General features: G+C 33.2%; 16 protein-coding genes, 2 long non-coding RNA genes and 1 other non-coding gene across 34 annotated transcripts; 9 read left to right on the top strand and 10 right to left on the bottom strand.

Moving 5' to 3' along the window:
* Positions 1-3,903: 3,903 nt before the first annotated feature.
* On the bottom strand, positions 3,904-6,838 carry LOC8262098 (G-type lectin S-receptor-like serine/threonine-protein kinase At1g34300). The gene has a single exon (XM_002517904.3). The coding sequence runs from the start codon at positions 6,749-6,751 to the stop codon at positions 4,196-4,198; it is 2,556 nt and encodes an 851-aa protein (XP_002517950.1). The 5' UTR covers positions 6,752-6,838; the 3' UTR covers positions 3,904-4,195.
* A 1,282-nt stretch (positions 6,839-8,120) lies between these two features.
* On the bottom strand, positions 8,121-10,972 carry LOC8262099. Of its 2 annotated transcripts, none has more exons than XM_025157118.2 (6): positions 10,656-10,972; positions 10,438-10,570; positions 10,171-10,274; positions 9,909-10,080; positions 9,686-9,817; positions 8,121-9,587 (listed from the first exon to the last, which is right to left on the bottom strand). In XM_025157118.2, the coding sequence occupies exons 1-6, from the start codon at positions 10,694-10,696 to the stop codon at positions 8,226-8,228; spliced, it is 1,944 nt and encodes a 647-aa protein (XP_025012886.1). In that variant the 5' UTR covers positions 10,697-10,972; the 3' UTR covers positions 8,121-8,225. The 2 variants fall into 2 exon arrangements, with proteins under 2 accessions (XP_025012886.1, XP_015574019.1); XM_015718533.3 differs by having other exon boundaries at positions 8,121-9,593; positions 10,656-10,971.
* Positions 10,973-11,388: 416 nt separating this feature from the next.
* Positions 11,389-16,992, top strand: LOC107261171. Of its 3 annotated transcripts, none has more exons than XR_007216706.1 (6): positions 11,389-11,745; positions 14,004-14,750; positions 14,854-15,109; positions 15,270-15,788; positions 15,882-16,138; positions 16,548-16,992. It is a non-coding gene; the product is annotated as an uncharacterized LOC107261171 (long non-coding RNA). The 3 variants fall into 3 exon arrangements; XR_007216704.1 differs by having other exon boundaries at positions 11,389-12,099; XR_007216705.1 differs by lacking the exon at positions 11,389-11,745 and adding an exon at positions 13,576-13,709.
* Positions 13,453-16,621, bottom strand: LOC8262100 (uncharacterized protein At4g04980). The gene is made up of 8 exons (XM_025157117.2): positions 16,486-16,621; positions 16,084-16,242; positions 15,892-15,987; positions 15,674-15,800; positions 14,666-15,596; positions 14,399-14,564; positions 13,830-14,234; positions 13,453-13,656 (listed from the first exon to the last, which is right to left on the bottom strand). The coding sequence occupies exons 2-8, from the start codon at positions 16,219-16,221 to the stop codon at positions 13,453-13,455; spliced, it is 2,067 nt and encodes a 688-aa protein (XP_025012885.1). The 5' UTR covers positions 16,222-16,242; positions 16,486-16,621.
* Positions 16,993-17,524: 532 nt separating the features above from the next.
* LOC8262102 (NDR1/HIN1-like protein 6) lies at positions 17,525-18,750 on the bottom strand. The gene has a single exon (XM_002517908.4). The coding sequence runs from the start codon at positions 18,499-18,501 to the stop codon at positions 17,791-17,793; it is 711 nt and encodes a 236-aa protein (XP_002517954.1). The 5' UTR covers positions 18,502-18,750; the 3' UTR covers positions 17,525-17,790.
* A 5,045-nt stretch (positions 18,751-23,795) lies between these two features.
* Positions 23,796-24,636, top strand: LOC8262103 (protein EPIDERMAL PATTERNING FACTOR 1). The gene is made up of 2 exons (XM_002517909.4): positions 23,796-23,995; positions 24,169-24,636. Exons 1-2 carry the CDS (start codon positions 23,902-23,904, stop codon positions 24,447-24,449), a joined length of 375 nt encoding a protein of 124 aa, XP_002517955.1. The 5' UTR covers positions 23,796-23,901; the 3' UTR covers positions 24,450-24,636.
* Positions 24,637-25,836: 1,200 nt separating this feature from the next.
* Positions 25,837-31,193, top strand: LOC8262104 (ELMO domain-containing protein A). 5 transcript variants are annotated; one of them, XM_025157123.2, is made up of 11 exons: positions 25,837-26,110; positions 27,345-27,447; positions 28,011-28,044; positions 28,171-28,274; positions 28,895-28,963; positions 29,508-29,623; positions 29,891-29,945; positions 30,107-30,227; positions 30,378-30,425; positions 30,536-30,630; positions 30,920-31,193. In XM_025157123.2, the coding sequence occupies exons 4-11, from the start codon at positions 28,179-28,181 to the stop codon at positions 31,019-31,021; spliced, it is 702 nt and encodes a 233-aa protein (XP_025012891.1). In that variant the 5' UTR covers positions 25,837-26,110; positions 27,345-27,447; positions 28,011-28,044; positions 28,171-28,178; the 3' UTR covers positions 31,022-31,193. The 5 variants fall into 5 exon arrangements, with proteins under 5 accessions (XP_025012891.1, XP_048232327.1, XP_025012890.1 ...); XM_048376370.1 differs by lacking the exon at positions 28,011-28,044 and having other exon boundaries at positions 25,838-26,110; positions 27,290-27,447; XM_025157122.2 differs by lacking the exon at positions 28,011-28,044 and having other exon boundaries at positions 25,839-26,110.
* Positions 31,194-32,943: 1,750 nt separating this feature from the next.
* On the top strand, positions 32,944-35,481 carry LOC8262105 (xanthohumol 4-O-methyltransferase). Its single transcript, XM_002517911.4, has 2 exons — positions 32,944-33,735; positions 35,018-35,481. Exons 1-2 carry the CDS (start codon positions 32,977-32,979, stop codon positions 35,315-35,317), a joined length of 1,059 nt encoding a protein of 352 aa, XP_002517957.1. The 5' UTR covers positions 32,944-32,976; the 3' UTR covers positions 35,318-35,481.
* A 12,406-nt stretch (positions 35,482-47,887) lies between these two features.
* On the top strand, positions 47,888-50,448 carry LOC8262106 ((R,S)-reticuline 7-O-methyltransferase). Its single transcript, XM_002517912.4, has 3 exons — positions 47,888-48,165; positions 49,179-49,768; positions 49,993-50,448. The coding sequence occupies exons 1-3, from the start codon at positions 48,000-48,002 to the stop codon at positions 50,290-50,292; spliced, it is 1,056 nt and encodes a 351-aa protein (XP_002517958.1). The 5' UTR covers positions 47,888-47,999; the 3' UTR covers positions 50,293-50,448.
* Positions 50,449-57,254: 6,806 nt separating this feature from the next.
* LOC8262107 lies at positions 57,255-61,032 on the bottom strand. Its single transcript, XM_002517913.4, has 6 exons — positions 59,904-61,032; positions 59,566-59,786; positions 59,091-59,313; positions 58,442-58,527; positions 58,068-58,159; positions 57,255-57,942 (listed from the first exon to the last, which is right to left on the bottom strand). Exons 1-6 carry the CDS (start codon positions 60,003-60,005, stop codon positions 57,701-57,703), a joined length of 966 nt encoding a protein of 321 aa, XP_002517959.2. The 5' UTR covers positions 60,006-61,032; the 3' UTR covers positions 57,255-57,700.
* A 20,650-nt stretch (positions 61,033-81,682) lies between these two features.
* On the top strand, positions 81,683-86,855 carry LOC8262108 (probable protein phosphatase 2C 52). 5 transcript variants are annotated; one of them, XM_048377484.1, is made up of 7 exons: positions 82,173-83,080; positions 83,624-84,145; positions 84,228-84,305; positions 84,393-84,575; positions 84,655-84,772; positions 84,844-85,085; positions 86,145-86,855. In XM_048377484.1, the coding sequence occupies exons 2-7, from the start codon at positions 83,885-83,887 to the stop codon at positions 86,613-86,615; spliced, it is 1,353 nt and encodes a 450-aa protein (XP_048233441.1). In that variant the 5' UTR covers positions 82,173-83,080; positions 83,624-83,884; the 3' UTR covers positions 86,616-86,855. The 5 variants fall into 5 exon arrangements, with proteins under 5 accessions (XP_048233439.1, XP_048233441.1, XP_048233440.1 ...); XM_048377482.1 differs by lacking the exon at positions 82,173-83,080 and adding an exon at positions 81,683-82,062 and having other exon boundaries at positions 84,228-84,575; XM_048377483.1 differs by having other exon boundaries at positions 82,188-82,945; positions 84,228-84,575.
* Positions 86,856-88,002: 1,147 nt separating this feature from the next.
* LOC8262109 (putative cell wall protein) lies at positions 88,003-88,676 on the top strand. The gene has a single exon (XM_002517915.4). The coding sequence runs from the start codon at positions 88,068-88,070 to the stop codon at positions 88,428-88,430; it is 363 nt and encodes a 120-aa protein (XP_002517961.1). The 5' UTR covers positions 88,003-88,067; the 3' UTR covers positions 88,431-88,676.
* A 1,083-nt stretch (positions 88,677-89,759) lies between these two features.
* On the bottom strand, positions 89,760-94,657 carry LOC8262110 (protein SYM1). 5 transcript variants are annotated; one of them, XM_015718542.3, is made up of 9 exons: positions 94,140-94,656; positions 93,525-93,665; positions 93,301-93,414; positions 93,043-93,216; positions 92,570-92,685; positions 92,103-92,184; positions 91,971-92,030; positions 90,539-91,777; positions 89,760-90,004 (listed from the first exon to the last, which is right to left on the bottom strand). In XM_015718542.3, exons 1-7 carry the CDS (start codon positions 94,530-94,532, stop codon positions 92,016-92,018), a joined length of 1,035 nt encoding a protein of 344 aa, XP_015574028.1. In that variant the 5' UTR covers positions 94,533-94,656; the 3' UTR covers positions 89,760-90,004; positions 90,539-91,777; positions 91,971-92,015. The 5 variants fall into 5 exon arrangements, with proteins under 5 accessions (XP_015574028.1, XP_048233442.1, XP_048233443.1 ...); XM_048377485.1 differs by having other exon boundaries at positions 91,971-92,023; XM_048377486.1 differs by lacking the exon at positions 93,043-93,216 and having other exon boundaries at positions 91,971-92,023; positions 94,140-94,657.
* Positions 94,658-95,373: 716 nt separating this feature from the next.
* TRNAQ-CUG lies at positions 95,374-95,445 on the bottom strand. Its single transcript has one exon. It is a non-coding gene; the product is annotated as a tRNA-Gln (tRNA).
* Positions 95,446-98,659: 3,214 nt separating this feature from the next.
* On the top strand, positions 98,660-102,226 carry LOC8262112 (indole-3-acetic acid-amido synthetase GH3.10). The gene is made up of 4 exons (XM_002517918.4): positions 98,660-99,526; positions 99,628-99,729; positions 99,819-100,639; positions 101,563-102,226. The coding sequence occupies exons 1-4, from the start codon at positions 99,183-99,185 to the stop codon at positions 102,096-102,098; spliced, it is 1,803 nt and encodes a 600-aa protein (XP_002517964.1). The 5' UTR covers positions 98,660-99,182; the 3' UTR covers positions 102,099-102,226.
* Positions 102,227-103,020: 794 nt separating this feature from the next.
* On the bottom strand, positions 103,021-104,430 carry LOC107261166. Its single transcript, XR_003078943.2, has 2 exons — positions 104,142-104,430; positions 103,021-103,562 (listed from the first exon to the last, which is right to left on the bottom strand). It is a non-coding gene; the product is annotated as an uncharacterized LOC107261166 (long non-coding RNA).
* A 4,672-nt stretch (positions 104,431-109,102) lies between these two features.
* Positions 109,103-112,893, top strand: LOC8262114. Its single transcript, XM_002517920.3, has 2 exons — positions 109,103-109,793; positions 112,448-112,893. The coding sequence occupies exons 1-2, from the start codon at positions 109,494-109,496 to the stop codon at positions 112,610-112,612; spliced, it is 465 nt and encodes a 154-aa protein (XP_002517966.1). The 5' UTR covers positions 109,103-109,493; the 3' UTR covers positions 112,613-112,893.
* Positions 112,894-114,019: 1,126 nt separating this feature from the next.
* LOC8262115 (E1A-binding protein p400) lies at positions 114,020-115,908 on the bottom strand. The gene has a single exon (XM_002517921.4). It carries the CDS (start codon positions 115,103-115,105, stop codon positions 114,185-114,187), a length of 921 nt encoding a protein of 306 aa, XP_002517967.1. The 5' UTR covers positions 115,106-115,908; the 3' UTR covers positions 114,020-114,184.
* A 113-nt stretch (positions 115,909-116,021) lies between these two features.
* LOC8262116 (lipoyl synthase, mitochondrial) lies at positions 116,022-118,832 on the bottom strand. The gene is made up of 4 exons (XM_048376889.1): positions 118,306-118,832; positions 118,016-118,227; positions 117,523-117,902; positions 116,022-116,540 (listed from the first exon to the last, which is right to left on the bottom strand). The coding sequence occupies exons 1-4, from the start codon at positions 118,725-118,727 to the stop codon at positions 116,421-116,423; spliced, it is 1,134 nt and encodes a 377-aa protein (XP_048232846.1). The 5' UTR covers positions 118,728-118,832; the 3' UTR covers positions 116,022-116,420.
* Between the last annotated feature and the right edge of the window lie 2,702 nt (positions 118,833-121,534).

The raw sequence follows: 121,534 nt of genomic DNA, 5'->3' as shown, positions 1-121,534 counted from the left end.
AATATGGTAAAATATGAATATATATATATATATAATTAATTGAAAAGCAAATTTAGTTAGTAGAAAAGCTGTTTTTGTGAAAGACTTTTGCTAGAAGCACCCTTGGTCTCTTTTAGTACAGTATGAAGGAAGAATGAAGAAGCTTTAGAAAGGTTAAACATATGATGAAGCCAAAGCAGCTTAATGACCCAGACAAACAACTTTTCAATTGAATTTGGTAAGATGGACACGTGGTGCTCATTCCAGCATTGTGGCTATTTCAATATCTATCTCGACCAAATAAATTAAATTTGAAAAGATAATATTAGTAATAACTAAAAAAACAAAGAAATTTTCTTTTCTATCCAAACTAAATATATAGATTGTTATATATATATATATATGTGAATTTTAACTAATTAATATATATTTTATTATTTTAAATTAATAAATTTATATTTTTTATCCATAAAGACTCGCACTAAAAACTGGATAAAATTATTTCAATAACTATCAATGGTAAGGAAGAGTTAAATTAAAATATTAGAACCATTCAAGCAAATGGAGACAATTTTGGGGTCTTTTTCTTTGACCTTCCACACCACCACCACCATCATTTCTCTTTTAAATTCTCTTTCTTCTCTGCATTAGGGATACATGCATGAACAAAAATGTCAATTAGGTTGCGAGACTGTGTTGACATTTGTAATATTTTATAGGAGAATGTGTATGCAAATGGCAACATGCATACTTGAGTGTGTTGCCACAAAATTATTGGGTCCTTCCACATATATTTCCATGCCACAATCATATAACTATATAGCTTGGGCTTCACAAAAGCAACAAACTGACTGATCCATATTAAGCATGAGGTTTTGTTTTTATATTTGTTCATTAATCCAACTAAGATCAAAGTAATCATATCATTAATCACACTTATCCATGCATATATAATATATACATATATATAAATTGACATGTTTTTTATTTTTATTTTTATTTTATCAATGCATGCAATTTGTCTTCAAGAGACCATGATGATGTTAGAAGAAGAATCCAATGAGTTGAGATAAACTTTAAATCTATGTCAGATCTCAGAAATTACACAAGAAGAATCTCTTTGTGAATAGTAATACAATATAATAAAAATCTTAATTAAGATTATTAATATGAAAGTTGAATTAATGAGCTCACTGATCTTATCTCCAACATCCCAAGAGAGACAACAGCAAACTAAAGCCCACAAAGATATCATATGTAGGAAAATAAAAATAATATAAATATATATGATACGGTTAATTATACATTTTTCTACATAGAGACCTGTGATTTTCTCCTTCGATAAAAGTTACCATGTGATTGATGTCGTTAGGTGATAAAGATAAAATAATAATTTATGTCATTCAAAAAATTTATTATAATATACATATCTTTTATCACGAGTTTAATTTTATCGATGTTACGTTAATTTTTTAAACAATGTGAATTAATTTTAATTTTATTTATTATAATATAAAATTGTAATATCTTTTCATCTTAAAAAAAGAATTCACATTTCTACTTAAAAGAGTGAATCAAATTACAGGGTGAGTATTTATACTGACCCTCTTTTATATACACTTTATATTTATTAAACATGAATGGTATATCAATATATTTTATCAATTCATGTGTATAAAGGTAGCCATCAATAATTTAACCTTGAAAAATTCTTATCTAGATTTGATGTATATTCCATCTATACACTAAACAGATAAATAATTGATATATATTTATTAGTTTTAAAATAATAGAGTATGTATCAATCATCTAACCTTAAAATATAAAATACCTATATATGTGTGTCACTCTTCTATTAATTATTATATATATATATATATTAAATTTAGATAAAATTTTAAGTAATAAGTCATAAATAATCTTTGGATGAAATAGAAAAAAACAAAGAAAAAAAAGTATACATTATCATGGATATAATACAGTCATGTCCTTTTATTTCAGGAACCCCTCAGATTCAACTAATGCTGTGTGTATTGTTATTGTCAAGTATGGAAATGAGTGGGAAGTACACGGAAATAATATTAATGCAAATATAGAATGAATATACATAAGCATTAGTGGAGGAAGAACAACAATGGGTAGAAACCTATAAGTCCCACTTGGTGACATTATTATATATAACCTTATGCACTTCTAATATTGGCTACTAATTAATTATCACTTTGATAATAAAAAAATTATGTATTTAATTTTGGGTCAACCAAAAGTTGGACTAATATCCAAAACATAACTTGATTACCCCATTAACCATATGTTATTAGTTCATAGTTTCATGGAAGTGCTATGAGCAAATTATCTGACTCATGACCTTTCAAGTTGCCATTGGTTGCTTTAAACATAGATATCCTCGAACACTGGTAGAGGGTTTAGAAGGTCAACCCCCAGCATTTTGGTTGAGGAAATTGAAAAGTAGCAGTGGGCTATGATCGTTATGATGCTGTTGCTTCTAATTGGCCCATTTTATTTGGTGATGGAAACTATATAATATGCACATCTAATTTCAAATGTTCCACTTTCTTGCTCGTTGAAGACTATATAATAAAATGGTGGTCCACACACCTCTTCTTTCTGCAGGAGCTTGAGACTAGTGCATGAAGCGGTTTCTTGAACATATGGTTGTGTAAACAGTGCTTTCCACCATTCGCCATATAGGGTGGCTATTAGCATGTTCAAGTATATATTCTTAACACGAAACTGAGTTTTTGCTTTTGGATATCTAGTGGTAAAGTGCCTTTCTGGTAGGTAAAGTCTGAAACTCCATGATTCTTCTTTAAAAAATTCACTAACTCTAAGAAGGATTTATCTTGTTAGTTTTCTTTTCAAATGAATTCTTTTAAATAGTGCTAATATGTTGAAATATGTAGCCATTTGCCATGCCAACTCATTCAATCCCTATTTAGAAGAAAAAGAGGATTTTTGTTTAGATCCATGGTGCAGGTCTAATAATGGTGATTGTCACCTGTACCCCGAAAATTGATTGGCTAAATTTAGGGCAGAAAATGAATTATAAGCTCAGTTTGATAAGAGTTTATTTGAGTTGGTTTTATGAGATTTATTTAATAAATAAGCTGAAATCAAATTAGAAGTTTTTTTGGCTCATTAGATTTATTAGCCGGTTGATTTATAGATGTGTGAGCTAATTTGTATATTAAAATAATAAATTATTTGATATTTGAATATAAAATTTATATCCTTTTACTTATACAATAATTAAAAAAAATATATGTTTAAATTTATTTATTAAAATAGAATTATAAATTTTATAATAACATTTAATGAACGCAAGTCAATAGTAAATAATTAAATTAAGTGCAAAATTAGGTAAAATCCGAGGTCACCTTAGTTCGATTGGACCAAGCTAAATTCTAAATAATTTCCTAGTATAAAACAAATACATGGATCTGGTTACATCATTTTACAAATTATGGCATCATTAGGTTGATACTTAGTAGTTACTAGTCCAATACTTGTAATATATGAAAGATTTAAATCCTAAGAGCACTTTCAAAATCAACGTACTAAACATAATTTTACAAGTAGTGGGGAAGGATCAGAACCATCCTGAGACTCCATTTTCAACTTATATATAGGTATCTAACAGCAGGAATGCTTCAATGGCAATCCAAAAGAAAAACAAAATGTTGCCATAAAGTCCCAAAAAAGTTCTGAACCGAAGATTGCTGTTGTCAAGTGTGGGGGGGCTTACGACATCCGATATTCCACTGTCGTTTGCCGCTGTTTTGAAGTATATTATGGACTAGGAAAATTCATTGACATAACCATTGTCATATTGTCCTTGAGACCTGTCGTCTGTCAAAGACAAGCCAATGGTAGTTTTGATGAAATATATGAAGCAGACTCTCTTGACACCTCCAGGCTATAGAATTACGAGTGATTTTTATTAATGTGACTTTGATGTAAATATGCATATGAAGTTAGGAATCCTTTTACTTGATTTGCTTAATGTTGCAATATTTATCAGTATTTATTTTTATTGTCATAATCAATTCTTCTTTGTTTTTTTTTTTTAGTTTAACTAATTAATCAGGCGGTGTCCAGCTCCAGGTTCAGGCGCATTGTCATAATCAATTCTAATTACAAATTCAAACTATTATTATAATGAAAAAAAAAAAAAAACCAATGAAACGAATTCAGATTAGTTTCTTGGAAACAAAAGAGAAGAAGATGCCTTTTCCGAATTCTTATCCGAAGCGAAAGTTGAAAACCGTTCTGCTTGGAATGCTGAAGATGAGGGAGGATCAGGTGCCGAGGCTGCCTGGGAGACGCTGCTTATATTGCTGCTCAAGCACAAACTAGTCTCACTACTAGACCCTTCAGGATTTGCCACAATGGCAGGCGGCCTATCAATCTCTGCAATCCCTTCTAGCATCTGGACAATTTTTCCCATCCTTGGCCGCTGAGAGGGTTGCTCCTGGATGCACCAAAAGCTGACTTGAATTGCCCTCTTTACTTGCTCCATATCCACTTCTTGGTCAGCTAACCTTCTGTCAACAATTCCCTCGACATTACCTATCTCAAACTTTTCATAAGCCCACACAGAAAACTTTTTCATATTTGTTTCTGCAGACACTTCGAAATTCCTTCTTCCGCTCACTATCTCCAACAAAACCATGCCGTAACTATAAATATCAGATTTTGATGTTATTGGAAGATTTGCAATCCATTCTGGTGCTAAATATCCCCTAGTGCCTCTTATGCTTGCCAACGTCTTGTACCTATGCTCCTTGGAATGGATCAGCTTTGCGAGTCCAAAATCGGAGACTTTGGCAGTGTAATTCTCGTCCAAGAGAATATTTTCAGGCTTTATATCACAATGAACAATGCAGTCACGACACTCCTCGTGAAGGTATGTGATCGCCTTGGCTGTGCCAAGGGCAATGTTAAACCTTTGCTCCCAATTCAACGGTTTCCCCATTTGATTATTATCTGTGTTGAAAAGAAATTGATCGAGAGATCCATTTTTCATAAACTCATATACTAACAATCTGTGTCGCCCTTCAGAACAAAAACCAATTAGTCTCACCAAGTTCAAATGGTGAGTGCTGCTTATAGTACCAACCTCCATTCTGAATTGTTTCTCACCTTGTTCAATTCCTTCAAGTTGTTTCACTGCAACTACCATTCCATTAACGAGAACCCCTTTGTACACACTCCCAAATCCTCCAGTTCCTAGCTTCTCCTTGAACCCTTTTGTTGCGCTTTGAAGGTCTTTGTACCAAAACTGGACTGGAGCACCAGAAGCATACTCAAGAAGTGCATATTGCGCAGATTGACCTCCAGATTTTGAGCTGTTTCTACAACACCAAAACCACAGACCAACTTCCAAGCTGACCAAACCTAAAACAATAGCTACTCCCTCGACGATTAAAGCCCAACCTTGAACTTTCCAACCATAGTTCTCTCCAGAAACCTGCAATGACGGTAATGGATTTGGAATAACCGGCGGGCAAACCTTAATATGTGAAGTGGAAGGAAGCGCAGGATTCCAGTAACCAGTAAGAAAGCCAGGCCTTTTAAGGTAACACTGGCCTGAGCCATCAGACAACAGAGTAGAACCTTCACAACTCGTCGCATCCCTTAGACAATTCAATCTACAAGCTGATACAGCCACAAAGAAAACCTCTGATTCTTCACCACCAGCAAAAATGCTTTGTGGAGGATATGTCAAGAGCAGTGTATGCTCCAAATCTAACATTGTCAGATTCCCTGGACAATCCTCTAACTCCATTTTCCTCTTACACCCTTTTCTACTATCATTTGGATCAACTAGATCAAAGTTTTGAGACGGGCAACCACAAAGTGGACCAGTAGCATTATAACTACAAATTCCCATATCGCCACAGTATCCATAAACTCTACACTGATCTTCAACAGCTGCCCATCTCACTGTTTGCGTCCCACTCCCTCTTTCAGAGCTATAAATCCTCAAATTCCCATCATTATCTAGTTTTAAAAACCTTAATACATCACCTCCTTCAGCATAATCATCACTATAAACCATAACTGCTCCAACCGCAGGCAAAGTTTGATCAAAAAGAGAAAGAGTTCCAACAGTTTGCAATCCTAAACTTGGAGAAGTTAAACTAGTATTCCCACTGTTGAATGAAGAATTCAAACCTTCACTCCAATACGTAATACTGTTATTCCATCTCAGAGTTATGTTACCAAAGCTAAGAAGACTAAAAGAGTAAACCCCAGATAGTAAAACCTTACCAACTGTGAAATTCTGAGTTGGGACTATTGTATCAACAGGGTTATCAAAGCTTGACCAGACAGCTGCATTACCGTTTCTGAGAACTAAATTTCCATTCTCTTCAAGTGAAGCAGAGGACACTCCAAGTTTCTCTGTGTTAGAGTCCCAGAGTATGTGACCAGAACCATTGAGGAGGCGGAGAGTTCCTGTGGAGAGGAAATGGAGAGAAGCAGATACGTCAACAGGAGTAGTACCTGCAGACCATATGGGGACACCACCAGAATAAGAAATGGCAGCAAGAAAGGATGGAGGAGAAGTTTGCGGGTTAAGAGGGATAAAACCAAGTGAAAAAGTTTCGTTATCAGAAGTCCAAGATTGGCCTGTGTTGGAGGCAAAAAGAATTGAACCTGGTGTAATAATTTCTGCAACTTTAAATGACGGAAGCAGAAAAAGAAAGAAAAAGAACAGAAATGGTGGATGATTAATCCTGAAAATCATTATCTTATTCGGTATGTTTTTGTTGTAGTGTAGTGGTAGAATAATAATGGAGGAAGAAGAAGGGTACTAATGTATGAAACAGACCATTTTAAATCTTGGCAGGTGAGGCATTTATGAGGGCGTTTGTTTTGCACAATAAAGAAACGAATGAGCTGTTGAGATGTTGAAATGCACTAAGAACTCGTAGTCCTCGTGGAAAATGTGACCTTGTCAATAATTTTTCTATGTTGCTTCCAAGGTCGTCACCGTGCCCCTGATTAGGCGCATCTGTACTAATAAACTTCGATTCAATAATGATACTGAAGTCATTTTCAGGCTGTGAGATTATGAATGCAAACTAATTCAAACCTTGTTAAACATGTACAGAAATGAATTATTTGACAGCAAAGCCGCCCTTCGCTGTTAGTGTGGGCTCACTTGTTTCTCCTTCTCGCCACCCAGCTGGTTTTTGTTTACTATTGTTGATTCGATTAGTTTTCCGTTGATGGAGACTTGTTATATATGTTAAACCAGGTCTAGAAGGAGAATATTTTACTGACATTTTTTCTCTTCAAACATATTACTAGTAATGGTGGAATGGACCATTTATATTCAGAATTTGAACTTCCAGAAAGTTTTGTTAGAACAAAATAGTAATCATAATCTTCCAGAGAGGTGAATTCAAACACTGAAATTACTTTCCTTTCTGAAGAAAAAAATAAAAGGGCAGTAGACATTGAGAACGGGTTTGACTTCATTGGTAAGTTTGAATTAACAACAGAATGTAATAGAGCATTAAGTTTAGACAAAGAAGCAGGAAGCTTAAGCCTACTAATTGCCATTAACTATTTCATTTCATTTCCTTCGTCAGTGGTGATACTCATATTTAAAATATTAACATTACATAAAGATACAACCCATGTGCAATAAATAAAAAAAACCCTAATTTATACGAATTCTTTTTTCTAACATGCCCACATTAATATTTCCATGTGTAATCATTATTATGCTAATTTATACCAATAAAATTAATATATTAACTAATAAGTTAATTTTCTAATTAAATTCTAATACTAATTCTAAAAAATAACATATTATTTTTGTTCATTGTTATTAATTGAAAGAAAAAGAATCCTAAAATATTGAATTTAATCCTAATATTGCTAGTTATGCTATTTATTAGATTTTATTATTATATGCATTTATTTTCTTATTAGTCAAATTATATACATATTTAATAAAAAAGTACGGTTCTATTTTTTAAAATTGGAAAAAAAATTATTTATGATAAAAGTAATAGCATTGAGTAGTTTTCTTTAAATTTGTTACAGTTTTGTAAGATATAAATCATCAATTGAGCCATAAATGCTTCAAATTGGAAAGAACAACAGAAGCACAATAAAGAGTCTTTTATTTCAAGGAACCATTAGCATTGAAAAATCACTCTAGAACCTTTCCTGACAAAAAAATTGCAAATTCTACACAATCATATTCTTCAGTAAGTTTTATTCTGCAGGTGCTCTTTCTTAAGAGCAATGAACTTAGCTGCAATCTCATCGTAGTCTGGCAACTTGGGATGAACATGATTGGAAGTCTGAGCAGGAAATGACCTGGAATATCGGAAAATATCGTCTCCTTGACTGCCTTTAGATCGTTCTTGGGGCATCGTCATGGCTCTCAAATAAGGAGGCTTTGTTACATTTCTCGTCAATGAATCATTAGTAGCAACATCCCTGCCCGGAGAATCAAATCCATTTGCCTTGCCTTTCGTTGTCTTGCTCTGCTTATAAGGCTTGACTTCTGCGTTAGTAAAAGAATCATGTTCAATATCACCAAAATCGCAGCTTCTTCTTTGAGGCCTGGGAGGATAGGAATACCGTTCCATGTCTGCATCCGACTCTACAATAATCTTAGAACATTCACAACAGCGAAAATAATTACGGTCACCTTTTCGTTCTAGTCCGTGAGGAATTATGTCATGCTTTAAAAAATGAACTTCCTTGGTATCTCTGCCATCTCCAGTACAAAAGTAACATAAATTGTTCAAGCAGCAGTCTTCAGCTTCAGGATTAAAACACTGGCAGGATTGAGGCTGATTTCGCCTCTTCTCTCCATGGAAGGAATGCTCTTTGCTACGCACGAAATTCTCCCTGTAATGCTTATTGCGAAGATGGGATCCAGGAGTTGTTGATCTCTTGTTTGGCTTCTCATAATAAATCACGCAATGAATATCCTTCACAGTCAAATTTTCTCGAGACAAAGATCGCCTCCTTGTTCTTTTCTTAGCAGCCTTAACTCTCCTTCTGGTGCTACTTGAGCTTGAGCAATCACTGCATGATTCATATGGATCCATATATTTACCCTCGCCTTCCTTGTTCTTATTCAGTATAGTTGATTTGAACTTGAAAATGCTTTGGTCGTGAGAGCTACCTTCTTTCGCAATGGAATGTTGAACCTCCTCTACGTCATCAAGATAGACTATCATTTCCTCAGGAAACTGAGGCAAACTTTCTGAAGAAGCAGCTGTCATTTTTCGCACTTCATCCTGATCTGTGGCGGGAATGTTAGCCCTTCTAGTTATCTGACTTCCTTTAGTATTTGAAGCAACAGCTTCAAATTTGGGACGAAGTCCAGCAAAACTACACTTCGGAGACTCCATTGTATCTGATGAAGATTGCTCAACTATAGAAGAACTAATGCAAGTACTAATCATATCATCCTGGTTCTGATCACCGGAATGTATGGTTAGATTCATGATAGTAGATATTCCATCTGCATGTATGGCATTTCTTTCCATACCATCAGCATTAGTAGTTACCACTTTGCAAGATCCTACAGTGCCATCATGCTCTTTCACCTGTGACTACATGGAACAAAGGACTTGGAACTAAATCTGATAAAAGTACTACACAAATTACTTTAGGCCTGTTAACGGAAGCATCAACAATGGCTTACCTGTTGCTGAAGTTCGGAAGTGTATTCAATTGCCAAGATCTCTGGCCTGAGGCAGTAATCTCTAGCTATCTCATCGACCAATTTTCGCTTTACATCATCAGGAACTGAATTGATAGAAAGTTTCTCTTTTATCTGCAGTTATAATTTGTAACCCGATAAAGTTCTTATACTAAATTTAAATGACAAGATACAAAATAACTTCATCTAGATATTTGATAAGAACCTGCAAGTTCACAAGATTGCCAGGCAACAGTTCAAGAGCTGTCATTGCAAATCTCTGGCCATAACGCTCTCCAAAAAGTTTCCGAATAGCACGAAGCTCAGGTAGATCACCACATCTTGCAGAGGCAAATATAAGACTCGAAACTGCTTCATTGATGTCATTAGGACAATCCCTGATAATTTCAAAGATTGATCATGCTTTTTGAAGATTAAAAAAAAATCTTATCTAGTAGTCAAAAAGGAAAATTGCTTATTAAACATACTTGTGCCTGCGGATATAGGATAGGTGGGCGATAACGAATTCGCAGAAATTCTCCAATAATTCATAGATTGAAACTGTTGTTTCGTCGTTAAAGAGATGCTCAGCCTGAAATTGAGAATACTTATCACCAAGGCAGTAAAGGTTTGTACCAGAATCAACAAAAACAGAGCAAAAAAGAAAAAGAGAAAACAGGGGAATCTGCAATATTCAAATTAAAGAAAAATATCGGAATTTTGTCTGTGGGAGGATCTATAGAAATATACATTACCCGATTACAGGCAATATCATCGTAGCCAATCTTGATAAGCTGAGCAACGTCCTCTCTTAATTGCCTCACAATTGAATGCCTTTTGCTTTTCAACAGCTCGAGTCTACACTGAACTCGCTTAATCAGCCTCTTGCTGCAACAAACGAAACACAAAACACAGTCCTTATTAATAAAAGGAAAAACTTATCATACCCACAAATAGTTACTTAGTTACACACCATTTAGAAGCTTTTCTCCATCCAAACAAGATGTCAAACATCTTTGCAAAATTGCACTATATCTTCTCTTGTTTCTTTAAAACAAGCACTAGTACTAGTACTTGCCGTTGTAGAAAAGAAGAAGAAGAAGAGACTGGAAGTGGGTTCAAGTCAGTGTAGTAGAGATTAGAGAGAAGTAGTTGGAGAAGCTAACTGAAACAAACTAAAAGGGAACATGGAAGTACATGATCAATGATGGCAGTTAGGAGAAGTGGGTTTGAATATTTGTAAGAAAGTGGTGCATACTTCTCAGCGTGCGAGCGAAAAAAACTGCTCCACTTCTCACATTTTTCTTTACCTGCTGTGACACTGTAAAGCAACACATTTTACCATTGATATATGAGTAATGCATGTAAATTAGATAAATGAATAATTTTCATCAATTATTTAGAAAAAATGAAGATTTTTTAATGTTATCACTTGGGAAAGAAATTAACCTACACAATATAAATATAACACTTTGAATTAATGTTTTTAAAATATGGCATGTATTTTTTTCTTACTTTTGATTGGTCCATTTTATGCTAAAATTTTAATATCATATTATGATAGTTGTAGTGCTAATTAACAGGAAAAATAAATAAAGAATATTTGCTATGGCATATATTTTGATTAATTAATATCATTATTTACATGTATTTTTTTAATAAATTCTATTAAAAATATATACTATTTCAATAACACTCTCCTGTAACTATCAAACTGAATTGTGATACTTCTTTCAGTTCTAAAAGTTGATATTTTAGGCATTGAGACTGTTTGGAGAAACTATCAAGGCCAGATGGCTGATGGTTGGAGGAATTTTGTTAGATACTGTTGCCTCTGCTGGAGCTGCAGCTGCAGAAACCCTGCCCGTGAAAGAAGCGTTGAAATTCCAGTGTAGAATCAATTATTGTCAAGCTATTATGCAAAACTGATTCTCTCAACCTCTTCAACTGTATTAGTAAAGAATTCTGCTATTCCATGAGACAACAAGAGACTTAGAAAGAAATTTGTGAAAGACAACAACCATATTAGGGCTGTCTTGGACCAACACAGGCCTGCAAATTAGGTAGCAAATGTTACTAGACTCTTCTTGTATTTGTCCAGCTAACTGAATGTTCTGCTCGCCAAGTTTTTTACTATTTAGAAAATTAATCTTATTGTTAAAAACATATTATTTGGATTTATTTTTATTTTTTTTCGAAATGTAAATTTGTATCAACATAATCATACAAGACATGTTGGATAAAGCTGAAACTCTGGAGTTTACAGAAATGCTAAAACAAATAAAGGACTGCGTCGTTGTTAGTCAATCGTAACTGCTGTTCTGTCAAAAGAACAGGTAATCAAACCCACCTATCTCTGTCTCAATGTTTTTGTGCCGGTGACCAACTGTTGTTGGCATGCAAGTACGCGCACAAAGGTGGGTCCTTTTTCTTGCTTATGTATAAAGGAAAGTCTGCATAGTCAATAGAGTATTACTGCTGTTCTTGAGATATGTGAAAGACAATGTTCTTATAATGATTAATTCACAATTCTCTAACCATCATTCCATTTGTTTAAAAGGGTTTTTGTTTTTGTTTTTGATTTTTGTGCTTGATCCAAAGCCAAAGGTGGTTTCTTTCGGGTTTGGAAATTTATCAAATTGGTATCTAGGTGTTTGTTGTATTGCTTGTGAGCGATGCATTTCATTTCTTCTTTAAATATTTTATGACTATACTGAGAATTAGGTTAGGTTCCTGAGATTGGAATTTTGGTTTCTGATTACTTCCGGGTCTCCTTCTGTTACCAAGAAAAACCCCCGAAAGCTTCATCTACACATACAAAAATAGGACCTCCGTATTGAAACTGTTTTGCTAATGTAGTTTTTAGTTCCTTATTACCAGTGGGAGTTAATCCTGAAAGTAATAATGGAAATCTTCAGGTAAAGAAAAAAAAGTAGTTTTGAAGAAAGAACACCACATGGAATAGCAGAAAACCCTTTCTAAGTTGATAGAACATGATGTATATAATTGTAATTTAAACATGTGAAGTAGATCCATGTGCCAATCATATAATGACATGCTGCGAAGTCCTATAGGATTTTGAATTTGTTAGAGCTAACATGATATTGGATATAGGAATCAAGAGGTCCTCGAAGAAAATGACAAACTTTTTTATATTTTTGTAGTTTCAACTGATACAAAGAACATTAGTTGAGATTATCTTTTCAGCTACCAAAAGTCCCCAATCCTAGTCTACCTCTATCCCTCATTGGAAACTGGTTAGTAGTTAGACTGATATAATTATGTAATTGCTTTCAGTCCTGAATCATCGGCTTTTCACCAACACTTTCAGTTTTGTAATCTAGGTGGTAGGTTTTCAGTTATGTAATCTAGACGGTAGATAGTGTATTTTGCTGCTATGGAGTAAATCCCATGGCTAATATAATGCAAAATTTAAACCTGTATCTTCTGTTTTAGTCTCCACCCTGCTTATTTTCTTTGTGGTGGTCTCTACTCTAAGATAATCTTCTTGAAAAGCTATGATAAAGGAAAACTGCAATAGTGAAAGTAATATCATGTCTTCTCCATGTATTCATAAAACATTATAATGAAAATTAAGAGTCCCTTTGCTGCTTCTTAAATTTATTAAAATGGGCATATATGATTCTGAGCTTGCAATTTACAATCATATTGAGGATGTCAAAATTTACTTAGTAATTTGGCATGGAAAAAAACTGTGCTTGCTTAGAGTAGGTCCCATTGTATATTTTATCAGAGAAATCCTAGTAACATCACTCTGGTTGAGGATCAGTCTCTATTTCGTATGCGAGTTCTCTGCTCAAAATATCAGCTCGATCATCCTGTCCACCTGCAAAGCTATAGACCTGAAATGCTAGCTGAAAAGTCCTCCAAAGCACCTTTAAGGTTGCCTTTGATTGGCCTGTAGCTTTCTGCATGCTTTTTGCACACTCTGTTTCCTTTGTGTCCTTCCTTTCCTAAATCAGAAATCAATATGCCAAAAGGTTCAAACATATCAGCATGTTTTTTTGTAAGTACTTATGAATTGGATATTCTGTAGAGGTTCTAGTTCTTGTTTTTCTTTTTTTTCTTCCCTATTTCCTAAGAAGGTAAAGAATGAAGTAAGAAAAGCTAAAAAGACAATTACTACCTTGAGTGCAACCTCCATGCAGCTTGAGGAAACATCTACCATTAATTCCTTGATTCGCACCAAAATATTGAAGTTGAAATGAATGTTATTGCTCTGAAACTGCTTTGACTCTTCATCTTTAATTGTTTCCAGTGCATCTATTTCTCCTTTGATCTGCTTGCAAATATTATGCAGAACTATGACAAAAAGGGTTGTCAGGAAATCTCCAAAGTGTTTTTTCATGAGTATAGGGGAGTTTACCTTGTGAAAATAGGATTCAACCTTGCCAAGGTGCTGGTCCAAAGGAGGCATTACTTTCCACTTCTCCAGTTTGGTAGCTATCTCTTCTAATTTCAGATATAGTGATGCTGCTGTTCTCAGTGATTCCAGTTTCTTTATTGGAAACCCTTCAAACTTTACCAGTACCTGCATTTGAGGAGATGAATTGGTAGGTTTTCACCTCACTTTAGGCCAAGAATTCAGGGCTATTTTTTTGTAATTTCTTTTTGAGAGTCAGCAATTCACATTATATATGTGAAATAGCTCAGAATTGAAGATGTAGAAGTCACTGAATTGATCAGTCACCTCACCTGTGTCTCATCAGTCAATTTCTCCAATTGTTGCTCCACATGCTTGTGAAATTTAACAAGCTCAGCCATGTCCTTGGTTTGGAAGGACTTGATAGCATCTTTGATCTCCATGATTAATTTGGCATGCTTCCTGACATCCTCTTCAATCTGTTGGAAATATGCCGATCTATGATGTCCATAGAAGAAAATCGAGTTCTAAGTAAGAGTAAACCATAACAGTTTTGTTCTAGTCTGACATTCCATGAGCAGCAGTAGTTGGAAGCCTACCTTTTTGTCATCTCTGCCAGTGCATCAGCCATTCCCTGTTTTCCTCCTGCAGATTTTCCAAGTTGAGGTCTTCCTCCTTCAGAAGGTTTACCATTTAAACTACTCCCTTCTACCTTGCCTTTGAGAAGCCTATACAAATTTGCCATATTGCTTGATCTCTTTAGTTTGGTATTTTTCTTTGGGCGCAGGGCCTTTGCCTCTATAAGTGGAGGGGGAGGTGGTGGTTCAGCTCCTTTTGCCTGTAATGTGGGAATTGGTGGCTCTGATACTGATCCTCTAGAAGGTGGTGCTGGTGTAGAAGGAGGTACTGTGCCATATGAAGGCAGATTGACTGGTGGCAATGGAGTGCTTGATGGCATATTTGGAGCAGGATTGGATGCTACGGCTGGAGGTGATGGCTTTGGTACTGCTGCTGGTCCTTTTGAGTGAGACATCACATTTGAGGTAGAACTTTGGATTTTTTGCAATGTTTCAGAATCTACAGATTCTTTTGGTCCTTCACTAGTCAGTTTAGCTGGCAAAACATTTTGCTGGTCTGCTTTCCCATAATCACTTATTTGATCCATTACTTTGACGGGAATCTCACTTTGAACGGATTTTGTAGGATACAAGTTGAATGGAAGGTACTTCATTTCAATTGGCCTCAATTTCTCCACCGCCTTAACTCTGGGAGGCAATGGAGAAGGTGAGGCATATGTAGCATTTGCAAACTCACTGAGTTCCACAGAGAAAGAAATTGCAGGAGAGAATGATGCTGGAGTATCTGGAGAAGGACATGTGAGTTTCTTGTTTGAATAGGACTCGGTCAATGCATCTCCAATTGTGAAATCTTGTATCGTGCCACCACTATCCATTTCATCTTCTTCCATTATATCGAACATTTTCTTTGCGATGTCAATCATGTGGTTGAGCTTTTTAAGGACTTTTTGACCTTCAACATAAAATATGTATCGCGTTGAATTATGATACGATTTATATAGCATTTTTGGCAGAAGGAAAGGCATTTACCAAGTTGCTCCAGAGTGATATCTTCCATAATGTCACTTGTATCATTGCCAATGTTAGTTACCCACTTGTGATTTCTGGCCCACGAATCTCCTATGCATTTCAGAGCATCATCAAGGTGGTGCAATTCCTGTGTCATTGTTTGTTTCCTATCAGATTGCAGAAGCAAGTAATTGAAACTAACAATTAAATATGTTGATATGCACTCCAGGTAAATGAACCTGATTTAAGGAGGTTTCTTCCATTTCTGTTGTCAATTTACAGTTTACAACCTTTGGGTATAAGCTGTAGAGATCTTCAACAGTGACCATCACCAACTGCCAGAAGATTCAAGACAGGAAAATCTTGAGAAATAAATGTCACCTTAAGATTAAAAGCTCCCTTGGTGTCACCGGAAGTAAATAGACAAATACCTCATGAAGGGGACCAGAACCATCACAAAGAGGAAGGTCAATGACATCCCTAAAGGTTAGTATCCTTCTCCGAAGCTCTGCCATTAACAATAAATTTCCTGCCCATCCACACGAATTGTTTCTCACCATGCTTGACATTTCCTTGGAACTCTTTGTTGCCTGCAAGTGGAAACTATTCTTATCAAGGATGTTAATTCATTAAACTGACTACATCTATGATTCCCGCCCCCTCCCTCATCCCATGAATTTCATAGCATGGTTCGTCTAAATTTTGATGTTTTGTTGAAATGAATCATTGTTGACAGGATATCTCTCCGTGTGTAATGCTCTGAAATGTAAAATTGAAACATGCAAAGGAGCATTCAGGATGACTATTTTTTGTATTTTACTATTTATAATTACCTGCAATACTTGAGTCTTGGTAGAATAGCTGACAACTTTCAAATGCCACTTCTTATTCACAGGACAACAATGTTCAAAGTCGTAGTTTCTTCTAGTTAAATACCTGCAATCATTTTCAAAGTTCCCACATTTGGAAATCAAGATTGGAGGTGAAAAATAAAAAGTTCCAAACTCAGATCTCAAAAGAAAAAATTGCTTGTTATTGAATAGAGTTGGACCGAATCCAGAAAGATATTTGTGAATTGTGATGCTAATGTCCAAAAGATACAGCAGCAGCAGCTTTGTTTGTGGCCTCCTCCTCTGATGGGTTCAACTGAAGCGAGCCAGAAGACAGGCAGAGGAGCTGGTTGCCTCATATTCCATCCTGTAATGGCTAATAATTTTCTTCCCAACAATGTAGGAACTGATGGGTTTAAAGACTGCCACTTGTCTGCCCAATCAGATCTAAAATAACTACCAAGACGGTCAATTTCCATCAGTAAAGTGATTAACATCTTTCAGTGACAACAGTTTTAGCTTCCCAAAATAATAGGAACGGCTTATAATCCTCAGTGTTGGTAAAACATTTTCAATTAAGTTTCCTGCTCTAAAATTAAATAGCAATATCAGAACGAATGTAGCTTTTTGCTGCCATTGTCACATTTTCAGATTTTCAACGTATGGAAATGTTTCCTTTGCTTAGAGTTCTTTTCATCAAATTAGGCTAATATGTGATATCTCGATTCGCTTTTATTGTTATTGTTTAAGTTATCTTGATACAGTAAGATATTCATCTTGCAGTTTCCATTTTAAGGCTTTTAGAATGAGACCAACCATCTTAATTTCAACTTTTAGCCTGTCAAATTTATCATCTTTGGTTAGTTTTCAGCCTGATTTGATTCTAATTTGCTTTTCTACATTCATTCCTGAAAAATGGGTGAGGAACTGGAAAAGGATATTGTGTTTTTCTATTTCGAGTTTCCAATGAAACAAAATTTGTGTTCGTGTACCTTTTCCAGATTGTGATTAGAAAAGCCTAACAGAGCGGTAATACATAAAAGAAAAGAATGGAAAAAATTCTATTTCTAAATTGTGCAAACAATAATAAAGCGAGTGAAACATTATAAAGGATTTGACATTGCCCTCAAGCAGCAATGCGTACACAGAATTTAATAGCCTATGATATACAATCTAACATCTGCATATATATTTTCCTATAAAACCTTGTTAGAGAAGCAATTGCAATGTTACGCAATAAGCATATATTCCTCTGATTTTGATCTCTGAGAGAAGGAGAAGAAGAAAAAATGTGGGTGATGCCTGAAATTAAAGCTCAACACCATACTGATACGAGCTTGATAAAATCTTAGCTTTCTTGTTAGGAGACAAATTATCAACAACCAAAGAACAGTTGATAAGGACAGTAACTTGTCTTAAAGGTAATTCTTGAACCACAATAGAGACAGGTGCCTTTACCTCTACAAGTAAAGGAATTCTTCCTGTATTTCTGTTTTGCATAAGAGCTTCTTGAAGACCGGAACCAAACTCACTTTTTCCTTTCAAAACAATTGGTATCAGAGAAATATTATGATGAGGTTGATGAAAAGTGGGAATGGAGCCAGAACAAAGAGGTGAATCCCTGTAAGTTACAACTACAGAACTTTCCTTGCCATAATCAAAGCCTATATGCATATTCGGATTATCAGATTTAACAGTGACAACAAATTCAGTATAGAGACTAAAATCAGGTTGAACATTGAAAGCATGAACATCGAAACGATCAACGTTGTAATGAGGGATTTCAGGCTGCAATGCAGAATAAAGAGCAAAAAGAGCAGCAGCAAGAAAGATGAACAAGAGTAGCCAGAAGCAGAAGCAACAACATAGGCACCTGAGGCAACCATTTCCACCAGATTTACCATTATTATTTGAGTGATACCGGGGAATGTTCCTCCTCTGAGGAGGAGGTCTTAAGTTTGTTGCATGATTACTGTTCAACATGACATATTTTGGTTGGTAGGGTGGTGGATTTTCCATTGATGCCTCAATGTCAGAGGAATAGTATACCGTATTCAAGAATGAATGAAGACGAAGAAAGAGCGGCTCTTCTCCTTCTCAGCCAAAGATCTTGGACATGGAGGTGAGGAGATTTTTTTTTAGAAAGGGAACTGGGGTTCCTTGGGTTAAGGACATTGTTACATATGTATGGACATGGGGGAATACAGAGTATTTAGCCTGCCTGTTACATTCACTCTCTTTTTTCTATTTTAGACAGTAACCCATTAATTTGGGGTTTACAACTGTTGAGGTTTGTGCATTTTATAAAATTTTATTTTTGGCAAAACCAGCTCTTTGTCACACTCAGAAGCATAAAATATAACACAACTAGGCACATATCCGTGCCTAAATGATAATATATATTTTATTTTATTTTTCTGTAAATTTGTGAACAAGAAAATCCACATATTAGAACTGATTATGATAACCAAGCTTCTTTTTCCTTGCAGACTCGAAACAAATGCTGAATTGGATAGTGATTTGTGCCAGAGAAATTTCAAATGATGAGCCCTTGAAGACCATTAAAAAATATATAAATAAATAAATAAACAAAAAAACCTGCTTGAGATGGAATTAATTAGAGAAGAATACGAGTAAGAGAGAGCCATTATTCCATTGAGCAAAAGCATGCTGGGAGAGATAAAGATACGAGGAAGAGTAGGGTTCAGGGATGTAACAACCAAAAATGAGGCCAAATGTAGTAGTCAGGCTTTCATGCCTCAATGTTTTTCTTGTAACATTAACCTTATGTACAAAGGGAAAAGAACAAACTATAGTAAGATCTTACCTATTATTTTTCTATTACCCAAATATAGAACTCCTTAGATACATTACTAATCTAAAAGTTAGGTCCAATATAAGTATCAGTATATATTCGAGCAACGCAAAAATTCCAAAAATTAGAAACGGCTGATTCAAATCTTGGATTTCGAGAAGGGATTCACTTGTTCTTGCAAAGAAAAATTCATCAGCATATACTTGATAACTTGACAAAACTCAGGCATATCTTGCTCTCTTAACGTAAGTATCCCCTAAAACATATAACCCTCTATCCAATATATCATATAGCTAGCATCAACTTATACTTTTAACTTGGATTTCATTAAGGAAGTCGCTTATTTATGTCAAGAAAAATTCAACAGCACTTGGTAACTCGTGCAGGAGAGGAAGCACGAATTGCTGATCTACCTGTGCAGGATGATCTTGGACCACCAAAACGCAGAGACGACAATAATGACACCACAACTCTTTTCACCTTAACCACCATCTTCTTTATCATAACCTTACCTGACCTTGATCTTCTTAATGTGCTCCTTGATGCTAACTTGTAAGACTGTAAGAAAATCTGTCTGTGCTTAGCTCTTGCAATTCTATATCCAATAGAATTCATCATGTGATCAGCAGACACATTTTTGGACTTGGAATGAGTTTCCAGGCCAAGATTTTCCTCATATTCTAATGGTTCGTAACCCTTTAATCGGTGGCTAAGATTTTTTGTGGTGTTTCTAAGAAGGGTTTTCATGGCTTTTATGTATGAACTTGGAAATTTTAATTAAGTGGACAAAAAGATGTTGGCATTGTTCTACTTCTACTATTATATAGACAAAGAAAAGGAAAACGTTTTAAAAATTCTTTGTTTTTAATTAATATTTCCCTTTCTTGACATTATGATTTTGAGATTTTTGAACCATATTCCCTGTTTCCATTTCTTGGCGGGCGGATGAATGTACAGCTACATAATATATAGCAAGTCAAAGGCTCAAAGGGTACCTAACAAATCATCTAAATAAACAAAAACATGACTCTTTTTTTTTTTTTTTTACGTGTATTAAAGAATTTCAATTAAAATCCTTTTAAAATCATTAGGGTGATTTAATTAGTATTTTTATTTACACAAATTTTTAAAAAAACTTTCAAACTCGAGTCTCTTTGTCCATAATCTATAAATATTAAGGAGAACTCATCATTTCTATAATAAATAAAAAATAATTATTATTATACCAGTTGTTGTCGAATCAATGATTTAAATAAAAAAATCTCTTAATTCTTTTTCCTCGTTTCTCAACATACAACGTCCTTTCACATTATATGATTTTAACCTATTTTTTTAATCTTTACAGCTTTAATAAGTTTAGGAAAAAAAATAATTATGTAATTGACTATTTAAATAGGATAATTATAAAAATATTAAAAAAAATTAAATGCTTACACGACATTGCTTCAATCGGTTTGATATTTGAAAAATCAATTAGTTTCAAAACTAAATTCTGCAGGTCCAATTTCTACAATTCTTTTATTCAACTAATTGTTGAAGAAATTCTTTCTAATTTATTCAAATTGTACAATAGAACTTACGATAAATCCTAATCACATTTAGATTTTCTTAAATCAAAATAATTTTAATAATGATAATGCCGTATATAGTATCAATAATTTCTACAATTTCATAGTCATTAACTTAATTTTGTTGCAGAATTTCTTCGTTGATACTGACTGCTATTAATTCTTTTTTGAATATTATTGTAAACATCTTCGCGGGTCTATAATAGTATAAAACCTCTAGAAGCAATAAACAAAATAAACTATATTGAAATATTTGAGATTTAGTGGCATTTATGGCTTATATAAGGAATCTAACTATCCATGTTTATGTAGTCTATAGTATTTTCTTAAGATATCACTTTCTTTCTTAGTATATAAGAAAAAAGAAAAATCAAATAAGATTAAACATATAAAGTATTACCCTAACAACAAGGGAGATAAAATCTAAAGAAAAAAAGTGTATATATTGAGAGCTAAGTGCTTGCTTTTGTTGACCATTGAGCAGACGGTTCCTTTAAGCAGGAACCAAATCCTAATCAAGGGTGACATTTTTTATCTAGAAAATAAGTGTTTTACTTGTCTTTATATATATATAGATTTCTTATTCTTCTAGGTGATGTAACATATGGAATTTGTTTAAAGAAGGCAAAATAAAATAATTAAATTACATAGTTGAAAATGTTTTGAGCATATTGGGCATTTCACATGTGCAAATAAGGGAAGAAACATTAATATGTGCAATTGAGTTTGACCTTAACCTGTGTGAATCCCCCTTAGTAATCCAATGAACATACAACAATCTCCAAGTTCTTCTCCAAGAAAAATTGAATTCTATTATACTATTTCAGTTACCAACTTTCAAATTAATGTGTAAACACTCAAAATTATGTTTGTGTCTTTGTTTTTCTTTCTCCTTTATAAATAAGATAATTAATTCAAATTGAAAAACATCATGAATAATTCAAGTGGTTAAGGCATGGAGTATAAACAAGAAACCAAAAGACATAAATTTAATTATTTTTTTGTAATAAATTTGTTTAAAATATTAAATACTAATTGCCATTATATTCATCTGAGAGGTTTAATGGTGAATAATATTTTTTGAAAAAATAAAATAATTTCACATAGATTAAATAAACAAATTAGCCAAAATTACATATGCGAGCCACATTAAGCACTGATTAAAATAAACAGAAAACTCTTGAAATCGAAGAGCCCTAACAGCAGCCTCAAGAGCTGCATAGCTGAAAGTCTTATGAATGAACTGAAAATCTAAAACAATTGGATTGGTTAGATGTTGCTAATTAAACCAATCTTAATTACTAGTCAGAAATAGTTTACTAATCAACTTAATTAGGCGGACCCAAAATAACTTTGTCTAGAGCATTACCAAAGGGAAGAAGCATCCTTTTAGTTTGTATGAATATATCTTAGCCTAGAGCATAGTCATTTTCACTGAAATTTCCAAGAAATATCCAAAACTGAGAACTTTATACAGAGACTTTTCATCAAGACCCCACAACCTAAATAAGAGACAAAAGCATATATACAAAAGAACCAACAATAAGGATGTTGTGAGTTGGTGAAAGGAGGTTAGTACTTGGGCGGATCCATTATGAACTTGACATGGAGGCAGGAGGCAGGAGGCAGGAGGCAGGAGGCAGGCCCTAATATCTTTACTCTCATTTTATCTCTATCTAAGCAACAGCTTTATATATTTTCTTTGTCTCTTTACAAATAATATTTTAATTTTCGTCTTTACTTCCACCTTCTTCCTACTAATACAAGTGCTTCTAGTGGGGTCTCTTATGAAATTATATGGTGCAAAAAATTGGAAAGTAATTGAGTGGACACAATCATTCTTTATATAAAAAATTACAGCTAGCTACCTTAATAGTTAAACTTTTACCTACTTCACTTTTTTTCTGTGAATATAATTTCCTTTTCATTTATGGATCAATAATTAAATTAACAAATACTGTCATAGTTTAATTGGTGAAAAAATTGGCCGTTTTCTTCTTTTCATTAGAACGTAAAAATAATATATATATATATATATATAGTAAATTACTTTAAGAAATGAAAATATTGATAGCTTTAGTTCATATAAGTGGAATGTTATTAGTGAAGTGAATGCATTTTTCTTCTCAAAAAAAGAAATAAAGTGAACGTATTTTCAAAAGCAAACATTAATTTTCACACAAAGATGGAAAAATGGACCACCAATTATGAATCTATGGATATGCTCTAGACATGGGCTCACTAATTTTCTTTTTAATGTACAGATTAGATGGCCAAGATTTTATAGGGCATCAATGTTTTTCTTGGGAGAATAGTAAATGTAGCACTGTCAATAAATTGAGTTAAATATGGAAGTAAAAAAGGGAAACAGTACTAAGCAGCAGGAACATCAGCAGCTTCAGCTCGAGTGTGGTCCAAGCTTATATAAGAACATACGCATACACATATATATGTGCATCAACTATAGCGGCAGAAGTCATTAATGGCAGTCACATTAAATCCTTGGTATCCAATTTATTATTAGTTCGTTCAAAGAGATTCAAGAAAATTTGAAAAATCCCTCCCATTGCATTTATTTCTATATATGCATCATCTAAGTACCTCATAATCAGAGATCACGTAGAAGAATCACTTTGAATTCAGTAAATACTTCCCAAGATCTTTCTTTCTTTCTATATAGATCAATATCACCTTTCTTGTTGTAAGAGGGCCTAGCTTGAGTCTTGTGACTATACTCTTGGCACCCTTTATTTTCATGTGACCTTCTGATATTTATTATCACACTACATTCATAATTTAAGACCATCCTTTTGCCTGTGATTTGCTTCAATTCTATTTCTGCCCAATACACCCCCCCCCCATCTTTATATATATATATATATATATATATATACATATTCCTTCTTACTTCTTCTCATCTTTGTCTCAACTCTTTTCTCTCTTTCAGTGCACTAGCTAGCCGTTGTTATAAAACTCTTAGAGAAGAGTGGAAAAGAAATATATTCAACTTAAGAAAAAAATATATACATCCAAGCCATGAAGAGCTGTGTTTGTTTTGTTGTATTAGTCATTTCTCTCCTTCTTCTTCCTGCTCTCATTTCTTCAAGGCATATTGGCAGGTCACGAACACGTATGTTCTCTCGCTCTTTTTATATCAACCATTTCTAATTAAAGTTCATTATTTAACGGGAAATGTCTTTCAAATTAAAGAATTTGAAAGGAGAAAAAGATACACTGTTGGCTATGTAATAAAGAGTTCGTGTTTATAGAAGGCTAAAGTTTTGGTTTTTAATGTTAAAACAGATCATGGACATCACCATTCTTCTGCACAAGCAAAGGCAAGAGAAGTAGTAGTAGCAAATCCTAATAATTACTACAGGGAAAGGAGGCCAGCAAAGAGAAGAGGAGGTGACACAGTCGAAATAGCAGGATCAAGTTTGCCTGATTGTTCCCATGCATGTGGCTCATGCTCGCCATGTAGGCTAGTAATGGTTAGCTTTGTTTGTTCATCACTTGAAGAGGCTGAGACTTGTCCTATGGCTTATAAATGCATGTGCAGAAACAAATCTTATCCTGTACCATGATCATTTTGTATCTTTTTCTTAATTACTTTTCATGTCTTTTTAATTAATAGGCTTATTGTAACTAGTAGGTTAGGCCTAGGAGTTCTTGTCTTCTTTGAAAAAGATTTTTTTTTTTTTTCTTGACAAATTTACCTTGTACTTTAAGCTTGCCTTTCTTTGTGCAATCAGAGAGTTTTTGTTATTATTATTATTATTATTATTATTATTATTATTATTATTATTATTATTATCACTGCCAACAATTCTATTTCCTCTTTTATGTGTTCATGGAAAAGTGGTGGTCTCAGCTCATAGCTCATGACTCTCTCACTTCAACCTTATAATTATAACACATTAGCTATTCAAGAGTTAATAATTAACCTAAATATAGCAGTTATAAGGCCACAGTTCCTCAAAATTATGGCAGATATATTAATTTGTATTTTTGAGTGTTTTATATTTAGCCATTGATATATATTTAAACATTTAACACTAAACATTGAACGATATCCACTTTCAAAATTTACATTTCAGAAATTGATACACGCAGCAATATTTGAGTTTCAAATGTTAATATTGAAGATATTCAATTTTAAATTTTGGAATTGAGAATAAAATAAAAACAGAATTTAGGATGAAATTAAAACAGAAAACAAAAGAATAGCATATTTATTGTAATATATCTGATTCTTTTTCTTGTTTTGGAGAATTTAGGATGAAGATCACACTCTCAACAAATTGGTAACATAAAAATTGAAATCCAACAGCAAAATAAAATTATGAGAAGCATGGAGCTCTTTCTGTCTGTTCTTGGGCCACAGGTGACTGCATGATCATTAACCAGCTATTTATAATTTGGGCCTGAAAAACTGCTTTTATTCACACTTGTCTGAATTTGGGATCTCCATTATTTTCACCCAAGAAAAAAAATGGGATGTATATTATGTATGCCAATGCCTAAAACCTTAGCAGTATGTTTTAAGATATTATTAACAAGTCAGCCAGTATTTTTTTCTTTAACCATTAAAATATACTATTTTGAATTAACAATCTCCATGCAAGAGGGACAAAAGAGAATAAGGTTGGGCAGTGACCCAAAAGCTAGGAATACTAGAATTCAGAGTTTCGGAGCTGTTGTAGCTACTTAGTCAGCAAAAGGTGCTCTCTATAAACTAGGCCACAGATATGCAATTTAAAAAAGAAGGAAAAAAAACTCTTGATAATTCAATCGGCAAGCAGCTCAGGCCTGAATGAGATTATAATGAAACGTAAGAAAATCAAGAAAATTAGTGGAGGGAGAAAGGATTAGATTTGAATATAGTTGTCTAACTTATAATATGGTATTTATGAAAGCCAGCATATACTAAAATTGAGAACTAAGCAACAATATAGCCAAAATAATAGGAAATTGACGGGTGATGACTTAAAATTGCACTGCTGCATTCCTGTAAACCATTATTTGCTTTATAAAGAATCCCCCAAAAATCTCTATCAAATATGGCCATTCTTCTTCATTTTTGCTTTCCTTTCTTCTTCCTCTTCAGCTTCTTCAATTCCATTCTTTTCATCCACTCCCTATTCTGACCCACCCATCACTTTATCCCCATTGGCCATTCTAACGTCAACCACCATTAACACCACCATTGTCATCACCATGCCATTTTCTCAAAATGGCATAAAAGGTATAATCTTTCTTTTTCCTTGTTTTTCAATGCTTTGGGTATTACTTTGTTTGCTATTGTTATTACATTGGAATGGTGAAACATATGCCCCCACTTTTCTTCTCTTTTTCTTCTTTGTTTTCAAAAGTTTCAATCTTTCTTTTGTTTAACAATGCTTATTTGCACTGAAAAGTTTATGCAAAAAGATCCCTTTAATTGCGCTGTTAGCTTCTGGTGTATCTTTGTATTTAACCAATCATTGCATTTCTTGACTATGCATGCCTCTCTCTTTAGTCTATGATGGAAGGTTGAATAATAGGTGAGCATGGTTTGCTTTGCAATCATTTGTTGTCACCCAGTTTTTCATTTATCTTTTTTGTCTTTCTTTTTATCCTTTTTGCTTTCGGTTAAAAATGGTGAAAAGATTCAAACTTTATTTTTTGGTCTTCTCATGAGATTGGGGAAGAGTAGACAATGCTTTCCTTCTTGCTCTTCTCTTCGCAGAGTAAAATTCTCATTTTTACTCGTATCTTGTTTCTCTCTAAAATTTAGAACATTTTAGAAGTGCATATTTGTGAAAATTTTATGCCTATTGCAAGTTTCTTGTAATGCTTAATTGCTCCAATTAGCTTACCAATTTGTAATAATTGCTCTACTTAATAGTGCAATTCAACTTCTGCCATAAACAGCTTCTTTTCCCCCAATTGATGTATTAATATTGAATTTGTTGCTAAATGTTATCAAGTGCCTCTTAATAATGTGCAGTATGTCTTTCTTTTTGCACCTCTACTTGAGTTGGCTCATTAAATAGATATGTATGTATTTGACATTGATTGTTGCTTCACTTGCTAATTTGTTTTCCATAAAGGATGCGATGATTCTTGCAAATGTCTATCTTTTGTATCATTTCATTTGGATTTGCATTTTCTGTCACTTCTAGAGATAGCCTCTTCTGTCCCAGGAGTTCGCAATTCAAAGCTTCAAATCCATGCTTTAAATTTCTGATTATTTAATTTTCTTTGATATGTTTGTTCCACTGAAGAGCCTGTTTGAACACAACTTCACTTTCCATATGAACTGTCTTTTCCTTTCTCATCTCAATTTACTGAATCAAATAGTTACTCTTCTTCAATGTCATAAATGATAACTCTTCATGATTTTGGCAAAGCATTAAGATAAATAGTCAATTGTGTGATGCAGCTATTCAATACTAAGATGTCCTTTACTAAGATGGCCTTTCTAAATTTAAGCGTAGGTTGATGAGGATGAAGTTTATTGGAGATCAGAAAAGGGAAGTGAAGAGTTGGAATGGTCTTACAATTCCACTCACGTAATTTCGCAGCTAACTCAATGTTTTAGTAAGTCAAGTTTCATATTCCTTTCTCCACACTCTCTTTTGCTATATGTCATAATGTTTGCATATATATGATATTCTTTTCATGATCTTCATTAGATCAGAATTTGTTGAAATTTTTACCCAGATTTGCAGCAATAGTAATTTATTTATTTTAGTTTCCTTATTCTTCATTGGGTAGGTGACGCATAGCAGTGTATAGTTTAACACCTAGAATAGCTCTCATCTCCAGAGATTACATCACTAGTTTGAATTCTCAACCTCACACTCTTTAGTCTATTGAAACAGGTCATCGGCAACATTATTGTGGTCTACAAAACACTAAAGATAAAATATTTATCTTTATGGTTTAGAAGTATTATTGTTATTCAATTATTATGGAGAACATAACGTTAGGTAGTTCCTTTCTTTCATTTTGAAAAGAAATTATGATTAAGGGTTTTCCAATCTGAATTTACTAAATGCACTTATTCTGTTGATTATTCTTTGTATTTCTTAAGCTGTAACATTTGCTTAATTTCTGTTATTTATATCACCTTCTTTTTGCTGCTCTCTCTGTCTCCTCAGTATGTAGAGATTGGAACAAATTAATAAACTTCTGGTATGGAACTACTCCGAATATAACATAATTTGAGCCCAACAACCTGTCATTAAGGATGCCAAAGACTGAAATATAATCCCTGAAGCCCCATTTACTTATTATCTAATGAGTTTCTGGTGGTTGTAGCTAATGCTATGATTGGACCACGAGCATGGATAGGAGGGTTCTTCAGTCGTGCAACCAATAAACGCAATGAGAAGCTTCTTGACTTCACTTTGACTCCTCTTCAGGTGAATAGAAATATTAAGTAAGCATGTCCCTCCTTGCATTTAGTCATAGATTTTATTAATAAGCTCATGCGCCCAGGTGAATGTGCACTTGCATTCTTACATTTTTGTGTGTGTGTGTGTGTGTGCACGTTATTTATAATATATAGTTCAGCAAGTAAATTTTGCCATTCATGGGATGCTGCCAAATAACAATTGTAGCTGGTTTGTGTGACTGAACTATTTATTACAAATAACGTGCACGCACACAATTGTAGCTGGTTTGTGTGACTGAAAATAGGCTCAGCTAAGAGTTAAATCCCTGATGTCTTTCCTTCAAGGGCCTCAATTGAGGGAGCAGTCTGCACTATTGGGAATTTCTTTTTCAAGCCTGCTTGAACATTCCAAAAGAAGGCCACAACCAACTAGACAAGTGGCCTACAAGTGTTGTTTTTTAATCTAATTACTCTTCATTTCATAAAAAATTTCATATAAAGATGAATATAGTTAATTTCTGTTTATGAGGTCTTGCACACAAAAAGTTCTCCAATTCAAGTTTGTGTGATAATGTGCTTGAATATGATCACTTGATTTATTATTCTTAGCTTCACCACAGTTGTGATCTGCTTTCTAACTCTTACCAGGAACAAAGACTCAAAAAGCTTCAAGACCGGTTGCAAGTACCATTTGATGAGACCCGTCCTGATCATAAAGTACTTTCTCAATTCTCATGATATATTTTTTCTTTTTTATCGCACTGCTCATATCAGAGGTTTCTTTTTTCTATGCAAAAATGTACTACATAAGAGATTGATTTTCCACTGGAGGATAAAAGACGCCTTGTAAAACTATACATAATGATAATTTTCTATTGTTTATACTGTAAATTTTAAATGTAATTTGTGAGAAAGAGAATGTTCTAATGATTTAGAAGAATGGGAGAGAATTTGCATGCAGTCTTGATACTTGAAGAAATAAATAACTACAATAAGGTTAATTTTTGCAGTAGGTTATTGTTATAAAAGAGCATAGTTAGTCTTTTACGTAATGCTAATTGTGGAATCTAAGCTGCCATTTGGAGATGAGCAACAAATACTGATTCATGAAATTTTTCATCCTAAATGTACTTTTGTTATATCATGCAATTGATCCAAGGGATGCAGAAGCTTTAGAAAAACATGATTTTCTCCTCTGTGCAGTTTGATTGTACTTCTGTTTGATCATATCAGTTCTCTCATTTTCCTTTCTTGTTGTCAGGACGCCCTTAGATCATTATGGAATGCAGCCTTTCCAGATATTGCTTTGACGGGCATGATCTCTGAGCAATGGAAAGAAATGGGGTGGCAAGGTCCTAATCCATCGACAGACTTTAGGTAAAGTTCTGTAAATACCTTGTCTGTTCTTGTAACTAAGGCAGGCTCGCGGTCTCTTACTGACAAAGTATAGCCAGAGTATCATGAATCAGTGTATTGATACAGAGGTTTATTTAAGATCTGATGACCATTAGGATCATGGAAGGTTCTATCCTGAAGAAGAGAGGGAAAGACTTTGTACAATTACATTAAACACTATACTTTGCTTAATGTTGATTTTGGAATTCAGAAGTATGTTCTCTCATAAAGAATTATTTTTGCCTTTAGGGGATGTGGTTATATTTCTCTTGAAAACTTGCTGTTTTTTGCTAGGACTTATCCGGTACGTCTTCTTCACTCTTTTAAAGATTCATGCAATTATTTTCTTATCCCCGTTTTTGAAGCGTATTTGTGAACTTCTCTTTGTAGATTTTTTGTGATGTCTGAGTTTGCACAGAAACTGAGTTTTGATTAATACTGATTGTATGAAAATACAAAATGAAGGTATCTTTTCGTAGGTTATTGTTCAAGCAGGGCGGGAAGAGAGCAACTTGGGAATATCCATTTGCTGTTGCTGGCATAAATGTTTCATTTATGTTAATCCAGATGTTGGAGTTACATTCAGGTTTCTATGCATGTTCATTACACTTTTGAAAATAAAAAATTGATTGTCTGTTCACATGCACGTCCATTTTTCTTATTTTTTTGCATTAGACCTTCAGTGTAAAAGCATTGCTCCTTTTCCAATAAGTTCTTTTTCTTGTTTGCTTGCCAGAAAAACCAAAAGGTCTTCCAGGAATCAATTTTATTAAATTACTGGGAGGTATCGGGACTCCAGCTCTAAACCGTGTTATGCTCAAGTGTTCTTGGAATTCAAACAACTGCATTAGCCTTTTAAATTATTTACTCATAGTTGTGCATTTTTTATTGCAGAAGATGATGCTGCCTTTGATATACTATTCTGTTTAGCTTTCGAACTAATGGATGCGCAGTGGCTTGCTATGCATGCATCTTATATGGAATTTAATGTATACTCTCTCTCTCTATCTCTCTCTGTGTCTCACAGACACATTTTTTTAAGTAACATCATACGCATCTTTCAGAACAGTGATTACACGACAAGCCAATTGACAATCTGACATGAAAAAATTCAACAAACTCTTGCAGAAGCCACGGTTTTGGCATTCCTTTCTTGGCATTTTTTTTTATAAAATTTCTTGATATCAGCTTACATGTGAAGCATTATTGATCCAGAATATTCTGATCTTGAGTCACTGCTGTTACAAACTCTTAACTGCATATTGTTCATTCCTGTAGGAGGTTTTAAAAGTGACAAGGACACAATTGGAGAGGGAGCTGTCTTTAGAAGATATTCATGGAGTTAAAGATCTGCCAGCATATAATCTGTTGTATCAATGATAAAACACTGTGAAGAAGGTTTTCTCTTAGATAGAAATTAGTTTTCAATGTTGAGGCTTAAATGGAGAGGGCTCTTTTCTGAAGTTTCTTATGTCAACTGCTCATTTGTACAAACCATTTTCGGTGATCTCATAGCTAAAGATTTTCAACCATGGATTTTGACACTTTCCCACCAAATGATCTCATCTTGATTTAGCTATGAGATTTAATCTCTAACAACCCTGAAAATTCCAAGTTATTGAGTTGAATAATTTCAATAAACAAATACAAGTTTCATGTATATCTCTAATCCTCTTAAAAAAGTACTGCGCATATACCAACTCCTCAAATTCGTCACCATTTTTTTTATCAATACAACTCAGAGTCACACCTTAAACTATAGTATATTATATAGGGAGCGTAGACTTCATAAGCATTGATGTCAATTAATCTGAAATTTGATAAGAAATGTTATTAATAATTGGCCTTATTGCATATTTAATCATGATTATTGGTGCTTTTTGTAATTTTGACAGTTTTTAGATATAGATTTTCCAGCTTTTACAATTGGAAGTACCTGTATGATTTCCGGTGAAAAGGATCTAACGTGTCAGATAAAGTTTGTGTCCAGTAAAATATGTTTCATCTTTCCTGCCATATGGAACACACATCAAACCAAACTAAACTCTAAAATTAATACTAAAAACGCAAGTTTTATTATTGTAATCCTTTAAATTAAATTTATTGAGTTAAATTAAAAATTCTCTTCCTTTTTGTCGTTTTCTCTCACAAAAATATTAAAAAAGAAAAATCCTAAAAAGCTGCACTATGGTGACATTTGTAAAAATCGAAGCCATTATTTGCTGTTGTGGTTTTGAAGCAGAGAGGCTTACCCAGGTTCTTTTGTTGCAACAATGGTGAAAAACCAAAATCATCGTGACATTTGCCCATGATTCTTATTTTCTGATTTTTTTTTTTTTTTTTTTATTTCATAGCTTTCTTCTCATCAGTCCAAGAGGTCAATATATGTCTTTGAATGAGAAGAACAACAGATTTAATATTAATCGATTTGAATGGGAAGTATGAAGGTTTTAGATGGAAAGAATGATAGATTTGAATGGGAAGAATGCTGGATTTTAGATATACAAGAGCTAGATGAGAAGACTGAAGATTTTGTAGGATTAGAAAGAATGGGAAGAAGAAGACTAACTTTTTTGGGTTATATTACTTTAATTTTGATAACTAATTTCTAAAGCAAAACGGTGCACTTTAATGGAGGACTATATTTGTCTAAATAACCCAAACTTTTACAAACTTTTATTATTTTGAATTTTTTTTTTAAAAATTGTTAATGTAGCTCGGATTTAGTTAGTTGAGTACAAATTTTAGCCCAATTGAGTTATTGGTCAAACTTAAGTAATGTGAACCTGATATCGACGCAATTAAGAAAAACTGAGAATTCCAAATTGATAGATCTTAGTGCCACATTATTTATACTCGTTGTTTAATTTTAAATTTTTATTTTTTAAATGGTGTCCATATTACTATTAGTATTGCTTAATTTTAATTAACAATTCAATTTGGTTAAAATTGCACTCAATTACTCAAATCATAGATAAACTGATAATCTTAAAAGAATTGACTAAAATTGTAAATTTCTCTAAATATTTAAATTTTTCAAGACTGTTGGACCAATATTATATTTACAAATTAAGCCTTAAGATTTGCGATATGGTGATGAGTTGCTTGATTAGTGATATCAAATGATTCATAAAGAAAATGCACTCAACCTTCTAGAAATCCAAAAAGGATTCATAAAGAAAATAATTTCACCTATGCGTACTTACCTACCATTTTGAATTTAATTGTTTCTTTGACATTGACTTTATACAATTATTACTTGACACATAATCCTCTTATTATAAATCATCACAGCTTCTTCCCTGTTTTGGCAAGTGCAAAGTTTTAATTTGTCAATGGAAGGAGTATTTGAAGATGAGGCATCGCTAATAGGCCAAGCACAGGTATGGCAACTCATGTTTGCCTTTGCAGACTCCATGGCACTAAAATGTGCTGTGGAGCTACACATACCTGACATTATACACTCTCATGGTAAATCAATTACCTTGTCTCAAATTGCTTCCTCTATTGACTCAACCTCTCCAGATATCCCCTACCTCCAACGCATAATGAGGTTGCTCGTCCGCCGGAATATCTTCACCGCTGATCATCCGTCGGACGGCGGAGAGACCCTTTACGGGTTGACTCATGTGTCTAAATGGCTTGTGCACGATTCTGATAGGACACTTGCCCCTATGGTACTGATGGAAAACCACCCCTGGACAATTAATCCCTGGCATTGTTTCAGCCAGTGTGTTAAAAAAGGTGGCATTGCATTTGAGAAGGCTAATGGACATGAAATTTGGGATTTTGCAGCAAGAAATCCTGAGTTCAACAAGATGTTCAATGGCGGCATGTCATGCACTGCTAGATTGACAATAAGAGCAATTTTAGAAGGGTATAAAGATGGGTTTTGTAGCATGAAATCATTGGTCGATGTAGGAGGTGGGACGGGAGATTTGGTGACAGAGATTGTTAAATCACATCCACATATCAAAGGTATTAACTATGATTTGGCTCATGTTGTGTCCACTGCACCAGCATATGAAGGAGTATGCCATGTTGGTGGTGACATGTTTCAGGCCATTCCAAATGCTGATGCGGTTATCATGAAGGTGAGTCTATCCTGCCTGCCTAATCTTTACTTGCTATTAATGCATCATTATTATATGTTTGCATCTCAAGTATCTTTGAACCCATATAACATTCTTATGATTCAACAAAAATCACCTTCTATTTGAGTTCATGCATTTAGATTTGAAATGTTAAATTTTAAATATAAAAATGTCAAATAACATAGGTTTAGGTGAATTGTGTTAGTGGTGATAGATAACATCAATAATTATCAGCCAACAAAATCAGAGTTGCGTGCTGCTAAAAGTTTTGTGGAGTCAAATATAATGGCATCAGTAAATTGAATATGTAGAGAGTTTTTCTAACATTGGACTAAACTGCCCAAAACCAAGCTAATCGGATTAAAGTATAAAACCAAAATCCGATCAAATTGACATTTGACAAATTTAATAGGGTTTAGTTTTTGGACTCATTTTAATAATAAAAATAATAATTAAAAAAAATATCAGTTTACTTTTAACTGATTAAATCAACTTAAATTAATCACACTAATTTCCATGAGATTATAAATAAAAAGAATTTCAATGCCCTTTTCTTTTTTAACTGCCAAATACTTTCACATTACCCATATTTCGAAAATTGTTCACAAAATCAAAATTCTGAAAATTATATTATTATTTTTCCAATAATAACTAGTCACTAGTCTTTTTCCTTATCAATTCCTAGAAAGTCACTGTCAAATTAAATAAAAATAATCAATAGCTCATACTCACAGTAAAAAATAAATAGTCTGTTGTTATCCAGTGTTTATTATAAGTACCTTATCCTTTCGAATAAAATAATTGTTTAATAATAATTCTTTTATTTTATTTTTGGTAAACTCTGAGAAGAATTCACATGACAGATTTTGTATTTTTAAAGATTTTGTTAAATAAGATGTTATCACAGATGACAACTGGTGTTATCAATGGATAACTAAGATAATACTTAGACAAACGTGCACTCATATTAATAAATAAAAATAACTTTAAGTGAACAAGAGATGTCGTTTGCATGCTTCCACATATATATTTTTGTGAAAATATTCAATTCCAATGGTTGTTTAAATATGCAGAGCAAACAAGTATCACTAAAGCATATCCCACTAAAATCATAATTTTATTAGCTTAATTAAGGTCATGAGTCGAAACTTTGGGTATACAGACAACCGTATTAAAATTTTTAAAACAGTGATTTGTCATTCATAAATAATCTGTACAAAACGCTATAAATTTACATGGATATCAAAAAAATCATAGTTTTATGTTCTTTTTTCCTTGGCAGTGGATAATGCATGATTGGGGAGATGAAGATTGTGTCAGGATATTAAAAAATTGCAGGAAAGCAATACCGGAGAAGACAGGGAAGGTTATGATTGTTGATATAGTGCTGCAGCCAGAGGGTAATGGCCTATTTGATGACACAAGGTTGGTGTTTGATTTGCTAATGATTGCACATTCCTCAGGTGGAAAGGAGAGAACTGAAGCCGAATGGAAGAAAATATTGGAGGAAGGAGGCTTCCCTCGTTATAGAATTATCAAAATCCCAGCTTTGACATCCATCATTGAGGCCTATCCTGAGTAAGATAAAATTGCAAGCTTATCCCCAGTGTCATTAAGTTAATAATGCCTTGCAACTGTACCTCATGATTTGGTGTGCTTGTCATTTCTATTATATTTTAGTGTCTATTTATGTAAATATTTCATGGATAGGTTTAATAATCCAGTGATAAACGAATTGAAACTTTATTATTGTAGTAAATTATAAAAATATGAGATGACAATTGAAGTTGATATAGTAAGTTAATTTTATGTGTATCCGGACTTCTAAAAAATTGACAAATCCAAGAAAAAAAATCCTCAGAGCTACTTTTTGACTGTAAAAATGGAACCATAAATAATAAGCTTGGAACAATGAGCCAATTCAGCAATCTCTCAATTCAAGATGGTATTATTACATGAGGAAACAAAGGGTATATACCTTTGAAAAGTTTAGGATGGCAAGTTACTTTGAAGAACTCCATAACCCGAAAGTTACATACACGGCATTGAAATCTGATGCCAGTAAATTCAGCAGCAGTTGCCAAGGCCATAATATCTTGTTGGGCACTCTCTTTTCCTCCAGGGTTTTGGGTCATCATAAAGACATCCATAAGAGATGTGTCCCTTGCTGTCTTCTGGCGTTATTGGAAGGACTGCCGTCCATAACAATTACTTTATACCATCACTATTGAATTTGCCTCGTACCAATTTCTCAACAGCCTCAAGCAATGCTTATCACTCCAGTTGTGAAGTATCCATTGCCAGGAAATTTATCATCACATCATATTGTTCATCAAAATTCTTGTTTTGAGGTAAAGACCTATGAGTACTACTGCAATTAAATAATTAAACATCTGACTTCTGCATTATGAGGCATATATTCCGTAGATCATTGGACTATTTATTAGGCTAATATATAGCTTCATAATTGGCTGGTTCAGTTAGTATGCTCGAAAATTCAAAACTTACCTTCATAATTAGGGCATCTCCTTGTGGAACCCTTTCAAACATATCTCTCTCTAAATGATTCACACCTGCAACATATGTTAACTCATCAAGCTAGAAAAATTAGCATACAAAACTATGTTTTCCATATAGCAGAATCTTTGTCGATCATCAGAAGCCAAGGAGCAACCAAGACTACAGTGGCTAGCAAGAAAACTCGGGATCTAGGTTGCACGGAAGTTTTAAAATACGTTGTAATTTTCATGTAATACATGTTTCGAATATTTAAATTATTCGGATACGTTTCAAAAATTTCAAAAAATTTATTATTTATTATATTTTTATTTATTTTAAAAATCTTAAAAAAATTAAAAAAATCTTTTTATTTAATTGAATTTCCTACTTTGAAAACGATTTTTAATATTTTTCTATTTTATTTACTTTCTACTTATAGATGATTCTGAACTCTTTCTTATTATATAATTTTTTTATTATATGAATATTTTTAATTTTTAGTTATTTTATATTTAAAAGTTTCTATGTATGGCTTTTTTCATATATTATTTCTCTTTTGGTCTATAATTATATAATTACCAATATGACTAATTATATAAATTATATTTATTTTTTATTTTTTATAATAATAAAGACAATAATACAGTGATATATATGTATATATATGTAACGCTTTTTTACCGTTTCATTTCTCAATTTTTTAAAAATTTTGTAGTGTTGCATTTTCCATTTTTGGTTTCGTGGAGTTAAAATTATGTTTCACCATCATTTTATGCATAAATCATCAAATGCCAGAAAGTACTAAACTCAAAACCAAATGTTTTGTTGATATTTAGGGATTTATATCTCTCCCATATTGCTAAGTTATTAATTTTGAGGAGTATTTCTCCCACTTTGCTAAGTTAACAATCTTGAGGTACCTTCCAAGCCTATATAACAGAGGTCTCACTTTGTTATTCATTCATTCCAAAAATAAGAGAAAAATATTAGAGAGTTAAGCAATTATTTTTCTCCTATTATAAAGAGAGAATTTTAATATTTTCTCCTTTATAAATAGAGAGATTGTAACTCCTATTATTTTCTTATAGTAAAATTCTTTTATCATTGTCTGTGGTTTTTACTCTAATTTGTTTAGGAGTTTTCCATGTAAATCTGTGTGTTCTATTGTGTATTTTATTTTTCTTTATCTTTATTTTCTCAAATTATTAGCTGTGATTTTACTCTATCAGGTTCATATTTTTTCTACAATTGGTATCAGAGCTTGGTTAGCAAGAAATTCCTTAAAATTTTGTGGTTGCAGCTCAGTCTGATCTTTCATATCAGAAAAGGGTTTTGAGGTTTCTTTGGTGCAAAAGAGCTTGTGTGGAGTAGTAAGAAAACTTCCAATTTAGGGAAGGTTCTCTCTAAGGAGATTGGTATTTAAGAGGTCCGCTTGTAACCCTCCAGTCTTTCCTGGAAACTTGCCTAGTGAGTTGTGTTCATTACTGCGGTTCATTTTACAAGCTAAAAGACACCGTTTGTGATAGAAGCAATGGCGGCAAAATTTGAGATTGAAAAGTTCAACGGGAGTAATTTCTCATTGTGGAAATTAAAGATAAAGGCTGTATTGAGAAAAGACAATTGTCTTGCAGCTATCAGTGAACGACCGACAACACTCACAGATGATAATAAATGGAACGAGATGGATGGGAATGCTATTGCAAACCTTCATCTGGCACTTGCAGATGGGATCTTGTCCAGTATAGAAGAAAAGAAAACGGTAAAGGAGATTTAGGACCACCTCACTATACTGTATGAGGTCAAGTCATTACACAACAAAATTTTCTTTAAGAGGAAACTTTACACCTTAAGAATGTCAGAATCTACTTCAGTGACAGAGCACCTTAATGTCTTGAATACTCTATTTTCTCAACTCACATCTTTGGGCTATAAAATAGAATCACAAGAAGGTGCACAACTTCTACTCCAAAGTCTACCTGATTCGTATGATCAACTCATCATCAGTTAGATAAATAATATTATTATCGAAATTCTAGTCTTTGATGATATAGCAGCCGCTATTCTTGAAGAAGAAAATCGGCGAAGGAACAAGGAAGAGAAGCAGGCAGGTTCACAACAGGTGGAAGCTTTGATGGTGATGAGAGGGAGATCAACAGAATGTGGTCCAAATGGGAGTCACAATCATGGTAGATCAAAATCAAAAAGTAAGAAGAATTATAAATGCTACCATTGTAGTAAGAAAGGTCACCTGAAGAAGGATTTTTGGAGTCTGAAGAATTCCAATCCTCAAGAAAATATGGCATGTACTTCGGATGTTGGAAATGTATTGTGATGTGAAGCAGCAATATCAACTGAGAGCAGGAAGAGATTTGCTGATGTATGGCTTCTTGACTCATGAGCAACTTATCACATGACCTCTCGAAGAGAATGGTTCCATCATTATGAACCTATCTTAGGAGGATCTGTGTATAGTTATGAAGATAATGCCATAAAGATCATAGGCATTGGAACTATCAGGTTGAAGATGCACGACGGTACAGTCCGCACTATTCAAGGAGTGCGATATGTGGAAGGTCTGAAGAAGAATTTGTTATCTCTGGGACAGCTGGATGATCTTAATTGCATCATCAAAGTTCAGAAAGGAATCATGAAGATTAGCCGAGGAGCGCTTGTAATTATGAAAGGAGAAAAAATGATTACTAATTTGTATATATTTTTGGGAGAGACTGTGCATGAAGCAGAAGCATTTGTTGCTTCAAGTAGTTCGAGCGAGAGATCTGCAATGGTGTCACATCAGAAGCTTGGACATATGTCTGAACAAGGCATGAAGGTTCTTGCTGAGAAAAATCTACTTCCTGGTCTCACAAAGGTGTCATTACCCTTTTGTTAGCATTGCATAACAAGCAAGCAGCATCGACTACAGTTTAATACATCCAATTCTAGAAGCAAGGATGTTCTAGAATTAGTTCACTCTGATGTATGGCAAGCACCAATTTCATCACTAGGAGGAGCTAAGTACTTTGTGTCCTTCATCGATGATTACTCTAGGAGATGTTGGGTGTATCCTTTCAAGAGCAAGGGAGATGTATTTGCAGTTTTCAGAACTTACAAAGCGCAAGTTGAACTTGATTCAAGCAATAAGATCAAGTGTTTGAGGACAGATAATGGAGGAGAATACACAGGTAATGAATTTGATAGCTTTTGCAAGCCAGAAGGCATCAAGAGGCAATTCACTACGGCATACACTCCTCAACAAAATGGAGTGGCAGAGCCGATGAACAGAACTCTATTAGAAAGAACTAGAGCAATGTTGGGAGCTGCAAGCCTGAATAAGGCATTTCGGGCGATTAACACTTTGTTATGTGATTAACCGGTCTCCATCTACAGCAATTGATCAAAAGACACCGCTGGAGATGTGGACTGAGAAGCCAGTTGATTATTCAAACCTCCATATATTTGGAAGTCTTGTATATGTGATGTATAATACCCAAGAAACTACAAAGCTGGATCCAAAATTCAAGAAGTGTTGTTCTTGGGATATACTGATGGTGTGAAGGGGTATCGCCTGTGGGATCCCACTGCCCACAAGGTTATAATCAGCATGGATGTAATCTTCTTAGAAGATAAATTGAAGGGAGAAGATGATAGCACTTCAAAAGAAAATTCAGAGACTACAACTATACAGATGGAAAGAAAGTCTACAAAAGAAGATTCTTCTAAAGCAGCACCATAGCACAAAGAGGAAGAACCAGTCTAGTTCGAAGAGCCAACCGAGTCTGAAGAGTCAGAACTTGGAAAAGGAAAACATATAAAATTTACACCAACCTGGCAGAAAGATTATGATATAAGCAGCAATGTCGCATACTGTCTTCTAACTGAGGAAAGGGAGCCATCAACTCTCCAAGAAGCAATGAGCAGTTCAGATGCATCTCACTGGATGGCAGCAATACAAGAAGAGATGGAAGCTCTGCATAAGAACGAGACTTGGGAGCTTGTGCCACTACCACAAGAAAGAAAGGTCATTGGCAACAAATAGGTCTTTAAGATCAAAAGAAATAGTGATGATCAAGTGGAGCGGTTTCGTGCAAGAATGGTGGTGAAAGGATATGCTCAGAAGGAGGGGATTGACTTCAACGAAACATTTTCCCTTGTGGTTCGATTAACAATTGTTCAAGTAGTCTTGGCGATGTGTGCTACATTTGACTTACATCTAGAGCAGCTAGATGTGAAAATAGCTTTTCTTCATGGAGATCTTGAGGAAGAAATTTATATGCTCAAGCCATAAGGTTTTGAAGAAAAAGAAAAGCGGAACTTGGTTTGTAGGTTGAACAAATCTCTATACGGTTTAAAGCAGACGCCGAGGTGTTGGTAGAAGAGATTTGATTCCTTCATCATGAGCCTTGGATACAATAGATTTAATGCAGACCCTTGTGCATATTTCAAGAGGTTTGGTAAAAGTGATTTTATTATCTTACTGTTGTATGTAGATGATATGTTGGTAGCAGGCCCCAACAAAGATCATATTGAAGAACTAAAGGCACAGTTGGCTAGGGAATTTGAAATGAAAGACTTGGGACCAGCAAACAAGATTCTAGGGATGCAAATTCATCGCGACAGAAATAATAGAAAGATTTAGCTTTCTCAGAAAAATTATTTGAAGAAGGTCTTGCGACGTTTCAATATGCAAGATTGTAAGTCAACTTCTACCCAATTTCTTGTTAGTTTCAAATTATCCTCCAGTGTGAGTCCTAGCAGTGAAGAAGGAAGGATGGAAATGTCTCGAGTACCGTTTGCATCAGTAGTGGAGAGTTTAATATTCGCGATGATTTGTACACGACCAGACATTGCACATGCAGTAGGAGTAGTAAGTCGGTACATGGGGAATCCTGGCAGAGAGCATTGGAATACTGTAAAGAGGATCCTAAGATATGTTAGGAGAACCTCAGATGTTGCATTGTATTATAGAGGATCAGACTTTATTATCAGAGGATATGTTGACTCAGATTATGCAGGTGATCTTGATAAAAGTAAATCTACTACAGGGTATGTGTTCACACTTCATCATGAGCGAGTCGGGTATCAAACTCAAGTCGGTTGTGGAGACATCAACAATGTAATATGTAGCAACTACACAAGCTAGTAAGGAAGCAGTATGGTTGAAAATGATGATGGAGGAACTCGGACACGAACAAGAGCATATTCCTTTGTTCTGTGACAGTTAGAGTGCATTGCATCTCGCAAGGAATCCAGCTTTTCATTCAAAGTCAAAGCACATACCAGTCCAGAATCACTTCATTCGTGAAAAAGTGGAAAAGGGCACTGTGAATATGCAGAAAATTCATACTAAAGACAACCTAACAGATTTTTTGACGAAGGCAGTTAACACTGATAAATTTATTTGGTGTCAATCCTCTAGTGGCTTGATAAAAGCATAAGCAGCATGGAAAGGCAAGGAAGAAAGAACGGTGTGAAGATTTGACTGATCCTCAATCAAATCTTCAAGTGAGAGATTGTTGATATTTAGGGATTGTATCTCTCCCACATTGCTAAGTTATTAATTTTGAGGATTATTTCTCCCACTTTGCTAAGTTAACAATTTTGAGGTACCTTCCAAGCCTATATAATAGAGGCCTCATTTTGTTATTCATTCATTCCAAAAATAAGAGAAAAATATTAGAGAGTTAAGTAATTATTTTTCTCCTATTATAAAGAGAGAATTTTAATGTTTCTTTTTTATAAATAGAGAAATTATAACTTCTATTATTTTCTTATAGTGAAATTCTTCTATCCTTACTCGTGGTTTTTACTCTAATTTATTTAGGGGTTTTCACATAAATCTGTGTATTCTATTGTGTATTTTATTTTTCTTTATTTTTATTTTCTCAAATTATTAGCTGTGATTTTGTTCTATGAGATTCATATTTTTTCTACATATTTGTCATTCATTTTTATTTCTTTTTTCTTTTTGGACCTATTGATGATCTATTTAGGTGACACATACTACAATCTGACAATAATATGGAGAACAGACATATATGTATAGTAGGTAACAGAATCCAGAGTTATTTTGTATCTTTCTTATAGTTTGAGTGATCCTTAACAAATTTCACAGGCTAACACAAGAGAATGATATTCAAATTTAGCCATTTTAAACCCTAATGCAAATATTACTCAGCTGTTTTTGTTGTATTAGATATGTAATTTGGAGTGAGCTGCACACTTTTTTTTCTCTCTCTTTTTCTTATTAATTTTTATCAAAAGAAAATTAGTTTTGATTAACATCGGCTATATTTTAGATCATTTATCAATTTTTATGAGATTTAAATATTTAAATACAGAAATATTTATTGACTTTAATAAATTTAAAATAATAATACTGATAATTTTTATGTTTATATTTTTATAATCTGACTCGTTTTAAGATCAAATAATCAATATTTATAGTTTAAAATAGCAATTGATCGATGGAATTAATTAAAAAAATAAATATAAAATCTGCAATTCGCATGAGATTTCATTTTTATACTTTTTATTTCTATTTATTCTTATTAACATTGATAAATTACATTCTTATTTATTTGTCTGTAAATGAAAGATTCATAATATTTTATTAAGAAAATGAGCTGCGTACATACAGGACCAGCTCTAACCACAACAACTGATAACCGACACCAATAATTGAAGAAATACAATATTAAGTGAATCACAAAGGACAAACATCATTGTCCAAATTATTGTGTATAAAAATATGGCAACCTTTAATTAGGATTTAGTCACTTAATTATATGTTTTAAACCACAAATATTTATTTATACGCCTAAATCAAAGACAGAATCCTTCATAATCATTATTTATTCCCATCCCACAGATATTCATACCTCACAAGTATCTAACACAAAGAAGGAAATTATATTGTATTTAAAGTCAAGCACGAAAACTTAAGTTAATTTTTAATACTGAACCAAATCACATAAATTAATATATAATGGATGGATATTAGGTATCCACCACCCTTTAATTAAGCAATCCGAATTTGTCATAAATCTAGTTCATATTAATTTAATTTCCTTTTTAGAAAGAAAAAAGAAATCATATTTAATTGTACCGAACCCCATTAATATACGAACATCATTCAAATATTCATCTCATTTTAAATGCATGTACAATTTGATACAGCCACTGAGCAAACCTTAACGTTGTGTAATTGTCCTTTTGAAATATATTTATTGTAATGCTATAATATCTTCTTCAAGAAATTATATATTTTAGTTAATGTGGCTTTTTTTTTTCTTTGGCTAATTAAGAATCATATCTGCAAAGTATATTCATAGAAATAACAATTTTGATAAGTTAAGTTCAGTGATTAAAAGAAAAAGTAAGTTGAATTCTACATATAAACATCTAACAATTTAAATTAATTAAGTGAAGAACCCTAATTAAGCTATATGTGAGTAAGTTAAGAACTTTCATTAATTAAGCTACATATATGTGTGTGTGTCTTCAAATTAAAAACTTTGATTAAAGAAATTGTGCCCTTTTTGTTGTAATTTATTTCTTTCGAAGTGGCTTGTGTTTCTTGTTAAGTTGAATGAGTTCTTGGAGAATTTGTCATATTGTACGCAACTTTTTTATGATGTAATGAAGAGAAGACTTCACCGCATTGTTTCTTTCACTGTGATCGGGCTCATCGTATTTGGTTCCTATCCCTTCTAATTTTAATACAGAGAACCTTCACAGGGACCACATCCCACACTGCTGGCTTTTCCTGATGAATTATTTTCTTTAGCAGTGACCCTTCTTTGGGCACTGTGGAAGGCCTTCAAAAATTAAACCTGGTCAATGCAACAAGCTATTGACAAAGTGGCTGCCTACGAATTGGGTTTTATTGTTCGCTACTTTTGTTGCCCTTTCCTTTGTGCCCACTCATCCTAACAATAGGTCAGACAATAAGGCTCTCAATAGCAAGCTCCTCTTAGAGGCTTCCTTGAAATAAACTTTGATGCAATAGTTAAAAAGCAGTCTAACCAAAGCGACTTCAGTTTTGTTGCTCACTCTTATACTGGTGAAGTGGTTGATTGTGGTGCCTGCATTTATAGTTCCTAACATTTCGGATGCAGTGTTACTAGAAGAAATGGGGCTTAGAGTTGTTGAATAGGTTGTTCAAAAAGGTTTATCCGAAAGTCATTGTGGAGGGGGATGCTAAAGGGTTGATTCAAGGTATGAATGGCAATTTCAGTTCTTCCATGGATGCCATTATTGATGATATTTTTCATCTTTCTCATAGTTTCTATTATATCTCTTTCATGTTTGTAAGATCTCTTAATTAGGTGGCTAATATGTTAGCCAAAAAAAGCTCTTTGTATTGATAATTTCTATAGTGATTCTCATGCTCAAATCCAATGGGTGAGACGTCAACTTTTGTTATAATGATCTTTCCTCTTGTAATGGATGGTTCTATCTTTTTTAAAAACAAAAAAGAAAATGGCTTAATGGTAATAAAAATCTAAAACTTTGGGACTTTGTGCGAATTTAGCTCAAATTTTAAAAATTATTAAAATAGGTTATTTTGTAAAATTGGATTCAATGTTAGCATACTTCTTGTTTTGGTTAAAATTAGATTATATGGCAGTTTTTTTTATTCATTTTAATAAAATAGTATTTAATTTAGAGATTTAATACAGCTGATAGTTGTTTTTTTATTGAACAACTATATTAAAGTATTTGATAAAAACTTAAAAAAACAACAGCTCATAACTGATTTAGTCTCAATCTGTTGTTGATTGTATGAGCTTTATTTTAGAATTGTTTTTTACTAGCTGATAAATGATTTTATTTTTTTATTTATTTGGACACTATTATTCTTATTAAAACTTATTAATAATAACTTACCTTAAATTGATTTTATATAATTAAATTTTTATATTTTATAATTAATAATTATTATTTTAAAATTATTATTAATAGTTAAATATTTATATATTTATAATTATTGTATTTCAAATTAGAAATTTTTATTAGTAGAATTTAAATTTAAATTTTTACTCTTAAAATAATTTTTATAAATATTGTTAACAATAAATACAATTGAGATAAAGAAAATATTTTTAATTATTATAAGTTTATTAATTTATATCATTGAGTATAATATGATATAATATAATATAGTTAACGATAAATTATACCCTCAATTGTGAGTTAACATATTAACAGTAACCACTAATAAGATTTTACTAAATGGTTTAATTTATCAGTCATCATTCATCGGTCATCAGATACCAGCTGCATGATTATTCGAACCAAATATGCCCTAAATAAAAATAATAGCATATTATTTAAAAGACTTACCAAATTGGGTTACTCCTTTAACCCAAATAAAAGCTAAAGATTTTAACCTAGCTAGTAGATGTCTAAGTTAACCACCCTTAGAAATAAGTTCAAGACAAAAACCTAATTCACTAATTTACTATAAACCTAACATATTCAATTTCTTTGTTCCTTTGCTCTTTTTACATCAATTTCTCTTGCCTTTATACGTTTTGCTCATGAGTAAAGGAGTCTTTTGATCCCAATCACAACCATACCGTTAGAGAGCTTCCGATTCCTTCGAATTTCTACAGCCTTTTATAGTCGTTTACTGATGTTGTCACTGCCAATAGACTCATCAGCATGACTACACCCTTCAGCCATTCTCATATCTTCCCTTCTCCCTCTCATCCTTAATCTACCATTGATGACAACCAGGAAAGCAGAGCTTTCTTTCTCTTCCATGGTCTTTCCTCTTCTTTACTTTTTTCTTTTTTTAACTTACTACCCTTAATAAATATCTTCTTTTTCCTATAAACATTAGTAAAGATAAGCAAAAGAGATTGCTTTAATTACAAAAAAAAAAAAATTCACTTCATGGAAGAAGAAAGAAGATCTTTTGGCTTGAAAAGAGAGAGATGAGATTAATTATGTTAAGTTATTTTTTTTAACTATATTTAGTAAAAGTAAACACGTATTGATTAGAGTACGTATGAGGTGTAAGTGGGTCCATAATACTATATTAATCATATATGCTAGTGTGAAATCCAATTCAGCTGCCATATAACCTAATTTAATCAATATAGAAAATATACTAATACTAATATTGTTCTTAATTTTACAAAATGGATCTATTTTAATAAGTTTTGACTAAAATGGCGTCTAAGTCGCAAAATTTTAAAATTTTTTTAGCATCATGTAAAAATAAAATTAATACTGATAACTCCCGAATAGAATATTCAAATAAAAAAATCTGTTAGATCATGAACTATTAATTCTAATTCATACCGGACGATGAATCAACAATTCGAAATGCTTTTAGTTGAAAGAAAATATTCAAATATAGATCTTATTCTTTTCAATAATCCATATTTGTAGCAAGAAAATACTATTCTTCCTCCCCAAAGCAATCAATGGTTGATTATAAATATTTATAATTTATATTCTCTAAACTATAAAAAGCCTGAAATATCTTCTTTCATATCATTGAAAAATGCATTAATATAAATACAATAGTAAGAAGAGGTAATATAAAAATGTGTAAACTATAAAAACGAGTCAAAGTTGATTGTCCAGCACTAACACTTTCACATAATAACTCTACCAAAAGCGATCCTATTAGAGGCATAGTTTGTGGTACCCCTATTACAATTTTTACTACCCCAATAACTAATTTGGTGGCAAAGTAAGGATTTGTGGTTTTCATTTGTTGGCTAGGAAATTCGATTAGAAAATGTGTAGGTAAGGCACGTGGTGTCCAATCTACCGACACAATAGTCTGCACAAATAAGCACCACTTACTAATTCTGCCACTTCCTTGTAAAATATCAATCTTTCTTGAATGTACCCATTTTTTAAAACGATATTAACAATTAATTTAAGCATATGTGTGTATATGCAAAATCCATTGTTTCTTGTCTTTTATTTTATGTCAAATCATGGAAAATATAATGCTTATTAATTAAATGACTATAGCTTTTGCTCTAAATTAATTTGCTTTTTTCTGTCTTCATGTGATCATATTATATATTTATTTACTCATTTAACTATCTGAATTTTAAAAAGAAGGGGCCATGGTACAAAATTTAGGAAAAGAAAAACAAAAACAACTTCATTTTCATCTCCTTTTTTCTTATTTTCCTTCTCTCTCTTCCTTTATTGCAATAGACCCATTCCTTAAATAAGCAAATTTAATAACCATTTTTATTTAATAACTAAGTAATGCAGAACAGAAAACCACTAACTCTTTAACATTCAATGTCAACTCACCAAAAGGACACTCACCATAGATTATTTTTATTTGAATTAAATTTAAATATAGAAATAAATTACACATGTTAGAGCAATTTTAATAATCTTTTTATACGTGTTAAATTTTTTATTTTAAAAAGTCATATAATAAAATGACACGTGTTATATTTTTAAAGTTTAAACATTTAACTGAAAAAACTTATATTCAAATACTAAGTAAAAATTAAAATGTTGAGATATTATATATATAGTTTTACTTTCTCTTTTTAAATAAATAAAAAAAATGATTCAAACTTAAAATTTTGCCCAACTTACAATCAATTTAAATATATGTATTTACCATTGGCCTAAACCTAATAGTACAAAAACACAATATAAACAAATATTACACCCCAAAATGTAGCTGCAAAATGTGAATGTACTTATAAATAACTGTTAGTCTCGCAAGGATCCATGTATTCCAGAGAGCAACTTTGGGGGAGAGAATAAGAATGGGATCACTAGAGCCGGAGAAATTGGTAAGTGGGCAACTAGAAATATGGAAACTGATGTTTGGCTTTGCAGACTCAATGGTGCTGAAGGCTGCAGTTGAGCTTCGCATCCCTGACATTATTAACTCCCATGCTCGTCCCATCACTTTGTCCCAGATTGCTTCAGGTCATCTCTCTCTCTCTCTCTCTCTCTTTCTTTCTCCTATTTTCTTCATGCCCTTTTTTTATCAGTACTTTTTTACTATGAAATTTCAACAGATATAACTTCATAGGTATATAAATTGATTCCCAATCCTCGCATGTCTCAGATTCAAATCTTAGAAATTGTTATTGTCACATAAATTAATAAATTTTCTTGAATAGCATATCAAATATCATCAGTTCTTTTCTTTTCTTGCTGCCTCTAAGTTTACTCACTTGTAGGGAAAGACCGAAGACGAGAACACCATGTGCTGTATGCATACCCTGATATTGGAGGAGTACATACATGGTCACCATTACATAATCATCAAAGAAAACATAAAACTTTAATTAGATATAAAGTGATCATACTTTTTTAAAAAGAACAAAGAGAAAAACAGCAACATAAAGGAAAAAGCGGGTACCGGATACCAGCCATGGGAAGGCCAAGGCTTAGCCCTACTGGCCACTGGTTTGTGTTAGTTAGTTACTGTTAAGAATAAATAAGTTATTTGTTTTCTTTGTCGGCCACTAAAGATCTTATGCCTGGATTCTTGGGACTTTAAAAAATACAAAAGCTTTTCCCGTAAAATCTAAAAATAAGTTCCAATTTTAATGAGCTAGTAAAATAAAGAGAGTTTTCGAGTGTTAAAAACCGAATTTTACCGATTCCCTTTGTGCTTAAAAAGAAAAGCAATTTTGAACTACCGCAGACTTGTTTCATAGCTTTCAACTGAGACAATAATGATCTTTGAACTTAAAATTTCTTTAATTATCTTAAATAATAATATTAATTATATGACTCTGTAGTTAGTTCGATACATCACTCAAGCTAATACATGTCGACAAGAAAGTCTATTTTCAAACAAAAAAAAAAACTTGAATTTATAGTACAAATTTGTGTTTTATGTTTACTTTGTGCAAGAAATACATAGTTAGGGAAAACAACATATATATATAGACTTCATTAGAGCCTAAATGCCATCACCAAGATTTCAGGTATCGACTCGTCTTCTCCTGATATATCCTACCTTGCACGGATCATGAGATATCTAGTCTGTAAAGGCATCTTCACTGCCCATCAACCATCAGATGGTGGAGAGTCTTTTTATGGGTTGGCAGAAAACACCAGATGGCTGCTACGTGACTCAGACTTAACCCTACATCCAATGGTGATAATGGAAAACCATCCTTGGCAAGTAACACCTTGGCATTACCTAGGCCAATGTGTTAAAGAAGGTGGAATTGCTTTCAAGAAAGCACATGGCTGTGAAATGTGGGATTTTGCATCTCAAAATCCTGAATTCAACAGGATATTTAATCAGGCCTTGGCTTGCACTGCCAAGATAGTGATGAAGGCAGTTTTATCAGGATATAAAGATGGATTTGATGCCATTACAACTTTGGTAGATGTAGGAGGTGGTACTGGTGGAAATTTGGCTGAAATTGTTAAAGCCTACCCCCATATCAAAACCTTAAACTTTGATTTACCACATGTTGTGGCTACTGCTCCAGCCTTTGATGGGATCGCACATGTTGGAGGAAACATGTTTGAATCAATTCCAAATGCTGATGCAATATTCATGAAGGTAAGTGCCAAGAAAGCTTTTTTCTTTGAGATGTGTTTTCTACGTACCATCAGTACACTAGATTTTACACGAATTGTTCTTTTTAAAACTAAATTATCTTATAACTCACTAAATTTTATTACTTTACAACCTTTTTAAGTGCTCATGATTGTTAAATAAAATAACTAAAAAATATGGTATTATTTGTTTATTTATCAGTTAATTTCCTTTTTCTGTTTTTTTAGTGGATATTGCATGATTGGGGAGATGAATATTGTGTAAAAATTTTGAAGAATTGCCGGAAAGCAATACCTGAGAAAACAGGAAAGCTGGTCTTAGTAGAAATAGTACTACAAGAAGATGGCAACAATCAATTCGGTGATATGGGGTTGGTGTTTGATCTTCTCATGTTTGCACACACCACAGGAGGAAAAGAAAGAAGTGAAATTGAATGGAAGAAATTATTGGAGGAAGGAGGATTCCCTCGCTACAAAATCATCAATATTCCTGCTTTGCCATCTATCATTGAAGCCTATCCACAGTGAACGGCACTTCTTATATTATTGATAATTCCCTATAATTATATACCATAAAGAACTTGAACCATGTATTTGATTCTCTAAAAAGCAATTAATGTTGGGTTAATTGCTTGAATAACTTTGTACTTTGTTTCAAATTTCAATATCAAATAATTGCACCAATAGTTGCTTCTACATTTTCTGATCAACTTTTAATGGCGTGGCAGCCCAAGTTACTGCTCATGCAAAATCGAAAACATAAACCGGCTAACAGACATAGTGGATTTCAGTGGTGGTCAATATTGCTTTTGTTCTGCACTTTTCTTATGTATTTATGAGGATATACGGAAGCATTATGATGTTGAGATTCTACCAGCATAAGGATGTGTCTTTTTCCCTGCACAATTTTGGAACTTTCTCTGTTGGCTGAAAGCTACCGAAATTACTCTTTTTGCTGAACCGCTGTTAGCTTGCTATTCTGCTGAAAGAGCAGAATTTGTTTTCTTTCCGTGTATGTTCGAGCCCTCTGCTATAATCTTCGCCATTCTTGTGCTGTATAATTCATTTTCTTGCCAAGTTTTCTTTTTTCCTACTGCCTATGTGTGCCTCTTCTACTTCAAGTTTTCGTGCTACATGTATAATGATGCCAGGCTCTGTGAATGACTTGCAGGAGGTGCGTCGTTTTGTGATGAGCTAGCAATTAATGCTGAATTGAGTGCTTCATGGTGGGTTTTTAGTTCAAACAAAGTTATTCCGTGATGTTTCATTCTGTTCACATTTCTGCTGTAACTCTTGTAATATCCGGAAATTATTTTTAATAATAATTTTATTAATAATAATTAATAAATAAATTTTTTATTTAAATTAATTTTATTTTATTTTTATTTTATTTAATTTGAAAATGATTAATAAAAATTTTAATATTAGATAAATAAATGAGTTATTTTCTATATCCAATTAATTTGATTTTTAAGAAATTAATTAAGTAAATCATTTAAGAAATAAATTATATTTTTTGTTATTCGAAATTTCCTCCAAATGCATATTTATATAAATAAAATATATATTGGAGAATTATGGAAGAATTTGTAAAGGGTGTTTTTATAAAAGAATTTTGGAGAAATTGGTATTTTAATTAGCTAGTGGTATTAAATTTTAAGTTGGAAAACATTTATCAAATTGATTATTTAATTTAATTGTGTGTTAGGACTAATTTGAAAATTTATTTTGAGATAAGGATTAAGATTGTAATCTTATTATTATGCGGTTTTAATGGAAATTTATATGTCTGGTATTTTTGTTATTAAATATGTCGGTATGGGCTTTTCGGTAATTTTATATTTAAAAGTAAGGATATATATGTAATTATATTTTCAATAATTCTAAGTTAGCCCAAATTAAATAGTTAGGGGTTCAATTGAAAAGCTAAAGAAAAGTTTTGGGGTTAATTGAAATTTTTGTTGGACAAAATTGCAGTAATTGAAAAAGTTGAGGAACCCAAAGGTAAGCAAGGAAACTTCAAGGACCAGAAGTCGATATGGAGAAGGAGAAAGAAGAAAAGAAATCGGGGAAGAAGGGAAGGAGAGAGAAGGGGCGTCGGGATCGCCGAAAAGAGAGAGAGAGGGGAAGGCGGCAGAGTCCGTCTGGGGTCGACCGCCGCCAGCAGAGAGAAAGCTTGTGTCGGCAGAATTCTTCTTGCCGTCGTTCGTGGTGTTTCTGGCAGCCGTTGTCGGCGATCCTAAGCTTAAAATGAGCAGCAACTCCGAGGCTTTCTTTTCCGATCTTCGCCACCCTTTGAGGCTGCCGGAATTGCAAGATCCGGCGAAGTGAAAAATAGGGGGTAGCGGCGTTTTCGGGCTTTTCTAGGCGAGCTCCGGCGAGCTATGGACGATCGGAGGACATATCCAGACTCCCCTCAGCTCAAGCTTCGCAATGGCACCGGTTTCGTGGCGATTGGACTCCGTTTGCAAATCGACGGCCGAGATCGTCGGTAAATCTCTCTGAATGATCGAGGGTTGGATTGGAAATCGAAAGTGAAGATCGTCATCAGCACGTCGTTTTGAGTCTGATGGTGAGTTCAGATCGTCGATCGAACTCCGGCAGTTGGAAGCGAGTCGACCGAGCGATCAAGCGTCTCAGTAATTTTTTTTGGCCCGTTGATTTTAGAATTCTTTGATTTAATTATGTGTACATTGAATTGTGTTATGTATTGAAAAATATTTGTGTGTTAAAATAATAGTTTGTCGGACTGCCTGCCGTAGTCGTGATTTTTGTGCTGTGTGGCAGAGTCGGAAAATTAGTGAAGTCTTCGGAACCCGACTCCCGTTGTATTAATTTGTTGGATATTTGAAGTGTTTTTCTAACAGGTCCTGGACCCGTTTTACGGAGGGTAAACATTCGTGCTTTAGGGGAGGTTCTACCGAATTTTCGGTAAAATTTACCCGAGTCGAGATTCTTAGACAGTCAGTCCTAAGAATCTGGACCTATGGTTAATGGTCAGTTGTTTCGTTTTTAATTAATTATCTTCCGTGATTAGATGATCTGTCAGTTCGGCTTGATCCACCCGAGGCATCGGAGCAGAGCTAGGAGGTCGCCAAAGCAGTGAGTTAAAGTCATACATCAGTTATGCACGTGTCATACATAAATTTTTAATTTTCTATCGTGATTATTTTATTGCAAGTTTAATTATTAATTTAATTATTATTCATATATGTATTATGCTTTTTAATTACTATTCATGTATGTTCTTTCTTTATCATTGATTTTGTCATTGCATGATGACTCGGGATGGAACGGCAGTAGAATATAAGAGTTTGATGAGTGTTCTGGTATAAATCTGAGAGTGATGGAAAGGGGTAAATAGGTAAATTTAAAAAGAAAAGATTAGGACTTGCCATGGTCGAGCATCGCTCTCTGGGCTTAGTAGAGTGTGGTTATCGTAGTAAAGGTCCCTGGTCGAGCATTGCTCTCTGGGCGCCAGTCTTATTGGAATAAGAGAGCCGAAAGGCTAAGGCTGATAGTGAATATTAAGTGACCGGACTGGAGTTAAGGACCCTGGTCAAGCTTCGCTCTCTAAACGTTAATCCTGTTGGAATGAGATTAGTCGGGATGTTAAAGTTGAGGCTAGTCAAGATGTCAGTATTGAGGTTGATCAAGATGTTAGTGTTGGGATTAGGGTTCTACTGAAGTACTCCGTCGTTGTGTGTGAAAATTATTTTATTCAAGCATGACATGACACGTTTAATTTTTGCATGACTTAGTACTTATTTCAAATTAAATAAATGTATTATTGAGGTGTTTGCAACTATTTTTAGATATATGATTTTAGCTCACTCTCGAGACTGATAATCTCAATTTTATTGTTTTTCAGATCTGTGACTGTTAGTCTTCCCGCGACCTTTATCTAGTAACCCGACTCCTTCATCATCAGGTAGTGTATTTGATTTGTCATGTTAATTTGTAAAATTTTAGATTCTCTGCAATGGAAATAGTAGGTGTATCAGTTGTAATTTTCTGTATCGTCTAATTCTTCTAGCAGACCGAATTAATTATGTAAAATTTAAATGTTAAGATAATTATGACATTAGTAAAATGAGATGAGATTTAATTGAGTTAATGAGTGTTAGGCTTACTATGGAATTCGGTAGCCTTATGCCTACCCATTCTCTAGTGCCGGTTACGGGCCCACAGATGAAGTCGTGAGAACTCTGTTCTGATTATGTAGATAGAATAAAGGATTAATTGAAGGTGACCAAGAACATACGTAATTACTTATTAAGCATTAATTGCAAGTGGAAAAAATATTCTTGCCTAAGAATTGTTGTTGATATGGAGATTCAGGTCTCTTTCTTGTTGTAGGGTTTTTGTTAGATGCCAGCAAATCTTTATTTTAAAATATTTGAATCTTGTTAAGGTTGAAGATCTTGAAGTATATACTTAAGCTTTGAAATCATTTCTCTGCAAGGCATTGTTTTTAGAGGTAGACAATAAGGTTTTTTCATCCATCCCTTCTATACATATATTCTAAAAACTATGTATTTTGATTTCTCTTGATTGGGAATGATGATTGGGCATGATGGTGACTAAATCCACCTCTTGATTATTTTTAACTTTTTTAACAAAAAAAGAAATATTTTTAGTACTTGCTTTTGCCCCCCTTAATTTCGAACATCCTGATTTCGCCATATTCACATTACACGTTAAGACTTTAGAGAGTTCCAAAAGCTGCATATAAGCCATTTGCTAGTGGCGCACTATGACAATGCTTCTTTGAGTTGTGCATTATGAAGACTATTCTGGATTGTGTATGAGCTACAGCTCGACTTTGTTAATATATCACTTTTTGAACTTAGTTCATTTAATCTTTAAATTAAGCCTCATGCTCTTGTAATGTATCCACATGTTTAAGTAATGATTATAAATTTCATTAGTTGTAAGGATAAACAAAAATGGAAGTGATTCTTGCATTATTGCTATTCCAAGCATTGTATAGTTTAGGTATTGCTTCTTCTGTTCTTATTCTAATCCCACCTCCTGTAATAATGGGTTCCATTGGCTGATAATATAATTTATAGGCAGTGATCTAACTGGAGGATGCCCTGAAAAAGAATCTCTCCTCTCATTTAATAACAGATTTGCTTGAAGAAAAAAAAAAAACTTGCCTAATTTGGAAGACAGAAAACGTGTTGCTCTTCTTTTGTGTATCAATTCTTTAAAATCAATTAATTAGCACATTACATCTCCTTGATTATTATTATCAAATACAATGCATTGACATTGAATGTAATTGATAAATAAATGGCATACGACCAATTTATCCATGCCACTTATGACCTAAATTTAAGACCCATATCAACACTATAAGTGAGGTTGGGTTGGTAAAACCTTTGTTATTTTTCTCTATGAAATGTATCGGCGGACTGATGGCTACACTTTCTGGGATAAATTTTAGTATTGTTTTGGGAATTAAAAAATGCTATTTGGATAAGATTTTACGGTGATGGGTTTCCATGGCAGAAGGACCAATCTCAAACTCAAACTGAATAACATGCTGATTGTACTAAAATACACAGCTATTTAAGACTTAAATTCGACACCACCCGTGTACTCGTTGAATTTTTTAGGATAAATAAATGGGAATGCAGTTGTTGTCTGTTCTGAAAACTAGAAGCATGTCCATGTGCCATGGCACGGGTTTGATACCAATAAATCTTTGTCCACACTAGACATTTGTGTTCTTTCTCGGACAGTAGTAGTTCAGGAATTGAAAGAAAACCTGTGTATACCTACTCACTTCCATTTACGTACCCATTTATGTTTTTCCTTTTTTTTTTTTTTTTTAAAAAAAAGGTTTATATTTGTGCTTCAAAAGGTTTTGTAGATAAGTATCCATGTGCACTTGAAATATCAATAAGATTTTCATTTTCAGCAAACCTAATTCTATTGGTCAGTTCACTCACCTCTCTTAAACATATCTAAAGAATGCAAACGGTTTTCTATTTGATTGAATTATCTGTGGAAGAATTGCTAATGAGAATCCGGCTTCTTATGAAAAGAAAGTTCTGAATTTTATTAGATAAAAGAAAATAAATAAATAAGACAAGATAAATGATATTCCTGATTATCTCTATCTACCATTACCTTGGAGTAGATAAGTTTATTCTAATTTGGCAATTTTAGTAGAAATCTGAATTACTGATGCTGATTTTCCAACATTAATATTATTAAATATTTTGTATTTGTTTTATTGAGCTTTTATTCTTTTATTTTGCTTTATTAAGTTGTGACTTGTATTTCACCACCTGACAATTTATACAGTCATTTTTTACACTTGATGCTATAATTAAAGAACACACAAAGTTTAAGAATCAAAGAAGTTGGAGAAGCCAAGAAGGCATGAGATTGGACAAGATTTGAGGCTTCCTTTTATGCAATTTCTTTATTTTTCTGTCATCTCCCTATTTTTAAATATTAATTTACGAGATGTTTTTGAATTCAATCTATATTTGGTAATTTCTACTAAAAAAGGTCTGTAATATGGATAAAAATAAAGTTGAGACACTTTTTAACGTGTTATAAAAATAAAATAAAAGAAAAGGTAAAGGAAGGCGTGAGGGATGCCATTGCCAATTATTGATTAGCAAAGGAGCTCTAATAACGTGCCTTGATAGAAGCAAATGCTACAATTCTGAGTGGGAATTTCATCTAATATTCACCTGCATATGCCTTGAAGAATCTGACAAGCTCACCACCACCATACAATGAGCATGAATATTCCTATTCCCATTCCCACCTATAAACAACTGTAACCCTTAAAATCCCAAAAACCTAATAAATCAGCAAGAACTTGTTCTAGTTGATCATGCCCTACTCAATTATTTTTCCTTTCTTTTCTTTTTTTAAGTCGAGAAATTCTGAAGAAAAGTAAAAAAGGAGGTATAGAATACAAGACAGGCATGGCCATGATAAAACTAGTAGCCCAGGAGCAGGTCACTACTGATTGATTAGCCAAGCACAGCTGAATTAGCGTCCTAACAATTATTAACTCAGTGATCATTGATCAACCAACCAACAGACTCTATGAGCTTTCTAGTACTACGCCAGCACACAGAAGCATGCACTAGGCCACTGGCCATGAGTGTTTAGATTAGTGTTGGAAATTGGAAGTAGGAGAAGTCAAATACAGAATCATAGTGGGACGTCAATTGTATTCCTACCTAAATAGAAAAAGGAAAGGAACCCAACTGATAGTTGATGCGACCAAAACCAATGACATTATCAGCAAAAAAGGACCCACTTTTCTTAACATGGTTTTAGACTTATCCAGGAACTCCATCATCTGTTTGGGCATGAAGCATCCTAAAATTCTTTCTTTTGTTAGGTTCTTTAAGTTCTCCACATGCTGTAAGCTACTAACTAAAGTAGACGAATCGAACCAAGTAGATCGAATTTCCACATATAAGAAATGAAAGAAACCATCAAATGGAAAATAATTCGCAAAAGCCATCAATTCTTTCCTCATTTCCACTGGTTCCATTATGTTCAACAGGAATTTACACATTCTAGAAAAGGTTTCAGAGTTAAAGAGCACTCGCTCTCTCTATCTCTCTCTCTTTCTCTCTCTCTGAGACTTCATCCCTCACTCTACACAGGCTCCATTAACCACTTGAAAAGAGCAGGAAAAAAAAAAAAAAAAAGAGGGTTAAATTCTCATCTCACGTGCCCTCTTTGATGATCAAACTGAGATACATGAATTAGCTCCTAAGAAAAGCTTATACGGGAAGCTCGATCATAAAGACAACCAAGTACAATCTTCACACATCACGGCCCCCCTGACTCTCGAGCACGAAACCAAAAAATCCAACAAAAAAAGAGGATTTTAGTGATCAAATATTATCATGGGATTTCAAAAGTGCAATTTTGAAAAGCAGTGGTTTTAGCCACGCCTAATTCCCATGAAGTAATTGAAGTCATGGTGCTGGACCCTCAGTTGCTTTAGCCATGAATCTGCCACGCTAAAAAGTGAAACCAGCCTCTCTTGGTCCCGGCCACAATTTCCTGAGATCCATACATTTCCTTGCATCTTGTAAGTGGCTAAACCAAATGGGGGCAGAGAGATGCTTTCCCCTTCCTTTCGTTTCCTTTCAGGACTATCAATGTCATCATCTAGATCCATATCTGAATAGACCAGCAAAAATACATACATACGATATAAGAACCAAATATTGTTGGTGGGTATAAGCATATAATTTAATAAAGGTGAAAAAGAAAGTGAATACAGCAAATTGAAGCGACAAGAGCACCTTGAAAAGATGAAGAGAGGGTATGGTATGTGAGGAAGCATGTTGACAAGTCCTTTATGGTTCTTCCCATGGGAATGTGATAGATAGGGTACCTGAATATAAATTGACAGCAAAGAATTCATTGTTGCTATGTATGCCTTCTGAATTAATATAAAGATGCACATGTTTGTGAAAATAAACAATAACTATAAAAGGTATGTAACTCTTATTAAGAGGCTACATGCAAGGCTATAAAATATCTACTACAGAACTGAACAGCAGAACAAAAATACACCATGTGAAATGTTGGATATCATGCATTTTTATATACTAACTTCGTTTCATTATAATTCATCTATATTTGACTGTGTATGAAGGGAGAGAGAGAGACAAACCAAGCCACAGCCATCCAACTAGCTGGCGAAAGATCCACACTGCGCAATGACATCAAGCCTGGGTATCTTTCAGCCAATCCATTAATCTAAAAGTAAAATTCCAAGAAAGTGTTAATAGAATCCCATTACTTTAATACTAAAAAGGGAACATATGGAATTTGATGTAAATATGGTCACAATATACTGTATCAATTTGCTAAATGATCTCAAGGATTCTTCTTCCAAACAACAGTAAAAGTTACAAGACAATATCGGATCAAATGCAAGAAAATATGCTCATAAGTTATTATAATGAAATTAAAAATGGAAAAGGATGAATCGAGTATATCATATAGAAGTGATTACACATCAAACACATATATTTTACAAACTATAAATAAAAAAGCAAGTAATTCCTTGTTCAAAAGTCAAAAGTTTCATTTATCTTTATCAAATGCCTATCATGAAAAGAATTTAGATAGATTCTTGACCAAACTATAGATGTTATCTCCAATCCTATCAATCTTTTATTTTATACTGGACAAAATCTTGGCAAAACAAGGCAGATGACAAGCTAATGAAAGTATACCAACATCAAATTGAAAAACTCCAAGTAATTGTTAAAGACTAGAAAAAAAAAAATTATAATAAAATAAACCAACAATGGTACCTTATCCATCAAAGGAACTCTTCCATAAGGAGTTGATCTCTCAAAATACTGAAAATATAGGTGGCCTAATCGATCATTGAGACGCCAATGGTTGTCTTGCTCAAATCCTCCTTCCTCAGAAGAGCATCCATCCCACCTCCATAATTTATCACTCTCACTCTCATCACTGCAAGAATCACTAAATGAATCCCTGGTCTCGCCATCACCAGATTCAATCTCGTCCCTACAAAAAACAACCATTCCAATGTTACTTTCTTCAATACAACAACCACAAATAAACCCTCAAAATTACATAAGCCATCAATAAGTTCGTTTCTTGGCAATATTTGAAAAATTCATAAAATCTATGCCCAATCTGCAAATGAACATCAATGGTGTGCAATTCATAATCAAAAATCAAAAAAAAAAAAAATTCAAGAAAAAATTATCAAGGTAATTGCAATTTCATTCAATCAAGAAAAGGCTGTACAGGCACCTGAAACCATTGAGAGAGGAATTGCTAGTGAAAATTTGGATGGCAGAGAGATAAGGAACATAGTACTGAACTAAAGTTTCACCATTATTCAAAGCAATAGGAACACCGGCACCATAAGCACTCCATTCATCAAAACAATTCCAAAGATCACCCAATGTAAAATATTCAACTGTATCTCTTTCCCATGGGTGCCATAAACGGTTCAAATTCCTAATCTCTGTCTGCAATCAAGAAACACACGGAACACAACATAAGAATAAAAAACAACCCAAGAAACAGAATATCATAAATTAGGAAACCAAACAAAGAAAATTTAACAAGAAAAAAAAAAAACACACCTTTGGAAGGAATTGAGATGGGACTAATGGGGTTGTGCAATGAAGGAAACAATCAAGGTTTGATTGCGCTGACCCCTTGTCAAAGATCATGTTTCTTTTCATATGATACAGAGAGAGATAGAGATATACAGAGAGAAGGGGAGAAAGAAAGGAGAGAAATATAAGTTTCCCTCCCAACCCAGAAAAGAAAAGAAACAAAAAAATAAACAGAGGAAAGCAGAGAAAGAGAAAGAAGAGAGAGAGAGAGAGAGAAAAGAGAAATTATCGGGATTTGATTTCCTTATTAGAGATGGAAAAGAAAGAAAATAAAAGAAAACAAGTGACGAGGAGAAACAGAAATGCAAGGAGACTTCTATTTTTTGACGTTTGGACAGCTAAATTATATATAAAATTAAAAACTCAAAATAAAGAAATTATCTTTTTTTTTTTTTTTTATCTCTCTGTTTGAAAGATAAAGTCTTTGGCTGGTAAAATTAGCAATGATGTCAAAATCCAGCAAAACCAGTGATTGCTGCAATTTCCGGAGAAAAGAAAATCAATTCAAAGAAAGAAAGTGATGTGCTGTTTCTTGCTTCTACTCTGTTTTAAGCTTTTCCTTTCTTTCTTCTTGTGCTCTAAACTTAAAGAAAACTCAATATTTCCCTCCACTAATCATCTGCTTTGATCAGTATTCAAGAAATCAAAATTCAACGTTAATTCTTGAAGTTAAATCAAGAAAACCCACAAAGCAAAACAGACATCTGAAGGCAAATAAAGCTCCAAGAAAATCAAGAAATGCAATAGAAACTCTCTTTTCTTCTTTGTTTTCCTTTCTATTGTCTTTTCAACAGAAATCCACAGTTGCTGTGCTAAAGATTGGATATTTAGTGGAAGAATTTCTAGCGTGGAAATCAGAACTACAATTCTTTATTTTTTTAACAGAAAAATGATAAAAGGAATCAACTTTCCAAGAAAAAAAAAACAGAGCTATATCCAAGAAACAAACAGAATACCCCAGTGAAGAAAAACAAAAGAAAATAAAAGCATCAAGATTTAGAACAAAAACAGAGCTTTTGGTTTTGGTTTCTAGAAAGATCAAATAAGCAGTTTCTGTTTTTTTTTTTTTTTTTAAAAGGGAAGAATATTGATACCCACTCAAAAATATTTATAAACACTCATCTGTCTCTCTCTCTTGTGTATTTCATAGTCACATTTCTTTTTTTCCCTTTTCTTTTTGGGTCTTGTTGCTTTTCTTTCTTTAATTTCTTTGATGATTTTTGTTAGTAATTGTAATGCAGTGAGGTGGATTTTAATGGGTACTGGGTCCATGGCTTTGAACCCTTCAATTAATAAACTGAGAGATTATTATTTATTACTTTCTACAGTCTTTAAGAATTTAATCCGACTGATCTCAGCATGCATATTTCTATGATTTTTATTATTAATTATCTCTAATATGCTTTTAATTCGCTCAATATTTGGATATCATTTTATTAGTATGTGTTGTAATATAGAAGATTAGTCCAATACTAACAAAGCCAGCTTAGCATTAACCTCAGCTTTTAATCTTTTTAATTTTATTTTTGAGAATGAGCTTTTAGGTATAAATCAGTTCTGCTTTTTATGATTATAGAAAGAAAAAAAAAATATTAAACAGACCCACAAAAATAAATATCTGATTGGTGAGTGGAGATTAATTTTGAGAAATTTGCAATAAAAAGTAAAAAAGATAATGACATGTTTGAAAATTAAACTCTTATTTAACTGAACCAATATTGATGACACTAACATACCACCCAAACTAAAGTAGCATTAATGGATAAGTTTGAGTTTTAACTATGGCCTTATCCATTAATTTAATTTACTATTATCTTTAATTAATAGTGTTTTGTTTTTTTTGGTAGATTATATTTTTCAGGGACAATTAAAATCGAAAATTTATTAATATGGATCGCTCAAATCTCAATGCTAAAAATTGCAAGCTACTAATATCATAATTAATTATTATAAGAATATTAATATAAATAGAATAGGAAAATGCTGGTGTTTTGTCTGGCAGTTGTTATAGATAAATGAAAAGGTCTACCGGTGGTGGTGTGGTGGTGACAGAAGCGCGTGAATGAAACAGTACGATTATGAATAATAAAACGGCAGCGTAACATTTAGGATGCCTCCTGCCTGCAACTGCAATTCACTAACTACAACCTGACTTTTCCATCTTTGTCTCTTTCACCATTTTATTTACATTTATTTTTCCAATACATTTTTTTAATAAAAAGAAAAAAAGAAAATTCCATAATCAGTGTTTTAAACCGGCTGAATCAGTGGAATAGTTGATCAACCAATTTGATAACATCTTCTAATTTTAATTTTTTTTTTTTTAATGTTCTGCAACCAATCGGTAAATCTAGTTAAATGTAATTTGATTTGGATTGTTATTTTATTAGACTGACCATCAATTCTCAGTACTGATTAGTCCAATCATTTTCATATGCACTGACCATAAATGAAATGGTAAAACTGCTTCTGGATGTATTAGATCAACTACTCTTAGTGACATACTTGATATAAGACACAAGGCCGAACACCTAAAGAAAAAAAAATATTCATCAATTTTTAACTATTCCATAATTTTTTTTTTTTTTTTTTTTTGTTATCTGAATGTATGAATTTATAAATTTTATAATTGATGGAATGAATTCGTAATAAAAAATAAATATTGCAATTTATGTATTTTAACCATTAATAATGTCAAATTATGTATTTTTATTTTTAATAATATCAAATTAAAATAATGGTGTTAAATTAATTAAAATAAAGAAATATTTTCATTTTTGAATAAGATACAACTTTTATTAATAGTTAACTAATAATACAATATAAAAAAGAACAAATACACTTATAGTATTTTCTTTTATTAAACTTTATATATAGCAAAGAATATCATTATATTATGGAAGCATAAAAAAAAAAGTTAATTATAATTTGATATACTACGAGTTTCATAATAATATATAACAAATTAAAAAACTCTTGAAATTAGAAATTTCTTTCATTGTTTTACAATAATTTAAATTGAGATATTTAAAGATTATATAGCAATAATAAATTAGTTAATAAGTAAAATAAATTATATTTAAACTATTGACACTTGAAATATTTAATAAGTATATTTTAGTAAAAAAGTTATAATATCAACAAAAAAAAAAAGTTACTTTTAATCTCAAATAAGAAATTCCAATTGGTCGATATATATATATCATCAGAATCACAACGGAGTAAAGAGAAAAGAAGAAAAATTTATGATTGATTGTGGAGAAAAGAACACGTGGAAGTGGAAATATAGTACGGCATGGCGCCATCTCAATACAATAATCCTGTGGGTCCTCCACTTTGACTATTTGTTTGTTTCCGGGTCCCATATATTAATTTTAATCAATTAATATGTTATCCCATTTTTCTTTTCCCGCTTATTATTTATTTTTCCATTATCAAGTTTCTTTTTTCTGAAAATAAAAAATTTCAAGATTAGAGATAACTTAAGAGTAAAAGCATTTCTTACCGTTTTATTATAAAAAATATTTAAATATAAAATAAAATATTCTATTTAAATTCAATGAACGTTTCATATTTTATTTTTATTTTTATTTTTATAAATATTAATAAATTTATTTTATAACTATAAAAAAATTAAAAATATTAATTAATTAAGTGCATATCAGCTTATAATACATTTATAATATTAAATATGAAATAGAGAATGAAATTTGACTCTCTATATAAAAAAATCAAATCAAATCTCTATTTTATATTTAAAAATAAAAAATATATTAAATTATTTTATTATATGACTTTTTAAAATAAATATATTAACATACATAAACAATACATTAAATAACGCTATTTAACCTTATAGTACAATTAATAACATGTATTTTTGCTTTATAATTACAAAATAATGTTGATAAATAAAATAATATTATATATAATTTATTTCATAATCAAATTAAAAAATATAAACAAGTTTATAATATGTATTAACTTATTTTAAATCATATTGATAATTAGATTCAAATTAAAATTGATTTATAATGACTCTTCCATATTTTTTTATTTTCAATATTTGAGCTTATGAATTTCTTACATATGTATTAAATTGATAAGAAAGAGTTTTAGATTTGATACTATTTTTTGATAATTTGGAATAATAATTATTTGATAATTAGGACTTTTAAGTTTGGTTATTATTGGTCAACTAGCATAAATATAAACCACAGAGAGAGTGAAGAAAATCTGTAAAGTCATTCTCAAAAAAATTTGATTTTGACAATTCTTGAATAAAGCATCATTGATTTTTATTTTTTTCCAAAACTTTCTGACCTCAATAATATCTTAATTCTTAATTTAATGCCAGCCTAAATTTGTTGTGATTTGGCACCAATGCTACTTGCTAAATTAAATTGGTCATAATATCTTTTCCCAATACATGGATTTTGATACATTTTATTTGATTTATGAGATTAAGACATAAACATTTCAGTATTGATCAGATGATTTTTCTTTTAAGAAGCAAATATAAAAGAGCTCCATATATATAAAAGTAAAAAAAATATATATATATATATATATATATATATATATATATATATATATATATATATTTTAAATAGCAAACACTATTTAATCTTTCATTCTGTTGATAATTTTGTAAACAAAATAGAAAGAAGATAATAAAACCATTAATATGTATATTTTTTATATTTTAAATGATACACATCTTTATAAATCGTATTTAATTCAGTATTTTCATTGATTTTATATTTATATAGTAATTTTAAACTATAAATTGATTGTTTTAATTTTCTCTTCTTGTCTATATATTTTCTTTTATTTTATATAAGAAGAACTTTCATTTATTCAATGAAACTAAAAATAGAGAAAAAAAAGGACATATTCTATTTCCTTCAATCTTGAAAGAATAAAATAAAGTTTCAACCTATTTCTTATTCCACAAATTTAACCAATTCTTCATTATTCACCGACAAAACACACAAAAACCAAATTTTAAGAAGAAAAAAAATATTGTAAGAAAACTTACTAGCAATCATAGAGCTGATTTAAGAAATTTTCAACCTAAATATCATAACGTATTTGAACATTTTAAAAAGAAATTTGAGAAAAGAATTTAAAAAGATGAAAATTATTTTAATTATTGATCGGTCCAAATTTAATTAGTATTTTAAATGACAATTAATTATTTTGTTGCCAGTTGTCATATTATATCATTTCTAAAAGTATTAGCCTATAAAAAGTGAGAAATAAGAGAATAAGAAAGAAAATAAATAAATAAATGTTAATTGGAGTAGAAAACAACAAAACAAATGCTTATCACATGTTCATACTTGTGATGACTTAGATTTTTTGTTTTGTCCATTTTCTCAGATCAAATTCACAGTCCCCACAAATAAAATTATCCACAGAGAGAGAGAGAGAGAGAGAGAGAGAGAGAGAGAGAGAGAGAGAGGGAGAGGGTCCATTTATTTGTATGCTTTTGGATATATTATTTTTGCACCACATCTTATTAATATTTTCTTTAATTTTTTTCTGTATATAAATATTTCTGGCACCAAATTAAATTCCAAAATAAATTAAAGATACATAAACAAATAAAAAGTGCTGGAGAAATCCAAAAGAACTGTGATCTTAGAAAATGTAAACACAAGTTCTTGAATCCACCTCTTTTGAAGTGACTGTAAGTTATGCGGAAGAGATCAATACGTTTGCTGGATTCTTTTAAAATAAATTAAAATAATTAAAGAACATAAAAAGGTGGCAAAAGTTCAGAAGGAGTTATCATCAATCATCTCTTTGTCCCATGCACGTGCAAATTATTGCTCAAAACATGTGCATGGTTCAAAAACTATGCATACATATACATAGTTGTTTTCCTTTGATTTGAACAACTATGTTTTGGGTCTGATTTTTGTGTATACTTATCATTAAAATCTTTTTTCTCAATGCTTGGCATAGATGTGTTATCGCTGAATCGGATTGTTTATCTTTGACTCGCTGATGAGTAAGGATATCACTAAGCTTCGATTAAGTTGGTGTTGGAGCAATGGGCTTGAGTTCCATCTAAGTTGGCCATCACTTGACGAACATTTCGCGTCGATTAAGAATTGATATTGTCAATCTTGATAGAACTCAATTACTTTCTACTTTTTCTTTGAAAGAAAAAAAGAAGAAACCAAAAAAAAGATGCTTCATGTCATGTGAAGAGGCAAAACTTTGCCGGAAAAAGAAGAAAGAAGCGGAAGGATATCGAAAAAAGGTAAAATGCATGTGAGAAAAAAGACCCAGTTGTACTATTTTTGGTTTTGATGAGAGGATAAATGAAGTAAGGTGGAGATGTGGTGAGCAGACCTAAAATTGGATTTATGATGAAACTACAGACGGACCACTTGAAAATCCTCAAATAACAACACTGTCACGCAAGCTTTTATAATCAGGCTAAGACAGATTAAGCAATCCCTCTATATGGTATTGTCCCATGGATTTAAAATTATGTTCCAGCTTCAGTCCTTCCTGTTCTCAGCAAAGGAAGAAGGCTCTTTTTCTTTGTAAACCTAGTCACTTGTCCACAGTAAAGACTTAAGAAGTAACATGCACATCTTAATCTAGCCATATCTTGACATTTTGATGAAGAAGAAGAAGAAGAAGAAGAAGAAGAAGAAAAAAGGGGGTCAACTTTTGTATAGTGTATTCTGCCTCATTTATTTTATTTTATTTTATCTTTTGAGAAGTGGTATGTTGACAATTTGACATTGATGCTGAAATTAATGAATCAGCAAGAGAAATTCCTCTTCTATTTATAGATTGGCCCGTACAATTTAATGTATGAATAAATATCCATTTGTGGATTAAGCAAAACCACATATTTTATCCATGTGGCTATCTCATTTCTGGTTTGTGGGGTCTAAAAGAAAAAAGAAAAAGTTACAAGTTAAAAGGCAGCATTAATAATATCAGTGTTATATATGTCGCCAGAAGCAAGCTAGTGGATGGCTCTGCCAGAATTATACAATTAATTTTATTCTTAATTAATTATTTTACAGATTAAGTGTATCGCCTTATAAATTGTGAATTTGACGTGTTTAAATGAATTACTCTTAATTTAAGAGTTGATATATGGACCATATAGAGACAATCAACCTCGCCTTTAATTGTTAGATTAGTAAATCATGCAGATTTATAATGTTTAATAAAAGTTTATTTTTATATTTTAAAATAAATATAAAAAAATATTTATAATTTTTCTGATGTATAATTTTAAATATGTATTCTCTTTTACACAAAAAGATATATGTTATTGCAGATCGTAATAATGAAATGTATGTCATCGTTAAAATATTTTAATTTATAAGAATTTAGTCATTTTCGCTTTGAGGAGCTATCATTATCATGTTATCTGTATTTAATAAAATAAATTTAAAGTTTATTAATTCTTAAGTTCATTATTTGACCATCAAATTGATCTCATCAAGTTAATGACTTTAAACTGCGACTTTTTATGGTCACATATCAAAATTAAGAGCTGTTAAATTTTAGTCTCGTGTTATCAAATACAAACAACATGATAATGATGATTGATTCAGTAAAAATGACTATATCTTTACGAATCGAAACTTTTAAACAATGAGAAATTTTTTTATCACGATATGTAAACATATACCTTTTTTTATTTAAAAAGAAACATACTCAAAATTATAAAATAGTGAAAGAATTTTATTTTATTTTTTCTACCATTTTCAATGGCTAATTTTGAGGGCTCTGTTAACAAAAGTTGAGTAACATTGGGGATTCTTTGCTTTATTAAAATTTAATTATTGATAGAGCAATATGTGATCAATACTGATAATAACAGAATGGTGGTGACAAGGTGGAAGTCAATTCCTCAGCAAATCTGATTAGATTAAAACTAAGAGATAATTAAGATAAAAATCAATGGAAGTGCTTTGTACATCAGGGTCCATATCCTAACAATAGTCACATTTATATCTATTCCTATATTTTTTTAAAAAAAAAAAAAAAAAAAGAAGAAGAAAAAACTGTAAGCAGCAGATAAATATGTTAGGCAAGTGCAAGAGATACTACTGGCCATTTGCCTTTGTTTATATCAACTGCCCATTATCTTTTTCTGACTTTGTTGATGAAATGTCAAACCACTAAAGATAATTAAAATTAGATTTATAATTGTTGAAAAAAAAATATATATATATATATAATATTCACTGTATACTGAATATTAATTGATTTCATACGTACACTCGAACCAGACGAAAATTTTCCATGAACAGATATCAAATGAAAACTCTCTTTATTATGCATTAATTAAGAGAGTTGATTTTGAGTAGTAGTTGGGGATTTCAGGTTGATTTAGCTACGGAAATGCTGCCACTCAATAATGTAATATGCTCAACTGTTTTTGGTTGGAGGGCCTGACTCCCATCCACTCAAAATGATCTAATCATCTCTACTCAACTAAGTGTCTTTCTTGTTTTGAATATTTAGATCATGTGAAGTTTTCTTGTGTTATTAACCATTTCCACTGAAGTTAGTAGATATGTTAATGGAGATTGTATATATTTATATACAAAATCTTGATCAGCAACTGCTTTGGAACTACGAACAGAAGACTAAACTAACAGCTCTCCTAACAGGATTGACAGCCAAAAAACACAACAACTTCTCTGATTATATATAGAAATATGGAGTGCAAAGGGTTTTTGACAGAAACCGAGAAGCAAGTACTGACAGATATATATAACCACCTTTTTACCCAACACATTAATAAGTTTCGTCAGTGCTGGCCAAAAATACCTTTGTATTTCCTAAACTTAATGAAGCTTTAATGCAAGTGACGGACATTGCGGGATCATGTGTCTGTATACAGCACCAATTAGAGAGTCGAGTTTATTAATAGTTTCATCTGTAAGATTGGAAATTTGGAAAGGGTTTTGAGTCTCTTCGTCATTGTCTATTCTATCATATTGATATGTATTTTAATTTAAATAAAGTTTGAAGTTTAAGTCTATTTCTCTTCATTTTAAAAAGTTGGTCGTAATCTTTGGATATGTATTCTAAATTCTCATTCTAAAACGTCTAATATATAATTATTTTATACGAATTATAGTATTATTACACGACTCTATTATCCTAAATTTTTTTTTTTAATTATAGATAATTAATCGATGTTATTTTAAATAATTTATTAATTATATATATCTTTTATTAATTTAGATCAACAATAATCTACATATAATTTTTATTTATTTATAAAAATTAAAATTATATAAATAAATATTATAATTATCAAATATTACTAATCAATTATAAAAATAGATAAATAATTTAATAAGTAAAAATAATATAATATAATTAATTAATAAATTAAATACTATATATAATTTGACTAATTTAATATTTTATTATATTAATAAATATTAAAATAAAAATAATATTAATCTTTATAAATTTATATAATAGGATGTGCCTGTGGTATGTTTAACAGACTCTAGATCAGTGAGAGTGAGTGCACAGTTAGCCTTGGAACAGACAAGAAGTTGGTTTCACATGCTCTAGAAAAGAGAAACTCAGAGTACGATATAGTAGGTATAATTATCACCTTTTTCTTAATACATTTCATTTTGAAATAATAAATTAAAATAATATATCACATGCTCGTAAAACCACTTCAATACTAAATTATTTTAATTATTTTAAAATTTTATTTAACAACTATATATATATTAATTTCTAAAAATTTAATTTTTTTTTATTAATTTATTAAGTCACATTATTAATTAAATACTGACTCTAATATTATATGCTAAATAATATATATAAATTTCAGAGTTGCCGCTCAATTGAAAAAAAAGAATGTTATGGTGCAATGCTAATGAAATCACATTATTTGTATTCTTCAGACCAACAGCTTCTTTGTTTCTTAATTGAGATGATGAATATATAATTACATAAAGCCTAAGCTTACTGTTTAAGCACTTTAGAGACTCTTTAAAGACCTAATATTGGTGGACCAATTTGCTTAATTAATAGATAATACACATGCTCTTTCAAATAAGTATACGAAATCTTATTTTTAAATACTATTAGAGTATGTTGCCCCTACCTATATATATAGTTAGTACTAGTAGAGCTTTTAATATACAAAGTCAAAAAACTTGATTGGCTAGCTTTGAAAAATATGCATGTTCCTAATCAAGATCTTAATACCCATATTCCAAGCATCCTCTAATTAATTAACTACGTTCTTTGATTAATTATTTAATCCCTTTAAGTTCATTAATTGCCTTCTTATACAATTCTTTCTTTGCATGTCATTTTAAACATGCAACTTTCCATAAATAAAAAAAAACAATATAAAGAAATGTTCCTTTCAACCCTCGCAAATGGGATACTTGCAAATATTAAAAAATAAGAATAAGAAGAAAATTAAATTACGCCAAAAATTAAAAAATAATTAGCAAATAATAAATAGAAAGCTTTGTAGAGGGTGTGTATCCCATGGTTGGCTTTTTATTTTCTTTTCCTTTCTGTAACTTTAGCCCATCCGGGAGTAGTCTTATATAATTAATTTGTTGCCATATATTTGATTATGTCACAAGACAATGTTTACCTATTGAATTGCAGATTCGAGCTATGATCTTATGTAGCTATTCCTAATATAATATTTTTAATGGTCGAATGAGCAACAAATGTAAAATAGTTATAATACTTGAAACAAAATTACATCTCACTCTACCATTACTTAAGCATAAAACAGTTAGAATGTATGACATTTATTCAATAACAACCGATTACAATATAGCCAAGTCATTATCATAATCTTAAACAGAAAGCTGTGAACAAAGTAACAAACATTCTACTGTTATTGGACCTAAAATGAGACCTTGAAAATGTTTGGAATTATGGACCCGAGTGTAAGGAAGTCAAACATGATTATCTCCAGAAGACCATAACGAGTAATGTTGGGCGTCTTACAGGGAAGACTTAAAAAGGAAAATACTCATTTTTGCATTTGTTCTGCCATGATTATCGGCAAGATATTGAAATTAATGGATAGCCACCATATCAGCACAGTCTTCCATTGTCATGTCTTTTTTTCTTTCTTTCTTTCTGTCTGTCTGTCTGTCTTTGATGATATTAATAGTTATCAGTTGTAGACATGACTTGATCAGCCCGATTCATGGGTATTAAGTCGTTGAAACAGGTAGCCGTGTCTAAGATGGTTTAATTGGTCTTCTTAATACACCCATGTCTTTTTCATGGAATTCTATTCTAAGTTCCATTTCTGTATGTATTTAAGAATTACTTTCTCTATATATTATTATAATTTCGCAACAGGACAACCGCAGTCTCGATTGCTTGTTTATTTGTCAAGTAACTTCCTCGTCAGTTTCTATCATTTTTATCACTTAAAAACTAATGAATCCTCTTTACCACTTCATACAATCTTATGCACTATCATAAACATGATATATAAAGTCTCTTAACTTCGAAACAATATAGAGACCAAAAACCCATGAAGCCCAATATAGAGTTCGTGATGGCAAAGAAAGGATTTGCCTTTTCAACTAATTAAATAGTCCGAAAACCCATGGAGCCCAATGTAGAGCCGAATCATAGCCTATCCTATCCAAAGGAGTCCTTGGAAATTGCAATCCATTCAAGAGCACATGATATATATTCTAAAACATTTCCGACGATTTAGGGGTGAAAGAGAAAGAAAAACAGAAACCAATTGTTTCTAAACTTATTTTTCCTTTTAACACCTCAATCATTCATTAAGGTTTGTGTCAATTCAGCTTCTGCAGTTTGTGTTATGCATTGCAGCATGTGTTGCCAATTACTTTATGCCATATTTATATATATGGGTAATGAAGATTCCTTTGTAAAGAAGATAAAGTTAAAGCATCAACCCTCCTTAATCATGTTATTTTGTACTGATTCATTAGTAAAATGCCAATGTTACACTAGCTTTTTCGAGCTAGGAAAACAAAACATAAACAGTAAAACTGTTCCTTCTTTCCTCTTGCCTATAAGGTAATCAGGTAACACTGAAAAGTATCATTTCAAAATCATTATCAAGTAAATATGATTAATAAAAACACTGCTTCTCCAAAGATATTATTAGACCACATTCGCATTGTGTTTAATCGATCTGCACGCAAAATTTTAATGATAATGCTGATTAGACTAGCCAGTTATCTATAAAGCTAGATATAGCATTATATTTCACAATATTCATTGTAATTTTAGAGTGGTACATACCATATGCAAATACAATGCTCCTAATTATCCTTCTTTTTATATTTTAAACTCCCGGCCACATTTTTAAGTTAATTTATTAGGGTTCCTAAAAATAATTATAAATGAGCAGAGTGTAGAATTTTGGATTGTTGAACTATGATGAGTATTTTCAATAGATTAAGAATTCTGAGTTCTTATTTACAAATGTGATGAGCATATATACTGATGCTGGTACATGTCCTAACGGCTACATTCTAAAAGGGAAAGGTAGAAGTGACCTTTCCTGCTTTGCAGAAAAGGTTGCTCCCTTTCACCCTTGGTCAGGGATGAGAAGCCTGCACAAGCAATCCAGCTTGTGCAGTCTCTGAGACCATGTCCCATGTTCTGTTTTCTTCAACACTCCCCTTCAAGCTGGGTTTATATAGGTTTATTGAACCCATCTTGCTGAGAATGGACCGATGATTCTGTTTGTCAAGAGCCTTTGTAAATATGTCTGCCAGTTGATCTTGACTTTTGATGTAAGGTGTTTCAATTTCCCCTTTTTGAACCTTTTCTCTGATGAAATGGCAATCGACTTCGATGTGCTTAGTCCTTTCATGAAACACTGGATTCGATGCTATGTGCCGGGCAGCTTGATTGTCACAAAACATTTTCATAGGCTCCTTGGTTTCTACTTTCATGTCCTTGAGAACTTGCTTTATCTAAATGAGTTCGCTAGCCGTGGATGCCATTGCACGGTATTCTGCTTCGGCGCTTGATCTAGCAACTACGCTCTATTTTTTGCTTTTCCATGTCACCAAGTTTCCTCCGACGAATACATAGAATCCAGTGGTTGACTTTCTATCACAGCTTCCAGCCCAATCAGCATCCGAGAAACCAACTGTATTAGTAGAGTTATTTCTCTTCATCCAGATTCCTTGTCCGGGTGTTCCCTTAAGGTATCTGAGGATCCGATCAATGGCTTCTAGATGGCTGGTGCGAGGAGCATGCATAAACTGACTTATCACACTAACTGCAAAAGAAATGTCAAGTCTAGTGACAGTTAAATAAATTAATTTTCCTACTAAAAGCTGATAGTGTCCTATATTGGTCAGAGGATCTCCGTCTTCTAAATTGAGTTTAATTTTGGTTTCTATTGGGGTGATAGCAGGTTTGGCTCCTATCTTGTCAGTTTCCTTTAATAGATCAATGGTATATTTCCTTTGGGATAGGAATAAACCTTTGCTGGATTTTGCTATTTCTATGCCTAGGAAGTATGATAGCTGACCTAGATCTTTAATGTCAAATTTCTTTTTTAGACTTTGTTTGACATTCTCTATCTCTGGATTATCGTTCCCGGTTATTATGATGTCATCAACATATACTAAAAGAATAATGGTGTGGGTGTGAGTGTGTCTAACGAACATGGAAGAATCAGAATCACACTTATTAAAGTTAATGCTTAATAAAAAAACAGTTGAGTTTAGCATACCATGCCCTTGGGGATTGTTTCAGGCTATAGATTGCTTTCTTGAGCTTACATACCAGGGATGAGTCTGAGTTTGACTTGTATCAAAGGGGAATGGCCATGTAAACTTCTTCTGCTAAATTTCCTTGAAGGAAGGCGTTCTTGACATCCATTTGGAATAGATTCCAGCCTTGATTGATTGCTACTGAAAGTAGGATCTGAACTGTGTTCATCTTGGCCACTGGAGCGAAAGTCTCTTGATAATCAACTCCGTAAGTTTGGGTGAAGCCTCGGGATACGAGTCTGGCTTTGTATCTATCAATAGTTCCATCACTATTAAATTTGATCTTGTATACCCATTTGCATCCCACTGGTTTTTTATTTGATAGAAGGGATACAATGCTCATGTGTCATTCTTTTCAAGGGCTAGAAGTTCTTCTTCCATAGCCTTACACCATTTGGGGTCAGCATTGGCTTCGTAAAAGTTTGTAGGTTCGGAGTGATTGGAGATCTGACATAGATAATTGCGATATTGTTTAGATACAACATTATATGAAATAAAATTCTGAATAGGATATGTCACCGTATGAGACACATAGTCTCTAAATTTCACAGGCAGTTTGGTTTGTCGACTAAAGCGTCTCAAGGCAGTTGCTTCCTCTGTGACTTCGTGAGATGGGGCTTCTTGTGAATGGTTATCTCCCCTTGAAGGAATTAGCCTTGAGATGGCAAGTGGTTGTTCCAATAGGGAACATTGATCAAAGCTGCTAAGAGAAATATCAGAGTTAAGCGGAAAAAGAGAATTAAATTCAATACTGGTAGGGTTGGTATAGTAGGACTCAGTTTCGAGGAAGGTGACATCCCGAGAGACATAGGTTTTGTGAGTCAACGGATCATAACACTTGTACCCTTTTTGGGTGGAGGAATATCCGAGGAAAAGAGTTTTAACCGAGCTCTTGTCTAGTTTGTGTTGGCGAGTGACGTGCATATAGCACACGCACCCAAAGACCCCTAGATGACCTAAGTCAATCTTTCGACCTTTGAGGACTTCCAAAGGACTCATATGATTTAAGGTGACAGAGGGTAGTCTATTAATAAGGTAAGTAGCAATTAGGAGGGCATCCAACCAAAAAATAGAAGGAACATTATGTTGGAACAAGAGAGTACGGGTGACATTGAGGAGATGGCGATTCTTTCGCTCAGAGATGCCGTTTTGCTCGGGAGTATTAACATAGGTGGTTTGATGAGTAATGCCATGTTGTTTAAAAAATGTGGAAAAATTTTGATTTATGTACTCCGTACCATTATCGGAGTGAAAAAATTTTAAATGTGCATTATACTGGTTTTTTATAAAGTGGTAAAATTCTTGAAATCGTGAGAAGACTTCATTTTTGCCTTTTAACAAATAGAGCCATGTAGTGCGAGAATAATCATCAATAAAGGTAACAAAATATCAAAAATGATTATATGAGGTAACGGGGGCAGGTCCCCAAACATCGGAATGTATTAATTCAAAAGCTTTTTTCAGACATGCTTGAGTATAAAGAAAAGGGTAGCCGAGTGTGCTTAGAAAATTTGCATACATCACAATGGCTAGAATCCAAGTTGAAACAAAATAATTTGTTGAGAACATGGTCGGAGGGATGTCCAAGTTTCTGATGCATGAGCATGTCTTGGGAGTTTTTGGTGGCTAAACATTTCTGGGGGGATCAAAAAGATAGTATAGGCCATTTTCTAGGTGTCCTTCACCAATCGTCTTCCCGGAAATTCGATCCTGAAAAATGACTGAGAATGGTGAGAAAATAACATTACAATTTAAATCAAGAGTGATCTTACCAACAGATAAAAGATTAGATTTAAATTCGGGCAAGAGTAAAATATTCGAAAGAAAGGAATTAAATAAGTTTGAGGTGCCATAACCCTGAATTTTAACTTGATTTCCATTGGCCACTATCACATGCTGGGAATCTCTGCTCTGGAATTTTTTTTATAATTTTGCAGGATCCCAAGTCATGTGATTAGTAGCACCAGAGTCAATAATCCAGGCATTTTGATTAGATGTAGTGTTATTTTTAAGTGACTGAAAATTAAATTGAACCGAACCTGATCCATCGGGTTGGGAGGGTCTGAACCCGTGGGGTTGCTGGGCCACAATATCCTGTATTTGGGCCTGGCAGGCCTGCTGAGTTGGATGGGCTTGGTAGACGGGCTGAGTGGAAGAAGGCAGATGGGCCTGAGTCAACCCTGGGCCTAGCCCAGTTGTGGATATATGGGCCAAACCTAGGCCAAGCCCAGATGAGGAAGGATGGCCTGGATCCAAAGGTTAGTAGGGCCGGGTCGAGCGGTCGAATCAGGCTTTTGAGTTGGGTCGGTGGAGCCCTATGTAACCAGGTCGTGTTTCGGGTCGTGGCGTCATATAATTTTTGGCATATGACACCCCAGCACCCACACCCCTTCTCCTAGGGTTTTCATCCCTCTTTTCTCCAATTCTTCTTCCTCCTTTCTTCCAGGCTCCCGGACCTTCCCACCCCCGTGCTGGTCGCAGCTGAGGGTGGAGGTGCCAGCAGCCGTCATGATGGTGACGGTGGTTTTTGGAATAGGCTCGGTTGTCGGTGGTTTTTGGAATCTCGTTCATCGAGTTCCTTCTTGTTTCCTCACGCTGAATCGTAGCTATTATGGCTTCGATTGAAGGCAGTTGAGGGGCGAGTAGGATCTGCGATCGCAAGCCCTCGTAGCTTGAATCCAGACCTCTCAGGTAAGTGTAAATTAGATCTTGCTCCGCTATTCTCTGTAGTTCTTCCGGATCATTTGATGGTGGGAGGTAGTTTTGTAACTCCTCCCACCTGGTTAATATTTCTGTCGAATATTCTGTGGAATTTTTGGTCCCTTGAACGATCTGGGACAGTTCCTACTTTAGCTTGAATATATGTGCGTAGTTGTTTTGATGGCCATAGAGGGTCTGTATTTTTTCTCATATTGCTCTTGATGTCTCCATAAGGATACATAGCCGAGCAATTTTACTTTCCATTGTGTTGGTGAGCATGGACATGACCAAATGGTCAGATGATTACCACTCTTCGATTTTCTCTAATTCTTCCTCTGTTGGTGCTTCTGGAATTGCTGGTTTTGGTTTTTGTTTGCTGCCTGTAATGAATTCAATTTTTTTCTGGGCACTAAGGGCAATGAAAATGGATTTTGACCACTCAAAGTAGTTGTGACTGCCCTGCAGCACAATGTTGGTGATTTTGGTGGTTTCATTGTGAGCCATTGTTTTTGAATGTCGAAATGTGAGTTTTGTGGCTTGGTAGGTGATGACTGGCTAGACCAGCTCTGATACCATGTAGAATTTTGGATTGTTGAACTATGATGAGTATTTTCAATAGATTAAGAATTATGAGTTCTTATTTACAAATGTGATGAGTATATATACTGATGCCGGTACATGTCCTAACGGCTACTTTCTGAAAGGGAAAGGTAGAAGTGACATTTCCTGCTTTGCAGGAAAGGTTGCTCCCTTTCACCCTTGGTCAGGGATGAGAAGCCTGCACAAGCAATCCAGCTTGTGCAGTCTCTGAGACCATGTCCCCTATTCTGTTTTCTTCAACACAGGGTTATTTAAACTGAGATATGCAACATTCTCGCCACAAATAGTCCTGAAACTATTATGGATGCATGTTCTATATACATTGAGAGTGCCTCTCTTGTACAAGAGGTTTTGCCTCTCAGAGATACAGTCAGTCGGGCAAACTATCTCAAGTTTGCCAAGATAGTTTGTGAGACTGACTCCTTGGGAGATTAGTTCTATTGCGCAGGATATCAGGAATGTATTTTGTTCTCTACTCTTTTGGTTTTGTCCCTACAATATGTAATAGGGTAGCAGATTGGCGTATTAAGCATGTTGATTTTGATGTTAGTCCATTGCATTCCAGATGAACTGAAAAAGCTCCTCCCGATGGATGTTAATTTGATTTAATTCAATGACTTGATCATTCTTGAAAAATATATATATATATATATATATATATATATTACCTGTTGCTATTCTTGCACGGCCCTCTAATTGGCCTGCAATGAATAAAAGGAAACACATAAAGGAAATTAAAAGAAAGAAAGGGCCTTCATATTAAACTTTATCAGTTATAAAGTTAAAGAGCACTAGCGAAACAAAGGCAAAAGTTTGTGGAAAAGATACTAACTCCTCTTATGGATTAACTCAAACAGAATAAAAAATAAGAAAATGAGAAAAAGAGGGAAAGAAGAAACAAGGAAAGTTTCTCATATTTGAACTTTTGTAAGAAAAATATAATTGAAAGGCAAAAGACAGTATGTGAAATTGAGAAGTCTGTGACAGTTTGTCCGCTACATTCACATTCACTTTTATTTTGCTTAATGTGGAAAACAGACATTCAAATGGGTTCTGATAACCTCCAAATTATTTCTTTCCAATATTATTTCAGATTTAAATTTAGATTCTTAAAAAAAGTTAAATGCTTGTCATTAAATTAAACTCTAAATAGTTTGTCGTCCGTACATATTTATAGAGATATTAGGAGAAATGCAATCAATTGCTAAAATAATCACAAATTTTAAGATTATACCATGCAAGTCGACAAACAAATAAAAAGAGAAAAAAGGGTACTAAGTGGGGGGTTTTTATTTTGAGTTAGAGAGATGTTCTAAGAGAAATGGGTAACTTGTGATCCAAGGACATGAAAGAAAGAAAGAAAGAAAGAAGAAGGAAAAGTGGCAGAACACAAACTGGCTTTGTATAGGGCATCCATGGAGATTTAATTAGGTGGCAGGGCAAAGCCAGTAATGCCTGTTTGGGACTGCCAAACACCCTCCATTTCCATCTAAGATTTGTTGAATTTGGTCAATAGTTTTTCTAGTCAATTCTCGAAATTATAGCTCCAATTGCCCATCAGATTTTCTTTTTGTAGTCAATGCTACATAAGTTTTATATTGCACTTCCAATTATGAATATTTTCCTTCTTCCTTTTCTTTTCTATCTCTTCTTTTTTGAGAAAGGAAAAAAGTGTATGTTTTTACAGTCCATATAGTCAAAAAGAAAAAAGAGATTCTAAATAAACTATGTCTATCGCGTTATTTAGTTACTGTAATCATAACAGCATATTATATAAATAATTAATCTTTTATTTTAAAAATCAAATATTATTTAGATCAATTATCTCTAATTATTATTATTAGTATTATTAAATGTATCTAAGAATGACATGGAAACATATATGAAGAATTTATTAGAATCCCACCTCTTAACTTCCCTCTCTAAGTTGGTGGAATAATAAATGAATTAGGATACATCATTCAACTTTAGCCTTATTTTTCACCAACAACCACCGACTCTACAGTTGTTCACACTATGCTTTCCCTACGCATGGAGTTCAAGATTTGGGCTCCCATCTTTCTATTATCTGGACCCAGAAAAATACTTCTTGTGATCAAATCTAACTATGAAATTAATATTAAGATATAAAATGCATAATTTCACCCATTTACCCCCACTTTTTTAGTAAGTACTATTGACATTTATATATTTGCATAACTTGGTTTTAGTAGTTACTAACTAACTCGCATACATTTTAGAATATGATCATTTTCTTTTTAAGTCAAACCCATGTGAATTAATTGATTACCCTATGATATCACCAAAATAATTGATTAAAAAGTTGAGTCCTCATCTTCCTTTTGCTACCAATAGCCTGCTAGATTATTTTTATGGCAATAAGAACAACAATTATGGAACTTAGAACATTTAAAGAGAGGGGGAAGATGGACTATAAATAAGGGGAAATTTACCTAACATTTTACAGGAAATTTAATGACTTAATTAGTTCCACAATCTTTTTAGCTAGCCCATCCACATCAACATTAGAAAGTAATACAAAACAATTGGACTTTTAAAATTAAAATAAGAAAATATATCATTACAAACTCATTTATATACATATATATATATATATATATATATATATATATATATATATATATATATATATATATATATATATATATAAGAAAAAGCAAATATAACTTTTGTGGGTGTGTTGCATGGGCATGAATGATTGTGGCATATTTGCTTCAATTAAGAGTTAAAAGACATATATGACCAGCCAGCCTATTGATATTAAGAAAAGCCCATTTAGGCCCATCGACTTTTTTCTTTTCCTTTTTTTTCTCTCCTGCCAATTTACAAATATTTGTATTAAAAAATTTAATTATAAAATTATGAATAAAAAAGGAAAAAAAAAAAGAAAAGAAAAGAAGAAGACAGCAAAGCTAACACGGAAGGTAAGTGACTTTGGGCTTTGCTACAACTTGCAAACCTTTTTCATGTTGGAGCATTTAATTAAATTTTGTTTTTTTGTTTTTTAATTTTAGTTTAGTGCCACGTCATCTGACACAAAATATGTGTCAGTTTTAGCATGCTTTTCTTTGTTTTACTGTTTTATAATGTTGAAGATGGATTTCATTTCACACTTTCTACCTTTGCGTGTACAACACATCCAATCCTTTTGGGATTAATAATTCTTAATTAACCTAAAACTGGACCATATTATGTATACTAATTGTAGATATTTTAGACTGAAATAGTTTTAATTTCATAATTATTATTATTATTATTATTTTATAGATCTTAGAGTTAGTTAATTATATAAAATATTTTAATACACTCTATGCTATTATTTATTTATTTATTAATTTATTTATGTTGAATATGTATTTTTATTTTAAAATATTTTAATAGTAGTATATAGAATTTTATAATATTAACTCACTTTTGACACAGCAAATTTCAATTTTTCTCAAATGGTAATTATAACTTTTTATCCTCTATTTTTTAGCAATCCTATTTTCTTCGCTTGTAGATCTTCAATGTAATTATTTTTTATATTTTATATTGACTCTAGTTATTCTGCTGCTAATAATATAATTAGCAGATATTTAATTATGCTTGATTATATAAAGGTTTAAATATTAATACTATTTTGATGGATATGTGTAAGATAATTAGAATTATTGGCGGATATTTAATTATGTTTGATTATATGAAAGTTTAGAATATTGATTCTATTTTTTATGGATATGTATAACACAATTACAATTATAATGGTTTTAAAACCCTCAACTCTAACAATTTGCACCATTTTAGAATACAAATTTGAATAATGATAAAAAGAATATGAAGATTTTAAGGAAATTTATATATAATCTTTTATTGCTGCAGTTTAGATAATATGAACAAAGATAAATTATACAGAGAAAATGAATCTATTAACAATTTAGATCAAAAAAAAAAATTAGTAAAATGATTTCCTTTTATATCAAATTAACTGAAATTACTTGTTAATATATTACTATTTTTGACTATTCCTAACTAACCAATTTAGATCAAATACAATAACCAATTATATAAACTTATACTGTTGCATGCATGTAATTTTTACAAAATTGAAAAAAAAAAGTATTTTTAATAAAATAAATAAGAAAAAAATTACTCATAAGATTTTGTTTCATAGGCATTAGATATAATTACAAAGAAATTTTTTTTATTTCTCATTTAATTTAAAAGTTATGTTACAATTTAACATAATATGAATTTATTTTAAATTTTTTAATATTAAAAAATTTAAAAATTAATTGTTTTAAAAAAGATTAGATGTCCGTATAAAAAATATTTTTATTTATTTATTTATTATATGGTACTGAAAGGGGATATTTTAAAAATATTTATATTTTTTTTTAGCTCTTTTCTAAGAAAACTATAATTAATTATGTTATGGATTTTATTTTTTTCTCCCAACAAATCCTTTTTTATCATTGCTTACTTTTTCTTTTTCTTTTTTTATAAGTTTTTGATTTGAAATTGAGTAATTACTTTTATAAGGAATTAAGTTAAAGGTAGTGAAATTTCTTTTTTGATGGAAGGACTGCCATGTGATGATGAGGATAATAATTTCTTGAAATGACAATATAAAGTGATGAAATATACCAAGAAGAAAGAACAGAACAGAACAGAACAGACAGATAATCTTGTCTTAAGACGACACCAAATGATTATTATTACAAACACCTCTATCAAAGTCTTTACAACTAGGAAAATCCTTAACGCGCCAAATCGTAGCGCGTTGATCTTTTTCTTTTTCTCTGCCATCATTTGCTCGGCGAGTAAGTGCCGGCCACGGGCCACCTCTCCGTCTCTCTCTCTCTAGCCACTGTAGCTTTGCTATTGTAATTAATGCGCCCAAACACACACAATCTATCTCTCTACTCTCTACTCTCTACTATTTTAATCATTCAAACCCTCTTCTTCTTATTCTCTTCTCTCCTCTTTTTCACTCTTTGTTCGTCGGCTTTTGCTGCTCTGATCCTCAAACCACTGAGGTACCCTTTTGTTTTAGCTGTTCATTTTGTTGATTTCAAGAACTGTTTTCTTTCGTTTCAGTTTTGTCTTTAATGTTGTGTCTGTGTTTGTGTTTAGGCGTCTGTCTTTGTTTGTTTAAACTTTTAAAGCAAAAGTTCGAAACACTTTTTTTTTAACTAATGCATGGCTACTGGGTTGATATGTATTAGTAGTTATAGTTTATGAAGATCTATACAGCTGATCACAAGAAGGAGCTCATTTTCTTGATTCTCGTTTGTTTGCTGAGAAAATGAAAAAGAAAGTTGTCGTCTGTAATACTTGCTTTATGAACTACTATGTATTTATTTCTAAAAATGGAAACTGCCACTTCCACTTTAACTGCTATTATAGTTATAGCGTAGAGTGATATCTGTTTTCTTGGGGCTTTTCAGCAACGTCAATTTGATTTCTGAGTTTCTCAACTCTATCTTCTATCTTCTATTTCTATTTCTTTTTTTTTTTAAACCTTTGCTACATTTCTACTTTTTCCTCTTTTCTTTTCTTTTTTCCTTAATGATAATTACGTAATAGTTACTTGACATATTGTGTTCTCTTTTTAGGCCATATTTGATTCTGTTTTGACAAAATCATGCTTTTTTTTCGTCCTTTTCTGCTTTTCTGTTTCTGCTTTATCTCTCCTTGGTTTTCTCTCCAGTGGGAATTCAAAGTTTTGTGAAAGTTTCTATCTTTCTCTCTCTGTGTGTCCTGCCCTTTGTATAATCTACTTTCAAAGTTATGGAATATATTTAAATCTTTACTTTTTTTTCCTTATGGGATGGTATACTGTTGATTTCAAAATTCTTTACTGGTTTCTTTTCCTTTATGACTTCTGCAAATTTTGAAAAGTGAAATATCTGGACAAAGGTGTGTGCTTTGCTCTATTTTCCATCCTTTTCTGGGCAACCAACTACAGATTTAAGGCTTTTTATGGGTGATACAGATTCTTAACTCTTTGTTCTAATATATCCTATGCTTCTCTTTGTGATAATCATCATAAAGGTAAGAATTTGAGAATCATCCATACATATTCCTTTTGTTGTTTTGTTTACGTATCTTAAGATTTTGCTAGTTATAAGGATACCCTTTTGTTTCCCTCTGTTTGAGGGTAAACTTAAATTTGGTTGATAGATCTCTCATTGGCATCATTTTACTTTCAATATGTATGGATGATGGACTTTTGATAAATAGAATAGTCAATAGACAGTTTTCTTGTTTTATGGTGTGTCTTTGATTTATATGCTCCTGATTTTCCTGTTTTCCTTGTCTTTGTTGGTTTTAACTTTCAAATTGTAGTTTATAGATTAAACTATATTATAATATCTATCCCACTGATGTGTCAACGTGAATCCTTGCGAAGGACAAAGGATTAGGACAGCCTTTCGAGTATATTCTATACCAAGGTCACATGGAAGATTATAAAATTACTTTTGTTTGATTTGTAGGGAGTTTCCTACGCTTGCAGCCATGTCTGTGTTCTAGCTAAGTTTGTAATATAAAATTCAATTATCTAATGTCTTATTATTGTTTTTTCTTTATGTTCAGCTGGTCTGTTTTCAATCAACATAACCCCCATCGAATTCCAATTGACCAAGATTAAAAAGATCCCACTTTTCTATACTGAGGTGTAAAGTGACCTGTGGTTTCATTGGTGGGAATCTTTGGTGTTTGGATAGCTTTTCTTTTTTTGTTTACTATCCTAGCCAATACCAGAGTTTCATCATATGAGATCTGTCCTTCCCGAAGAAGGAAAGCTTGTCCATTTATTGCACGGCTTATGTCTTCTTCATCCTGAACTTTGAGTAAATGGGGGCTTGTGTCTCTACTAGCAGTCGAAGCACTTGTAGTAGCAGGAGCAATGGAGAGAGAGTTCCCCCTCCTTGCTTGGGGATTGGATTTTGTGGGCAAAAGAAAACTAAAAGAACATTCTCTGATCATGTAGTTACACTGCAACATCTACCCTCCATACCCAACAGGATTTTCACTAATGGAAAGAGCCGAACTTCTTGTATATTTACGCAGCAGGGTCGCAAGGGCATAAACCAGGATGCAATGATCATATGGGAAGTGAGTTTCATTCTTTATATTGCAATTAGTGTGTAATAATGTGTTGAACTTAGTTGCTTAGCCAAACTTTGAATCTGTGCAGGATTTCTTGTCAGAAGATATGACTTTCTGTGGCGTCTTTGATGGCCATGGTCCACATGGCCATCTTGTTGCCCGCAAGGTGAGGGATGCCCTGCCAATAAAGTTACTATCATTCTTGCACTCTATTCAGTCCAGACAAAATGAGTCTGGTCAAACCTGTTTTAAGGGTAATTCAAAGAAATCAGATGTTGGAGACTGTGAGAAGGACGCTTCAACCGAGGATAAATTGAATTCTGTATGGAGAGAAGCATTCTTAAAGTCATACAAGGCCATGGACAAGGAACTGAGGTCCCATCCTAATTTGGACTGCTTCTGCAGTGGTAGCACTGCTGTTACTATAATAAAACAGGTATTGTAGGAAGCGCGGTCAATGGTCCTCCATTTGTTTAACTTTGTTCTTATTCTGTGAATCTATTTTTGTTTTCAAGGGTTCCAATCTTTTCATGGGATATATTGGAGACTCTCGTGCCATCATGGGATCTAAGGACAGCAATGATTCCATGGTGGCAATCCAGTTGACTGTTGATCTGAAACCTGATTTGCCAAGTAGGTACTCATATGCTAAAATAGTTAGTTCTTTTGGTGATTTTCTTCCATGCTTGAATGAAACAGTTCAGTTATCCTAATTGTTACAGGGGAAGCAGAAAGGATTAAACGATGTAAAGGTAGAGTCTTTGCTTTGCAAGATGAGCCTGAAGTGCCAAGAGTTTGGTTGCCATTTGATGATGCCCCTGGCCTGGCAATGGCACGAGCATTTGGAGACTTCTGTTTAAAGGAATATGGGGTGATCTCAATACCTGAATTCTCACACCGCCTACTTACCGAGAGAGATCAATTCCTTGTTCTTGCCTCGGATGGGGTATGATCTTCATCCCTGATTTTTCCTTATTATATCCTTCTCAATTTGGTAACAGAAAATTGAAATTCTTTAATAGTCACAGCTGATTTCAATGATGATATTAAGGTTGATTACTAATTCAACGTCTTCTTGCTATGATCTGTAATGTGCATAATAAGAAAATAAAATAATGCATGTGTGATGCTACTGTGGCCAAAGAAAGCTTTTATTGATAAGTTTATTGGAAGCCATATCACTGCCACAGGCTCAATGCAGTTACCAAATTTTATGCTGGCTTGTCTGAACAATTTGCACTTCAGTTGACTGCAGTAATCGAATTATTGCTGTAATCCACGATAGGTGTCAGAAACTTACTCGAGTAATGCTGACTCATGTTTTTGACTTCATTTTATGTTTCAGTTTTATGCACTTGAATATTTGAGTTGAAATGAGTAGCTTAATATTTCCTGTTTTGTCATTTTTTTTAATAGCAGCTATTCTATTTCTGCTCTGTGGGTGCTCTGGATTGCATACAAGACTTGAGAACTAATTCAACTCCATAAAACATCCAAAAATCATCTGAACGAGTCCTAAGAAATATTTTGAGTAGAAGATAGGTCTGTGCTGCAAGGGAACACAAAAATCCTGCCTAGACTGTTCAGATCTCATCATAAATGTAAAGCAATGATGGAAAATTATTGAATGTAGAATTTCGTAATAGTAGTAGTGATCATTGCACAAGTAGCGATCATTGCACACAGTGGTAGAACAAGAATTATTATAGGACCTCAAAATAATAGCATTTATCTTTTAATCTTACGATTTAGATAACATTTCCAGCTGTGCATGCTTTAGAATGACGTATATTAGAAATGGTTTGTGCATGAGTTTGATAAGTTGCAGCCCATTGTGTTTTCTTGTGTTTATTAAGTCGGTGTTTGATTGTCAGGTGTCAGTTTAGTTCTCAGTTAGACCAAAATCTACTACTCACTAATGTGTGAACAAGTGAGTCCTGTGTTTATTATATTATTTTCTATCTCTCATCTGCTTGTGTTAGCTCCTAAGTTTATGATGCTACAGGTTTGGGATGTTTTGAGCAATGAAGAGGTGGTTGAGATTGTATCTTCAGCTCCAACACGGTCATCAGCTGCTCGAATCTTGGTGGACTCAGCTGCTCGTGAATGGAAGCTAAAATATCCAACTTCGAAGATGGATGACTGTGCAGTAGTTTGTTTATTTTTGGATGGGAAAATGGACTCAGAATCTGATTACGAAGAACAAGGCTTTTCTTCTGCAACCCTTCAGAGCAATCATTCTGGTAATGCAATTGAATCAGATGATGGCCAGAAGTCAGAGCCATGTTTGCAAAGGAATTTTACTGTCAGATCATCTGAAGAAAATGATAGTTACGGAAACCTAACAGTTGAAGTTGAGGGGAATGGGGATGTAGCTGCTGGTGAAGATCAGAGTTGGTCAGGTTTGGAAGGTGTCACGCGAGTGAATTCACTTGTTCAACTTCCAAGATTTTCTGAGGAAAGACCAAACCCATAATTTTGCTGTATCTATAGAAGCTGGAATGGGATTGACCTAATTGTACTATTTTGGCTTTTGAGCTTTACCATATTTAGGGAAATTCCAGGGCTGGCGGCACTATTGGAAATTTATGCTGGTAAATTGTATTGCCAGAGCCTTTTGTTGCTGTACCTCACAGAAATGCAGCAAAAACAGCTTTCATTAATGAATTGAACTGAACCAATATAGTTGTGTTAATATGATATCATTTTGTCCCAATTCTGATTCTGCTCGTGTTTTAGTAAACTAATGCAGAACCGAATTCCTGATGAGATTTGGTGTCAGACTCTCAAAGAGCTTTATATTAAAGAGATTGCAAGACAATGGAGATGAAAACTTGAGGTGGATAATCTAATGAATCATTTTAGAAGTTTAGTCCTTCATCATTTGTATGGTTATATAAAAAGGAAAAATGGAAAAGAATGCGGTCACAAGGAACATGTACTGTCAAACTGTTTATGTCAAGAAGTATGGTTGCCTTCAGACCCTTTACAGGTAATACCAATCTGATGGTTGGGAGGAAAGCCAAATTAGCATATGAAGAATCTTTGAAAAGTTAAAAAAGACTTTAGCCTAATTGCTAAGGCCATGTTTGACAACTTTGTAGGCATTTCTTTTGCTACTATAAAGCATAAATAAAAAAAAAAACAGAGAATGTAAAAATAAAACAAGCTAACAAAAGAAAATGACTAAATTTTCTGATGGTACATTCTCGTCATTTATCTTCCCATCTGCCCACATTAAAACAAATGCCTATGTAAATCACACTTGTCGACCAAGTCTATGTTGCTTTCGGAAGGAAAAATAGTATTTATTGGTCGCTAAAGTTGGTATGGAGCACATTTACCAAACAAATACAGGATCAATTTATTAGCCGAAAGAATTGGTGATAACAAGATTAAAGTAAAAGCAGTAGAAGATTAAGTTTAAGCTCAATACTTTTGCCACTTAAAGCACCTTGCATTTCAACTATCAAACTAGCACATCCAAGTTTTTGTCATCTTAACAAGCACATCAAGCCATTAACTAACAGAGGCTATCAACTAACGAAGGCCTACTATACATAAAGCAAAATCTTTTCTGAAAACGATGCATTATCAACTAACGAAGGCCTACTATGCCCATAAACCTGTAATTACTTTGGTCTTTTACAGGAAAACAACGGTTTAGCTCCTTGCAAACAATCACTTAAAACACTTAAAGATTCCATTTATGGATATATTCTGTGATCATCTCTCTCCCTCTATGCTTGCATGCATTTATTTCAGAATTATATATTGAACCAAACAGAAACATGCATGCCACTAAATCACCGCCAAAAAGCTTACCAAACTCATTGGACTATGAAGTATATAAGAAGAACAACTCTCCTCCTAGGTCATCACCAAATACCCCTAGCTATCACTGCCACTGTTCATTTACAGAGTTATAATGGCTTACACAACCAAGCTGTCTCTTCTTGCTCTCATTGTCTTGCTCGCAGTATCTGGGCAAGCACTAGCAGGGCGCCAGCTTCCCCTGAATTCCAAGGATATTGATGTGAAACAGCCTGAATTCTTGTTCAAATCTGACCGTAGCTTTCTTATTCCAGGCATTGGACGAGTGCTAGTGCCGCCACACCCATACCTTAGCATTCCACACCCACACCTTAGCATTCCTTCCTACAGTCCACCTGCTAGCATCGGTGGCGGCAGTTACATTCCAGGTGGAGATGACACATTTGTCCCAAATCCTGGGTTTGAAACTCCAAATCCTGGCAGAGCTGGTTCTGTTCCAGCACCTGCTCATCCTTGAGCGTGTACTGCTGCTACTTTATAGTAGCAGCTAGCATCATTGCTAGATGCATGTTTGTCATTCCATGTTAGTAGTAGTAGTAGTAGCTTATTGTTGTTGTACGGAGGTCCAGTCTGTTATGTTGCCTCCACAAATAAATGGTGTTTGAATTACTTGTTCATGTCTAGTATAAGAATGCAACCTTGAACTCGTCCTGTTTCCTTTCTCGAGATATAAGAATGCTGCTGGATAGCAGACTTTTTGTTCTGGTCCCTATTCTAAACACAAGTGCAGGTGGATGATATCAAAAGAACCTAAATCCAACTTCAAAACTTAATTGAACAATCTATAGATTACATCGCTCAAATGTCTAATTATCCGACATATGGAATGAATGGACTCATTTGATTCCTTTCACAGGTTTGAATCTTCCCGTGTGCCTATAATAAGCTCAGAAGTAACTGAAAACCCATCATCCATTCGCCTTGAACTTTCACATCATGCAACATAAAAGGAGCAAGCAAACAATCAAAGCTAATAAGTATGCTGCATGAGACCATTAATGACATGCATATCACCATCAATTATTTATTTGTGTTCATAAAACCAATGGTACACTTCAATAATTATAATTAAAAGACATGACTGTGTCTAAAAGACCACTGAAATGTGTGTAGTTGTCCCCAAATCCATTTGTTCCCACTGTGGCCAACTTATGATTAGATAATGCAACTTTATCTAATTCTCTAATAATAGGTGTTTTCATCCAAGCTAATAAATTTTGATTGCTGTCACCATTATACAATATTAACATTCATATGTTCCTCATATCAGTACCATCTATATGTTCCTACTATAAGCTAATTCTCCCATTTTTGCACAAGTCTTCATTGTATACATGCTTATGTGCATGCTAGTTATCAGCCACGATCCAGTGACTAACAATTCAATGTGATGAGAGGTTATCTTCAGATAGATGCAGTTCTATTTACATATTTCCTCGACTGATCCTTTGTGAAATCAACGGATCATAGTCTGGTAGATATGCCCCACCCCAAGACAAACTGTTACAGGGTTAGAAGGCAGGAGTTTTTCGCTCCTAGCTGGAAAATCAACTCTAATCATAAAATTTACAAAACCATATAATATCCTAGAGTAAGCTTTCAATAAATTGCTACTGGGAAAAAAAAAACTCCAACCAACACATTGCCTTCAATGTTGCAAGTTTTCAGTAATTAACCGAGTATTTTTGGGAAGCCTAAGCACCCGGAATAAGAGGTTACAAAGATTTTATTAATATTTTAATTTATTTTTGTCAAAGGTAAACCAACAATCAAGTTGAAGATCATCTAAAATGGAACATCTCAAATTTCATTCACAAATTGAAAACAAGTTTCTATTTATCATAACATACACACACAAAGTTGATCTCCGATAGCAGAAAGAATACAGAAATGTTTTCTCTTATACAGAAAGCACATATTTTGTCACCCTGAAGAAAAATGTTGACTTTCTAGAAACACTTTCCTAGCAAAGCTAATACCTGCGAAGGCTCCTGAGTTGGAACTTCCAATCAGAGATCTGGATGTTTCATCCTGCAGAATCAAAAAGACATTTCCAGGTGAGTAACCTAATACTTGGTGCTAAACCAACTCTTCATCAGAAATTGCACATAACAAACAAAACCAACCACACACCGTTGCCCCTAAACAACTATAACGTAAGAATTTAACCATCCATGAGAGGCCCCACAAATCACAACCAATGAATCATCTAATCTTCTTTTGAGTCAGACCACATGACCACAATGATTCAAGAACCTGTGATGTAATTACCTGAACTACCCCAGGACCACTCTAGGCTTGACAATAAATCACCAGCACAAGACTAATGAAATCTTGGGAGTTGTATAGTTCCAACTCCCACCCATTATAACAAAGAAAAAACAAAACCAGGTCCATGAACTGATTTGTATCAAATGCTAATCATCAAAATAAGATGAAGAAATTATAATTCATGTCTACAAGAAATAAACTACTACTGAAGAGAAAAACTTCTTGACAAATTAATAAAATACAGGGAAACCAAAAGAAAAAAAAAAAAAAAAAGGACATGATATGGAGAATTACCTGAAAAGAAATCAAAAGCCAACAATCTTGAAAAGAATGAAGCAAAGGAATACAATAAAGATAAAGAGAAATAAGTAATCAACAAAAACAAAGAACTTTGTTGACCCATGATTTCTTTTGCTTTGGCTTTTGATTTTGTTAATGTTTTGCTTTGGTTCGTGATCTGTTGATTCTAGTTTGGCCATTTTTCCCTTTTCTGCATAAAAACAAAAGCTTTTCGTGGGAGGGATATCGAATCTAGGGTTCGATTGTAAGATGGAATTTGGGGATCTGAAAGCTTTCTTCTTTTCTTTGATTCCGTTAAAAAAAGGGTCTGTTTTTGCAATATTGTTATTGTATCCCGCGCTTTTTCTGTCCAAGTATTACTTGCTTTCATTTTAGCCCGCCCCTTCTTTTCAATTTTATTTCAGATTTTTTTATTCACAAATTAAAGTTTTTTAACTTTTAAAAATAAATTTTGCCCTAATTCATGCAGAAAGATTTTAATATATGAAATTATAATGGTAATGCAGTTATGAGACAAAGACTAATAATCAGATCTTACGAAAAAAGTCTTGTGTTATTGTGCTTGTATTATTATTATTATTTTTTCTTTTCTAAATTTTATTCGAGCTCAACATCTGGTGGGTGACACAATTAAAAAGTCATAAATTTCCAATAATATTAATTGGATGATAAATAAAAAAATAAAAAATTTCATAAGTAAAAATATCAACTATATCACTGTTATTGGTGGACCATTAGAGCACTCTGCTTGTATCACTAAAACTCCATTGCTATAGAAAAAAAAAAGGAACTAATTTTGGCCTGAGACTCCTGACCTCACTGCCCAGTTACATGAAAAATGCAGATTCCACGATCGAATGCTCTATTTATTACCAATCGTTGCACTTGTTCAAGAAGAGAGCTGGTTTATATTGAGAAAACTGCATAATCTCACACAGGACAGGATCTTAGAGAAGTGAACACTCAAGTCTCGTATACATTCTTCCTTGGTAGCATGACTTAATACATGAATGAGGTAATATTGACAGTAATAGTGTACCCTGCTATTAAGATAAGGTACAAATTTCTTCTGATACAAGTCCACGCATTATCTGATTACCCTGCTTACATGCGTACTATTGCTGGGGAAATATGTTCAGCTTCAAGAAGCAGAAAGCTGGCCATGGTTGAATCTATTGACAACAATATCAAATCCTTCCTGCTGATTTATGATCTTCCTCGATCCATTTATTCCTGAAAGATGACTTGAGAAATGAGCAAATTTGGGAAATTATTTAAAGCGTGCACACATGTTCAGCCGGGTTAATCATTTATTTCCCTTGTAGGTTTTCTGTTCTCATCGAGTTATCTATAACGAGACTGACAATCAAGTAAAACCATTTTCTTTCTGAATACTGCAGCAGTCATACCATATAGGTTTAATTACCAGGTACAGGATTAGGAGGAACAATACGTCAGAGTGATGTCCCACTTAACTGGCTATTTCCTGTAACATGTTTGTGATTGCAACGAATATTCCCAAATAACTAACCCAAAAGAAAGTTTAGCCGTAGTGTACCTCAGTATGATTGCTTGAAGATTTGGAGGTTGCTTCTATTGTTGCCTCAGAAGTCCGAGCTTCTGATTTCTCATTTGAGTAACTAGGGAAAAAAGAAAGAACTTAGTCATAATCAATGAATAGTGAAACATTTTGAGACATTAGCAGATGTAACAAGCATTTGCAAGAAGATGAAATTTAGAAGCCTAGAACTTTTCTCTATGGTTCTTACAAGAAATTTGATTCAATGCCAAATTTGGTATCCAAGAATGAACAGGACAAGACAAATGCATCAAAATAAAAATAAACATAAAAGAAAATGATAAAATCGAACCCCAAATAAATCTCCCAACAACACAAAAAGTCAGAGAGAATAACCATGCCAAGGGTCTAATTGTTGGCACTTGGCACATGAGAGTTAAAAATATTATTTCCTTATATCTTTTCGGGAAGAGAGTGTGTGCAGGATTAAGACATTAGACACTCACGTAGAGAGTATGGTAACCCATATGAGCTCCACGCAGTCCACCCAAAGAAGTCTTTGTTCCACAGGGATAACACCATATGTGATCAAGTGAGAAAATGGCCAAAGCTTCCATCCTGCCTGCCAAGGAATTCAACAAAAGAGTTTGCAATCAGATACTACAAATCAATTCTTAGTTTGGATATCTTGAAATATAACTGCCTCAGTGACAATGGAGTACATCAGCTTACAGTATAGACTTCAAGATGGGGTTTCTCCATCTTATATTCTCTTTTTCTTATTAATCAGACATGATTTCTTTAGAATCCGAAAAACAAGTAAACATACTTCAAAATATGAGTTTTACATTTCATTCTAAGCCAGTAAATCTATGCATGCATTTTGTCATAAAACAAATCTTCATATAATAAAATGCATTACAATCATGTGAAATGCCATCGCTCATTGTGTATACAAAAATCAAAATGATTTTCTTACAGTCAACATTGGCCAAAATGTTGCTGTCAGCTCACTAAATATATTGGCTGGAGACTCAAAACGCAGGAAACCCAACACCAGAAAATAGATGCTGTTCCAAATTGCTGCCCAGACTGTTTGGTCAAAGGCAACCTTGGCAGGGACCACCCACCAATCTTCAAAAGGAAAAAGAGCCTAAAATCAAAGTAAGCAATTTTATCCATCCATATTAATGAGGAAATCCCAGAAAGCAAGCAAAATGTGAACCATAATTAATACCTCGCAGAATTGGTAGTAATAATGAGAAAGAGATCCATGAAGAGTAAACCCAACAAGACCTGATCTAAACATGCGTGTCCGATCAAACTCAAAAATCGGCTTTCCTTCATAGCACTGCACGTTCAGATGTATATGACTTGCGGAATATGAAAAACAAGTAGATAGCTCTGCCAAGTCACGGACGAAGAGAGAAAAAAAAGAAAGAAAGAGAAAAGCGGACTTACTTGTGCAATCCAATCTCCTATAGAGTACACAATCCCACTAATAGCCATTTTTGTTAAAACTGGGTTTGACTTGAGAGCTTGTTCATATGCAATCCAATTGTGTTCAGGTACATACCTTAATACCTCATAAAGGGTCCATCCCTGAGAATTTGATAACAGTATCAGACAAGTCCTAAGCTACAACTAGAAAGATAAAAAATGTTCACTGCTGATTGGATTTGCAAAGGGATCATTCTCAATCCTAAAGTTCAGATATTCTCTCACATTAGTCATAATGCGTCCCATATTCTTAGAAGGAACTTATAATATGCTTTATAATAATCAGCTCAACTTCACAAAAATAGATTTTGACAAGAAGAGGCTGTAAAACCTCCAAAAATAACAAATTCAACCAGAGAAACAGCAGAATTGAGCAATTGATGAAAGAAACAAGATTAATGAGAAGAACAAAAAAAAATATATATATTCAACCAGAGAAACAGCATAATTTAGGGTGTAAAAAAAAAAAAAATTCTCATGCAAACCATAAAAAGATAACAACAAATACTCATATCCTAAAAATAAGCAAAACTAAATAAAATAGAACACAATTTGAAATTTATAAACGTGACTTACATGCCAATAATCATGATCAATAGTGAGCAACTTACTAACAGCAAGAGTCCCAAAACCCAAAACAATACTAGCATTAATTGCTCTAGTCATTAACTTCTCTTTGTCGTTATTATCACCTCCTCCTTTCTCTTCAACAGAAGAAGATGGGAGAGCCTCAAAATCTTTAGACCCATTAACAAATAAAGGATTTCCTTGGTATTTTGAAGTGCTATCCTTCACTGGAGCCACTTCCCTGTCCTCTGTGACAGACCCAATAGCCCATCTCTTTGTGTATTTATTTTTCGATGATTTGGGTTTTGCGGTGGAAAGGAGAAGAGAAGAGGAGTTGGGTTGATGGGACTGTCTAATGGGTGTAAGGAGTTTGTGAGAGGTGAAATTGTTAAGAGTTGCCATGGACGATGCTCAATTGGTATGGTTTTGGAAAAGAGAGCTCCGATTGGTGCCTACTGTCGAGCGTCTACTTTTCTTCCCCTCTAGACACTTGCAAAAGGCGTTTAGATTTTTGTTTTACTAAAATGTTTTTATTTCGAGTTGTTTTTGAGAAAAATAAAAATATATATTAAAATTTAAATAAAAATAAAACAGAAGCCACATTATTATTATGTAAAACATATAGTTTAATTCTTAAATTTTACTAATTTAATTATTATTTTAGTTTATAACATTTTATAATGAAAATATTTTTATTTATTTATATTGTAAAATGAATACAGAATTACATGTTTAAAGATAAAAGGAATGTAAAAAGATATAAATTGAATTAAAGGTCAAGTCGATAAGATTTAAAAATAAAAATTATGAATTAAGCTTTATTATTATTATATGTGGGGAGGTTCCTCCTGTTTGAGCAAGTGCTGAATTCTTGCTGAAACAATCAAATTGAAGAATGTATGGCCTTAAGGATTGAGGCTCTGATTCCAGCATCTAATAATTTAAATACATTTCTTGAATTATTGAACCTTGGAAATGTGAATCATTGATTCCGTTCACTAGAATTTGTTCTCATCCAATAATTACTTGGAGTGAACCTTTCATGGACTCTCCACTATATTTGTAGTAGAACCAAACCACATTCTATTTCCCTTCTTCCTGCAATAAGATTATTAGAGTTTTAAATAATAAATAAGCATGAACAAATTATAATATTTGTTAATTAAAACAAGAAAAACTAAACTGGTTAGGTTGACTTTAAATTGAACGAGATAATAGTAAAAATACATAGTAGGTTAAAAAAAGGTCCCACCGAGATTTGAACTCGGGTTACTGGATTCAGAGTCCAATGTCCTGACCACTAGACCATGGGACCTCATTGATTGCACCTTCAATGTAACGTATATATCTCTCGATTACGAATGGGTGTAGAGAGAAATGTTCTTAATTAATTGAGACAGACTAACCGGTTGCTTTTATTTACATGGCACAAGGCAGAAGCAGATTTTTTGAGAGCTGACAGCCATGATAGCTAAGTTGAGAAGCTACTTTTTTAGATTGCATAGAAGAAAAGAAAACCAAAATAAAATAAATGATTTTAAGAGATTCTAATTTACAGAATACAGGTTGTAGGGCATATAGTTTATCTTTCAATTGAATGTTGGGAAAGGCCTTGTAAGTTTTTTTTTCAACTTGCTATTAGAATATGTGCGCGGCTAAGCTTATGGGCCATGGATTGATCTTTAAATCCTTTGCACATTGTCATGTTCATTAGTCAGCTGCACCAACTTTCTTTTCATTTTCTATTTTTTATTTGTTTTCTTCCAGTTCTGAACATGGTCATTATAGATTCTTATGTCACGTAGCTTTCCCGCTCAACTTGATGAAAATCCCATTTCCATGCAAACAACAGGCAAAAATTAACCTCCCTTTTTTATTGGAGAAAAGAGACTTACAGACAAATGCAATACGTTAAGCTGGTTGCAGAGTTGCAGTGTCCTCCTGAAGCATTAAACTAGCAAAGGTTAGCTCCAAGTAAACGGTGTATGTACCTGTGTTTCAAACCAATCAGCTTTTTACCCTCTTTCTTGATTTTATATATACCCTATATTTTGCTAAAAGTTTGATATGAATTTTTCTTCAATGCTCTTTAATATAAATGTGTGAGTTATTTCTATAAGTGGTCCCGCTCTATAAAGTTTTGTTATCTTTTTGGAGCAGTCCCTTCTTGTGCTGCGTCTTTTTCTATTTACGTAGGTGTAGCCAATAAATCCCAGTGCCCATTTGCACTGGTACTTTCTTTTTCAATGGCAATGGTGGTCTACAGATAATTCTTAAGAGTTGTAAGTGGGGGAAATCTATTTTCTTTCACTCAATTTAATTCTCTTCTCTCGATCGAATCTGAAAGCTAATGGCAGGTCATGAGCAACTTCAAGAAAGAAAATGACTCTTAACGCCAATATTAAGGGTCCCCGAAAGGGTGTGAAAACAAAAAAGAAATTCTGGTCTGAAATGAAGTAACCATGACTTGGTCATTTCTTGCTGGAATTGATTCCAGTAACCTGGTGTTTAGTCTTGCAGAACCACATCAAAGGAGTTGCTGGATTGTACTTCAGGAATTCTTTGATACCAACTCATACATCAAGTTTACAAGTCGAACGGTCAATTATATTCATTCAATTACATAGAATAGTATCTATTGCTATGAACAAAATCCATCCTGAACAGACATATCTGTATATGATATATATTCAGAATGTTTTCATTCCTCAGATGCTTCAAATGAAATTCAACACAGGCAAGTTCAGAGGTTCGAGGGTAGATCAATCTAGTTGGTTCTAAGCAATTTGTCTTTGGATGGCTCATGATCATTCAGCATTTCAAAAAGATATCTTTAAAGTTGAATTTTGATGCTACTTGTATGGTTAGTAAATTGGGTAAAGGCAGATTCTTAGCATTAAAAATTAGGGCACATATACAAGTGACAAGAAAGCAGTGTACTTAATTTTTCATAAAATGTGATGTCAGTCAGCTGCCTGAAAAGAATATGTTTCATTTTCATGGCCTGTATGAACAGATTTTCTAACAAGTATTCTTAACCAAAAAGAAAAAAAGACAAAGATAAAGATAAAGAGAGCAGTCATTGGGAGTCTATAAAGCTGAAAAATGTTAAACCACATGTGGAAGATCATTGTTTGGATTTTGGTTTATTAGACGGACTCAACATGGAACTAAAATCTCCCATATGTAAAACATGTGGAAACTAAAAGTGACCCTGTGAAGGAGGATCAAATAGAATAGAATCAAAGAAAAGCCATTAGCTTAGAAAAAGTAACAATACAGGAAATGGGCAAAACTGATCTTAACAAATTGATATGTAGCAAAAGCTTTCTTGAGCTTAAGCTTAATAGCTACCATAGCTTAGCTGTAACTACAAGGTGCAGTGGTGCATGAAGACAGTGACCTTTCTTCTGTATTGGGTGGTGCGAAGAAATTCAAACAGAATCAATTCTAGTTTTTGTGAAAATCTAGACCTTGTAATTTGACATGTTTTTAATGTTGCTGTGTTATTGGTGAATGTAATAATTAATAAGTGGCTACCTTGCATTTATAAGCATAAAAAAAGCTTATATGTTGTATTGACAATTAGATTTGCATACTTTTGTAGGGCCCATCTTGTTTCATGGAGTCAAAGATATTCTATAATATTTTTAAAAGTAACATATGCAGTTAAGAATATCAAATTTTACCTGTGTAAAAACCGAATATTAGAACTAAAATTTCAAAGAACTCTAAAAAAGAATACATTAAATTCGAAAAGAAAGAAAGAAAGATAAGTTATACAATAAGAGTACTAAATTTAATGCAGCATTTGCCCTTTGGCTAGCCACTAGCTGTCCTTGGAGTGTAGATGAAAGAAACAACAGTGTCCTTTTTCAAAAGAAATGCTACTGTTCATTTTTTACTGAGTTCTGTCTTTCTGAAATGGAATATCTTCTGGTTTGTTTATATTTAGATAGAATCAGTGGCTTGAAATGCATAACATGAATGAAGGAGATTGAAGATTGAATAGTAGCACTAGCAATAGAAAGAAAACATATGTCATGAGCAGCATGGCCATAGTCATTGCTCATCAGAATGAAACCAGACCTAAGCATTGATGTCCGAGGATATGACACAACCTGCAACCCCAACAAAAGAAGGAAAAAAAAAAAACTATATATATTTATATATATAAACACTTTCAGATGATGACTCTGGTATAGTACAAATTGAATTATGGCATAATATATAGCATGATTTGATTTTGAATAATAATAATAGCATGATACCGAGCTGTCAAAGGCCCTCAAGGCTGGCTGGGATTTTGGCCCCCCTGGCACATTCTTCTCCATATCTTTTTTCTTTAGAAAGAAAATAAAAAGAAGAAAATATCTCTCTGTCTTCACTAAAATACGATAAAAGTACAAATGGAAAATGATAATACAAGACCACCTCCTGTGGTGTAGAAACTCTCGTTCCATATTCCTAATATGAAATATTAGGGAAGAAACATTGGTCTTAATATGAGACAACAGCAGTCCAGTCCAGGGCTCTGTTTCTTTCGTAAAATAATAGTTTTTTTATTTTTCTTTTCTCTGTTTGATGCATTCAGAAAAAGTACCCAACTCACCTGGTCACCTCAAATGAAAAATTAAGTAAATTTTCTTGGATTAAGTAAGTTCTTCCAATTTTCTATAATCCAAGGAAGAAAAAGAAGAGAAAAAGTTATTTACTTTATGTTCAAAAGGAAAGGGGACATTATTTACTTCCACTGTATTAATGTAATTTAAAATTGATAATTGAACAACCATTTTAAATATCATAACTGCAAACTGTATGAATTATTTAATAGTGGAGTATAACGTACCGAAACAGACAATCAGGTGGTGTTTTTTATATTATTATTTTTTCGGCCTGTTCTTACTCTAGTATATATGTGTATGATAAAAGGTAGACACATTTGTTGAGCTGAAACTGCATCCCTCTCCACCACTTTCTGCATTTTATACAGCCCACTACTGCTGCTTATCCTTTTCCTGCTATATTATTTCCGATAATATTTCCATCTCCATGGAATCAACATCATCTCCAAGTAGTAACGGCAATGGAAATAATGGCCACTGCTCCTCCTACGACATTATCCGTTGGTTCGATGATGTGTCGGAGAATGCTGGGAAAGTACAGACGGGGACTCTTCGCCGGATTCTTGAGCTCAATTGCGGTGTAGAATATCTCAAGAAATGGTTGGGAGATATCAAAATCCAAGAAATGGATGCTTGTGCATTGGAATCTTTATACACTTCTTTGGTCCCTCTTGCTTCTCATGCAGATTTGGATCCTTATATTCAAAGGATTGCGGATGGGGACACTACTCCTTTACTCACTCAACAGCCTATAGCAACACTCTCCTTAAGGTATACATATATATATAGCCCACGGCATCAATTAATTTCTCTTTCTATCTTGATTTTCAAGATTCTGATTATGTATGTTTGTTCATGGCTGCGGTTTGTAGCTCTGGAACTACAGAAGGAAGACAGAAGTATGTTCCTTTCACTCGCCATAGCTCTCAAACTACTCTCCAGATTTTCAGCCTTGCAGCTGCTTACAGATCAAGGTATTTAACCAAAAAGCTCTGTCTTTCTTCGGAACTAATCTTTAAACATGTGCATTTATGTATCTCTTTCTTGTTTTTATATGATGTAGGGTTTATCCAATAAAAGAAGGAGGGAAGATCTTAGAATTGATATATAGCAGCAAACAGTTCAAAACAAAAGGAGGATTAACAGTAGGAACAGCAACAACCCACTATTATGCAAGCGAAGAGTTCAAGATCAAGCAAGAAAAAACCAAGTCATTCACATGTAGTCCACCAGAAGTAATTTCAGGTGGAGACTACAAGCAAACCACCTATTGTCACCTTCTACTTGGTCTCTTCTTCTATGACCAAGTAGAGTTCATTACCTCAACCTTTGCCTATAGCATAGTACAAGCCTTTATCTCATTTGAAGAGCTCTGGAAAGAGATATGTGATGACATCAGAGAAGGAAGTTTAAGTTCCAGAATTACTTTGCCTAAGATGAGGAAAGCTGTGTTGGATATAATTTCTCCAAGTCCATGTTTAGCTTCAAGGATTGAGGACAACTGCAAGAAGCTAGAAAATCTAGATTGGCTTGGTTTGATTCCAAAGCTGTGGCCTAATGCAAAGTATGTGTACTCTATAATGACAGGATCTATGCAACCTTACTTGAGAAAGCTAAGGCACTATGCCTGTGGTCTAGCATTAGTGAGTGCTGATTACGGATCTACAGAGAGTTGGATTGGGGTTAATGTGGATCCCTCTTTGCCTCCAGAGAATGTTACTTTTGCTGTAGTACCCACTTTTTCTTACTTTGAATTCATGCCACTTTATAGACAAAATAAAGATTTCAGTTCAGCCATTGATGATTTCATAGAAGATGAGCCAGTACCACTTTCTAAAGTCAAGCTTGGACAAGAGTATGAGATTGTCCTCACTACTTTTACTGGTAAGTTTGGCTTCTACTTCATTTTTCTTTTTTCTTTCTTTATTCATCAATTTTCCATCTAGGCAACCGTTTGGGCAGGGTTTGATTGAAGATTTGGGATGAGAGGTTTTATTAAATTTATAGATTTTAATTAAACTCATTATTTGACAGGAATTAAAAAATAAAAAAACAAATTTCTTATCTTTATTGATCATAAATATAACAAACTGGTAGACCCAATTGCTTTCGTTTCAGGCCATATATGTTTTGAGTATGGGCATATACTGTCCTCGAACATTTAATTCGCCATAAATAAGCCATTACCGGTCCATGTTTATTCACCTATGCCATATTAATCATTGTCCTTCTTTTCAGATGAGTATGACGTTTTTATCTTAGATTTAACCATTATTTTAGGTCATAGGAGACAATGGTGTATCACATCATTCCATACATATATTTAATAAACATATTTATATTAGCTAATTAAATTATAAATAACTTAATATTATCTAAACACTCTTTATTAAATCATTCTATAAATTTATTCGATAACTGCTATATATTCTATAACATAAATATATATGTAATTAAGAAATTAATTAAAATCAATTACCGACGTCTCATAAACAAAATTTACCTAAAAATTTCTGTTGATATAAAAATAGACAGTTGATGATCAGCAAATGAACAGAAATCTTAATAAATGTAACATTTACATAATAAATGGTACCCTATCAAAATAACTAATTAGGGTAGGGTTCAGTTTATACGTAAAGAGGAATTAGAAAAAATAAAAATACACAGAATTGTAAATAATTGAATGCTACTAATTCTAGTAAGGTTTCTATTATAAGGCAGATTAGCCTCGCAATGTTTTCAAATCATATATTAAGAAATATTGACCACCTTCTTTGCCTTGTTTTTCTTTCTTTTCCTTTCAGGGTTATATAGATATAGACTAGGGGATGTCGTGGAAGTGGCTGGTTTCCACAAGGGGACTCCAAAACTGAACTTCATATGCAGGAGAAAGCTGATACTGACAGTAAACATTGACAAGAACACTGAAAAAGACCTTCAACTAGTGGTGGAGAGAGGGTCTCAGCTGCTAAGCAAGACAAGAGCAGAGCTTGTAGATTTTACAAGCCATGCTGATGTTGGCAATCAACCTGGTCACTACATAATTTACTGGGAAATCAAAGGCGAAGTAGAAGAAGGAGTTCTTGGAGAATGTTGCAGAGAAATGGATGAATCTTTTGTTGATCATGGTTATGTTGTATCAAGAAAAGCACATTCAATTGGACCACTCGAGCTTTGCATTGTGGAGAGAGGGACTTTCAAGAAAATCTTGGATCATTTTATTGGAAATGGGGCTGCACTCAGCCAGTTCAAGACACCTAGATGCACTAGCAATCAAGTTCTTCTAAGAATTCTAAATGTTTGTACCATTAAAAGGTTTCACAGTACAGCATATGGCTAGTATATATTACTTGTTGTTAGAAAGTTGATGATATAGTTCTTCCTTCTCATATATCAGTTGATTAAATTATTACCAAGACTGGTATTATTGTAGACTAACATGTGTAAACATATTAATTTTAGCTTCTATTTTCTTTTCTTTTTTAAATTTTAAATTTTAAAAATAAAATATGAAAATTTAAATTTAAAATTTGTATTTCTTTTGTCGTTTTTGAGGATAATTGATTGGATAACAATATTCTGTTACATAATGCTTATAGTCATAAGGACATGATCCCAATAAGGATAGAGTATGGCACTAAATAGCACTGAATAGGAGGAAGATTGAATATTGATATCCACCATTAAAGCTGTGTGGAAAGCATCATAATATTATTTTCTTTTCTTCCTTTTGTCTTTTCTTTTCTTTTAGAACAGTTTTAAACTAGCAACTACAATGAAGAAACTTCTGAAACTGAATAGCTAATTAAAATAGATAAAACCCTACAAACTTCTATTGCAACTTCCTATAATAAAAACATGTAATAGCCCTATTTACAGATTCCACGGACTACTTGGCAAATACTTGTTTTCTCTTTGTCCAAACATTCGAGGGATAAAATTGGTTGGTGGCTCCATTTAAAAGTTCAATTTCCAATCTTTAGATATTTTCTGAATAGTGACGATATCATTTCTTTTCATTCAATAGAAAAGCTTATTATCTTTTGTTGGAACAAGCTAGCTAACCTGTCTCGATGCAAATTGTCAGTATTATTGTGAGGAATCATATATATGTGATTCCAAATTAATCAAGTCATTTTTAGTTCAGGGCTCAGATAATGATGAGACCCCAAGTCTTTTTCTCCAGGACTTTAAAACATGAATGATATATGCCTTTCAAACAAGAAATAAATGGCTAAAGATTTGATTTATATTCACCCCAATTGACAATATCAAGTTTTGGAGTTTATTTAAGCGATTGTAAGGACATAATAATAATAATAATAATAATAACAATAAAACAGGTGTATGTCAAAGGCTACCCAGTATGCATGGGGACCCTGACATGCTTGAAGAAATTGATACCGGAAAAACTGAACAAAGGCAGTTACAGTCCTTGCAAAGGCCATAACATATAGACACAAAACTGTCTGATGGTAATTAAAATTTAAGCAATACATCTCAGAATCCATTGAATGCATGCCCCTGTGATGTCCAACTTGCAAAAGTCTCATAGGCTGAGCCCCAGGCAAATGGGTTACGCTGAGCTCTCTCAGACTCCATTCAATGCACGCCCATGTGACGTGCCAATGCTGTTCGACAACTTACAAAGTCTCATAGGATGGTCGCAGGCAAGCTGCCCCAGCCAACCGGGTCATTATTGAGAAAAAAGAAAAGCCAACTGTGCCGATATATTACTTTCTCATGCTGTGGATATGGGTTATATATATTCAGCTCATGAATGTGCTAATTTGAAGGCTCGCTCCTGTTCAACCATAATAATAACTCAGCTCTATCTATCTTTCGACGCCAACACAATATCAGAGGGCTTTAGGGATATATATGAAGTTTAATACTTCCATCGCATAGAATAATGTATACCGGGTTTCAACCAGTAAATTGACAATACCTCAAACTCCTTACATATATTTCTCTATTCTAAAATAGTGGAACTGCCCTCTACCTCTAAGGTTTAATATTGCTTCTTCCCCATTAATATAACATCTACAAAAGTTTCCCATGATTGATCTTCAAACACAGGTAATTAAATAATAACTCAAACTCGCAGTTATAACAAAGCTAATTATATTCAACAACAAGAACCTAAACTTAGTTCAAAATAAAACCAAAACCCTAATATATTGTGAAAAAATTATCATAAGCTCAAACTTGGTTTGCAAATAGAATGAGAAGCCTAATCCCTTGTTTCTCAATCTTGTTCGTCCAAAACCAAGTTACTTAACAAATAAATGAAACTATGTATAAGATAAAAATTCACTTAAAATCTGTCTAATGCTTTGAACAACATAACTATATATATATATATATATATATATATACATACCTGGGCTTCGTTTACCTTGATTTCATTTCTAAATCTCTTCACGAGAATCCTCAGAATTCTCTTGACAATCCAATTTTGTGTTCCTTTCTTTAGCATGACAAATAATTCAATACGAGTACTACACTAGAATGCACAAATTCTCCTAGTGAGATACCATGCCATAAATTAAATGTAACAATTAGGTGCCAAAAAATTTCATAAGAAATTAACGAGTGGTAGAACAGCATCTAATTTTAATAATAATAATAATCAGCAAGTGGCTACAAAAATAGTATGGAAGAAATTTGGGGTAAAAAGTGGACCACCTAGCAAGTTGGCACATTGGTCCATATTTGTGATATATCTTTGGATTAGTGGATTCAATTGCAAAAGCATCTTTTTATGACTCCAAATCTTTAAATTTTGATGTTACATCTTTTTTGAGTTTCACATTGCAATGCATTATAGTACCAAATGCAGATTCCCCGTAAATAATTATTTAGACTGAAAAGTCGTTATTATTACCTTTGAGATATTTTTTATAGATTTTTTAGTCTTCAAAATATTACTTATTTATAGTTGTCGGTCGTTTTAGAATTTAGATCAAAATTGAACCAAATTACTCAAACCATTTAAATTGGGTTATTTATAAATTTAAACTAAACTGAATAAGATAATAAAAATATTAAACTAAACGGAATAAAGAATTAAGACCAAAAAATTTAATTTAATATTATTATTACAAAAATTTTTTTAAAAAAATCTTGTTCGGTTTAGCTTGATTAAGCTAAATTTTTTTAACTTAAAATCAAATTGAACTAAATTAATTACATTCTAAAATTTAAATTAAACATACCAATTCTTTTAGGACAAAACACAAACTGGATTCAATTTTTTCAAATTTTTGCTAACCCTATATATACTGAATTTGCATTAAGTAAATAGTCGATGAAACCAAACAAAAAGTAAAAGATGAATTTTAATAAAATAATTACTTTGTGTTCAAGAAAATGGAAAATTATAAAAGTTCGTTTTTATGTGCATTCTATCAATCACTGGATAATAAGAAATTGATATAATGATTGTGATTTCCTTTCGAAATGAAAAGAACAATAGAAGGATAAATGAGAATAGATGTAACTAAGAATATAGTACCATCTAGTATGGTAGCTTGATGGTTAGACGATTTTCACCAAGTGATTTAAGGATCTGAGTTTTTTAGACTAATGCCTAAAAAATGCCGAGTATTTTGACTAGTTCTCTTTTTTGACTTGCGATGACTGATTTGAACTTTTATCTCAAATTAATTATGACCCTATGAATATTTTATAATAAAAAAAGTATGTGCCTTAGCATTGTCTAGAAAGGAAAAGAAAAATTTAGTACCCATATCACATGTACGTACCGAAGAAGAGAACTTGAATTAAGGCTATGTATACATGCTGGCTAAACTCCAAGCTCCACGTGAGTTGTGGCAAACATGATTAGTGCAGCCATCAATGCAGTAGAAGAAAAGTTTGGTATACTATTCCTGGTTTATACCCCGAGAAACAGTATTCGAATCTGAAAAGTTTTTAAGGCCATGTAATATAAGAGATAGTGCCACATAATTCAGAACTTGGACAAAATAAATAATTAAAGATAGATGATTCCCAACAAACAAACAGCTAATTATGATTAGTTAATCGTACTTGCGATATAATCAACAAAAGTTGGCCGTAGCCCTACATTTGCCGGTTAGTGTGCTATCTTTGTCAAGAAAAGGCTTGCCACTGTTTTCCTTTTTCTTGCCTTGTCAGGAGGACCCAATAGAGGCAAACAAGATAAGATACAGAATATGTATGCATATCGACCTCCTCTCGCCTCTTGCCTCTTGCCTCTTGCCTCTTACTTCTCCTCAATGTACTTTTTGGATGTTCTATTTGTTGTTTAGCAATATTCTTGTCGGGCGAGCGATGTAATCAAGAAAATCGAATGATATTTTTATAAAATGCTGTAGAAATAATTGAAATTTGCGATAAAAGATCATCTATCCGAGTATTGATAACACCTTGCACGATTTGAAACCGGAAACCTAATCAACTTTTTTTATATATATAATTAATGATAATAATCATAAACATATTTAACCTTTGACTAAAAGATCTAAAATGGGATCAACTATATTGTTCCTACTCTATTTGTTGCTTGCACTATCTTTTCTTAGGCCTACACAATGTTGATGCTGTCTGATTTAGATTTTACCTAATCAATTTCAGAATATATATATATATATATATATATATTAGTAGATAAATTCATTGTCATCATCCCAAAAAGGGCAGGGTACTTGTAAAGTTTTAAGTTGCAACGTAACCTGAAGCAATCATGGGTGAAGTATGAGGTACTTCATTTCAACTTTCTGTTGGAGCCCATTGGACCTTTGTAAAATGCATCATTCTAGACACGCAAAAAGATCTGTACAAGCCTAAACATGACCATACACGGCCTAACTAAAATAGAATAGAAGGCCCATAAACAGTTATTATATCTATAATTATTGAATTCCTAACAACTAGTACCATCGTGTCTAACTGGATAGAGTGCTATGTACCCTTCAATCAATGCATGGCACCATGTTAGTAGAATTCCAGGAATTGATAGTTACAAAAATCATGTGCTAAGCCTAAAGTAAAAGGATTTCTCCACGGTCACAATTGGTCTTGATGAGTGGAAACCACTGCCTAATATCAGCACACTGAGGTACAGATGTGTTACTGTGACATGGCAAGGGAATAACTCTATCTCCTAATTGTACATCATATGCCACCCAGGCCAATGAAGTTCACACAGTTGTTTGATTATTTTGATCGTGTACCTATTTTACAAGAACAAGAACAACAAGAAACCTCCTCATCCTCTGCCACCTCAAGCAAAGCCCCAGAAGGCAGAAACACTCCTACTGCGTCATTCATGAAACACGGTCGGGTTTGGTCGTTAACCACTGTGGTGTGGTGGCTTGGTAGATAAGCCGGCCACTTCGATCCAACTGTCTTGATTCTTGTTCAGTCTTCTTAAATTTTTATCCCCATCTCGTATGACGTATGTGGTATCTAAAAGATTGACTCCACTATTTTTTAGGCCTCGAGGGGCATGACTCGCTGTTAGCCATTAGTAAGAACGGTCTGTCGTTCAATGACAGAAGAACGTCTCTCAACTCAACTCTGGAAGAATGGAAGGAAAGAGAAAGAGGTCCCCACCAAGTGGGCCCAAGATTTTCAGTTTCAAGCCCCAACCCATGAAAAGAAGAGAAATATGTCAGGCAGGCGAAAAAGGAGATGGGGGAAAAGAAAAGCCCCTTAAAAAGGTCCTTTCACGTGAGAGAGAGTCCAAGACTTTGCACGGGCCACCTATGAACCGACCCCACTTATTATATCCGTCGTTGACTGTTGTATAAAAATGACGGTCCTGATTTTTTCCACTTTTTTCTAATTTCCTTTCATCAGGTTATTCTAGGTTCTACACGTGTCAATCTAATACGGCGGGTGGGAGCCACAGCTCCGAGATCTGGGACACGGAAGGCACGTGAAATCTTATTATCGTCTGTAGTCACTGCCACCACTGCACATAATTTTTGCTCAATATAGTCCGTACACGTGGATATTTCCTCTTCTCTTTTTCCTTGAGTGGAGACTCTGGGTATCATATGTTAAAGAAAGAATCTTCTCCAAAATAAAATGTTTTAGGCTTTTCAGCCCCTTCTGCTTTAAAAAAAAAAAAAAAGAATTATTATTTTTTACTTTAAAATTATCTTTTAAAAATATCAATTTAACCAAATAGTTGGTAAAAGTACTAAAATTTAATTTTCAGCATTCAAGAGCAATTTCAGAAATAGCAATATAATTATTTAAATATCACACTAAAATTTATTTATTTATTAAGTTTAAAAACCATGGTGGTTAAAGCAATATAATTAAGATTATCTCAGTTGATGAAAGCATAATCTTGTCTTGACTAGATAAAATAATGAAGGATGTTTCCTGACACAATTAAAATTGACAAAAATCACCAACCACTATGTTACAAGATAGCATGGAATTACATTCTTTTCCTTTCAATATTACCAAAAATGAAGATGGAACCACATTCTTAGCATAAGAAAAATAGGAAAAAGGATTAATCAAACTAAACTTAAGCTATTTAAAGCATCTTCAACCAAGAAATTTATGTTATGTACCAAGACCCTTAAACATGGATGGTGAAATTCTTGACTTATTCTATCAGGAACCCCACTCCCCAAAGAAAAGAGAATTCATGCTGTGGGTTAATCTTGAAGAGGTGTCAGGCAGTAAGTGGAGAATTGCTGCTGCACCCACTTATAGAAACATGCTATAGAACAGGAAAAAGGAGAGAAACATCTTTGATTAGATTAGATTAAAAAGGTTACCTTTTATTGAATATAAATTGTCATTATTTCGGCTATCAAACCTATGATCATGTTTTCCCCTCAAACTTTTGCACGTACAAATGGAAATTCCATCTTTCTTTGACAATCACTTCACTGGACAGGTCATCATTTTTTTTCTTTTTCTTTTTCTTTTTGAAGGAAACCCAAAATGTGTTTTAAAGAATGAAAATCTTACATCTATTCCAATCTTTTCAATTTTGCAACCATCACATTTGATGTTTAAATATTAATTTATTATCTTAATCAAAAGTTATGAATTAATTTGATATTACTTGGAATATAATTTTTATATGTTTTGACATTTCTTTTCTTCTTGTGTTTGAATTATTATGTAGCATGCCACCTTATTACTCGAGCAGGTTTTTAGTGGTGCTGACTTATAAATGGTTCTATTGGGAAATTTAAATAATGAATAAAAAATAATATATTTATGAGTATAAAATATTTTAATGTTACTTAGTCATTTATGGTTTATTATATATTTGAGGTTTTTTTTTTTTTTTTTAGAAAAAGGAAACAATTACATGGAAAAATAATAAATACATAAGAACCTCCCCTTCCCGAACCTTACGAAAAAATTATACAAAGGCATCACCTCTGTCTTTCTCTCCAACCTCCAGTCTCAGTCATCTCTATCTCTCTCTCCCTCACAATTTTGCTTTAGAAGCACAGCTCCTGATGCCATAATAAAAGCCTTGATTCATAGAACCCACCTCTGTCCGTGCAAGTGCTTTTCTTGGGTCATCCTCATCTCTATGACGCAAAGGTTCCTTCTATAACAGTTATGGCAGCAATGACCACTACTCTTCAGATAACAAAGAAAGCTATAAGACTTTGAGTAGGACAGTTCTCACTAATAAAAGAAAGAGAAAGACAGCTAGCAGAGGCATTCAGGACAAAAGGCTGAGTTTCTTTAAACACTTCTAATGGGCAGGGAAGAGAGTTGGAGCTCATCATCGTCGTCGTCAGTGCAATCTCCAATGGTGACGCCTCTGAATTTAGAAAGAGAAGATCAGCACTGGAGGCATTTTAATAATTCAGTTAATGCTGTGTCCTTTGGGTTTGTCGCTACGGCTATTCTTATCTCAATGTTTCTTGTCATGGCCATTTTTGAAAGGTTTCTCAGGCCAAGATCATCCTCTCCTGCTACTGCTGGAGCTTCTACTCGCACTGATCTTGAAGCACCTGTGGTTTTCCATTCCAAGCTCCACTACCCATCTCCAAAAGTACTCTCTTTTTCTCTTTCTCTATGTTTTATATGCTACTCTATAACATAATTTAGCTACATTTTGTGTTTTGATTTCTTGGTGTAAAAATGGAGGCAATTCCTGTTGTCTCGCAATTTTTAACAGCTAAAAATTGGAAGAAATTTTTCTTGATAGCAAGAAAAAGCTTCTTCTTTCTTTTTCTTTTTCCTTTTTTTTCTTAAACTTTATCTCTCTCTGTGTGTGCATGTCTTTATTCTTTTTGGTACCTGCAAAAATGCAACGAGTATACCTTGCACAGCACAGCATGATTATGACTGTTTGCTTGCTTTTTGTTTGTAATCATACTTATTTTTTGGAAATTTTGACTGGTCATTCTTGCAACTTGCATTTTTTCTCTATACCAAATTGTAACAACTAGTGCTCCAACAAAGCAAGAAAAGCTTTTCTCTTTTCCTTTTCTTTTTAACAAATTTTGTTTTCACATCTTTTTTTTTTTGTCATAAATTTGTGTTTTTTTGAGTCATTTTTTCATTAGCTCTACAAAGTTCTGCAGAATCATATATTTGCTGTTTCTCACAATGACTGACTTATAGAAGATAAAAGAATTAGAATCCATGCCCAGCTCCAGCTGAAATTGATTTGATATGTTTGTTCTTTTACACAATCACAAGCAAATATGCATTCCCATTTTGCAAGTATAACAACCATTATAAGACAAAAGAAGGCTGATTGATATGCACCGTCCATTTGATGGACTTCGGACTGCCCATTTTTCCCTGTCCTTATTCTTTGTTCAGTGTTTTTCATTTATCATCAGTGTTATTTCAATTTCAGGTAAAAAATTTCTTGAGTTGTGGGTTTATAGAGTTCATTTCAAACCATTGTTAAGGAACAAACTGTCTTCTTGATCATGAAAACTTATGGAACCCTTTTCAAAAGTGTCTTAATCTTTCAAGTGATTGAACTGAATTATTCACTCCTTGCTCCTGCTGCAATTTTTTCAAAACCATGGCTGCAAGTGGCTTATATGATGCTAAGATGAAAGCAGAAAGATTTAGTTGATGAAATGTCATTTAAGCTTTGGCTTGTTGAGGTGTTGTGGGTTATTATATGAGTAGGTCATACTAAATTCTTTTTCAGAAATCATCATCCTCATCTAAAGATGACTGAAACTTTTTGTTTTTTTCTTTAATGTAGTCTGCATTATATTAATAATACACCATATTATATTACACCCTAATATATTATAATAACGGCGCATTATTACAGCCTCATTTGATTAATTATAAGAGTTTTCCAGTACTAATTATTCATATATCAGTGCATCTTTGTCTAAGTTGGACCTTTACTTTTTCTGAAACATAAACATTGTTTGTTTATAGTAGTTTATGAACAAATAATAGCATCAATGGTTGTCCATTAAACAATCCCATGCTCTTTTATCTGTACATTCTTATGCTTGTGTTTGAGTTTAAGTCATACAGCACAAATTTAAGAAAGAAATTTGTCTGTGAATGTCCCTGTCCATAATTCTTGACATATCAGTGGCAGAAGGGTCCAGTATATCACAAAAAGCAAATAATCTTGTCTTTACTATCCTAATAAAACTGATTATTGATTTTAAACTTCTTGGGATAATAAATATATTGCTTAAACCATTATTGACATCAATGTTATGACATTCTAATAAGAATTAAGAAGTATGGGGAAGGGTCAAAATCCCTTATGTTAAAAAATTTCTCATTGGCAATCCACCCCAAGTTCTGTCGCATACTAATAAATGCAACCAAACATGTCTAGGACATAATGGTCAAGTTTTTCATGCTTGATTTTCTTTTTTGGTTATGGATGCAAGTATATGAGTATAGGCCAACATGATCATCTGATATGAGGTTGTCATGTCTGCTGAAGTGTCCAAGGTACCTTCTTTTATATACCCATTGGCTTGCCGTTGTCCACTGTTTCCTACCTTCTATAGCTAGGGCATGGAGGTACAGCAGTTTATCATCTGTACTTTGAAAACTAGTTTCTTATATATTATATCATCTTGGCATGGCTAGCTAGCTATTTTGTTATGATACTTTTGTCGGTTTGTGGCAACGATATCCCAGAATTTGCACACTGGCTGTTCATAAATTAATTTGGTTGTTAAAGAGTACCCTTGATTTATGGAAGGGGGCTTGAAATCTGGAGACAGTGGGTGTGAATGGAGTGGGTATATCAATGCTTGATAATGAATTGCTTTTTTTCTTTTATATCTCTACTCCACTATTTTATGTCTTATACTCGTACGTTAAGATTGATAAAGCAAAACCCTTTTGTCTCTTCTGGCATGGCAGCTGTTCTCAAAGTCTCAACTGCTATGCATTGAGGAGAAATTAATTGTTAGTGTCTTAGTTATTGAATTCGTTAGGCCACTTTCAGTTAGTACAACCTTGGTTTACCATTAAACGTTAAGCAATCATCTCAAGTTTGATTAACAGAATTTTGATTCCGGCTTTCTCTTTTAATGTTTTTGACAAGGTACAGATTTACTTATTGGGCTGGTCATAATAGTCATCTGTGCTACAGAGTTATTGCCTGTATTTTCCTATTTTATACTGATGTTTGTCTTGCATCCGCATACCATTCTTTGATCAGTCTTGCTGATTAATTACTGTTTATGTCTACAGATGACAGTGTATGCAAAAGGGGTATCAGTGTTGATGCCAGGGGAGGATATTCCTACATTCCTTGCACACCCAGCTCCTTCACCTTGCCCTCCTGAGCCCATCATAAAGCCCTTTCATCAAAGCAGGCCTTGCTTCAGTTTCGCCTCACCCTCAACTTCAAGCTAACATCAAAGACACAGAAATAAGACAACTAACCAGTCTCAAATTATAGCCTGGGCACAGCCTGCTGGTGAATATTTGATTCAACAAAAGATGGCATTGCTTTTCTCAAACACACATGTGCTGTACATAATCAACCAAGCTTATTGTTGCTCCAAAGTTTTCATTGATTCCTCTGAAATTGATGTAAAATGCAATCCCCATTGTTTCAAATGCAATATTACACACTTGTTGCCTCTATGAATGTATTGATAATGAGATTGTTGCATTCCACTTTGTTGCTTTAAGTTCCATTGGTCCCAGTAAATCAAAAAGCTTGCATACTTCTGGACAGTACAGGCGTTGTTAAATGTTTATATTCTTATTTCATGCAACTCTCACTCCAACAGAAAAGCTTTGATCTAATGCCATCAACTTAGAAATATTGGAGTCAGTAGTTTTGCAAGAAGAACGTATGAGAAACAATGAGATCAAAGGCAGCATTTGTAGGAATTGGCAGGCAACTAACAAGATCGTGTTAAAAAAAAAAAAAGCAAATTTCCTGCTAATGGCAACGTTAATGCTGCAAGAAAGAAAGCAGAAGGAGACAAAAGAAAAGCGTGTGCACAATCCACAAGGAAAGGGAAAGAAAGAAAGCAAGCAAGGAGTCTCTGTCCCATGATCTCCCCATCCCAAAAGAAATCATTAGTTTAATTTAAAAGAAAAAAGAAAGAGAAAAATGTTAAGAAGAGAAGATGCTCCATTTCGAGGACCATTTCTGCTGCATATCCCTAGAGAAATCCAAGAATCTCCAGATTTTCAAGCAAAGTTAAAAGTTCCAAAGTCCAAACCTACATATGCATTAGAAAGTGGAAACTATATATCATTATTATATTTTATAAAATTCTTTAAGGATATAAATACTTTCTAAGTTCTGACTATGTATGATTTGTATTCTTTTCAAAATTTAATGGAAAAACAAGTAAGGATGATGTACACAGAGATGAGCTTGTGTAATTGTGAATAAGATAAAAAGAATTCTAATATGTTTAGTTGGTATAATATATAACTATAAAAGATAACAATTCTAAATCATCTTTTCTTATAAAATTAATGTTAGTATATTGACTGATTATTAGTTTTTATTACATTCACAGTTTGTATTTCATATTTTCAGGAATTAGAAGTTTCATTACATTGTTAAGATTATCGTAAAGCTTGATTTTACAAGTGGTACAAGAACTTTAAAACAGAGAAAAAAAAAAAAAAAACAGATAGATTCCATATTTTACGACATAATGATGAACGTATTGTGCCATTAACATCTAACGAAAATGATTGCCTATAGACATGCATGAAACATCAAGTAAATTACACCAAAAGGGAGAAAAGGAATTAGAGAATATTTGGGTTGATTTTACAGAAAAACAGAGATTTCTGAAGCAACAATATCTGCTGGGGTAGATTGGCAATTGGCATGGCAGCCAAAGCAAAGAAAGCTTTCACCTTTTTTGAAACAAAGTTGGGTTACATAAATGATTGAAAAACGAAATTACACAGAAATGTTAAAAACTGGAGTACCTAAATTGACCAAACTATTCACAGAAAGATAAAACATTCCAAAGACACAAGAGGGTTGCCAAGAGACTCATTCCCCTCCTGTTGTTGCTGCTGCTGCATCAAAACGCTGTTGTTTTTACCTTTCTCCTCTTTCTTCACTTCACTTTCAACTCCAACTCCCTCTTCCGCTGCCCCGCCACCAGCTTTTCCAGTCACCTTCGCAGGACTCCCTCCGCCACGACCCTTTACTACACCACCAGTCGCCCTCGTCGCCGGTGACCTTGACCGCCGGCCTGACCTCTCTCCTAAATCTCTTCCAACTCTGCTAGAACCCACATTACTGCGCTGATTATTATTAGTAGCAGTTCTTCTTGACTGACCGGAAAACTCCCTCTTCACCGGCGGTCTTCTAGGAACTTTTTCTTTCTCTCCATTGTAAGGACGCTTGCTGGGTAGTTTAGCTGGAGATCTGTTGACTACTCTTCTCTTGCTTGTTACTTCATGATCTTCTCTTACCTCTGTTATAGTAGTAGTAGTTGCTGTTGTTGCTGTCGTTGCAGTTGAGTAAGTGCCAGCAATGCTGCATATCTCTGATGCTTGTGAGATTTCAGGTGTTCGTTCTGTTTCTTCATCTTCCTTTTCATTGATTTTGCGCTTGTTGGTAAAGACTTGGCTTTTGGGTTCCTCAAAGATTCGAGCTTGGATATTAGGTTCTTGAAAGATTTGAACTTGGTTTTTGGGCTCTTGAGAGTTGGGGATTTGGGTGGTAGATTGTGGTGGTTTCGGGATGGTTGTTTCAGAGAGTACTTCTTTAACTGTTTCTTCTTCAAGGGAAGCTTGTGGTGGTGGTGAGGTTATGGCTACATGAGGAGATCTCTTGTGTTGTTCTGGTGCAGATGGTTTTGGTGGAGAATGGTGAGGTAAGTCTCTTTTGGCAGAAGAGCTGATACAGCAACCCATTTTGAGCAAGCTGTATGGTGCTAGTAGGAGTGAGAGTGGGAGAGTAGTAGAGTTTGCATTTGTGGATTTGAAATTTTTAACCGTTAGGATTGCCTCGCATTGGATAGTTGAGCCGAAGAAGGATAAATTGATTTAGATTACCAGAGGCAGGCCTTTGTGGGTTAGTATAATGAAAGATTTGAGGGAACAATGAGAGGGACAGATTGGATGTAATAATAGGCTTTGGTGGTGGTATCTTATCTTATTAGGATATAACAAAGAGATTTTAAATAGTACAAAGGAAATAGCTAATCTTGATGACCTTGCGTGTGAACTTTACAGAGCATGAGGCTTTTAGCCGGACCCAGTTGCTCAATCTTAAGATAGACCAAACTATAATAACTATTTCAGTCTCAAGTCAAGAGCAATGGCTTTTTACTTGAAGTTGAACAAAAGAAATTTCTCTAGTCTTAGGACCGATTGCCTTCTCTTTTCAAGGGATTATGTATAAATGTTATCAAGATCTGCTTGCACCTTTTGAATACATAAATCTCCGATTAGATTTGGACTCATCGAAAAAGATAAGCAAGTTCCTTTGAGGCCTTGAAAGTAAAAGCTTTAATATTTGTCATCTATTGCACCAAGCCTAAACCCATAGTGGCGAGAAAACAAGGTGCACACTAATGGACCACCAGCTAGCAGTTGGGACCAGATGCTATTCAAAATTTTGATAGCTCATCGCATGCTCTCTTGGTGCATGGGCACCACCATTAGTGTGATTTGTAACAGAAAAACACTATATAAGGATCAAGTACATTTTGCCAGCAGAAACATTGCAATCAAAGTAGATCAAGGCTGGAGGAATAAATTTAAGACAACATCAGTATGCTGGGGCCAAAAACTTTAACAATCTGTCTCGTGGAAAAGGTGGAGCATCTTAACAAACAAAGTTTTTAATTATAAAGAGAAGGGCCAATACTTTTATCCATCTACAATTCATCTGTATAAAATGTTTATCACTTTCCTTGGCAAATAGTCCAGTACCATGGAACAATGATTTCGATAAATGGGGAGTGGGGAATGGTGAATGGTGAATTACAACAGATTAACTTTACAAAAAACTGGAACAGATTATAATGACCTCGAGCTTATTAAACCTTGAGAGGCTGATCCCTGCGAAAGGATCAGCCTCTATATCTTAAGCTTTCAACAAACTCACTTTAGGCATGTGCTAAAAGCCATCAAGTCTGTGTAAATCATTAATGAAGTAACACACAAAGTGATCAACATGTGATTTGTGGAAGAACAAGAAGGACAAAAAAAAAAAAAAAACTCATCAAGAGATAGGTAGCTGTGAAGATGTAGCCCGGTCTGATTCTATCATGGATTTGATATAGAATTCACCTGCCTTGTATGATGATCTGACCATGGGACCAGATGCTACATACCGAAATCCCTGTACCATAAAAAAAAGGAATTGATATACAAGCAATTCTCCTTCTGGATTTCAATTATAAAAGTGAAAACAAATCATCATTTTCCACTTCACTGCATACTTGATAAAAGGCAATCTGAGAGGTGATGTTTATTACACCAACATATCACAAAACCAGCTGCTAATTAATACACTGATACATCATGATATCATTGCATAAACTGTCATGCCCAAATGCCAATATTACAAGTAACGATACTTTCATTGGTATAAAAAATTAGTTGGGAGAAAAAGTTGGGGATCATTATAAAAAAATCAAACCACCATTAATTGTTTCATGCATGTCATTGACATGGCAAATATTTATGGCAATTAGTAAAAACAAACTAGAAGGTCAAGAGTCCAGCACAAAACAAAGAGGAGATCAAGCAAGATATTTGTTGGCAGGGAATGATAAGAGTCATGTGCGTGCCAAAACTCAATTATGGCTCGGAGTGAAAATAAAAATTAGCAACATTCGGTCATCCATAAAAGCACCAATCCCTCTAACATATATGAGAACTAGGTTGTGGAAAAGTTTTATGAAATGAATTGTGCTTTTGTTCAAAATTTCAGAAAAATAAATGCGTTATAATTGTTCCAGTCAACATGAACTGACAATAAAACTAAGCAACAATTAGCAAAGATAGAGTTGTTTGTGGCTCAAAATCAAGAAGTTACCATCAAATAACATAATATAGGAAGAAAAAGTAAAGGAATTAAATGAAAGTAGATTGGAAGGTAAAACTCATTTGTTCCAGTTGCTAGTCAGCTAGTCTATTTCCATTGACCAATACTCACTCATTAGACTGAAATGAGTAGTGAAAACAGTACATATGAGACCAAAATCACAAATTGCACACACAGCAATCATCTTGATTAAAGTTAACAAAATATTCCAACATAGAACAAAGAGAAAGTTAAATCTTTTAACAAACAGATTAATTAAAAGTCAGTAGTTTACCATTTCCATGCCAAGTGTTCTATACTGTTCAAAAGCTTCAGGGGTAACGTATTCAGATACTGGCATATGGCGCTTTGATGGTCTCATATATTGACCGAAAGTCATCACATCAACGCCTGCTGCTCTCACCTTCTCCATTGTTTTCACAACCTGTTCAGGCGTTTCACCACAGCCTAACATTATCGAAGTCTTTGTAAGTGTTCCTTTGGGAGCATGATCCTTAGCCATCATGAGAACATCTAAAGATTGCTTAAAATTAGCACGGTGATCCCTTATAACACTTTGAAGATCTTCAACTGTCTCAATATTATGAGCAAAGACATCTAATCCAGATTTTGCAACATTTTCTACACAGCCAGGGTCTCCTCGAAAATCAGGTACTATGTAATCAAAACAATCACAAGAAACAAAGTAATTGAGCTGCAGTCTTGGGTAAATGGCCACTTGAAAACAGATTAATGAATTCACATTGGATAAAAGCTATGATTCGTACCCAATGCTTCTATAAGCATGTGAGGTTTCAAAGCCTTCAACTTTTGCACAGTCTGAGCAAAATGATTACTTCCTTGATCAGGCAAATCATCTCGATCCACACTAGTAATCACCACATAATCCAAACCCCAAGAAGCAATTGCCTCAGCCACATTAGCAGGCTCATCAGGGTCGGGTGGTGGAGGAGTACGCGATGTCTTGACATTACAAAACCTAAGACACACAAAACGCAGAACTTTATTTTAAAAACACAACCAACAAGAAAAACTGAAGAAGTTACAAATTTTATACCTGCAACCACGAGTACACGTATCGCCAAGAATCATAATAGTAGCAGTAGCAGTTCCAGTTTCCCCACCAGACCAACATTCTCCCAGATTAGGACACTTAGCCTCCTCACAAACGGTGTGCAACTTCAACTCCCTGAGCTTTTTCTTGATCTGAACGTACTTATCGCCGCCGGGTATAGCTTCTCTCATCCATTTAGGTTTAGGAAGGGGTTTCTTCTTGGTACCCACTTCAACAGAGTATGAATTATTGGATTGTAGATCGCTAAATTCAGAAAGAGATGGGGATTCTGCGGCTAAACGAGCACGGAGACCAGCTAGGGTTTGAGGGAATTGGGGTTTCGTGGGTTCAATAGTCGAGGAAAAATGGCGCGACTTTGAAGAATTCAAAGTGCGGATCAGGATTGTGAAGCGAGATTGAAACATTTTGTTTTTCTTTTTCGGGTTCAAAGCTGTCTCATTTTTCTTTTCTTTTTCAATGAGAAAGAGAGAGAGAGTTGGAGACTGGAAATGAAGAGATTGGGTAGGGATTGGGAGATGGCCGTTTAGTTAGTTGGTGGTGACGGATATTGCTGACGTGGACAGCCCAAATGTAGAAATTGCCTTGGGCTTTTGATTTGGGCTTTGGAGATAGGGATTTCTAACAATTTTCATGTCTACTTTAGTGATGGCTTGAATGATATGAGATAATATATGATATTAAATGGAGGATTCATTTACATGCATATATATAGTTCGAATGAAGGGGTACATATATAACAATATCACCCTTAACAATAATAAATTTAAAAGAAGTTTCAAAAAAAATTATAAAAAAAAACTAAGCAATGCATACGTATTATATATATTAAAGAGTGTCTAAACATTCCATATGAGAATGACTACCCTTCTCTAAACATTATCTTGTCCTTCCAATTTAATGTAACATTTAAGTTATATTGAGCATTTTATCTTGAGGATGTGCTATCATAGGCTATTTTGAAAACTTCTACTTGTGTTGTCAAAGATGATGATCCATTTCTTGATGGGAGTGAATAGAAAATTAAGAATAAAGAATGGACAAAAGTTGAGATGTCTTGTGTTCTAAGACTGTAAAAAGTGGGTCTTAATGTAGAAGAGAAGAAAGTGTAAATCTAAGCAAAAATAAAATCACAATTCCATTCTAATGGACAATTAATATTAGGATATGCATGATGTGAATGTGATTGGATTTCCACGTTCAATAATTGCAAAACTTTGTCAGTCGCTTTAGCAGTAACTATTATCCATTTTTCATATTATGCCAACCCTTCATTAACATTCTTTTTATTCTATATTTCACTTTCTTCTTTTTATACCCTTAGTCAATTCATCAAACTAATAAAAATAGTTTTTCCACCAACAATAGCGACTCATCATTGTACACATAACAAAAGAACTAAAATATTTATTAAATATAAAATAAAAAATACTTCTAACTGAAATGAATTGACACTTTTATAATTTGAATATTTTAATTCTAGTTTACTTATATTTAATATTTTAAGTAAAATTATAGAAGAAATATGTATATTATATTAAACTGATATGTGGGTTGTTTTTCTTAATTTTTACTAATGATTTTAAGTATTAAATATATCATAAGCTTTTTAGATTTAAAAAAAAAAAAGGAAAATAAGTTTGTATATTAAATATATATCAAAGCAAGTGGAGTTTATATTATAATCTTTTTGGAGACTAAGTTTTTGAAAAAATAAAGAGAGAGCACATGATATAATTATGGGACGTTATATTAGTTGAGACATGTGTTTGCATAATGAGGCATCCATGGATAGGTATAAAGAATTTAACATGTATTCGATTAAAATATATATATTTGAAATAGTTTAAAATTATATATTTATTTTAAATTTAAATAAAAATATTTATAATTTGATAAAAATATATTTAATATATATAATATTAAATAAATTTTATAAATAGTTAAATAGATAGCGAGTATTTTATCTATTAAATATCTATTTATATAAATATTTAGATAATTTGTAATTTAAAATAATTAATAAAAATAGAAAATTATAAAATCTAAACATGTAACTTTAAATAAATTTTATAATTTTAATTTTTATTATTTTATTTCATACATATAGTATATATATGTATATCACTTTAGATGAGTGTGAGATATTAAAATAGATATTCTATATATGTATTCATTTAAATAAGAATTAATTATAAAAATATTCTTTTTCTTTAAACAATTACAAAAATATCTTTTGATTTAATTCCTTACATTTTTACATTTTTGTGAGAGGAGCCAATTTGTTGAAGCTCCTTAATCTTCTTCACCAGCCAAGGGATGTCAAAGGCTGCAACTTTACAGATCTAGATTTGAGGAGGTGAAGAAACTGATTTTGACCTCAAATCGGTCAAAAAATGCAGGTAAGCAGGCTATTTACGAAGAATAGCGACAAGCGGCAATTTCTTTTCTTTACTTCACCGATATCGGGTTGTTTCCAATGAAAATGGTGGCAGAGAAGAGCTCGCGATGTCATGGAGATCCTATGGCAAGAGTTCCATGTTGAATGGCGATCAGAAAAGAAGAACGGAAGGGAAAGTAACGAGGAATGGTGAAGTTGGTGAAGAATGACGAGCTATGAGAGAAGTTTTTTTGTTTTTTATATATATAAATGTGTTTAAATAATGTTTCTTATAAAGCTTGAAACAACCCATTTCAATTTGTTTTGTTTGAGAAAGTTATATTTCAACTCCAGACTTTGCTTTTAAATAAGTTTTATAGCAACCCATTATAAATCTTGGCCACGAAAATAGAGAGAGACAACTATACATAGTTTTTAAAAATATAAAAAATAGTTTTTTTTTTTTTTTTTTAACAGATAAAAGATATTTTTTAAGATAATTTTATGTCTTGTATAAAAGAAGGTAACGAGGGATATAATTTATGTTTTATTGATTTTTGATTTATATTTTAATCTAAGGATTTTTCTTTAGGCACATGATATTTTCTCATAGGCCAAAGCAACCTACCCTTCATTCATCTTTCTGTTGTTTCCCTCAATTTTGTTTCTATTTAGTGTGGCCACTTATCAATTATGTTCAATCTTATAATTATTCCTCTCTCTGTATATTCATAACAAAAGAAGGTGTTACATCAAGGGATTTTAATATTCTCTTCAAAATATGCCATAAGAAGTTTCTCTGTTCTAACTAAATGTATCATATGTCCCAATTAT

This window comes from Ricinus communis, chromosome 7, assembly GCF_019578655.1.
Source record: "Ricinus communis isolate WT05 ecotype wild-type chromosome 7, ASM1957865v1, whole genome shotgun sequence".
NCBI lineage: Eukaryota > Viridiplantae > Streptophyta > Magnoliopsida > Malpighiales > Euphorbiaceae > Ricinus > Ricinus communis.
This window is presented reverse-complemented; position numbering and strand designations above follow the sequence as displayed.

What these genes read in the sequence shown, in the direction of transcription:
- LOC8262098 (XM_002517904.3), bottom strand. Translation starts at nt 6,751, where the DNA reads ATGATTTTCAGGATTAATCATCCACCATTTCTGTTCTTTTTCTTTCTT.
- LOC8262099 (XM_015718533.3), bottom strand. Translation starts at nt 10,696, where the DNA reads ATGTTTGACATCTTGTTTGGATGGAGAAAAGCTTCTAAATG. An exon ending in TCCTATATCCGCAGGCACAA is followed by an intron (nt 10,081 to 10,170) that starts GTATGTTTAATA and finishes TGAAATTATCAG; the next exon opens with GGATTGTCCTAATGACATCA. An exon ending in GCAATCTTGTGAACTTGCAG is followed by an intron (nt 9,818 to 9,908) that starts GTTCTTATCAAA and finishes TTATAACTGCAG; the next exon opens with ATAAAAGAGAAACTTTCTAT.
- LOC8262100 (XM_025157117.2), bottom strand. Translation starts at nt 16,221, where the DNA reads ATGTCAAGCATGGTGAGAAACAATTCGTGTGGATGGGCAGGAAATTTA. An exon ending in AAGAAACCTCCTTAAATCAG is followed by an intron (nt 15,801 to 15,891) that starts GTTCATTTACCT and finishes ACAATGACACAG; the next exon opens with GAATTGCACCACCTTGATGA. An exon ending in GCATGGAGGTTGCACTCAAG is followed by an intron (nt 13,657 to 13,829) that starts GTAGTAATTGTC and finishes TTTCTGATTTAG; the next exon opens with GAAAGGAAGGACACAAAGGA.
- LOC8262102 (XM_002517908.4), bottom strand. Translation starts at nt 18,501, where the DNA reads ATGGAAAATCCACCACCCTACCAACCAAAATATGTCATGTTGAACAGT.
- LOC8262103 (XM_002517909.4), top strand. Translation starts at nt 23,902, where the DNA reads ATGAAGAGCTGTGTTTGTTTTGTTGTATTAGTCATTTCTCTCCTTCTT. An exon ending in TATTGGCAGGTCACGAACAC is followed by an intron (nt 23,996 to 24,168) that starts GTATGTTCTCTC and finishes ATGTTAAAACAG; the next exon opens with ATCATGGACATCACCATTCT.
- LOC8262104 (XM_025157121.2), top strand. Translation starts at nt 26,541, where the DNA reads ATGAGATTGGGGAAGAGTAGACAATGCTTTCCTTCTTGCTCTTCTCTT. An exon ending in CTTGCTCTTCTCTTCGCAGA is followed by an intron (nt 26,595 to 27,344) that starts GTAAAATTCTCA and finishes ATTTAAGCGTAG; the next exon opens with GTTGATGAGGATGAAGTTTA. An exon ending in GCAGCTAACTCAATGTTTTA is followed by an intron (nt 27,448 to 28,170) that starts GTAAGTCAAGTT and finishes TGGTGGTTGTAG; the next exon opens with CTAATGCTATGATTGGACCA.
- LOC8262105 (XM_002517911.4), top strand. Translation starts at nt 32,977, where the DNA reads ATGGAAGGAGTATTTGAAGATGAGGCATCGCTAATAGGCCAAGCACAG. An exon ending in CTGATGCGGTTATCATGAAG is followed by an intron (nt 33,736 to 35,017) that starts GTGAGTCTATCC and finishes TTTCCTTGGCAG; the next exon opens with TGGATAATGCATGATTGGGG.
- LOC8262106 (XM_002517912.4), top strand. Translation starts at nt 48,000, where the DNA reads ATGGGATCACTAGAGCCGGAGAAATTGGTAAGTGGGCAACTAGAAATA. An exon ending in TTTGTCCCAGATTGCTTCAG is followed by an intron (nt 48,166 to 49,178) that starts GTCATCTCTCTC and finishes CCAAGATTTCAG; the next exon opens with GTATCGACTCGTCTTCTCCT. An exon ending in CTGATGCAATATTCATGAAG is followed by an intron (nt 49,769 to 49,992) that starts GTAAGTGCCAAG and finishes CTGTTTTTTTAG; the next exon opens with TGGATATTGCATGATTGGGG.
- LOC8262107 (XM_002517913.4), bottom strand. Translation starts at nt 60,005, where the DNA reads ATGAAAAGAAACATGATCTTTGACAAGGGGTCAGCGCAATCAAACCTT. An exon ending in GAGTTCCTTTGATGGATAAG is followed by an intron (nt 58,528 to 59,090) that starts GTACCATTGTTG and finishes TTTTACTTTTAG; the next exon opens with ATTAATGGATTGGCTGAAAG. An exon ending in AGTTGGATGGCTGTGGCTTG is followed by an intron (nt 58,160 to 58,441) that starts GTTTGTCTCTCT and finishes ATTTATATTCAG; the next exon opens with GTACCCTATCTATCACATTC.
- LOC8262108 (XM_048377482.1), top strand. Translation starts at nt 83,885, where the DNA reads ATGGGGGCTTGTGTCTCTACTAGCAGTCGAAGCACTTGTAGTAGCAGG. An exon ending in ATGCAATGATCATATGGGAA is followed by an intron (nt 84,146 to 84,227) that starts GTGAGTTTCATT and finishes GAATCTGTGCAG; the next exon opens with GATTTCTTGTCAGAAGATAT. An exon ending in TCTGAAACCTGATTTGCCAA is followed by an intron (nt 84,773 to 84,843) that starts GTAGGTACTCAT and finishes GAAACAGTTCAG; the next exon opens with TTATCCTAATTGTTACAGGG.
- LOC8262109 (XM_002517915.4), top strand. Translation starts at nt 88,068, where the DNA reads ATGGCTTACACAACCAAGCTGTCTCTTCTTGCTCTCATTGTCTTGCTC.
- LOC8262110 (XM_048377485.1), bottom strand. Translation starts at nt 94,532, where the DNA reads ATGGCAACTCTTAACAATTTCACCTCTCACAAACTCCTTACACCCATT. An exon ending in TAGGAGATTGGATTGCACAA is followed by an intron (nt 93,415 to 93,524) that starts GTAAGTCCGCTT and finishes CTGAACGTGCAG; the next exon opens with TGCTATGAAGGAAAGCCGAT. An exon ending in CTTCAAGCAATCATACTGAG is followed by an intron (nt 92,024 to 92,102) that starts GTACACTACGGC and finishes TACAGGAAATAG; the next exon opens with CCAGTTAAGTGGGACATCAC.
- LOC8262112 (XM_002517918.4), top strand. Translation starts at nt 99,183, where the DNA reads ATGGAATCAACATCATCTCCAAGTAGTAACGGCAATGGAAATAATGGC. An exon ending in ATAGCAACACTCTCCTTAAG is followed by an intron (nt 99,527 to 99,627) that starts GTATACATATAT and finishes TGCGGTTTGTAG; the next exon opens with CTCTGGAACTACAGAAGGAA. An exon ending in GCAGCTGCTTACAGATCAAG is followed by an intron (nt 99,730 to 99,818) that starts GTATTTAACCAA and finishes TATATGATGTAG; the next exon opens with GGTTTATCCAATAAAAGAAG.
- LOC8262114 (XM_002517920.3), top strand. Translation starts at nt 109,494, where the DNA reads ATGGGCAGGGAAGAGAGTTGGAGCTCATCATCGTCGTCGTCAGTGCAA. An exon ending in TCCACTACCCATCTCCAAAA is followed by an intron (nt 109,794 to 112,447) that starts GTACTCTCTTTT and finishes TTATGTCTACAG; the next exon opens with ATGACAGTGTATGCAAAAGG.
- LOC8262115 (XM_002517921.4), bottom strand. Translation starts at nt 115,105, where the DNA reads ATGGGTTGCTGTATCAGCTCTTCTGCCAAAAGAGACTTACCTCACCAT.
- LOC8262116 (XM_048376889.1), bottom strand. Translation starts at nt 118,727, where the DNA reads ATGTTTCAATCTCGCTTCACAATCCTGATCCGCACTTTGAATTCTTCA. An exon ending in ACGTGTACTCGTGGTTGCAG is followed by an intron (nt 118,228 to 118,305) that starts GTATAAAATTTG and finishes TGTGTGTCTTAG; the next exon opens with GTTTTGTAATGTCAAGACAT. An exon ending in CATGCTTATAGAAGCATTGG is followed by an intron (nt 117,903 to 118,015) that starts GTACGAATCATA and finishes TTGATTACATAG; the next exon opens with TACCTGATTTTCGAGGAGAC.